This window comes from Anarhichas minor, unplaced genomic scaffold (genome assembly GCF_050575085.1).
Source record: "Anarhichas minor isolate MPS153535 unplaced genomic scaffold, ASM5057508v1 ptg000039l, whole genome shotgun sequence".
Taxonomy (NCBI): Eukaryota; Metazoa; Chordata; class Actinopteri; order Perciformes; family Anarhichadidae; genus Anarhichas; species Anarhichas minor.
The window spans coordinates 122,168-244,063 of record NW_027466485.1 but is presented as its reverse complement, the minus strand read 5'-3'; the positions used below and the strand labels follow the sequence as shown (position 1 = coordinate 244,063).

At 41.3% G+C, this 121,896-nt stretch overlaps 11 protein-coding genes across 19 annotated transcripts; 5 read left to right on the top strand and 6 right to left on the bottom strand.

The window, feature by feature from the left end:
* The first annotated feature begins 1,933 nt into the window (after positions 1 to 1,933).
* On the top strand, positions 1,934 to 38,003 carry slc1a7b (solute carrier family 1 member 7b). Of its 2 annotated transcripts, none has more exons than XM_076107479.1 (11): positions 1,934 to 2,330; positions 19,073 to 19,152; positions 26,566 to 26,781; positions 31,033 to 31,075; positions 31,163 to 31,394; positions 31,503 to 31,602; positions 32,612 to 32,845; positions 33,757 to 33,951; positions 36,037 to 36,171; positions 36,322 to 36,421; positions 36,745 to 38,003. In XM_076107479.1, exons 1-11 carry the CDS (start codon positions 2,196 to 2,198, stop codon positions 36,988 to 36,990), a joined length of 1,716 nt encoding a protein of 571 aa, XP_075963594.1. In that variant the 5' UTR covers positions 1,934 to 2,195; the 3' UTR covers positions 36,991 to 38,003. The 2 variants fall into 2 exon arrangements, with proteins under 2 accessions (XP_075963594.1, XP_075963593.1); XM_076107478.1 differs by having other exon boundaries at positions 36,322 to 36,426; positions 36,744 to 38,003.
* A 1,286-nt stretch (positions 38,004 to 39,289) lies between these two features.
* On the bottom strand, positions 39,290 to 53,304 carry podn (podocan). 2 transcript variants are annotated; one of them, XM_076107477.1, is made up of 11 exons: positions 52,699 to 53,304; positions 50,187 to 50,475; positions 49,952 to 50,045; positions 48,444 to 48,508; positions 46,731 to 46,840; positions 46,482 to 46,638; positions 46,261 to 46,376; positions 45,832 to 46,045; positions 45,233 to 45,676; positions 44,392 to 44,540; positions 39,290 to 41,622 (listed from the first exon to the last, which is right to left on the bottom strand). In XM_076107477.1, the coding sequence occupies exons 2-11, from the start codon at positions 50,460 to 50,462 to the stop codon at positions 41,487 to 41,489; spliced, it is 1,761 nt and encodes a 586-aa protein (XP_075963592.1). In that variant the 5' UTR covers positions 50,463 to 50,475; positions 52,699 to 53,304; the 3' UTR covers positions 39,290 to 41,486. The 2 variants fall into 2 exon arrangements, with proteins under 2 accessions (XP_075963592.1, XP_075963590.1); XM_076107475.1 differs by lacking the exon at positions 52,699 to 53,304 and having other exon boundaries at positions 50,187 to 50,740.
* Positions 53,305 to 57,768: 4,464 nt separating this feature from the next.
* scp2b (sterol carrier protein 2b) lies at positions 57,769 to 64,490 on the bottom strand. Its single transcript, XM_076107471.1, has 5 exons — positions 64,333 to 64,490; positions 63,578 to 63,668; positions 61,956 to 62,085; positions 61,628 to 61,707; positions 57,769 to 58,463 (listed from the first exon to the last, which is right to left on the bottom strand). Exons 1-5 carry the CDS (start codon positions 64,353 to 64,355, stop codon positions 58,368 to 58,370), a joined length of 420 nt encoding a protein of 139 aa, XP_075963586.1. The 5' UTR covers positions 64,356 to 64,490; the 3' UTR covers positions 57,769 to 58,367.
* A 3,513-nt stretch (positions 64,491 to 68,003) lies between these two features.
* On the top strand, positions 68,004 to 71,633 carry cpt2 (carnitine palmitoyltransferase 2). Its single transcript, XM_076107439.1, has 5 exons — positions 68,004 to 68,482; positions 68,764 to 68,844; positions 68,955 to 69,061; positions 69,147 to 70,451; positions 70,601 to 71,633. The coding sequence occupies exons 1-5, from the start codon at positions 68,292 to 68,294 to the stop codon at positions 70,927 to 70,929; spliced, it is 2,013 nt and encodes a 670-aa protein (XP_075963554.1). The 5' UTR covers positions 68,004 to 68,291; the 3' UTR covers positions 70,930 to 71,633.
* A 1,632-nt stretch (positions 71,634 to 73,265) lies between these two features.
* magoh (mago homolog, exon junction complex subunit) lies at positions 73,266 to 75,156 on the bottom strand. The gene is made up of 5 exons (XM_076107451.1): positions 74,974 to 75,156; positions 74,573 to 74,631; positions 74,040 to 74,150; positions 73,568 to 73,650; positions 73,266 to 73,481 (listed from the first exon to the last, which is right to left on the bottom strand). The coding sequence occupies exons 1-5, from the start codon at positions 75,062 to 75,064 to the stop codon at positions 73,382 to 73,384; spliced, it is 444 nt and encodes a 147-aa protein (XP_075963566.1). The 5' UTR covers positions 75,065 to 75,156; the 3' UTR covers positions 73,266 to 73,381.
* Positions 75,157 to 75,457: 301 nt separating this feature from the next.
* Positions 75,458 to 78,005, top strand: aatf (apoptosis antagonizing transcription factor). The gene has a single exon (XM_076107441.1). The coding sequence runs from the start codon at positions 75,514 to 75,516 to the stop codon at positions 77,164 to 77,166; it is 1,653 nt and encodes a 550-aa protein (XP_075963556.1). The 5' UTR covers positions 75,458 to 75,513; the 3' UTR covers positions 77,167 to 78,005.
* Positions 78,006 to 79,092: 1,087 nt separating this feature from the next.
* uck2a (uridine-cytidine kinase 2a) lies at positions 79,093 to 84,810 on the bottom strand. Of its 7 annotated transcripts, none has more exons than XM_076107443.1 (8): positions 84,633 to 84,809; positions 83,247 to 83,406; positions 82,913 to 83,009; positions 82,058 to 82,200; positions 81,700 to 81,797; positions 81,548 to 81,596; positions 80,714 to 80,756; positions 79,093 to 80,274 (listed from the first exon to the last, which is right to left on the bottom strand). In XM_076107443.1, exons 1-8 carry the CDS (start codon positions 84,735 to 84,737, stop codon positions 80,190 to 80,192), a joined length of 780 nt encoding a protein of 259 aa, XP_075963558.1. In that variant the 5' UTR covers positions 84,738 to 84,809; the 3' UTR covers positions 79,093 to 80,189. The 7 variants fall into 7 exon arrangements, with proteins under 7 accessions (XP_075963558.1, XP_075963559.1, XP_075963560.1 ...); XM_076107444.1 differs by having other exon boundaries at positions 80,714 to 80,753; XM_076107446.1 differs by having other exon boundaries at positions 80,148 to 80,274; positions 80,714 to 80,799; positions 84,633 to 84,810.
* A 646-nt stretch (positions 84,811 to 85,456) lies between these two features.
* tmco1 (transmembrane and coiled-coil domains 1) lies at positions 85,457 to 88,707 on the top strand. The gene is made up of 7 exons (XM_076107449.1): positions 85,457 to 85,664; positions 86,827 to 86,904; positions 87,002 to 87,061; positions 87,206 to 87,252; positions 87,503 to 87,570; positions 87,780 to 87,924; positions 88,210 to 88,707. The coding sequence occupies exons 1-7, from the start codon at positions 85,595 to 85,597 to the stop codon at positions 88,306 to 88,308; spliced, it is 567 nt and encodes a 188-aa protein (XP_075963564.1). The 5' UTR covers positions 85,457 to 85,594; the 3' UTR covers positions 88,309 to 88,707.
* A 1,814-nt stretch (positions 88,708 to 90,521) lies between these two features.
* aldh9a1a.1 (aldehyde dehydrogenase 9 family, member A1a, tandem duplicate 1) lies at positions 90,522 to 96,098 on the top strand. The gene is made up of 12 exons (XM_076107480.1): positions 90,522 to 90,667; positions 90,861 to 91,030; positions 92,341 to 92,486; positions 92,853 to 92,982; positions 93,101 to 93,235; positions 93,324 to 93,520; positions 93,813 to 93,953; positions 94,033 to 94,221; positions 94,441 to 94,528; positions 94,614 to 94,755; positions 95,054 to 95,166; positions 95,299 to 96,098. Exons 2-12 carry the CDS (start codon positions 90,889 to 90,891, stop codon positions 95,391 to 95,393), a joined length of 1,518 nt encoding a protein of 505 aa, XP_075963595.1. The 5' UTR covers positions 90,522 to 90,667; positions 90,861 to 90,888; the 3' UTR covers positions 95,394 to 96,098.
* Positions 96,099 to 98,228: 2,130 nt separating this feature from the next.
* Positions 98,229 to 104,428, bottom strand: rsph4a (radial spoke head component 4A). The gene is given in 9 exon segments (XM_076107490.1): positions 98,229 to 98,463; positions 98,571 to 98,688; positions 100,182 to 100,320; positions 100,403 to 100,849; positions 101,906 to 102,181; positions 102,284 to 102,346; positions 102,349 to 102,366; positions 102,784 to 103,006; positions 104,331 to 104,428. Coding segments are annotated over 9 exon segments (1,617 nt in total).
* Positions 104,429 to 113,107: 8,679 nt separating this feature from the next.
* LOC142967859 (NADH dehydrogenase [ubiquinone] 1 alpha subcomplex subunit 12-like) lies at positions 113,108 to 114,460 on the bottom strand. Its single transcript, XM_076107464.1, has 5 exons — positions 114,453 to 114,460; positions 114,274 to 114,293; positions 113,559 to 113,633; positions 113,376 to 113,388; positions 113,108 to 113,286 (listed from the first exon to the last, which is right to left on the bottom strand). Exons 1-5 carry the CDS (start codon positions 114,458 to 114,460, stop codon positions 113,109 to 113,111), a joined length of 294 nt encoding a protein of 97 aa, XP_075963579.1. The 3' UTR covers position 113,108.
* Positions 114,461 to 121,896: the final 7,436 nt, after the last annotated feature.

Below are 121,896 nucleotides of genomic sequence, written 5' to 3'. Positions count from 1 at the left end.
CTTGGTGGTGACATGAGAGCAGACACACACCAGGTAACCATTTATGTGATGGTGTGGAGTGTTAAAGACAATTAATGTCAAACTCATCTAGTGCAGTAGCACAGAAACATGACAAAATTAGGGATATTGTGCTAAAATGGGCAGTTAATCTATGATGGTACTAAAGGCCAAACGAAACACTGGACATCCAGTTGGTGCAGGTAAGGCCACAAAAATATATTTTTTTGTAACATTGCTCACCATTGGCCAGGCCAAGGCATTCCAGACGTGCCGCTATCGCTGTGTGCAGAAGTTCATGAGAGAGAGCAGACCTCACATTGCTCACCATTACCCACTTCGGTAAGGGTAACTGTTCTCTGATTATTTCCCCCCGATTTACATATTAAAAACTATTGTTACTCAGATGTTTACCATAATGTTCTGATAACCTCTGATTAAGGAGAAACGGTTCACGTCATCAGGGAAAAAAAGTGATGCCTTGGCAAAAGGTGAGGAATTGCCATGAAGCTGGCCCTTGGAGTGGGGCAAACCCTTTGCACTGGTCGGCATCTGCATCATCCTCAGGAGAGGGTTGTGCTCGGTACAAATTGCCAATGTTATATCTCAAATTCATATTCGAAGTACAAAAACTTGTATGAGGAAGACTTGACACTGAAGATGATCTGGAGATGAGAACGGATGATCGTAGACAATCTAATATCAATCAAATATTGCGATAAGGTTTTTTCTAATTTCATACACAGTAAACTCTATGTTACATATCAGATTTCAAATACTGAATGAATGAGTTTTGGGCCTTATGGGGTACATTTAAATGAATAAATGATAAATGAAATGATTATTATAAAAATATTTAAAAGTTATTTTCATTAAGAAGAGGTTAAGCAGCTGTCATCCTCAGGATTAGAGTAAATTAACTGGAGCAAAGTGTCTTGCTTTGGGCAATACTGGATAAGAGCCCAATGAGGACCAATCGGTGCTGCCTCTCTTTCCCTTCACATAGTGCACTGATCTGGCGTCTGAGGTAACAGCCTTTGTATAGATAATAATAATGATGATTACAATAGTACTGAGGATAATTGTTATTCTTGTTATAGCTGAGATAATAATGATTATAATAATATTCCTAATTATGTAATTGAATGATTAGGGCATTCATGGTTTTTTGTAACACTTTTTATTCCGGAGCTTGTTTCTTTGTTTCTCTGTAGTCAGTTCACTCCTCATGCGGACACATTTGTATAGATTATTTCTATTGCCTTATATGGTCTGAGAAAATCACCCGAACGTTGTCATCAGGCGTCACAAACTGGGGAAGGGGAGTTAAATAGATACTGTTTGTGAATTTTCCAGTCAGTGAAGGTCCAACGAAGACATGCTAACGAGTTGTATTATGGGAAATGTAATGGAAAAAGGCAGACTATCTCGGGCTCTGCTGCATCGATTTTGACTTTTGTTAATCTGTCTCATAAAAACATGTTAAATTAAATCAGAATATCTAATTTATTATGCAACAGCTGAAGTGGATCCAAATACACACACAATGACAACGTCACCTCTTAAGTCAACTTAAGTACAGGCCTGTACTACATATAGTAATGATTTTTAAATCTAGTCATATGCCAAATGGCTGTATAATGCACCTCAATAATGAACAAAGTGCTTTGCTGATTTATCCATCAACAACATTAAATGTGTGCAGTTCATTAACCACCGTGTACTGTTCTTTTAGACATTGTTGTGGTCACTGAGCGAAATGACTCCGCTCTGCTAACCTTTGTCAAATTGTTCATGAATCTTTAATCCAGCCTCAGACCTGTTTATTACAGCAGCACACTAACAGGATTGGTGATGCTAACCCCCGGGGACATGGTCGCCAGCTGTTCCACCCCCCTGGCGGCGGGTCAGTCCACACAGGGCCGCTGATGGGTGGAGCAGGGTGGGAGGGGATGCCTGGAAAGTGAGAGTGGATCTTCTTAGCTCAGTGCAGATCGCCGCAGCGAGAGGACGAGAGGGATGTTGAGGCCGAAGGTGCTTTAAAACATCACGGAGGATTGGATATTTCACAAGGCAGAGTTTTTCTTCATCTTTTTTTTTTTTTTTTTGCCTGTGTTTTCATCATTGCACCCGGATTTTAGGCTTTGGGTTGGGAACATTTATGGGTTGCCAATAGGACGCAGGACAGCTGACTCACGATGGCTTTGGACGCAGTGTGGCTGAGGGTGAAGAACGTCTGCAAGCAGAATGGGCTCCTCATCATGTCGGTGCTGGCTGTGGTCATTGGGTGTCTTTTGGGATTCTTCCTGAGGACGCGGCGCCTCACGGAGCAGGTCGGTTTGTCTCCTCCCCTTGACCCAGTGTGACGTCATGCAGGCAGAAGATGGCCTCTAATACCTGCGGGGCTTTACACTTAGTGCTTCACCTCATTTATTCTCCTGCTTTACTGCATTCTCCCCCACAATTTCACACTGATACTTGGCCCCACTTGGAAAATACTCTTTTTTAAAGCACTGCATTTATGAGATTAAGATTTTACATAAAAGGTGTAAACTTGTTCAAATTTAGAGCAACTTATGCCCTGTTTGAGAACCTTTTGTGTCTTGTTGGTGTCCCATTTTAGATGTCCGTGAGTTGCTGGCAGTTCCACTTGAGACATTATCCCTCTGAACTTTTCCCATGACTTCATTTAAATAACAGTTTGAGGCCTAAATAGTCCAAATTCTTGAATACTTGACAAAAAAGCAAAGTATGGAGAAAAGTGAAAATAGCAAAGAAAAAAAACCTAACTTTTTTCTCTTCCTTCCTGCCTCATTTATCATGTCACATAAATCTGAGGGGGCTCCAACTCTAGGTTGTGGTGAAGACTCAGCCTCAGTACATAGGGCCCCGCTCTACCAGGTGAGCACCGGGGAGCCCCAGTGTTGCATGATTATCGTTGGGGATTTATTTCCCGTTTGTACAGACCATTTTTTAAACTACATTGAAAATAAACCAAATTAAATCCAGCAAGTTTGTTGAGTGGGGGAGGAGTAATTCATACTCTGTGATTTTACCTCACAGATGATGTCATCAGTTCAGTCAAGTCTTGGGGACATCATAGCTGAGATAAATCAAATAATCAACGTGAAAATGTGGTTGAAATATGAAAATGATTTTGATGTCTACCAAACAGATAATATTTCGCATATTAATGGCTTCATTTAATAGATCTGACGGATTCAGGATTATTAAAGCAATATATTTAAAAAATGAATCAACCTATTAGAATGCTGTTGAAACGATGCTTCTATGTAATCTACACATCTGATGAACTCTGACTGTACAACCAAATTTGGACTGTTACTTGTAATGATCTTTTTTTAATTTATGTATTGGTGCTTTACTTAAACAAAGGATGTGAGTACTTCTTGCACCACTGACATTATTAATAAGGGTTTCCTTTCAGGAAGTGCATTCATTTCCATCCATGTCACTGCGTTGTGAAAATCTCATTTTACGCTTATAATTTAGGTAATACATCGATGAACATCACTCTGGCTTCTATTTTCAAAAGATACCATTTTGTTATTGTTACATTGTAACACAGTGCAGACTTCCTTCATCAATCTACTCTGACAAGCAACAACAGCATACCTGCAGCAATAATAAAAGGAGCCGCTTGTCTGCCAATTAACTTTCATACCACAGTCATCTGTATTTATTAGCAGAACTGCCTGGAGGCTTAGAAAAACACATTTTAAAAGTCTAGTATTAGACGGATGATAACCAGTTATCCCAAAGTTACGCTATGCAGCCAAATATAGTTTAGACCCTCATCATGACTTGGGGCAGCGGTGGCTAGTTTACCTCCGTGGCACTGCCGAAAAACCATTGAGCAAGGCGGCAACCCCCCCCCCCCCCCCCCCCCCCCGCCCCAACTGTCATCCTGTGAGGCAGCCCCCTCGCTCTGACATCTCTCCATAACGATCCTGGTTGTCTCTGTGTGTGTGAATATGAATAACAAAAGAGCCGGATCAACGAAGTATACTTTCTTTCAAACTTCATTTCAATTCTACAGAAGGAAAAATGAAGGGGAGAAACTATAGGAGAAAATCAGAGTTGCCAACACTAATAATTTGCACATTTTGCACATTAAAGGCTTCATAAAAGTGTCTGTATCCTTAAACTGTCAATCCTTCATTTACTGTGATTAGAGTGTTGTGAATTTTTTATTTTTGGAAGGTTTATAAGCTTAAAATGAGAAACTTCTAACGTGTCAATATTTTGTCTCATCGGCTATATTCAGTCGGCAAATCCTTTAAAGTCACATTAATTGGTGAGCAGTGTTACCAGTTTCCTTCTGGCCTTTGTCCTTTGAACTAAATACAAATATACAAGCTGAAAACGTGCTCCAGTTGGCGTTACATGAAGTGTTGAAGTGTGGTGTGTGAAAACATCTATGCACAAAACCAGGCTACAAACAAACCCACTGTAAATACACGGAGGTTAATACGTGCCACAGCCTCGGCACATTGCTCTAAATACAGCCAAGCAGCTTTATGGACGGGCTCCATAAACAAAATGCAGCCTTTTCTTTTCCCATCACTCCTCTGACTAAAGCTCTGTCATATTCTCAAATAGGCCTAAAAATAGCCTGTGGCTAGGGGATTACAATCCAATCATGTTAAATGCTTTCTCTAATTGTATATCAAGTGAGAGTGCCTGTCTGTGTGATGACAAGGTACACAGGAGGCACAGACCTTTATGTTTTCAGACAATTTATCAAGGCCTGATCCCTCTGTGTTTGAGAGTGGAGAGCATAGAGGGTAGTGTGTGTGTGTGTGTGTGTGTGTGTGTGTGTGTGTGTGTGTGTGTCTGGCAGACAGAAGCAAAATGCTGAAGGATTACCCCAAATGTAAAAAAAAAGAATATGAATTAAAAACGATGCAACTATGTAAACATGCTGAACAGTCTCCACACAAGCAAACACAGAGTAGAAATGTATGGATGAATCTATGACATAAATCTGGATTATAGTATTAGGGATTCTGTAGAATCCCACCATCAACTGCAGAAACAGAAAATATCAGTTTATAGACGATATCTAACTAATAATAGTTTGATTGAATATTGAAATGATGAACAGCATTTTACATTATTTAGTTTATCTAAAACTATTCATGAAACGGTGTGGATGCTATTGTCTGTATCATGTTTTACTGCTGATCTTTATTAGACAGTGTTGTGCCTCCACACAGCAAGAGGACAGTGATTGATTTAGTAGGCCGTGAGAAAGTAAAATGACCGAAAGTCAGATGACAGACGGACATTTTGCATGTTACACAGTGGCCACTACAAGTTGCACCTTCACAATCTATTGCAATACAACATAGATTGCTGTTTACCTTTACAAAGTTGATCATTTTCAGTTTGAGTTCACATTGTTGAGAATGTGCAAATTCAATTATATGTTTATTACTGAGGTGTGGTGGAAAAAACTATTTAATAGTACCGAGTGAGTCCTATGATACTGAAATTAAGAAACATTGAGAAAAGAAGTTTGTCTTTAAAGTATTTATTCTCTGCGCAGAGAAGGTTCAATCGTCGTACAGAATGCAATGCGGTCTGAAGGATGAATGAATGAGTGTTGGTTGTGTACGACTTATAAAGGCCTTGAGCACATGGTGAGTAGGAGGAGTTCATCACTAGGACATCTGGACAACAGTGACCATTCATTGATAAACCATTGAATGGTTAACCACTGAATGGTCCACTGATTGCATCCCCATTCAGCCCCCTATCTAAGCTGACATATCATGCCCCTGATTAAGACACACACACATTATTACTCAACCTGAGAGGACCCTCACTGACCATGTCTGACATTCATTAACCTTACTAAAACAAAAAGGGCCAAAACACTGAGTTGTCAGACAATAATGGATAAGTCGCAGTGGAAATTTTCCATCACAGAGGTCATAGTTAAAGATGGTGTTTTACTGAACGACATTAAACTGAGGGGTTTCTATTTCTATTCAGAATATTATAAATGCCTCTGAATATAGTGCTGTCCAGCACAACGCATCACAATATTGTTTTTTTGTTGTTGTTTAGCGTCAAAAACATTATAGGTGTTAAAAAAGTTGCATTAGACTTCATAATAATTAAGTGGACACTGATCAAACATTTCTATTTCTATGTGTGCAACATGCACTGTATTGGTTTGTTTTTTAACTTGCAGCTACAGAAATGACTTTATGGCAACAGAAAAACAATTAGATATAAAATATGCATCACCCTCTCAACCTTTTCTAAATTACAATTCCAGATTGAAAATCTGTTAACGTTGTAAGACAAAAGACTAAAAGATTGAAGGGGAAGTGTATGACCAAACTAAACTACACAGCTGTTGAAGTGGCATTGAAGTGCAGGGGGACTTGTGACAGATTTGACAAACAGTAGCCAAAATATCCCGACCTTTAGTCCCTAATGTGGCTTAAGTGGAGACACTACAGTTGAAAAGGGTAAAATGTTTTTAAAAAGTTGCTTACTAGTATTACAACATTTATTTTTTATAACACAAGTTTACTGACATTGTATGTTGGAATATGCAAATGATGCATTATCGTATGTAATAGGTGCTAATTTGCATACATTTCCAGAACAGCCATAAACAATTTTAGCCATGTTTTTAAGAATAAAATGTTCTATAAATCAGGCTATGAATGTTATATTAACAAACCCTTCTTTAAACAATTTCAGAATATAGATAGGAATGAACCTGGGAAGTTTGAGAAAATGGCCTTTGTATTGCAAAATTAAATACATTTTGAAGACACTACAGGTGAAAAGGGTAAAACTAAATAACGAATAGATATCACTATGAATCTTCCCCAATTGATTACTTACATTAAGACAATAATTGTTTTCTGAAAGTTTATGGTTTAATATGCAAAAAGGCATTATCTAATGCTACCTTTTTGTGAATTTAGGAGAAACCTACGGACACAAAGTAGTAAAATAAACACTTAAATGTGTATTTTGGATGTTTTTTTCCATGGAAGCAAAAGAGCCCATATCTCAACATTGACCAATGCATGACAAAAAATGTTTTGCATATCGTGTCACGTAAGCTCCAAAAAAGCTGATTCTACATTTTTCATACTCCACAAATGTCATATCATTTCTTTTTTTTAGATCCCCCAACAGCCGTGTCTTTCAAATTATGTAGAGTTCTCCTTTGAGAAAATGTTATGCAGGCTTTTATAGTGCTTGAATAATGCTAGTCAGAAGATCATCCCATGAATGTATTATTTTGTGAAAGTCAATCCAAATCTTTATGTTATATTTGCAGCATACTGGCAGATTTACTAAATGTCATAGCAGTATTCAGAATCAGAATCAGCTTTATTGGCCATGAATGCGTACCCATACATGGAATTTGACTCCGGTTTTCACATTGCTCTCAATGTACATACATGGAATATACAAATAAACAAGAAAAATATAAAAACAAGGACATTAAAGACAACAAAGTAGAACAGAGAAACTAAGCATAAACATTTAACTACTATGTACAATATAAATATATATCAAAGAATATATATGAACATAAAGAACAACAACAATGACAATAGACAATGGATTTGGGATATTAGTGCAGAATGGTGGTAATAGTGCAAATGGAGGTGCAGTATGTCTGAATAATTGTTCATGAGAGTGACGGCCAGTGGAAAGAAGCTGTTCCTGTGTCTGGTGGTTTTGGTGTACAGTGCTCTGTAGCGCCTAACAGAGGGGAGGAGCTGGAACAGGTTGTGTCCAGGGTGTGATGGGTCTGCAGTGATCTTTCCAGCCCGTTTCCTGACTCTGAAGTGTACAAGTCCAGGATGGAGGGCAGGCTGGCACCAAGGATTTTTTCTGCAGACCTGACAGTTCGTTGTAGTCTGTTCTTGTCCGGTTTAGTGGCCAATCCAAACCACACAGTGATGGAAGAACAGAGAACAGACTGGATGATAGCCGAGTAAAACAGAATCAGCAGCTGTTCGCAATGTACGACTGTGTCAGAACACAACAAGTCCAGATTTTTAGAAGAGAACTCAAAAAACAAGCTGGATGTTTTCCAAAGAAAATTGCAATAATGTAGTCCTTCACCAACCAGAATAGATTTGTTTGTGCTATTTGGTCTCCCTACCACCCAAACTAGTCATTTCCAAATAGGCTGTATGAGATAGGCATGCATTAGCAAACCCATCACATCTGTACTGCAGCTACTCTAAAAGCAGTAATGGTGCTGGAGATTCTTTTGGTCTAGTATTTATATATTTTTGGAGCTGTCAAAAAAAAGTTCTATCCTGTTTTCAGTGGAAACTTTGGACTTTATACTTTTCAATGGGATGAATATATCGCTATTCATGCTATTAATGATTATAAAATACAATTAATGATTGAAGGCAGATTTTGCTCAAGCTGTCCTTGTTAAAAGAAGGCAACCAAGGTATGTGTATTGTAGGTGTGAGACAGCGCTAGAAGGCAGATGAGAAAAGGACAAAGCACATCGATCACATTTCTTTCTGTCAAGGAAACTTGAACCTTGGTGCTTCTGGTGACATCGTGTCTCCCACCAGCTATTTGTCCAACAGAGTTCTACTGTGACCTGTAGAGTATCTTTAAAGACCTGAAACACGGATTAACTATCTAAATTTAATTTAATTAATTCAGCTAAAACATGACCAGCCTCCATCTGCAGGCTGTTCATTGGCTGCATTGATATTTTTCTGTCGAACTAACTCTGTTTTACGCACACATACTGTACACCTGTGTGGGTAGGCTATATCGGTTGTTGAGCTGATGATGGCCGGTTGGAAAAATTTGAACATATCGCCTTCTATTCTACTTGGAAGCAGAGTCCTGCAGTGTGTTTGGCGAACATAGCTAACATCTGACAGGGCTAATACAGCTAACAGCAAACAGGGCTAATAGTATGAGCAGCCCTGTATTAGCCTAATACTGCTAACAGGGCTGCTACAGCTAACAGTGCTAACAGTTTACAGGGATGTAAAGCTAACAGCTAACGGGGCTAATGCAGCGCACAGGTCTAACAGCTAATGGCCCTAAACTGCAGCACTGACAGGTCCGAGGGCACATTTAACAGTCGACATGATGAGTGAACAGTGCGCTGCGGTCTAGCTGCAAGGATCTGGTGCAGACGGTGCATAGATTAAAATGAGCGCGTATCTGTTGCATGAGACGTGCAAGTGAAAAACGCACCTGACACACTTGCAGTCTAAACAGGGGACAATTGTGGTTTGTATTTATTCAATCAAACATTACAGCAGTTGTTGTTGAAGACACACCTTGGAGATATTTTCAAAGTTATTTTTAGAGCAGTACTTTTAGATCAACAGTAGTAGCTAATTGACTTTTAAATGCCACCAATCTGCTTCCATCCTTGCTTATTCATACATTTACCACATATTCCATAGCCCCAACAAAGAAAAAATTCTATGGGTATTGAATTATAGAGACATTATTTTGTCAAGTGGTTGAAAATTAATTAGAATTGCAATTGTATGATGGAGGATCCCAGTATTCTTGCTAGCAGCAGCAGTTCTCTTGTTGGCAAAAGGTGACTGAGGTCAGAGTCCACTATTGTCAAAGCGCTGTTGTATTGAAAGCATCTACTATAGCTAATTACTCGGTGAGCATAGCCTCTGCCTGAAACACAATGGTCATTGTTCCTGAAAGTTGTATTGACTATCAAATGTAACTGAATACCTCAAACATTCATGTCTTGTCGTGATGCTGAATGGGCAGTATGAAGTCTGTCAGAGATTTATAACACCGATTACATAAGCAGAAGCAGCAACAGTATTAGTGGTTTGACTTAACTCGTCTCCTACTGTCTTACTACCGTCAATAGTGGAAGAATTACTGAAATCATTTACTCAAGTAAAAGCAGCAATACCACACTATTAAATTGTTCCATTAAAAGTAAAAACCTTGCTTTAAACATTATTACTTAAGTTAAAGAGTAAAAGTAAAAGCAACAAAATATACTCAAAGTATTGAAAGTAAAAGTAGTCATCAGGCAGAATGGACCATGTCAGTGTTATATTATTGGGTCATTATTTATGATGTATAATAAATATTTAAGGCGTACCTCAATCTTGAGGAGGAGCTAATTGTATCTGCTTTTAGTTTAATCTATAATAATGCATTACACTTTATGAACTGGTCCAGCAAAACCAAGTGTGTTGTGAGTACAATCTTAAAATTAACTATAGCTGTAAAATAAAGTTAACGGAGTAAAAAATATTTGGCCCTCAAATGTAGAAGTGGTATAAAATACCCTAAAATAAATAATCAAGTCAAGCACAAGTACCTCACAATTGTGCTTACATGCTATACTTGAGTAGATGTACTACTTTCTACCTCTAGCTACTGCTATGCTCTTTTACTCTGTAATTGTCACTTGTGGCCAAAGTTTCTGCTGTTCAGCAAAAGGTATAGGCTCATATTAAAGGGCATGTGTCAAATCTTCAGGTTTATATAATAACCCATACCAGAATGCTCCCTAAATCAGCAGCTTCTGTATGACACATTTTTACAAAGAAAAGAAAATGTCACCCTTCCTCAAATTTAGTATTTTATATGTAAAGTTTGTTAATATTAACCGTCGCTAAATCCCACCCTCAAAAGCAAACTGGCCAATCATAGGGTAGCATTAGCCAACTCCGACCAGGGTCTGAAACCTATCTGGTTCTGCTCCATAGTCTCTCATGACATCGTTTTAGACTTTCCTCATTTTCAGGCCTGTTTAGTGAATTTGGAGCTAGTCATCGTTTGACATTGTGTAAGAGTAATACTTGTTACCCGGAGACATTGGACGGAGATATATACGTTTCTGAAATGTTACGTTTCGAGGCAAAAAGCTGTAGAGTACATTCGTGCATCATCAACTAGCGTTAGCACGTCTATGCTATGCTAGCTATTAAAGGTATACTGAATGTATACACATGCTGCTTTTGCTCTTTAATGAATGTAACAGTGAATAAAGTCCAACCCGGCTTTACAGGAACAGTGTTGTTCCTTAATTTCATTGTCTTCATTCTGGCTCACCAGGTGATGTGGTGGTTCACTTTTACACTGTGATCTGAAGGCTTTAGCTTCTATCTAAATAGTTCTAGCCTTTTTTCACTGATGAATCAGTTTGACATCCTGAATATATCCTTTGAATGCTTCTTGTGGACCCTTCTGCCTGCTTCTCTATAAAATTACCTTTTTGTTTTTTGCTAAAATTCAATAATATCTATTCAGTGAGTGCAGGTAATGAGTGTGGGCTCCATGGTAGCTCTGACAGCTTGACGGAGTATCAGCAGGGGACGGGGCTTGACAAAAGGTAAATTGAGCACTGTGAGTTATTTTGCTTTTAATTCTCATTTTTATTCTTGATGATTCAAAAAAACAAGATGAAAGAATGTGTGTTCATAGTCAAACTTGTACCTTTTTTTTTTTACCAGTGATTCTGTTTAGTTCCATCCTAATGCCTCATTTTGTGTCACCATGTACCACGAACAACACACTTACACACACACACACGCAGGCAAACACACACCAACCCATACGCATGAGTGCAAGATGAGCAGAGCAGAGAGAAACCTTCTCTGCTGGCTGTATGCGAGTGCTGATCCTGCTCTTATACAGGAAACTAAGCTCTCTCTGCTTAATGCCCAAAAGAAAAGCTCTTTAGCTGTCATTATGCACCCGCTTCGCCCCGCAGCCCCTCATTCCACCGTCCTCCCATCTCCCCTGACATCCCTAGCCTCACACTCACTTCATCAGCTCTTTACAATACACAACTTTTAGATGTGTATTAATCGTCAGATCAATACTGTACTGGGGTCTCAAACTAACAGCCATTGTGGTGGCCTTTTGCTCATCCCACCTTGGTAGTAGTAAAAGATTTCCTACTGGAGGTTTAGGCAGCCCTTTCTTACCTAATCCTAGCTTTTGTAATAACAAGATAAAAGCTAGCTATAATATTATAATATGATAGTACAACAGTGTTTGTTGCAGTTGCAGGCTTCCAGTCTGACAAAAGCTGATACCCTAGATTATTACATTTAGATACAAAGACTAAGTTGATGGATAGAGGAAAGTCAAGTGGACCAGTCTTAGGACCTTTTGTGTTTGATTTGGGACTTGAGACTTACTTGTGACTAGCAAGACTTTATCGCCTGCTGCTACACGATTGCAACGGTAATGCAACAATGAATGAGAGATGTCTGATATCTTTAAGGCTTTTATCTTGGTATGTATTCCCTGAAATTGGTGTACTTGAATATGTACTGCCTGTTAAGTGTTGTCCTAATATCATCTCACAAATTTTCATTGGAATTAACTTTGGACATTGGGGACATGCCGACACTGACACAGTTTTTTGCTTGGGTCACTGATCTGCTAGAACATCCTTTTCCCTTTAGACGCCCTGCCTATCTGTGAAACTGTGCACTGCTGCAGTTGCTCTTCAAGATTTTGACTGACTTTGGCTGGATTTAGTCATCCAGTGGCTGCGAGTGTAACCTTTCCCAAGAGCCCTCTGTCGGCCTTTACCTGTGGCATTAATTGTTCTTCCCTTTGTCACATATTCAGTTTCAGGGCTGTCAACTTTTCAATTTGCCTTTGAGTGAGAAAGTAATATAACTTCAGATTGTACATGATCATAGTCAGAGTTATCCTGAATAGAATTATATTTGACATTTCGGCAAACACTGAAGGAAAGTATTTTGTGAGATTAAACATGATTATTTGTTACAATGTATTTTGAGCTGACTTTCCCAGTGCAGTAATGTGCAGTGGAACTATTTAAAATGGTATAAAGAAAAGAATGATTCAATATATAATGTGTAATATAATGCAGCTATTATTTGGTATTTAAAATCAGAAAAAATATAGCTGAAATGAGATTATTTCTCCGTCCTTTTTGGCCACTCCAAGAAGGCCTACCGGTATCGTATCAGCACGTATAGGCATGATCCAAGCAGCGGCAGTTACTCATTTTTTCAATTTCATAGTGGTGAGGCCTGTTGTGTTTTTGTAAATATACACTTAAAAAGCGCTTCTATGCTCTTCACCACGTACGTATTATACACCCAGACAGTTCTGTCTGATGGAGACTTTTGTCTCACTTCTGCTTTTAGCCATGAGCATGAGTCCTGCTGAGATGATTTGTCAGTGTGCTTAAAGGTGCTAAACAAATTGGTTTTGTTATTGGTGTTTGCACAGATTTCCTGCGCTCCAGCTTCAGCCCTTGTCCTCACGCTAAGGCTGCTTCTGTGTGCTCGTGAAACGTCTGCTCTCAGATTTCTCCTCTGCTCTTGGATTTTTCTGTGCAAAAACCCTGTCAAAATTCCCCAACCAATAGAATGCCAGGTGTAGTTGACCAATGACATGAGTCCTGCCTCGTTGCGGGTGTGTTTGCTTTACGAGAGCGTCCCTGATGGTGGGTTACTCTTTAACCGGGTCAATCTACTTCCGCCCTCCGATGCTTTATTATATTGCTTTCTTCAAGATTTTTGGAATATAAAGAACGTTAATATATACCAGTGCAATGCCCATACTTTTTTTACTATAATAGCTGCATTGGCCTCTTGTCGGTGTGCTAGAGGGGACCGAACAGTGGAAGTTACAGTTAGTGGCACAGGTAGCTGCCGCATATTCCAGTGAGAATCCGTTTGTGTCGGTGTGGAGTGGCGCCAGTCAATGCAACACGAGCCGTGTAATGTGATTTATGTCCCAGCAGCATGCTACTACAATAGTCAAGAGGAATACCACTGATAATCAATAACGTTATGTAGCACGGCACCTGGACGCTCACTCACAAAAACACAGCAGAGCGCTACGTATCTAAAGTTAACTGTGCAATCAAACGTTAGCCGAGACTGAAAATAGGGCACTTTCTGCTTTAGTATGTACAGTTCAAGCTTGAAAGGCAACAACAACATCAAATTATAGCTACAGTGAGGTAGGTAGGCTTAACGTGGGCAGACCATGGATGTATAATGAAGAAGGGGAAGTATGCAGCATTTACCACCTTGGTTTTAGCTAGCATTAGAAAGCTAATGGCCCGCTCTCTGTGTGCAACTGTGAACGAGTATGAGCTGAGGTGGTTCATTCATGGCCAAGATAATTTCATTTTCAGGGTCATTAAGCCAGCAAATAAATGTATAGAGATTTCTTAAAACAGTTTGGAAAGTATTAACTAGAACATTTCACGTGCACTACACCATCTCGGTCTCTTTAGCAGTATTCTCATGGCATCATTATAAGCTAGTTGAAGTCTCTGTACGCCTGCTTTTTTGTAGTTTGACCACAAGTGTGCAGTGTAGAGTGATGTACAATATGCTCTGAACAGAGACATCTTCACTCCATCTGTACACATACCAAACTTGCGTGATAGAGTCTTTGCTTGTTCATACATCCGACCTACACCATGCCTAGAAATATCATCATCATCGGCCATCTTTTCTGTAATATAAAAAAATGATATTTTACCTTATCATAGACACCAAGATTGTTATCAGACAATTTGAAGTGAGGAACCTTTTGACATTTGTTCTCTTTGGTTCTATAGATCAAGATAGCACTCTTACTGGCATTGTATTTGATATCATGTTCCACACCATAGATAGTACATATAGTAAGGAGCTTTCTTAAGACCAGCGCAAATGGACTAAGAATCACAAGATCATCTGCATACATAATATGGTTACCAGTCAACACCAAGCCTGACCACATGTATCAATGAGTCAAGCTTCTTATTCCATAGAATAGCCACACCCCCTGGTATCCCTCCTCTGACTTTTCCCATGCCACGGTCAGTTGTAGACTCCCGTGTCCCATTAAAGTTATCATTGAAAGAAGTTAGTTTTTTCAAGTCTTGCTTTGCTAAGAATGTCTCTTGTATACGTAGTATGTCACAATTTTCAAAAGATTGTCAACAACCATGCGGCGAGCTTTATCCCCTGCGCTGTGGCCCACACGCAGACAATTGTATGACAAAAACGGATTATCATTTAGCAAGGCATGGCCATAGCACCAGCAGGCACACTTATTCCCCCCACAGCATGTGCGGGGTTTGACCCGATAACTCCCGCCCTGTGCAGCTCATAAAAGCGCCGGACAAATGCCCCTTCTGGCCAGAGCTCCAGAATGTACATTTCATCAACCTCATTGCATTCAGCTGATACTTTAAATGAGCTGAAATTATAACACCCACAATTTAATCTTTATCAATAGAGGACACAAACAAATTACCATATCAACAAAACAATGGCCCCACACAAACCATATAACTAATTTACTCATACCTCAATAGTAAATTCAGGATCAACTCGTGGCAGATATCCCAAAAAACACACTGAAACCACAGAGATGACTTGGGAGGGAAGAAGCTTTTTCAATCTCTTGATACACTGCAAAGTTCATTTAGACGTTCATGGAGATATGAGGTCTGGCTGCAGGGGGATGGAACAGCACAGCCGGTAGAGAACAGCTGTTCACTGTTGCACCGGCTGGATGCCAGTGTTAGGTTAAGCCCAGTGGACACTGACACAAATACACAAAAAGCCTGTGAGATCTGAACGCTTCTGTCAAACATGTCACCCAAGAGTCTCGGAAGCATGTCACTGGAGGTTTATCTGTTATTTTATGGCTGCTCTCCTATTCCTTTCAAATTAGGTTTACCCGTCTGTGTTTATCTGTGACTCTCTGACTCCCTTTTATAATCATAACATTCTTCTACCTGCTTTGACCAGTGATACAAAAGATCACTTTTGTAAAAACTAAGCATCTTTAACAGGACAAAGGAGATAATAATTGTTGTCTGGCTATGCTGCTGTCAACACTCTCTCATTACCAACTCATCACATACAGACGCTTGTCATTCCAACAAAACTACTTTGTTAAGTTTAGGTTAAACGTGGTGGTTTGGGTTAAAATAAGTATGTTTGCTATGCGAGTAAAGTTATAGCCTATGTGACTTAAGTAGTCAAAGTAAATAGGTCAATGTTGACTTTTGATTTCACAGAACAACAGCCATCTCCTGGTTGAAATGCCTGTTTGTTTGACTCATCCATCCAAGTAGGTCTATCTACAGGTGCACAGTACTACAGGACCAGCCTACTACACGTTATGCCCTTGAAACGTTTAGTAAGGTGTCGGCACCAAACTATTTGGTTAGGTTTAAAAGGTTATACGGTTCATTTTAATGTTATTGTACAACAGGGTTGTGCAACAAAATGCAGTTTATAGTCCCATTTTGCTACATAAGAACATGCACAAAAAAACAAAATGATTATATTTGGAGGGTGGAGGATGAATTTTGTGTCTCACAGCTTGAGGAAAGAAGCTGCTCTGGTGGCACGGCAGCTGATACTTTTGTATCTCTTGCCAGACGGCAGCACGATGAAGCTTCATCTGTCTTTATTCCCCCCCCCCCATGGTTTGGTCTATTCAATAGGCTGGGTGTTAGTAGGCAGCAGAAGCAGGGAAATATGGTCTGATGGTCCAAAGTGGGAGGCATTGTAGCTGCCAGGAATATCAGTGTAAACATGGTCCAGTGTATTGTTTCCTCTAGTGGAGATGTGGACATGCTGGTGGAACTTAGGTGAAACAGATCTGAGGTTTATTTGAATCTGTTCGCCTTCCTACGTGGACTTTGACGATCTTTAAACATTGTCACCTGACTGCTGGAGCACTTTCTCCGAGCATCTAACACTGCCACTGCTGGGTTAACATTGGAGTAACTGCATGGACTGCACCAGAAGAGACCTTTTTATTGTTTAAACTCCGTTCTTTGGAAAGATTTATCCAGGGCAACACTTCAATACAAGCTCTGTAGCACAGAATCTTTGAGCTGAACTATAAAGCTTTTTAAGCAACTCAACCACATACTTGACATGCAGTATGAAAAGCAGATGGTGGTGCCATGGCAAAGCGAAAACAAGAATTTTGCTGAATGTGTATAATACACATTGTTGACTAACATTATTTTTTAAATAAAATGTAATCTAAACTTCCTCTGAAAAACATAAAAAGGTCAGCTGTTGTAAGCCAAAAGATGGTAAATGAACAATGCAATGAATACCTTTTCCTCACAGGACGTCCACTCCTGAGATCCATCTCAGAGGAAACATTTAACCAGCTTCACCTTTAGCCAAATTGTTACAAAAATATAATCTTAACATATGTTTAAGACAAGAAATGGCATTGAATGAATGCAGTAATATTCAGCTCTGTGACCTTTTAACTTGTAGTTAGCGACTAGGAATGTAAAGGATTAACTGTTAACCATTAACTGGTTATTGCTAGCTTCAGGGCTAACCCCAAATCACTTCAAAGCAGCAGGTTGCAAGTGGCTAACAAGACAACTTGGCTTTGGTTTTAAGTTGTAGCATTTACTCACCGACTTATAAACTGTACACATACCGCACTGCTACATTCACAGCTATAACGTTACTGTGTCATACTCAATGTCACACAGGACACTTGCTAATACGCCGGGCTTTCAATCCACTGGTGGAAACCCTGACAGCGAAACTAATTGACGCATTGGAGACTTACTGGAAAAGTGACTGGATAAGTCCAGGACAGTGCACACAATGTCGTGGCTGCCAACTCTACAAACACATTCCAGTACAATCTTAGGTTAGATTTCTGTAGCAGTGCAACTGTTACATTGTCTACTGTGTTTAAATGGACCAACGGTGGATTTATGCTGTAAACCAGTTTACAGTGCCTGCCAGATACGTTTGTCTCTGGTAAAAATCATCGTTGGTTTTCACCGGTTGATAGCACCAATAGATGGATGCGTCGTACATCATTAGCAATTTAGTATTTTTACATCAACAGTGGATTAAATGACTGTGTGTAATGTGAAGATAACGCTCGGAGTGATGAATCACTCCGTAGTTCAGCTCAGTGGTTTTGGGCTTTTTTTCCCTCATTGTTTCAGTGTTATGACCCACAACTTCACAACTTGTAGGTGTAGACTAAATCTTGAGCTAAAAGGAGAGTGAATCTCAGACCATTGCGTCAACGTGTAGTTGAAATGTTTAGGGTGTGTACATTAGCATCAAAGCTTATGCAAATAGCCACCATAGTAACATGGTAAATGATAAATGGATATAGCAGTTGTAGTATTTTGACCACTCAAAGTCCTTCATGTAAACATTCACCCGTTCGGTCATACACAGATGGCAGAGGCTGCCACCTGACCACCAAGGATATAAACTAATGCACATTCACGCACACTCACACACTGATGGCACAGCATTTTGGGGTTCTGCATCTTGCCCAGTTCAGACAGTTTGACATACGGACTTGAGGAGTCAGGCTTCCAACCACCGATCTTCCGATTAGAGGACGACCTGCTCTACCTCTGAGCTACAGCCACAAAAGTACAAATACATCTTCAGTCTTACTTTTGATGTTCTGATGCAAAGAAACATAATAAGAAAATATGAACTGCTATTGTGTGAAAAAAAAAACGATAGCAACCGTTTCATGGTTTACTGACTAGGAAAATACATATTCGCCACAAAAAAAGAAGTCAAGAAACTACTGCTTGAATAAAATTAAGACAAAAAAAAATAAATATTGAAATATTAACAAAATTTGTTCTCCATGAGTGAAAGCAGTAGAGGATTGTTAGATGGCATTGGTCCATACATTCACAGGACAAAGTAAGGACCTGTAAAAGCATGTCATTCTAATATCCCAAAAAGATGAAAGAAAATAGTCCAGTAGGTTATTTTAGACTTACACTTCAGGAGATGATTCAGCATTGCTCAGTTTCTTATCAAGTCATGAGTCATGTTAATCACAAATACATTGACAGATGAAAAAAAGGAATTACTTTTCCTTCATGATGAAAGGGAGCATATTTTCAGCTCCCGCAGTTCTCCAAACGCCCCCAACAATGTCTTGTTCCTGTTCATCATTTTTTTTTAACAACAGTTCCTTTCCACTATCTGTCTAATGCTCCTCCTCAAATGGCTTGTTACTATAATTTCTTCTTCTCTCATCCTGGCAGGAGGTGAAGTACTTCCAGTTTCCCGGAGAGCTGCTGATGAGGATGCTGAAGATGCTGATTCTTCCCCTCGTTGTGTCCAGGTACCGACGACTGTCTCCTGCAGTCCCTATATTATAGTTTACTATATTATAAATACACACTATACTGTATTATAAACTACATTATTGTTTCCCTATATTATAATCTCCCTATAAGCCTCACACCTTTAACCCCTTGGATTAACACGACAAGTTTTTAGTGACATATTCTGTGCGCTCTTACTTGCATTCACTGCAAGTTGGCAGGAGGGTGGAGTGGATTGGGTACTCTTCTGAGAGAATTCTATGGAAAAAATGACCAGCGAGACGATGTGAAGTGCACTAAAAAATACAGTAACATTTTTTTAATCCAATTTGACTATAAGCATAAAAAAGTCACTTTTATTGCAAAAAGGTAAATAAATAAATTTTACAAAAAGAAAATTCGAACAAATTGTTGTTAACAAACCTTCATTTGAACTTGAAACCCACGCTGCCTATAATAAAATACATTGTTTGAGCATTTTTCTTTGCAAACCTTTCAAGCTTAAAGAGTGCAGGCACACTAATAAGAGCTCAGGGAAGCTGTAACGAGTTAAAGTGAAAATAGATTTTCATTTTTAAACATTGTCCAAAACCATGAATTGGATTTAATTATTATAATTGATTTAACGCCCAGCTCTACACTACCAGGATGTGCGGATATCCAATAGAAGTAAGGCAATTCATGCTATTTTCCAAAAGTAAAGAAATACCCACCCAAATGTATATTGTATCATGGCAGTAGCAGAATGTGCACTGCCATGACAGTGCACTAAAAGCAGTCTAATGATCAACCAAACTGTAGTAGCGAGTCTTGTAGCAGGAGTAGTATAGCTACCAAGCGCTGAGTACCGTCTGACTTTGTCTGACGTATGTTGTGCAAGTTCACAGTTCACAAACACCATCTCAAAGTTAAATCAACTAGTTCAGGTTAATAGTTCACAATTTTGAACCAAGTTTACAGTCCCAATAAATGACCTAGTTCACGTTAATTTCTTCCATTTTTTTATTTTTTTTTAACTGGTTGGATGCTATGGCGTGAAATGAGTCTCATGAAAAACCAGGTGAGTGATCGTTATATACGAACCCACAGAGGAGTAACTGCAAGAGGAAAAGCATCCTGGGAAGGGAGCATTTCTGCTCCGCGTACACAAACGTGGAGCACAGGGCTGTTATGAGCGCATGCTCGACCCTCCCTAAGCACTTGCATCTGCTCAACACTCGCCAAGATGACTTTGGAGGTGGGACTGGAATAGACCGTGGCTGATGTCTCCGCTCCTTTGATGGCACTAGCCATGCCGGCATAATAGGCGCCGTAAAACAGCAGTTTGTCAAAAAATAGGAGGCAATTTAGCCTTGTGTATTCTGATTAAGTTGGCATATAGAGTTAATACAACAGTCATAATTTGGTTTTACTAAAACGATCTAACGACAGTAACAGGCAAACCACCTTTAAAAGTGAAGAGTTCTTAAATAAGTGTGGTGGATCTAATTCATGCCGATGTGGAGTGTGGTTCATGGGAATTTTGAAAAGTAAGCGACACATAATTGCAAAAGTAACTTATAAATATTAGGAAAAGTAACTGATACAGTTAAAGAAACCTGAAAGTGTTAAATTCAAAAACGGTGTGGTGTGAATTTGGTGTGGTGTTTTGTTACCATGTAGGGCTATATTTTTTAGTCCAGAAACACCTTTAACCTCACCTCCCAACTCTGGATAACTCTGAGTTAGGCCAATAGTGGATTTTATAACTTGGACCTAATGAGTTAAATAAGTTCCATTTAAGCGTTCGTACTGGGAAGTTGATGTACCTAAAAAGAATTCATCCACTGATTTCCAGATGTCTTTCACAATGTAGGTCTGAGGGGGGAATGTCTTTTTGGGCCCGTGACGGACCAGGAAGTCTTAATTACTTGGTTTGGCCACTGTGTCAAATTGGCTTCAAATCCTGATTTCCTGGGGGGCTTGGTCGACTCCAGGGAAGCGAAGACGAGTTGAGTTGTAACGTTAGTATATCCTGTATCCAGCAGCAGAAATGAACTGCAGTCAATGAGCCGCAGCCTGTAAAAGGCCTGCTGTGGACCACATGCTCGAAAGCCCTGAAGCCCCTCCCTCACAGCTGCACAGAGTGTATTAATATTGAACCTGTCGCGTGTCCAAAGTGGGCCGACCTTGACCCTGCTCGCCCTTTGGGTCCCCAGTAACACAGCCACATACTGTAAAGTAGATTGTATTGGCAGTTCTCAAGATATGCGAAGGACACACACACACACATACAAACAGAGATCCCTTTGCTTATAGGAAGCTGTTGTGTTGCTTTAAGTATCTATTCATCACTGTGTGTGAGTGTGTGGCATTCTGTCCCTGAATGAAAGCAGTGGGGGATTAAGCCTCTTTACATTCACAAGAGAAATCCATCAAACCACTAACGCTGATGTGATGCCAGCTTGGTTCTGGGATTACACTACTCTCTATGTGGTTACTGTGGATCCTCTGGTGGTTACTGATGTATAAATTTAGCATGAAGACATGAGTTTAATGCTTAATAAAACATTATCGACAACACATTTAACAGTATGTGAATTAATCACATGCATTACTGAATGGATTCGAAGCAGCAGTTCAGCCCTCTGAATTATTCGCCTCTGGAGACGATAAGCATCCTCAATGCAATGAAGAAAGGGACAATGATGCATTGGCACAGTACCTTTCATAAAATAAATAACGAGAGCCGTTTTCGCCTCATTTTACTTTGTATGCAGTCTCATACTTTCAAGGACTGAGCACTCCTTCAGCAGTCGGATGGAGCATTCAGCGTATGACTGCAGTGCCAGCATTTGTGTGGAAGTTGAATTGACTTCAACATCTAACACTTAGAGCATTGGCTTTTCAAAGTCTGAGACTGGGAGTCTCCCCTCAGACAACCTTTAAAAAAAGTCTCCCCTGAAACAGTTTGGAGCACTTTGAAAACCTCAGATTTAGAGAGTTGTGCTGAAGAAGTTGAATGAATAAGACCTAAAAAACAACAATTAAAACTGATTCTCGCTTGGACGAATATGTGGCAATATAACCAGTAATCCTGCAAAGGAGGAAGGCAGGTGAAGGTGGCTGTGTTCCAATAATTAAGTATGCCACTACCGTCATTGGTTGAATTACAAGCAGTGAAGAGACTTACAAAAATACAAAATGTGGCTAATGTTTTTTAAGCTAAAATATTTTTAAAAATTAATTAATTTAAAAAAACTTGCGGACCCGTAGTAAATATTATGTTTCGTACTCATATCAGCAATACAGATCTTTGATATTGGAAAGGCCTCGAACCAGATGTCAACTACATTTTGTAGACTCAGTTCTTCCACTCCCAGCTTTCTGATTCCTTTCTTTAATGCATCTAGTTCTCGAGAGCACTTTTGGCTTTGTAAAATGACATGCTCCACCGGTTCTTCTACTTGACAGTGTCTAAATAATCCTTAGGGATGTTTAATTCTTATGTCCAGTGTTTAATTAAGTCTAGCATGTTCTTCTCTCGGTCTTGTCAAGATGTTCACCTCTCTTGAGTCTCCTTTAAGCTGTCCTCACTTAGGCCACTTCTCGCTGTACTGTACAAAGGGGCCATCCTGTGTATCAACTGCGCCGCCACTCTTTCAGGATGTTACTTTATTATTCCTTTTGCTTCAGATTGGCTGAGTGAAATGTCCACGATCTCCTCATGATTCAGAGCTTGTTTTGCTAATGCATCCACAATATCATTGCCATTAGCCCCTTTGTGAGCTGGTATCCACATAAATGTTACATAAAAAATATTCATAATTTTAAATCTCTGCAGAGTTTCATATATCTTATTAACCCTGCCTACTGTGAGATGTAAATGAGTGCAATGACATTAATGCAGAACATAAATCTGTTAATGGAACCCATTTCCAGACACTAAACATGTGGAAAATGGTGGCAGGGGATGGACCCAAACGCAGAGAGACACAGTGGAACAGAGGGATGAATAGTGGTGATTTTAGTTATAACGAAAAATGTTCAAAACAAAACTTCCAGAGCACGGAAGTCCAAAAATGTGTAACAAAAAATTCAAGGAAAAAACAAGGAACGGGCAAAACACAAAACAGGATAAGGTAGTCAGAAAAACAAACACGAGGGATACATACATGAAAAAACAGAGCAGAGCAGAGCAGAGCAGGATAAGGAGCGAAACAGGGAACATACCATTAAGAATTCTAGCAGAGCAGGTAACACAACAGGCGAACCGACACTGAGAAAGGGGACACACAGGGTTTAAATACACTGGGAGAATTATCTTTCCTCTACGTGACATCAGTGCTATTGGACTATAGGTCGTTGTAGCTCATGGGTTCTTGCCTCGTTTCCTGATAGGAATAACCACTGTCTCTTTCCAACCAGGTGGCAATTTTACCGTTCCCATACTTTATTATAAAAACCTAGCAGCTTCATGGACGCTAAAACACTTAAATGCTTTAGCGTTACATAACAGATTCCATCCTTTCCAGGAGACGTTATTCCTGATCCTATTCATAGCCTTCTTCATGTTTTCCAAAGTAAATGAAGCATCCATTGCAAGTGTATACTCTCAAGAAATCCAAAACTAGCTGCTCTGGTCATTACTCTTACTCTAGTTCCTTCCTCAGTTAGAACTATGGATTTGAGTACAGTACCTCTGCTATTATCTCTGCCTTCGCTTCATCAGACACTGCCGCCTACTCCCCAATCTTCCGTACTGAATTACTGCCATTTCCATCTGATTCCTTTTTATGCTTTTAATCATGTTCCAAACATCTCCCAAAGCTGTTGGTCTGCCAATTTCAGCTTTGCCTTTTGCATCACGTATAATTTTCCTAACCTTTGCTTGTGCTTGCTTGTATTTAATTAAATTCTGAAAATGATGAGTTCTTCTTAATGCCCTGATAGCTTCATTCCTTTCTTTCACTACTTTATCACGCTCATCTGTCCACCAGGGAAACGCCCTTCGCTTCATTCTTCCTTTACTTCTGGAAATTGACTGGTTAGCCACTTTAATTATCCATCTATCAATATTATCTATTCCTGTCTTATTCACATCTTGCATATAAATGTAAAAAAATCCTTTTTTGTACTGCTAAATTTCCCCTTGCTTCTTTCTAGTTATCGGCTACATAACACTTGAAAAGTGTCACTACCTGATATCTTTGCTTGTTTTGTTGGAAAGTACATACTCGCGCGAGTCCAAACAAAATGAGTCCCCGCCGCCACCGCCTCCTACTAGATGTCTTTTTGAATCTGCGTAAGATAGCTGTTTAGCCCGAGTTCCGTAGCGTTAGCAGCTAGCTACACGAAACCGCTACACGATGTAGCGTAACGTTAGTCACGTGACACATCACGAAAGAGAGGAAGTTTTGAACATTATTATTTTTTAGCAGCGACATACAGTATATTACATTCTAAAATGCCTCAAGACAAACCACTTGAACAATAAAATAAAGTAATAAAATGAATTCAAAATAAAGAAAGGGAGCAGGTTAGGGTGGAGCATAATGTTGGACTTTTGTTGCCTTTAAATGGAACTCGAGCTTGGTGAGTCATGTACACCAGGGGCTCTTAAAGTTGTGTTAGTTGAGGCCCACCTCTGATTGTTAGAAAAAAAATTCCAATGACCGCCCTCCTAAATATATGAGAATAAAAACATAACATGACAAAGACGGAGCAAAACATTTTTTTTGCAAATCACCTTTTGATTAAAATAAAAATCCATTTGTATCACTGCATCCGAGGGCATATTAGCTATAACAGTGGTACAACACATTCGTCTCAGCCTGATGATGTGCTTTGATCGGCCTGGTCATCGAAATTTTGCTTTGTTTGAATTTCTATGTTTCTTTCAATGTGAATTCTTGAGCTACTTTTAATATAAAAATAACTACCTTTGTAAATTAGAGAAGAGGAGGATTAATTACATCATGCTGATAGCATTTTAGTTTTGCATTGCCGCCAGAGTTTGGCACCAGTTGTATTGAAGTTAATGGGGCGGGCATGGCAAGTCCCACTTAACCCATCATATCTGTTTTCACCATTGACTTGAAAATGCCTCCACAAGATAAAAACACATGAAGTGTTGACTGATGTTTTTTATCTGAATGTGCCTGCTTGTTCTCCCAGTTATTGGTCTCTAAACACAACATGGCTCAGTCAGCAACTGCATATAGCTCAACTCAAGATAGCTACATCATGAAACCAAACTATATGCAAATATAATACAAGAGGAGTTATTACGATTTGGCTATTAGCACCACTTCCTGACAATAATATGAAACATTATCAAGAGAGCTGGCCAACGTTAGGCTTCCTAAACATTATTAAATATCATTAACAGTTTCATAGTTGCTGATAACAAAGACGCTCTATCACAATCAAATACATGAATACTACTAGGTTGTCACCATTGTAGGTTCAGAGAGGTAATGACCCTTTTATAGGTTCTGTGACGTACTGCAGGAAATACAAAGGTATAATGACAACCAGGGACCGTTGGGAATATCAACAGTTTCCTCAGACATTTTACAAAATGACGCAAAAAAACTCTATACGACTAGAATTACAATATATCAACTTACCGTCCACCAAAAATTAACTTCAATGGCCTCCAACCGTCTCTGAAAAGGCAACACTTAACACGGGAGACTGCTGTTCATTTCCTGTTTCCAACCGATAGTCAACTGAAAATGCTTCTAAATGTTGTTACAGATGGCATGGACAATTTTGTTCCTTAGTTTGGAGAACTTCTTACATCTGAAAAAGTAACACTGTCCTAACCATGAATGTCCAACTGATGTTTTAAGTCACTTTTGAACACAATACAGCAGTTGAGAAACACTTTCACCACAGTAGTTTGTCTGGAGCCTTCATTTCCATCACATGATCTTCCTCAGCAGATGAAGCATGTACAGTTGTCAGAAAATTCCAGAAACTGGACCTCGTGGTGAGATAGTTTTTTCGATGAGAATATGCTAGTTTTGTGTTTGATGTTTTCAAATGGATTGAAGGATTACATACTCCTGAACAGTTAAAGAATGTCGTCCAAGGTCTTCGCCTGGTGACCGTGGCTGAGTGGAGCGCAGGGCCGTCCTGCAATCAGAGGTTTGGCGTTTCGATCCCCGGCTCCGGCTCCACTAGTCGCATGTCAATGTGTCCTTGAGCAAGACACTTAACCCCAACATTGCTCCCGCAGCTGTGCCCATGGTGTATAGATAGATACTGAATTATAAGTCGGTTTTACACCTCACAAGAATATCAACATGAGTTTTCGAAGTGAGGAGCACAAATTAGTTTTTTACTGATAGATTGCATTGACCCATTTGCTTTAACGTGGTTCAACATGCATTCTTTCAATAAAGCACTAACTATCAGTCTAACTCAAATGTTTCTTCTCCCAGTTTGATGTCAGGACTGGCAGCCCTCGACGCCAAGTGTTCCAGTCGGCTCGGTCTGATCACAGTGTCCTACTACCTGTGGACCACCTTTGTAGCCGTGGTAGTGGGAATCATCATGGTCTCCATCATCCACCCAGGCGGTGCAGCCCAGAAAGAGGACTCTGAGGACAGCGGCAAGCCTATCATGAGTTCTGCTGATGCCCTGCTGGACCTCATCCGGTAGGATCGACATAACCTCCATCCGACTATACATGTGCATACCATGAACAACCGTTTCCTCATTAATGAGTCTGACATATGTGAGCGATACTCAATGCATGGCAATTACTGTATTAGGCTTTTTGTCAGACTGAAGTGGAGCACATGCTGTTCAGTTGTTTTTTAAAATCTCCTCAATAGCAGAAGAAGTCATGTATGTAAGTGTTCCATTAGTCAGTCGCTACAGTACGGTCATTGTTAGGTGGTCTGTACCTTCACATCATGGAGTGGGAGATTAGCAGAAAACAAACGGAGCCTAGGAGGGATACAGCGAGCTACAGACGCCGCCGTCTTCTGATAAAACCCCCACTGAAAGCTGCACATAGATCTCAGATCATTTCTGTGCTGCAAGGGATTTGTCTTGTCTTGTTTAAAGGTGATGTATGGAGCTCAATTCTGAAGAGAGGGACATACAAAAGGGGACCAAAAGGGATGAGATGTAAGGAGATTGATCCATAGTGTGTACATAGATACACAGTACACAACAATGATATATTTTTAAAATTTGTATCAATGGGGTAAGACCAGTCTGTACCATTTCACAGCAGTTTTTCGAGGCCATATTATAATGATACAGTTATGAGAGTGAAACTAGTTAGCGTGAGCCACCTAGCTGCTACATCACCACCACGGTAGCTCTTTGGCAAGAACGGCACAACAACTAACCATAACATCTCTATAAATACATGTATAATCAAATTGACACATTACTCTATTACACAGACTCGTGATTCGAGCATCAGGAACACGTTACATTCAAGGATATGATATTTAGCTTGGCCCAATTCCGTGGACAGGCAGGATTTATGAACCATACTGCAGCCAGCCAACAGGGGGCAACGGAGATGTTTTGGCTTCACTTTTAGGGGGAGCTGTCATGTCTTCCATCTTTATAGACTCAAGATCCAGAAATGCTAGATGCTACACTTGCCATAATTCAATTTACTGGCATTACTCAGCAAATCTTCACTTGCTGGTAAATTACTTTGTCTCTCAAACTCCATGCCCTTTGTTTATAATGCTGGTTCCCGGCACAGATTACTACTGACATCATCAGGTTTTTTTTTTGTCAGTTCCCTTCACGAAGGACATCATACAACTGGACTCACAGGTGGTAGTAGTGCTCCTTCTGAAGTGTAAACTGGACTTCACGTGAATTGGGCTTGATCATCCCCTTATATGTTGATGAGGTTTGTCTCACCCTTTAGGCTTAAAGGCTTTATCAGTGGCCCTATAATACATGACCCTATTTACAGCACAACAAACGTGTTGTATTCAATATGTAAGAAAAATAAATGCATATAGTGTTCCCATGTTCCCATGGCAATGTCATTCAGACATTTGTGGCTTGCTGGCAACAGACAGCACGGCAGCAGTGGCGTAGTTCAAGACATTTAAAGTGGGACACGACATGATACATATGTTATTCTATTCTTTGAGTGCTATCAAGGATGTATGTCCCCAGTCCTGCAGACAGAGAACCTTATCTGTGAGCTCACCAGTGTTTTACTTTCTCAGCTAAGAAATGTTCTGTGCTGTTACTCATGAATATAAATGAATATAGAAATGACTTGATGCTTTGTACAAGATGGCACGAAATAATATCAGGAATATTTGCTTATAAAAGGTTGACCAAACGGGAGTCACAACACCTCACTAGAGCAATATCTTACTTTTTCAATCCTGAGACAGGATTAAAAAACATTGGTTGTCTTAAGCTGTTCAGTTCCCGTATTCGGGGATGACTTCATTGTTGACTAAAAACATTTAATCTTCTTTAATAAGAGATGTTACCCAGTTTCTCAGACCTAGCATCAGTAAACAGGACTATTAACAGTCACCTGTCATACATTGTGCCTCTGCAAGTCTAATCTGAGCATTCTATTTCATGCTGTTGGAGAGATGGGGTGAGTCCAGGCTGTTAATCAGAGAGCACATGTGCAGAGCTGCGCAGGCAGGCGGAATGGATCAGTAGGTGACCTTAAGACTGCACTTAGTATGAACTCTTAACAGTGGGACTGGTTCAAAATGCATGTTTGCAAGTGCAATTATGAAGCTGAGCAGATAAAAAATTATATTTGTTATTACAGTTAATATTTTATCCATTAATAAATAGATATTGATTAGTACAGCCTGAAGTCATAATTCTATTTCACTGTGGGTCTCTGTTGAGTCCAAACTGAGTCATAGGGAAGAACTGTTCACTCCTGAGTTTGGTATTTGAATGCAGTATACAGTGGCCATCGTGTGTGCATTCATTCTCATAACCTCTGGATTCATACTCTAACGTATACCTTGTAACTGTGCTACAATTACTTAGAGTACATTAAGAAATACTTCCAGAGACTTTCCATCTCACCACCCTTGATGTTAAGATGGAGTATTAGGGCCACTGGTAGGAAAAAAAATCGGAGATTTTGAGAATAAGAACGTTCAGAATCAGAATGTTTTAAGGGGGGGGAAAAGTCATAATATTTTGAGAAAAACTTTAATATTTTGAAGAAAGTCCTAATATTTAATTTAAAAAGAAATGTCGTAAAATGTTGAAAAGAAAAGTCATACTATTCTGAGAGAGAAAGTCACAATATTTTGAGAAAAAAATGTAATATTGTGAGAAAGAAATCGTAATAATTTGAAAAGGAAAGTTGTAATATTTTCAGAAGAAATTTGAAATATGGCTGATTAAACATCTCTGAATTACATCTCTTCCTCTGGGGGTTCTTACTACATGTAAAGAGGAACAGGTATCTGTTTCTTTTGACTCAACAGCAGTTTACAGTAAATGTCACAAGGTGTGAGATCCTACTTTCGTGAATTAAAAACGTCTAATTTGGGCTTTGAGATGAATCTACATCCATTGTGCTTTTTGAATGGGCTTTATATCTACAGTAGCTGTACTATGAGCCTGGAAAACTCGACATGAAGTGAAATACAATTGGAATTTCAATCGGCCACAATGACAGGATTTCAAGATCACAGAGTGTCTGTAAAACATAGAGCATGTCACTCTGGGCAGTCAGCTGCGTTTCGGGTCTTAAAAGACATCCATTTCTGTCTCTGCAGTGCGCCGGTAAAATGCAACCTTGGATCGGAATACAGTCATTTAGTGGTGGCACTAAAGGTTTTTAAAAAATGTCTGTATTGCATTGGATGTTCTCAGTCATAGTTTTATCCAGATTGTTCAACAAGTCAGTCAACAGAAGACAACAAGGGGTGTGGATCCCCGTATTAACACCGTTCCTCTGGCTAAGGTCAGAGAGAATATTTTGTGGTTGTGAATCTTAAAAAATAAGTTATATTTTGTTGTTTTATTGGTTTACTTTTAGGAAATCTAATTTGGTTTGATTTCAGTTTAAGTGCATATTAAGATCTGATATAAGTTGGATGTTTGCATTAAATGGTTTGGTTGGACTTTAGAAAGAGGGCATGCCATTACTGTTATACGCTGTACAGGAACTTTAGGAGCACAACAGGGAAGAGTTATAAAGTCAGCTAACTGACTCTATGGTGTGAATTACAACTACATTTAACATTAGCTAACATCAGTGACCATAATCTGCTGGTCATAGCAAAACACCTCCGTGTACTGAATGGTGTTTCCTGAGTGTCCCTTATAAGTGATTTCATTTTTTGTGTGCAATCAGCACACAAAGGTGATAGTGTAAATAGAGTCAGGAGCAGAGATACAATGAATATTGTCAGACCTTATACACCCCCATCTCCAAACAGTACGGGTGTCTGGTGAGTGGAGTGCAGATGTTTTTTTTAATGCAACTCCATAGATGAAGTCAAACTTCAGGTCACACCAGAAACCTCTATTTGTTTCAGTCAAATTAACTCTGCCTTTTGTTTTTATTGAATTGTAAATTAGAAAGTATTGTTCTAAATAACTGGGAACATAAGGTGAGGTCACACCTGCCGAGTAGGCACTGTGTTGCACAGCAAGCAAAGAAATTATTTCAACATGATTTGGTTTGTTAAAACAGGAGGGTAACAAATTACATCCTTTTTTTTTTACATTGGAGTCACAATAGAACAGAGTTATTTTGTTTTTGTTGTTTGTTTTCAATTTTTATTTTGTATGAATGTTAATAAGTATGTATTTTTACACCCAAAAGCTTATAGTATTGAATTGTTTGCTTACTTTCCTAAGTAAGGGTTTCTGAACCACACAACAGAGTGTTTTAATATGTGTGCATCTTTGCTTCGCAGCAACATGTTCCCATCTAACCTGGTCCAGGCCACATTTCAGCAGGTGAGACGATCGCTATTCTACACATATCGCTTTCAAACACAAAGTCAAGGTCTCTTTTCTGATTCTGTTTCTATTCCCTGGCAACAGTATCGAACGAGCAGCGAGTACACTGTGAAACCCAAGCCAACGGTGAGTCAGGCCCAATCAGAGTCCACCACGCGGCGGGCGCTCATTTACGGTATCCAGGACGATAATGGAACCGACATCCAGAATTTCGCCCTTGACCTGACTCCGCCCCCTGATGTGCTCGTACGCATTCGGGAAGGAACAAGCGACGGAATGAATGTCCTTGGAATCGTTATATTTTCAGCCACCATGGGTAAAAACCTGCATCATTTTTGTCTGGATTCTGCTGTGGCTTCAAGTAGAATTCATCACTGCCAATTTGAAATGCACATTTTAACGATGGCGCCGTTTATTTTCACAGGTATTATGTTGGGAAGGATGGGGCCAAATGGCAGCGCCTTGGTGAACTTCTGCCAGAGCCTGAACGAGGCCGTCCTTAGAATTGTTGCCATTGTTATATGGTAATGCTCTCTTTAACCATACTTTACTTCAGGGAAGCTTTAGACAACTTTAAAAGATGTACCTGCAGCAGGAGGGTCAACAACTCAAGCTAAAATAGCTGCCTCATCTCCACATTACTGTAAAAGCTGAATCTGTGCAAACCAGCTGATAAATAGCTATTCAATATGACTACAGGCAGCACAGGGTATGAGTGCAGAAGTATTGTATTTAGTTTTATGGATCTTAGCATTGCAGAGTAAAGTTAGTTGATATAAAATTCCTGCTGCACAAGTATAGCCCCATTATTATGTTGTTGTTTTTTCAAACATTAGCACGTTTAAACGTTAGCATTAGAACAAAGTTACGTCAGCATATGCAATTTCTGCTGTTTGCCAGCTGCACGATTAAAGAGCAGGCAGAGGATATTTGTGACGTTAGGATGTGAGAAAATCCTAATGTTTACCTTCAAGATATACCAGACACATGTGTGTGCTAGATGATACAGGGGAAGTTTCAGTCCTCAGCAACTATTTCAACACAGGATTTAATTCATTCATATTAAAGGTCATTTAGTATTTAGTACAAAGAATATTGCAGAAATGCATTTTCTATTGGAAGCTATCTAAGTCAGCCATCTCTGTAAACTGTCACCAAATGACACGCTGGAACTCTAAACGCAAACTCAAATTGATCAACAAGCCGTTCATCATAGACGCTGGCAAACGTTTGCGATATTCATTAAATAGCTATAAACACACAATAACAGTATGAACAATATTATTTTTTGCTGATGAGTTCCTGTGTAGGACTACCCATCACCTTATCATGATCCACGGCCCTAACAAGATTTCCTTTGCAATACTATTTTTGGGATCATGGAAATTTATGCTTTAACACCAAACTTGAGCATCTCATGATGGCATCGCGTGGGAACCTGTCTATAGATGAACAAATCTAACAGTTGTATCATTTATAAAGGACTTCCCAGCCACTGCTGCTAACCCTCTGAGCAACTCCTCGCCCCGACAGGTACTTCCCGTTCGGCATCGTGTTCCTGGTGGCCGGTAAGATCCTGGAGATGAGTGACCCCTCAGCCATGGGGAAAAAGCTGGGCTTCTATGCCATAACCGTGGTGTTTGGTCTGGTGTTGCACGGCTTGTTCATCCTGCCTTCCATGTACTTCTTCATCACCAAAAAGAGCCCCATCGTTTATATACGGGGAATCCTGCAAGCCCTGCTCATCGCCCTGGCAACTTCTTCCAGGTAAAGAAAATGACTGCAGGGAGAACAAACGTAATTAGTTTGTATTGATGTGTTGTGAAAAAGGTTTGTATGTGGTTTTTATTTTCTCATGAATCAAAATGATATATCCTTGAGTCCTAATACCACTTATCCTTTCCTTTCCTTTCCTTTCCATTTACTGGAACCTACCATGAAAAGCCTCAAAGGGGCTGTGGGAGATCAGGAAACATCTGGTGTGTGTGGGAGGAGATGGGAATGTAAAGGAGCATTCCACGCATTTGATTAGACTGGCACCCATCCATCTGCCTGCGTGCATGCACATGTTGTTGATATTTTGTGACATTGCTCCTCTATACAAACTGACCAGTGAATTTACCTGACACTGTCAGTGATTTTGCATGTTTTGGCTTATTCACATTAGCAGACATTATGTTCGCTGTGGTTAGACTTCAGACTTCTGCTTCAGCCAGTGGCGGCCTGGAAGGTATAAAGCGACAAACTGAAAATCTGAAACACAACAGCGTGCTTTGGAAAATGCTCCTCAGCAATGTAGGGTTATGTGATTTTACATGAATTGGTTAAAACGCACAAAAGGTTCGGCATGGACCATGAAATGTTCTGAGATCAATCAAGTGTGTATCGAGATTCACACACTTTATTATTCATTTTGCCGTGCCAAGGCCAGAGTAAGTGTGCCTGCTACATGGCCATCAGCGCACATGGGTTCTGTACTCAGATCAGCCAAAAGCATGTGCTGCATCCTGAATGTCTCATACGAGTTCCAGCTGTTTCTCCCAACACAGCAAACCACTAGACACTTGTTTACACACATGCCTGGGAGAAATGATGGGATGGTTATGCAATGATCTTTTTTTGTTTTGCCTGACCTTTGAACGCTCTGAGCTCTCTGTTTTAATCTCTGTCTTCCTCAGCTCTGCCACATTGCCTATAACCTTCAAGTGCCTCTTAGAGAACAACCACATTGACCGCCGCATCATCCGTTTTGTGCTCCCTGTGGGCGCCACCATCAATATGGACGGCACCGCTCTCTACGAGGCCGTGGCAGCAATATTCATCGCACAAGTTAACAATTACGAGCTGGACTTTGGCCAGATCATCACCATCAGGTCAGTGGACCATGCCGTACACCAGCTGTGCCTGTAAGCTCCTTAACGTGGGGAAGATATTACTGGGATTTTAAAGCAATGATATCAACATCATTAAATCCTTTAAACTGACGAGCAGATATGCATTATACATAATTTTTTGATTTTTTAAATATGCACACTACACTTTTCTGTGATTTTCGGACTTCATTTTTTTCTTTGACGATGATGGCCTTTCTTATATCTCTTAACCAGATAATACAACGTATGTTTAGTAAGAACCTCTAAAAGTTGTTCTTTTTGATTTCTGAAGTACGGAAAAGCAGGTTATTTTCACACTGATACATCAATAGGGCATTCTAAGAGATTCCTAAGCGAGAATTGGAAGCCCAGATTACAGAAAACAAATGGGTGTTTGGTACAGCGCGCAGAAGATAATCTGCAGTCAAAGGCAATACATGATGAAGGCAGGCTCCATCGTGCTTTGAGAGTAAAGCAAAGAGTGATGCTCATTGTGTTTCACGCTGTCCCGAATTACAAAAATACTGTGTACGTCCTCCAATCTAAGACATTTTTAAAAACCAGGGAACGAACCTTGAACCAGGTCCAGTGTAGCCGTTATCCCCGATGCACACAAGGAAGACTTATTAACGTTTCAACACCGAGTGTGGCTGGCCTAAATACTAATGAAGTATAAGAAGTGTCTGACTGGCCTGGTGTATTCAAGAACAAATTGTTCACTGTTGTGTTGACTATACCTGTGAAGAACAGTGTCATAAATCAGTAACGTAGGAATATAATTGACATCACCATCAGTTGTCATCCTGCTCTATATTTGCAACTGTATGCTTTTCTATATAATTCCATAAAGCAACTGTAGATTGAAACTATCCGCTTATCTCTCTCTGAAAAGAGCCATGTGGCCTCGATAAACCACCGTATCCAAGTCACGCCACTGCCAGACCTCCGACCCCCCCCTTGCATTCTCTCACCATGATGAGCGGTGGGATCATCCTGTCCTCAGCTTCTGGATCTGCACCAGATATCAGACGTACACTAACATGTAGTTCACCCTCCACACAACGTGGAGGGTGAACTACATGTTAGTAGTTCACAGAGCAGTTCAACGTCTCACAGAGAGGATGCTTTTAATCAGTATCTGGACAGTTGCTATGGAGACATTGTCTGACTCATGAGGCCCATGACTTTATTCCGTCCCAAGAACAAATTAATAAGGTATCATTAACTGAATGAGTGCATGTAAGTGCTCAACTTTCCCCTTCATATTCGTAAATCAGTAACAGCTGCAATGACCAGCTGTCTACGGAGTGAGTTCAGCTCAATGAACGATCGGCTGAGTCTGTGAGAATACAGACACTGAAGGAGGGTTGTGGGTTGTGTTGTAGGAAGTTACCCTTTAAGCCACCGTGTGTAGAATTTGCTGTTAATTTAACATCTTTCAAATTATTATAATATTAATTATTTGTTTGTAGAAATGTTTTTCTGTAAGTGCTAATGCTAATTTTTTTTTTTTTTTTACTGTTTCTTCACACGGCCACTTATACAGTATATGGTTATGGTAGGGAAACAATGGTTTGGTATATTCATAAACAACTTGGTTACTTACGTTTTCCCCTGTGACACAGAAGGCACCTTTGAACTCCCTCCATTGTTGCTACCTCCCCCCCCCCCCCCCCCCCCTCAGTTAGGTTCACCTTGGCTCACTCTTCACAGTTCTGTTCTGGGTCATATTCGGTCTTCCTGGTGTAACTTTGCCTGGAGGAGTCCATCCCTGTCGCCTCTGCCATATTCCAGTGGTGCTGCTTTTGCTTTTCTTTTTCTGTATAAGAAAACAAGAGAGCAGAAGAGATGGACATTCAAATGGAAAAGATGAGTGGTGATATGCTTTTTGTTAAAAAAAAGAAGAAAAAAAAGTCAAGGATTAAAAACAGCACGACCTTGTGACCTTTAGTTGTGTATCGGTCTCTCATGACATCCCGCAGGAAGCACTGTTGAAGGTCAACAGCCATTATTATCCCTTATTAAATGTTACATTACACACAGCTGTTATGTTTACGAGTTGACATCAGGTTTCTAAATCTCCAGTATCACAGCCACTGCAGCCAGTATCGGTGCGGCAGGGATACCACAAGCCGGACTGGTCACCATGGTGATAGTGCTAACATCCGTCGGGTTGCCAACTGATGACATCACTCTCATCATCGCAGTAGATTGGGCATTGTAAGTAGCACGTGTGTCCACTTCCATCACTTTTGTCAAGAAAACACATGAGCCCCATCTTCTTCATCTCTTCTTCATTCGGCCAAAATGTTCCGAAACATTTCCGCTTTAAGTTGAACTCATCCTCTCGAACGTCTTCATTTTCTACAGAGACAGATTCCGCACCATGGTAAATGTAATGGGTGATGCTTTGGCCACAGGCATCATGGCACATATCTGCAGGAAAGACTTCATGCAAGAGGGAGATGGGGTGAGTTTTATTTTTAGCTTCTTTTTTCTGCAGAAAGTGATAACACGAACTGAGATCAGAGCTTTTCCTTACACTCCATAAAAGCAGACGTTTAGGAAGGAAGCATCTTTTTTGTCTGTAAATTACTGAAATTATAAATTGTAATTACAAGAACTTCTTCACCAAATAATAAAAAAGCATTTATTATGGGGGGAAAAGGGTATAAAATTCTGACAAAGTCACTGTCCAGCTTCTTTTCCAGCTCGATTTCCTTCCAGACGCATGCTTTCATTTTTTTTCTTCCACTTCCCTAATTCCCTTCCTGTGACCCTGTCGGCCCCCAGGTGCCTCTGATCTGTGAGCCCAAACCCATTCTGATGAACTGCCACAACAACAATGGCAACTACCGGCCCCCTTCTTCGGGGGTCAAACACGAGCTTGTCCCCTCCGACGTGGCCCGGCTGATGCAGCTGGAGGAGGGCGTCCGGCCGCCTTCCGACAGGAAGAAGCCTCCCATTCCCCCGAGAAACCTAAAGAAGAGCAAGGAGCACTGCACCATTGACATGAACGGCCTTGAGACCAACGTATAGCCTCCTCCTGGAGTTCGATGTGTTGTCTGTGTGGATGTGCTGACCTCGGAGCAGAGGGAATGCTTACACAAGGGAGTACAGCGCAGCCAGGCTCATCTTCATCTCTTCATCTCATTGTTGTGGGGGCAAAACTCATTGGTGACAACATGTCCTGAAAAGTGAGAAAGCCTCGTGGTGGGGAAACTATATAGCAGTGAAATGCTTTCTGTACGACTGGACAAGTATCACACTGACAGTGGAGCTTATCACACCGAAAGGACAACACTATGATTTTATTCATAAAACTCGTCCTTGGTGTGGACCTGCAGCACCTAAACCTTTGATTACAGGTACATGCATTGATGAACTGATTTCCTATTTGATACCTATATTTTATATCATTTATGATTATTATAATTTTTTTTCTGTATGTTAATAAGACAAGTTTTTATTTTATTTTATTTTATTTTATACGACTCCAAGCAACCAGCTGTTTGTGTCATTATAAGAGACAAGACAGGGTTGCAAGTGTCTGGTTTTAGTTGAACGATCAGGAGGCAAAGTGAAATGCCCTAATTGTTTAATTTTGCCTTAACAAAGTTGGTGGTGCTCGGCTTGACGGGATGACAGGGCTGAAGAAAAGATCGTAAATTTGTCCTTCCCTCGTGACATAACTGGGTGTTCAAGGGGCAACATAGAGATTTGTTTATACAGCCTCAGGAGCACTTCATTGAATTAAACTTTCCTTGCACAGCCTAAAACAACCACCGTTCAACATAAGCCGAGTGGTCATGGAGTTTATTGGTGGAGTGAATTTATTTTTGCTGCTATTCGCAAAAATTTCAAACAAGAGCCGAACTTTCTTTATCTACAGCACATGAACTTACTTTGGAGCTAATGTATTAGTTGATATCATCTCTCACCCGTATGCACCATCACGACGCCGTTCTGTTGAGGGTAACAAAATACTCCTGCTCACACTGGCCATGAAGGGATTGCACCCTGACAAACTCTATTGTGAGACACGGGACAAAATGTCCTCCTTTGTTGCCTCATTCACTGTTCATTTGTTTAAGGGTTTTCTCTACAGCAGAGGTTTTCAAAGTGGGAAGCAGGCCTCAAAAGAGGAGCACATGGAATAACTTTCAGTAGATGTGTGTGTGATCTAGTTAAAGAGTTCAGAGATACAGTAGTTTTGGGTATTTTACTGTTTTTACCATTTTCTAAGACGAAAACACAACAACTAGCGATCGCTAGGTAGCCACGACCTAAAGCATCCCCTGCTTTATGGTCTATTTAACTCTAAATGGACCATAATTTACTAAATGAACATCATGCTGTATTGAAGAAGACTTGAAACTAGAGATTGAGACCATAAACTCATGTTTACAATGTTTACTGAGGGAATAAATCAAGAGAGAAGTTGAATCATTTTCTCATAGTCTTCCATACAATCAGACTTCTTTTTGCAACCAGAGGAGTCGCCCCCTGATGGTCATTAGGAAGAATGCAAGTTTTAGACACTTCCTCATTGGCTTCACTTTTAAGTCCCAGAGGTTGCTGCCTCATTTTTCCACACTTTTGCTTATGTGAAAACATACGTTCTAAAATTCACCTGTACAGTTCTGCTTGTGGCCAGTGTGATCAGGAGGATTTATTACAGCATGTGAGTGTTTTTTAAGTAAACTTGAAAAATCCGAACCTATATCCTTTAAACCTGTATGTTTACACGTGCAATTTCATTGTGGTACATTTCACTCATATCACATAAAGGCTCAAATTCACTCTGGTCAAATACAGCAACTCTCAGAGATGTTTACAGTGGAACAGCTGCCAGCATTTCTCTCATGGGAAGATAACAGATTGTAGTCTGAGATGTGTTTTCTGCCCTTTACAGTCTTTGGTATATATTTATGATATAGGATATGTATGCACTAGCTGCATATGAGAGTATATATATATATATATATATATATATATATATATATATATATATATAATGTATGAGAAAGACAAATGAGAAATGAGCAGTAACACCGCTTTTGTGCGGGAGAACCTGCTGAAATATCAATCAGATGTTCTGGTGAATGTTAGGAAACGCACAGTCTTCTTCAGCCTTTTCAAATAATGTATTGCTGTGTTCAATGACTGTATATGTGACAATACTATACTGCCGTATGTGAAAGTGACACTGTATTCATAGTAATATAGTGAGTGTAATAATATGAGTTATTTCAATGTCATATAAAAATATTTGCTATCATTTAAAAAAGAAATAGGAATGGAGTGATGTAGCTGCAGCATGGATTGAAGCTTCAGATATATTGAAATTACTTTTATGTTTTGGAATATTTCATTCACAAGCACATGGCAAAAGAATAACATAAAATGATGATCATATCAACAATCATCCATGTTGTAGGTAAGTTACTGGTATTTTAAGAGTGTTGCTGTCCTCCCAATAGTTACAGTTCACCCCAACAACAAAAATACATATTTTTCCTCTTACTTCTATTTATCAATCTAGGTTGTTTTGGTGTGAATTGTTGAGTGTTGGAAATACAGACCTTGTTGTGAGCAGTTTCATGTAGGAACTATTTTCTTTCTAATGAGCTTCACCCGCCAACAGTATCACAGCGCAGAAGGAACCGTGCATCTATACTCAATACACCTAGCACACCTAGCACTGAGCTAGCTGACTGTACAGAAACTCCCACCAACACATCTAGATCAGGGGTGTCAAACATACGGCCCGCGGGCCGGATCCGGCCCGCCACGTCATTTTATGTGGCCCGCGAATCCGCCAGATATTTTATAAAATTAATAATAATAATAATAATTAATAATAATTTAAAGTTAGACTTGATAATAAAAATATCCCCATAGTCGAAATTATGAGATAGAAAGTCGAAGTTATGAGATAGAAAGTCAAAGTTATGAGATAGAAAGTCATAATGATGAGATACTTAAACACAATAGTCATAGAAGCAGCTCTTTGGTTGGTTACTGTACATTTGAAATGGAAATGTATTGTGAGTACATTGAAGATACTTTAAACGTGTCTTTACAACACATGAAATACTTCACGTGGGATTGTGCAAACGCACCCTTGAAAGGATTTTAAGCATTGAGCAAAGTTATTGTAATAACTTGTGTTTGATATTTGTCTTTGCTATTTTCTTTAATAGTTTGATCTTTGATAGAGTAATCTGGGTTTCTTAACCCTAAATTAAAAGGATTTAAGTTATAATAACAGAAATGTGCTTAAATATATTTTTACATTTATATAACTGCATGTACAATATTTTAACACTTGAATAAATAATAATCAAATGCAGAGACAGTTATTTACCAATATGTTAGGAGTAGATACATTTACACAGTCTTACATTTACAACCGGCCCTTTGAGGGCGACCGTGATGCTGATGTGGCCCAGACTGAAAATGAGTTTGACACCCCTGATCTAGATGGATAAATAGCGCCACAGGTAAGAGGGAACATATGTATTTTTGATTTTGAGGTCAACTGTCCCTTTAACATTTCAGTCCTGGTTGGTTTGCCGACCGCTGTGGGAACTGGTGGTAACAGCAAGTGCAATTTGCGGAGTGGCGACTCTGTCTGTCTAGAGCAAATCCAACAAAATGGTGGGCTAAAAGAATTCATCAAGTTGCAATGTGTTAATAAAAAATACAATGTCATCCAACACGGAAATACTGAACTCATGATCAAATATGTGCATCCCGTCCAATGAATCCCCTGTGGATTCATTCTCAATTTGAATTTGCAACATAAGCGTCTTCCGCCAGTAACAATAAAAAGGTTATTTTTCATTTCCCCCTGTCTTTATGAACGGAATGAGTTTTCTGGATTGTTGACCTGACGAAATGAGGTAATTTAAAAAAATCACTTCAGGCTTGTGACAATTCATGACTAAGAAATGAATCGATTACTTGAGAAATAGATGAATCAATACTAAAATGGAGACTACCAGTTGCAGTGTTTACAGAGGCTTCATTGGGTCTAACGGGAAACTGCTTCTCTTGCAACCCTTGGCGATGAAAACACAAATTTTGCCACAGAATTTCTGTTTAAATCACTTTAAGTAAGTAACAGAATGACATAAAGCAGAAAAAGACGCACACCGTGTTAACAATGTGTCCTTTTTCACTCTGCTTAGACTTTGGGTATATTGATTCTGAGAGATTTACGTGGAAAAATTCCCTTCTGTGAATGTATTTCTTAAAATACAGCTGGAAAACACAATTACATGATATATGTTGCATGTCCAAAACAAATATTTAAAGCTCAGATATAAAGATATGCTATACTAACCAGCCCACAAAATGGAAACTAATGTAACTTCATCCGGTATCCTGCACCAGAAATATGTAACTCTGCCACTCAGCACAATGCAATAATGGACCTGGGAAATGACATTCACAGGTTCACTCCCATTTAAAAGCCCGTTCTGCCCTTGACACAATGAAGTCCAACGTCAGTTTAATTAAGTGCATCTTTATGTTTCCTGCTCCTCCTCCATCTCCTCTCTTTTAAAGGGGTCGGTGTTTCCTGTGCCGAGGTCCAGCACTTGCAAGTTGGACAGGTGTGCCAACGAGCTCTCGTCCACAGAGTCCACTGACAGGCGGTTAAACCTGAAAGGAGGAGGGGAAAAAGAGAGGCATTTGTGAGGTGTTTTTCCCACTTGACAGTTGATCAAAATAGACTTTTGATGACCTTTCAGAGGCTGAAAGCTAAAACCCTTTCATGCAGATGGGACGGTTGAAAGACAACAGGGGACATTTGCAAATCACATGTGTCATCTGACAGCTTTGCTCCAATCAAGGATCAGTACAGTGGGACTTGTTTATGGAACAGGTGCTTCACTCACTTAACATCGAAGCACTACTGAAGCACAGCAATCACCTGCATCCAGGCTCATCTATCACTGAAAATACTTGCATATGTTGCATATGAACTTCAACAACTAGCCAACATGCAATAAACATGCAATTAATAATGAATGCACGCACATGAATCCACTTCCCCCCAGGCTGCCAGCTGTGGGGGGATTTTGGTGAAAAAAAATAAAAGAAATGTGGCAACAGCTGATATGAACACCAGGAAGAGCACGACAGCCTGGAAGGGGTCAAGGCTCATAATTGCGAGCTGCAAAGCAGCTAGGTTGAGGTCAGGCTGACAACCAAACAGAACAAAAGCCTTGAAACCTCTTTACCCTGCTGCCTGGTCGCTGCTTTCAGCTGCAGTGCTTGTGGGTATAAGCCTGCACTATGTGGAATAAACCAAAGTGGAACATTTGCTGAATGCACAGCAAATGAAGAGATGGAGAGATTAGATACCGCACTGCAGTACTCTGCAAAATGAAGCTCGGTCAACTCATAGTAAATTGAGTTGATTAGTAACAGGCCAGGACAGCAGAGGTACTTTGAAAAGTTTATCTCAAGGTTCACTTTTATGAGGCAAAATCTCATTCACATAACACTGAAACTAAGATTGAAAGTAAGTTTCTACAGTTTATTTAAATTATGGTGTGAGGAGTTGAAAGATTTAATGTAATATTACTATTGCTAGCTGTTTTCAGTCTTTGTGCTAAGCTAAGTGGCAGTACTGTAACTAGCTGCTGACTGTAGCTTCATAATTATTTTATTTCTTTATTCTATTTCTTTATTTTATTTCTTCATTTTGCAGGGACAATGCACACCAATCAACAGTCAAACTGCAAGTGAGCCAGAGTCAGCCAGAGAGGCTAGTTTTCATCTGCTGTCCCCGGCCAGATGTTTGAAGGCAGCCTAAAATTAAAAAGATTAAAATTAAAATGGAATTAAAATGCATAGATAAACAGACAGTAACGTATAGACAAAACCAATACACATATAAGCAAAAGAATAGTGTACATAGGACACTAGAGCCGAGCAGACATAACAGGCAGCAGCATGCGTCAGGCAGAACAAACCCACCTACAGTACAAGCACATATATAACACTGAGGCACATAACATACACATCAAAGTGGAAAATAGCAACACTGAGCAAGACAAATGCACATATAGGCGAAACAAGAAGGCAGGACAGACAGTACATCAATGCTTGCACGCCTGATTGGCAACAAGCCATTCCTTAAGGCTATGTTTGAATGTTTTGATCGTGTTTTGTGTGCGTATGTGTGATGGCAGAGCCTTCCACGAGTGTGCTGCCTTCACAGAGAATGCAGATTTGCTAAAAGAGCTTGACCTATGTGAAATGACACAAGCACCTCTTGAAGCAGATCTAGTGTGTCTGCTGCGTTGAGTGCTTTGTTTAATAAAATCACTAAGTGGAGGCGGGGCCATACCGTGTGAAATTTAAAAAACCAGACACACATCAGTGAATTTAACGAGGTTCTCCCAACTCAAGGTATGGTGTAGGATGAGGATATTGCAGTGATGGTGACGTTTGGGTTTTTTATCAAGTGTTTTTAGAGCTTGTTTATGGAGAATATGAATAGATTTTAATGTTGTGCTGCTGACTTGTGCCCAGCTGGTTAAGCAGTAGGTCAGATGGGGGACAATCATCGCATTAAAATACAGTTTCGCAGCCTGCATGGTTAGACTGTTTCTTATATATATAAAATTCATGAGATTACATTTTAAGACCCTTGTCACATGTTTTACCTGCTTTTTAAAAGAGAGATTAGAATCAATAAATAATCCTAAATATTTAAAATCTGACACTACCTGTGTAGCCTCTCTCCAGCAACATAAACATCTGGCTCCGGTGACACTTTGCAAGCCCTCTTTGTGAAGAACAAACAATATATACTGTAAGTATTTCCCAATATGTTAAACTATTGCTTTACATTTAAAGTTTCAGAATCTAATTCATGCACAGTCCGACGCTACTTTCATATAGTCAACGCGCTTGTGAGCGCTCGTGAGCTTTACGCACTGTGAATGTCTGTCTTTCCTTAGACACTTTCACAGGAATCAAAAGCAAAGAAATCCGATCCTTTTCATTGTCCCTAAACTCACTCTGAGCTAATTGTGAAACTATGTTTTTAAAAGGGGAAATAACACTGGTGTATGTCTTCCCGACTGCAGCTGTCTCTTTGATGCTCACAGAGCAGCATAAACAAAAGCAAAGATTTCCTCACGGCCATTCTTTGGTTGCAATTGCATCATCGTTTCCTGAGTGGAGCTCAATCCAAAGGGAAAAAAAAGCCCTGAGGACGGTGAAGCGTGTCAGCCTACTGCCTCTTGCATGTGTCTTGCAGCTACTTTCGAAGTAAAACAGCTTATACAAACAATCGTTGGGGATGAATGGAGTTTAACACCCGCTCAGAAAGAAAGTACTTATTTATCAGTAAAAAGACTGAGTCTAATGACTACAACCTTCTGATTGATAAGAAATGGTTTCAGTTTCCCCTACCGGAGGAAGATGCCTTTGATGTTTGGAGTGCCTTCAAATGCTGAAGCAGGAACACTGGAGATGCGGTTACTCTGCAGGTGAAGGTACTCCAGAGACTCAGGAAGGTCAGACGGGATGTGTGACAGCTGGTTGCCAGACAGGTCTAGCGTCTAAAATTACAAGATTCTCAATGAATAATGAACATAATGAAATATTTTCCCTGGTCTAAGTGATAAAATACTGTAAAAATAGAAGAATTATACAGAATTTTGCTTTAATATGTGAAATCCCTTTTCCACTGCAGAAACAAATTTAAAATGAAATCGTTGCTGAGATTGTTCAGCAGTGCAAACCCGTACACTCGCCTCGACCTGACTTGACACGGACACATGGGAATCCGGCTCACCTAGTCGGTGCTATCAACACTTCCTGTACATGCCCGAAGCCGGATAATAAAGCATTCATTTATCTGCTTCCACTTAATACTGACATATTCTCTTAGTGTGCCTGATACTCAAAGATCCGAAAACTCAAAGGTTTGATGTATTTAGAGGTCTAACCCGGTAAATACCATTGGCTACACGAAGTGGATGTGGTAACCGTGACGTCACCCATTGGTTTGTGGGATGCTGTTTTGAAGCCTCAAGTTTGGCATTTTGGCCGTCGCTGTCTGGGTTTTTTGCAACCACAAGTGACACAAGAGGGTGGGGTTAGGTACAACTGAACGCTGAATAAGATATTTTTAGGCGACCAAAATGCTATTATTAACTCCAGGTTGCAGGTTAAGGTCCTGCAGTGGACAAGGGCTACAAAACATCTTGCACTAACATCTGACATGTTTATTCCTCCCCCAGCCACTCACTGTGAGCGCACTGAGCTCCATCCAAGCTCCCTGGTAGGCTGAATTCAGTTTCAGCTGATTGTCGCTGAGGATGAGCTTCTGTAGCTTCTCCATGCCCGTCAGTGCACCGTCTGGGATAGAGTTCAGCTGGTTGTTCTTGATTTCGAGCACCTGCAGGCTGCGAGGAAGACCCACGGGCATAGATTGAAGGCTGTTCCCCGACAGATTCAGGGTTTCCAGAATACGCAGCTTCCTGAATGCCTCGCGGTGTACTTTGGGGCTGGTCAGTTTGTTATAGCTGAGGTTGAGCTCGGTCAGGGAGTACAACAGGGACAGGTCATTACGGCTAATTTCGGTGATGAAGTTGTGGAGCATCATTAGGGTCTTGGCCCGCTTAGGCAAGCCCCTGGGAACTCGCTCCAGCAAGTTGTTGTACATGTGGAGAGTGTGCAGTTTCTTCAAGCCCTAGAGAAAATGCAACTGTGTTATGCAAAAGCAGTTGAGCATCTCTTCCAGCATGTTCTTACAATTGAAGATACAACCTGAAATGTCCATGTGTTTACACAGCTCAGCTATCATGTTAAAGATCCAAAAGGATATTAAATTGAATAGACCTGTACCTGGAAGGCAGTCGGGTGGATGGAACGTGAGCGCAGCTTGTTATTGTGGAGGAGCAGGTACTCAAGCTTTCGGACAGAAGCGAGAGCGTCTCCGGGTATACTATTGATGGAGTTCTTCTCCAGGTGTAGCAGCACTAGATTGCGAGGCAGACCCTTGGGGACGACACTCAGGTTGTTATTTGACAAGTCCAGATACTCAAGGCTGCTCAATTGGCTGCCAGGAGAGAAGAAGAGAAGGAGAGAAAGTCATTAAATCAGTTCTGGGAGCTTTCTGTCGGATGCCGCAACACAGAAATAACATAGTCTTTGTAGAGTGAATGCTTTTTTCTGGTAAACACTTGAAAACACATAAATCAACGCTTTTTCTCATTCACACTTGGCAATAACAACAACATGTTAGAATATGTTAACCCCTAGGGGTTTGTCCACCTGAAAGTCTCGTTGTCCATGCCTTCATTGCTGAGGAGGTTGTTCTGGAGATACAACTCTCTGAGGTTTGGCAAGTTGTCAAAGGCCCCCTCTGGGATTTTCTCCAGCTTGTTACTCTGAACAAAAAAGAGCAGTCATCATTTACCATATTCATGAAAGAAAAGAAACACAATGTATATCTTCCACCTGACATCTAAATACAAAGTTAACAGGGGCTGGACCTTCAGATGAAGACGGTAAAGGCTGGAGGGCAAGTTCCTTGGGACAACCCGCAGGAAGTTGCTGGACATGGTGAGGATCTCCAGGTTGTAAGAACCATTGAAGGTATGGTCAGGAAGTCCTGCATCAGTCAACTTGTTGTTGTGGAGATACACGGACCTAGGAGCCATGATCAAGCGACATTGCCATGTATAAGTGGACATGATTCCATGAACAAGGTTTACATTTTACACAAAAATGCACAGTCGTACCTCAGTTTCGGTTTATGGCCAAACGTATATGGGTAGATCCTTGTAAGCTGATTAGCAGCAAAATCAGCACTAACCAAAGAGGGTGGTAGGACTTTTGGTGCTGAGTTGAGCTGCAAGCACAAGAAAAGAAGCATGACGGGACAGTGTTACTGTAGAGATGGCAATGTCCACCGGTCGGTTGGTCGATCAGTCCACCACATCAGTTCTGAGTGAATTCTCTCAACCAATACTGGATGAATTGCCGTGAAATTTTCTACCGAAAGTCATGGTACCCGGCTGATGTATCGTAATGACTTTTCATCAGTGCCATCAGCAGGTCAATATTTGTAGGGTAGCTTATCTGGTAAAACACGCAGGATAGACTCCACATCTACTCGATGGATTGTCTGTAGACCAGTGGTCTTGTTTTTAACCATGCACGATTAAACTTTCCATAGCCTTTTATCATGGTTCTGTTGGACTCTTCTGTTGGAATCCTTGATGTTTTCAAATGTTTCAGTTTTAAGAGCTTCTTAGATTATGTCCACCCTAAAAAGGTTAGACTGTGTTGTCTCTGCAATTTTGCAGAACTAAAGAACAAACCATTTATTTTCCAACTAATTATGAAAGGCAGAAACATTGGAAATGGTGACAAACAAACTGGAAAATAACACAAGAGAACAGACCCAAGATGCCATTTACCAGACAAGGCACAGCTGGAGTGGGCAGATAACCGGAATAAGGAGGAAAACACTATGATTGGGAAACTAGACAACAAGGACCAGCAACACAAAGGCAGGGCTGACGAGGCTGGACATAAACAGGTGTACAAAGGATGACATCCTGGCCAGGAACACATCAGGAACACAGAGAGCAAGCACAGGAAACTCAACTTGTAAAAAAAACAACCACAAAAGGTGTAAAAGTGGTTATAGGTGTAAAAATGGTTTAGTGTGAACATAATCTAAGTAACCCTAAAAACCAAAACAACTAAAAGAGTCCAACATAACTATGAAACCCTAACCAAGTTATTAGACTCAGTTGCCCAAATATAACCAAAACCTTAACCATAGATGCAGAGAAAAAGCTCATATGAACTTTTGGGAAGAGCCTGTGTGATGTTTTGGAAGGCAGTGACAAACTACCTATTTTGTGCATCATGTACAGGGAAGAAATGTAGTATGGCAAGCTGTGTACCCCTTAGTACAAAGCAAGGTTTTTTCACTTTTGTCACTCGTACCGGAACAAGCGCTACATTGTACCAAATAACAAATCCGAGAAGCACTGGTGAGATTAGATGTTCACTTAGAGCTCTCTCCTTTATAACATGGTTTATGGATTAAAGCAGCATGGGTGTCTTTGAGGCTTAGTGAGCACTTAAAAATCCTCTATTCTTCCTGTATCCTGTTTGCCTATTCATCTCTGTGAAGGCACAAACAAATCTGTCCATCCTTTCTCTCTCGCTCTGTGTCCAAAAGGGTCAGTAACATTTTAGCCCTCACCAGCTGGCACAGCCATACTGGAAGTGATCACAAGCATAAGCTCGCATAGAGTGTATGACAGGAGACTGCCACCTCTCTCTGCCAGCTGGCTTTATGTCAGGGTATCAGAAGAAGAATAGAGCTACATTATTGTGAGATGAAGACAGAAAAGATGAAGTCGCCATTGAATCATGGAAGCAGATTTGAGGTCAGCATTGAGAGCAAACATATGAAAGTCTGGTGTGTGACTCACCTTGTTATTTGCCAAGTATAAATAGGCCAGCTCTTCAAGCATCTCAAAACCTTCATCTTCAAGGCCTATAAAGAGAAACACATTACAAATGAATTTACCTACCACCACAAGCTGATAAATATCTTGACTTGATAGACTAATCTGCGCAGAGGTAGAAATAACACGTCACTTTTGCTAATATAAATTGTTTCGCTAAGTTTAGCCCAATGATTTGTTGGCAACAGCGTGGAGCACCAACACAAAACCTCTCAAGATAGTCTGCTCGGCTTTGTCCTGGTTCTCTCGTTCCTCCAGCGGGCCCAGCAATACGGCCTGGGCCAGCAGCATGTTGTCAGTGTTGGCTCCAAGGAAGCGGGCGGTCAGCTCCAGGTCCTGCAACCGCAGACAAGCCTGATCTTGGTATGTCCGGGCTGGGCGCTCGTTAAGCCTGATGTCGCAGGAAATCGGACCCATTGACAGGTATTAAGACTATCTGCCATCACTGTATAGAAATAGCCATTGCTTTGTTTATAAGGCTAAATGCTCAGCTAGCAGCTATTTGCAGTATTGCACAATTATTGATAACGTATTGTTTGTAATCCTGTATCACTGCTAACCTTTGGTCAGTGACACTGATGATTCATGTATGCTCAGTTCAGCTTGACTTCAGACTGACGTAATATTTTAGGAATCAATCAAAATAAAAGGAACACACTCATAGCTTCTACCTCCAAAGACTTCGGTGAACAGCAAAGCATTGATCAAAACACTGTGGGGGCAACTACATGGCAGGTTCAGAAGTCCACCCATATGTTACTATTTGTAAAACACATCCAGTCATTTCTTCTTTACACTGTAGCCAGGTACACAATCTCATCCTATGGTGTTATCACACAGACTTTTTTTTTTTTTTCCAATAGAGGATAATGGTCAGGGAGAAAAAGATCTACCAAGCTGTCTGATCATCTTACCACCGCTGTTAGCCAGAATGACAACGACCAACTGCCGTTCAGCTACACCTCTAGCAGAAACAACAAAGGCTTAGTCAGAGAAATGACAGACCTACAACTGGGGTTTGAAATTTTCTTTAAGACGAACAAAGAATTCACCACCGCTCGTAGGAACAAGAGGGCAGATCCCTGCTGCATTGTTCTCTAACGGCTTGTATATGGGTGCAAATCCTAATTTGTGTTATTATGGGTGTTATGTGACACTGATAAAGCACAGCCATCCTCAACATAAGCATTAGCTGTTCTGCTGAACATCCTGTTATCTAGATAAAATCACTCTGATGTCCTGTTGATTGCCCTCCCTCTCCTGGATGTGGTTATCGTCTGGAAGCAAAGTCTGATGTTATAGGAACAGTTGAATTGGAGTAAGAATTGATAGCAAGCTTGGAAAACTATACAGACCCACTGCTGAGCACGACCAATGAGCACAAAAGAACAAACATTGCAGACAAATGTGCCTGTAATCTGGTCCACCCCACCACTGTACACTGTCTGTCTGTTTTGTCTTAGAGTATGTACCATTGGTGGTAAGCCAGTTGTTCTGAAGGTTGAGCGTCTCGAGCTGATGCAGATGGGAAATGTGCTCCACCGTTATCACCGCAATTTTGTTGTTCTGGCATCAGGGGACAAAACACAGACAGCAAATACAAGTTCAGAAGAGATTTTGCACTTTTCACTCGCTAACTTCTGAGCAGAATTTACAAATTGTGGACGTGCGTTACTGTTTATGTGCGCGTGCAGTTGTGTGAAAGACCTGCAGAGAGAGCTGACGCGTTTTTTCATCCAGCTCGGCGGGGAACTCTGTGAGGTCGACTCCAGCGCAGTCCACGGCCCCTTCTGCCGTACAGCTGCACTCCGGTGGACATTCGAGTGGCTCAGATTTCGTCACCATTGCTGCGATGGAGGTCTCCTTTACTGGCTCTTCCTCGTCCTCTTCCTCTGGTTCGAGAGGGGCCTGGCAACGCACCAACACCGAGGCCAAGAGCAGCACACTCAGGGCCTGCAGGAAGGAATGCTTGGAAAAGGCCATGTCCACTGCTCTCCTGTTGCACAAGCACATGGACAGTGAAGTTAAAAACATCAGGAGTGTTTTGTTCCTGGGAACAGGATGTCTGCTGGTGGGTCTAGAAGGAAAGTCAGGGAAATACTATAAAGACAGAACTATAATTGCAGGGGCAAAATTATTTACAATAGAATTTCCATTTGTATTAAACTGATCAAACGTGCTTTTGTGATAATCAAAAATGACATAAATCTTTCCTCATCAGTTGGTGATTTATACGTCTGAAGAGGGAAATCACAAAGCTGAATAGTATTTCCTTCACTGCCATTTTTCTGAGTAAACATATAATGCAATCAAGCTGCGTTCCTCTGAATCGTCCGTGTGGGGCGTACCTCCTGAGGTAATTTTGATCACACTTTTTGACAGAGCCAACAGGTTGAATCAGCACACACACCCTGTTAGCCAGCTGCTAAGTGATTCAGGGATTCATCAAGGGTCAAACCCCTGTCAACAAGTCAACTCCAGCTGCATAACTGAAGCTCTGCAACTGACATGGTTGAATACACACTCCCTGATTCTTTTCAAAGCACCCCAAAATAAATTGCATATTCTCCGTGTTTGCCACCTGTTGGCTTCAACCTTAAACTGGAAAATGTTTCAGAGTAGACAGCTCGTCATGACGAGAGGCAAGTGTTTAGGCCGGACGCTGACTGATGCTCAATGACAGACCGGAGCGTGAGAAAACAAATCCTGCTGCAAGGCAAAATAAAAAGCTGTATATGGGTACTTTAAAGAGGCACTGCATAGATGTCAAAATCCATTTGGGAGTCAGAGGGTGTACTACTCTTAGTCTTATGAAAAACAGTGAAAATACCCAGCACCTCATCATATATTAATTGTGCCTTATGCCTCAAATAGGACTTGCACAGTGTCTGAAATATGCATAGCTCTGAAGGGCTGATCGTCACTCAATGAGCCTTTTTTAATGAAATAGCCTAAATTTTGACGTGTCATAGAAATAATAGCACGTGTGAATCATCAAATTAATGATTTTGCTGATTTTTATTAGCTGCTTCAGTTTCCGGTTCTTGGTATGGTGCATGCTGGCTCACTGACTCAGTGGGACACTTAAACAGAACAGAGCCATCGTTAATGTTTATTCTCACACCTTTGTATTTCCTGCTATGACATGTCAAATTGTCCGCTGTGAAAGATACCTATTATAAGCAGCATAGAGGAGAGGCCGGGAGTTCTATTTTCTATTTTCCAAGCAGTGATTATGAAGCTGTGCAAAGTATAACAAATAACATTACTTTTACACTATGTAACTCTCAGCCCAGCGTGCCTCAAGAGATGGTCTACCACTGTGGTCCAGAATGAAATGTCTCATACTAGATAAATTGTCATGAAATTTGGTGCAGACATTCATGTTTCCCATAGGGTGAATTGTAATAACTTTGGTGATCTTCTGACTTTTCCTCGAGCGCCATCGTCAGCGCCAATACCTGCAAAACTATTGACAGCCTCGGCTGCACTTTGTGATGTCTCTGTGTAGTGCTAATTAGAAAATGTTAGCCTGCTAACATGCTAAACATGTTGAACATAATACCTGTTAAACATCAATATGTTAGCATGCTGATGTTAGTATTTAGGTCGATGCAGAGGCGAAAGAGTGGATCACAGATCAGAAGTCATGATCCCCGGGTTTATCAATATGCTCGCACACTTTACCATACCTATATACCTTTCTATAATATGACCCCCCCCCCCCCCCCTGGGGCTCTGTAAAGTGACTCAGATGACATCACTTGAGTAATCTCAGGTTGGGCTCCAAATGTTTACAGATTTCAAATAACAGAAAGCTTGTCTTTCGAATTGGGGGCGTGGAGTTAAAAGGATGTGGTCATTTACCGGGCAGGGAGGATGTAAAGATTGGTGTCATTATGGGAAGTATAGGATCCAGGGTTTTTGGAGCTTGACCCGTACTAGGGACTGAAATTCAGTATCTTCCACCTCTCTTCTCCCTCAAGTGACCCTACCAAACACTAAATCACTGGAGTGCTCCTTTAATTAAAGCAAGCAAAACACAATTTTGTGTCCAGTATGACTATGTGCTGCATCATTTCATTTCAAATAGTTTCAATCCACCAACACTGGCCTGTCCTCGCAGGGCCATTTCTAACTGGTGTGTAAAAAGAAGAAAACTGTATCATTACACCTAAAAACATATCTAACTGATGGAGGGTTTGCATTGTTTACGCACCAAGCCAACAACAACAGACAGCAGGTTCTCTGTCCTCTCTCTCTCTCTCTCTGCAGTGGCTGAAGCTTCAATCCTCAGCAACTGGAAGGGCCAATTTGAAATAAAGAGAGCATAATAGTCACAAGCTTTCCAATTAATTCACACAGAAGCATTTACAGGTATTTGCAATACACTCCTCATGTATAGATTAAATAGAACAACATGTATCTAGCCTTTTTTTTTGGCAAAGCCAGGAAAAAGCCCTCTAAATGTGTCCACCAATGTTGATAGAAATATTACAAAGGGCCATTCAATGCAAATGTCTAAAAGCCAACCATCAGCCTTTTCTGTTTGTTGCAAGAAAACAAATACCAGAGGTAAAGTGGCAAACACACACGCACACACACACACACACACACACACACACACACACACACACACACACACACACACACACACACACACACACACACACACACACACACACACACACACACACACACACACACACAGAGAGAGAAAGGCAGCATGCATAGATGCAAAGATGCTGAGCATTTTAAAATGACTTGTTTTCATGCGTCTCAGCTGAGCAGATGTTGTAAAGTGGCTTTACCATTCCGTTAAGTAGTCTGGTTCTGGTCTGAAATCCACATGCCACATTGTCATGCATGGACGCTGACACTTACAGTCCAAGCTCCACAAAACATAACATAACAGCCACCCGTAAAACACGCAGCAGTAAAGTCTGCCAAAGCAAGGATCTGGTCCACTACTTTACCCCGTCCGACCAACGTTTGCAGAGACGCACTGAAGTCTGACGTCCAGTCCAAACGCAGGCTGTCCCATAGCAGACGAGGAGTCACACAGCCACACCAGATACCCTCCAGATGTGGGAGAGAAAGAGAGTGGGAGAGGGAAAGTTAAGAGAAAGAAAGGAAGGGGAACAGGCGAGAGTGAAAAGGAAGGGAGTGAGTAAGAGAGACGGTTCCGACCTGAATTGGAGCCAAAAACACACATTCTTTCCCTTTTTTCTGTCATATTTTTTTCCCGGGAATTGATTCCCCCAGCTTTAGTGGAATATGTTTGTGTTCTTATAACTTGGTCACATTTCCACTGGATTCGACATAAACAATGCCAATGGTTTCAAGTGAGATTATAATCACAGGGATAGGAGGCCTCATCACTTCAAATAGATATGGTCTGAAATACACATGCCACTTAAATCTTGGATTAAACATAGACTTGCTTTCTATTGTACACAAAGTAGATTATGGATAAAAGATGTTATAGCTGGAAAAAAATCGGTTCCTCTTCTTTGTTGACATGAGATAACTTTCATTTGACAGACATGAGTTGTCCTAAACGTCCCAGGATTAAATTCAAAAAGTGGAAAAGTAGCCTGCCATAAAGGGGCGTCAGGATATGATCTAATGTCCCACGTGTTTCTGGATTAGGCCTCTTCTTCAACAAGCCTGACTCCCGTTAGGCCCAGCGTGTCAACATCTGCTACCATTACCATGCATTAGCACAGTTCACTAAACTTTACATGCAGAAGAGTTCTGGGATGATTCATCACAGTGGGTAGTCAAAATATGCTTCAACTAAATATTTATTTGGTTTGGTTAAAACCAAATACCACAGTTGATCTTGTTTTTTGTGTGGAATGCGTTAGAATAAAACGGTTTACAAAGCCTAACTACAAAATTGAATTAATCTGGCTTTTTGACGTCCGTACTATATAAATAATTATTATGTGATCATAAGAAAATTGGATATCAGGATCAATACCACATTTATGTCTGTACAGTAGGAATATGACGCTTAGCTAGTGAAAACAGGTTGAAACAGCTAACCAAGCTCAATTATTAACGGGATGCTATTTTTTGGCCAGGAGAAGTTACTTAGTTAGTTTTCTCTGCTCATTGCCTCCCAACCTTACGGTGACAACAGCTGTTTCCCCTTTTTTCCAGTCTTTAAACTGAGCTAAGCTAAGCTAAAATAAGCAAAGCTAAGCTAAGCACCGGCTGTATCTTAACATTAAATGTTACTGCACAGAGATGAGAGCGGTAGGCAAGTCTTCTCAGCTCACTTCGGACTCGAAGGCTAATAAGCAAATTTTCAAAAATATTCCTTTAATTTCCATGAAAACAGCATGAAAGCTAGCTAGTGAGCTAAGCACGGCTAGCCTTAATTAAAGCTGAAAACTAATTACTGATTCTTCTACGTACTTTGAAGATTATCCGAAGGCAGAGAGCAGTATTGGCCTTTTTTAGGTATTTTGTAGGTCCTAGTTAAATTCACAAGCCTAAAAAGGCTTAAAATGAAGGCATTACAACCTTTGTATCTGTTATGGGGTTTACACAGCCAGTTTAATTGCTTCTGGAGATCTCAGCAGCTATAAAAAAAAACAAATGAACCCACATGTATTTAACAGCCAATTTTGAATTCATGTACAAAAGAAATGTTAATTTTTTTCCATTCTTATGGGTCCCTAATTTGCCCAGAGATATCCAGATTGTTTTCTATTAATGTTCTAAAAAGCAGCTTAAACTTGATTGATTTCTTATATTTCAAGGAAAAGGCTGCGTCATCTATTACTAATCTATGAGAAGAATGCTAAAAGTGTCCATTTGCTACATTTATCGGTCGAGTTCCACTCACATCTGAAATTGAAGCCTCCAGTGTTGTCTTCTCGAATATAAATCTCCGGCTTAAAGCTATTTGTGCTGGAACTGCAGACAGCAAGTGCAGACAGGAATGAAGACAGTGATGAATGCTTGGCCCGGGGAGGAAGATACTGGACTGGGTCCCTTGCGGTTAGTGAGAGTGATGGGGTTTTGGGAGCATCACTTAGAGATCACATGCCTGCTGAGCTGCTGTTTTCAGAGAGAGGCAGACCTCGGTTTCTGGCCTTGAATCCCCCCCCCACCCTGAAATGGGAGAAAACACACTCGGATCCATGCTCTGCTTATTACTCATCATATTTTTTGGCAGGCTCTTTTACACCCCCGGAGGGACTCTGGTCACTGCGTCACGCTTTGAGTAAGTTTCCACTGTTTCACTGGAACATATTTTGGACAACTTTCTTAAATCAATGGCCCCTCCAACAGGTTCCTTTTACAACTGTTTTCAACAGGTTGTTATGTTTCATATGTGACACAGAACAGCAGGGATCGTGCGAGCTATTAAAAAGACACCGACACTGTTGCCCCCCTGTCATGTTAAAGCATGGACAAATGGTCAAACAGCCGCAGCATAATACTATTTTGTTTACAGTTCAATCAATTACAGCTGGGATATTGCCTGGTCCTGTCTGCATTTGTATAAACCAATTCTTTTCATCTTTTACTTGGACAAACTATTTTCCACTGAGCCCCGCTCTTTAAAAGGGCAGCTTTCCTGTCTCATGTAAAAGCAGACCACGAAACAAGGTTTCGAGTCCCACCCAGTCGAACACACCAGTGTGTTTGTAATGCAAAAAGTGTCCAATAAAGCTCCTCAGCTGCTGCCCTCTTAGTCATCACTGTTAAAACAACTCTGCTAATCCCACAAGTGTGACATTTATTACACCATGCAGCATCTACAGCAGGCAGTCTATTTGTTGGTTAGTATATTGCAAGCAAACGTACAACACAGCACATCTTGCTGCAGATAATCAGTTCCCAGGACAGCAATGACGTGTATACAAGCTGAGCCACTGCTGTGTTACATAACTCTCAGAAAGTAGCAAACATTTTAATCAGGCTGGGGTCATGGTGACAACAGACAGCCCGGTCTCCTAGAAATGACGTTCCCATACAGCGAAACTGCATTGTGAACTACGCTAGTTTCGAGGGAAGCGTGTTTTGACCAGAAAAACAGATACGTTTCAAATGAGTGTGTGGAAGTCTGCTTAGGGAGGGGGTCGGATTTTGGATTGATCACAAACATAGTGCTTTTACCCAGGAGACTGCTGTTCATGTCCTATATGACTATGTCGCAGATTTGTTTTCTTTTGTTTCAATTTACGACCACGTGTTTCGAACTGTTTAAAAAAAAGTGTTTAAATCTGCAAACGTAACGTTTTTTTGTAGGAGACAGGCTTGTAACAGAGCAAGCAGAGACATGATGGAAGATGATTTACAGAAATAATGCATAGTATCACAGTACATTAAATGCTGGTAGGACTTTTAGGCCCCCCCTTGTATGGCCTGCTCCTAAAAACAATGAGTCCTATATTTCTCAAAATGCAACTGACTGCAATAGCATCTTTTGATAAGCCCTCTCTTCCCGATAAACACCCACGCTGTTAAAATTCCCGCTTGGCACTACAGGCTTTCTGTTATGATTTGTCTCAAAGTCAAAGTCAAGACTAAACAAAACTCCTCCAGAGCCACAGAACACATTATGAAACCGTTCTTACAAGCTGAGTAGTACTCTCCATAACAAGTTACGTGAACCCAATGAGTAAAATTGGTGGACTGCGACTTTAAGTTCTCATCTTGGGGAAAATAAGTTGGAGAAAAACATCTGTATTTCAACAATTTCTTTCAGCCTTTTTTACCACACGTTTTTAAAATCAGCCTCTAAAGAATTCATCTATTCTACTTGTTATAAATAAAGGTTTGATGCCAACATTCCTAATCAAACTTAAATCTAAGATAAGATGAAATCTCACTCATGCACAAAAGAAGGCATTAGTGACCAAAGAAATAACACCGCTGCGACTACGGAGTGAAAGTGCCAGAGCCAAAGCAAAGCTGCAGTGGAATCTGGGTCAGAGCTAGTTAACAGATTTGTCGCTCAGCCATGCTCCCCCCGTTTACAAAAGGAAAAACTACAGCGTGGCAGTCTGGAACAAGGTCGCAGCAGTGTTGGAAAAGTGCAAGGTCCTCCAAAAAGCGGAACAAACGCAGGCCCAGTCGCGAAGCCCTCATCTTAAAAATCAGGGTCAGCATGTTGTTAAGTCTAAGATTTATGTGCCATTTCGCAGATTAACTAACTCCGGCTGTTGTGTTTATGTGTTCAAAATGATTAGAAACATAAAGTCAAGGGTGTGTGCCAAACTCAATAACTGCTCGAGAACAACAGACCCAAGTCAAGACCACCCAATGGAAGTTGCAGGCAAATTTATTTCTTAGAAATCTTTTAGAGATTCTTACGATGTACAGCAGGAAATCACAACCACAACCCCCCCCCCCCCCGTTAAAACGCTGGGCGGCCACACAATGAAAAACATTTCTATGTTGTTGGCTTAAAAACCTTAGAGCAAACTCAAAGTCTGAGACGAGGAGGCACTTAGACTGTTGTGTCCATGATTGTGGAAAATGACAATCAATCTGCTCTACTCAAAACATTTCCAGACACAATACACCCAAAGAAAGATTTGAAAACTGGACACAAACTGAATTAGTATCTAGAAGTAGGGAGCACCTTTCTCTACTCGAGTGTACTGATATAATAAGAGGGACGTGATTAGAGGATTCATTGTTAGTCCATCTAACGTGTTCTCCAGTTACATTGGCAGGGCTGCTGACTAATCCCCTGGTCGGTCAGCGAGGTCGCGGGTAGGGAAAGTGGTTCATTCCTGTGACGAGAAGCCTCGCAGACCTTCTACATCGAGCTGAAACCAGAGTTGCTGTTAAATTCTTCGTGGTTAACTCTGTTCAGTTCTACAGAGGTGTAGTTACGGCTCGCTCCCGACGTCTCATCTACAGCTTGGCTTTGCCCGGCTGCAGCTGCAGGCTCTGAAGCTTCATGGCCAGTCCCATGTTCCCTGTGACCTTCAGCTTGCCCTGGAAAAACGCCTGAGAGTCGGAGAGGGTGAAAAAAAAAAAAAGAAAAGAAACGTCAGTCAGGCGGTTGTGATTCCGATGCACGGTTTTAGTCTGTATCGGACTACACGCTGCTAGTTTTAAGAGTTACCGTGAGAGATTAACTCAACCCAGGGAAAGTGGGGCAGCGGCAACAACAGCTTATGAAATGTCAGGAAACTGCATGGCACACAGGCACAGAGTGGGCAGAGTAAGAGGGGAATAATGTCCGTGGGCTGGAATAAAGGAGGTGACGAATTGACTCTGAGTGAGCAGAGATTCTTAGAATATTTGGTTCTCAGAAGGAAAATGAAAACTTTTTAATTTCGCTTTTGTCTTAAAAAAGGTCAACCGGTCAGAATGTCTAAATGACGAGGGATGAAGCAGCAGAGAAACGGTGTTCTTGGAGCGTGCGAAGCTGTTCCTTCATTCCAAGAGCACAGTGGAGCGACAGGGACTCCTGACACATGTGATCGCTGTGGAGTGCTGGCAGAGAGGCGTGTCATCACGTCACTCTTCCAGTACGAATAACCTTGGCGGGCCTGATGACTTACTGCTTTTGCACAGAACAATTCAGAGAAAAGGCAGCAATGGAAATCAAGACAGAGAGGCGTGAATTAGAGATGAGATTCCTCACGGAAAAGATTTGTATTTGCAAATGCTGCAAAAAAGAGAAATGGAGAACATGTTTTCATTACCAATTGCAAGACTAAATCAAATTTGATGTTCCTCACAAAATTATATTGACCCCTACTCTGTAATTTGAGACTCATCTAGAAGGAATAGATAGCGTCATTTTGATATTATTCTTACCGGCAACAAATCCCATGAATTGACAAAAACAAACGCGCATCAGTCTTTCTCAGTATTTTGCAACTTCCATCACCAGTCGGTGGCTCTCAGGCCGAAGCCCATTTGTTCCTGCTGCTGACAAAAACCTTTAAATGCAAATATGTGGTTTCATTTTCTTAAAAGGCAGACTCGTTTCCCAAGACACATGGGCTCTGCAGGTATTTTCATAGCAACGTCACGGGAGTAAATAGTGCATTTACTGGAGACTAGTTCATACACACTGCAGATTCATACACACTTAAAGTCCCTTAAAGTGAGATGGTCTTTAGCTTCTGTACAGTGAAACGGAATATGAGCGGTGTACAGTTACAAGAGAGATTTAAATCATATTTGATTGGACCGCTAAAAAGTGGGTTAGGGTTAGAGTTTAGATTAGATTAGATTATATTAGATTAGATAAGATTAGATTAGATTAGATTAGATTAGATTAGATTAGATAGGTACTATATTAATCCCACAAGGGGACATTTTTTGGCTTCAGGAGATACGGAGCTAAAAGAGGACTGTAGGCTCCGCCCCAGCTGTTGTTATCTAAGGAGGAGGACAATGGTAACCTTTTTTCAACCGGCTCTGTGTCACAAGAGCGTCCGGCCTCCCTCCATGTCGCCACCGCCCAAGCTCACCGGTTGAAAAGGGCAAAGTTGCTGTTGAATGATTTAGACCTCAGCCACATTGTATTTTAAATGAAATGTTTTTTGCCCATTGATATCCAAACACACACTCACAGCTGCGATGAATTTTGCTACATTTTTGTCAAAATGTTGTCTTAATTATGGCAAATAATATATGACAGCATACACTCGTAAACGTCGGGGAAGTAAGCGTGGGGATTGGATTTGTCACACGACTGCTCAAACATGAAACAAGAACACGTCAAATGTAAACGTCACCAACATGCAACTACTTCAGAGGGTTCTTATTCTGTTGCTTTAAAAAATAAATCTCTTCCCATTTTATTTTGTTTCTTCCTCTGTCTGAATAAATACATTTGGTTGAACTGTAGCAGTGATAGAGCAACAACTCACGCTGACTGTGATTTGTAAAGGAAGAACTATGTGGTACATGAGGGTACAGATGGTTTTATGAATCAGGGTTTTTCCGCCGTTTCCTTATTTTGTTCTGTGCGCATGTCACCTCTTACTGATGAATCCGTACATAATGATGGCTTACGACGGACGTTTTCCTGCCTTTGTCCATCATCTGTGACGTGAAGATATCCATTTCCACACGGTCAGCAAAATACAAAGTGTGCATCCTGGTCATAGTTCAGTTGTAAAATCCTAGCGCACCATGAAGCATCGCTCCTGATTAGAGAGTTCATCACTCTTTATCTCTGCAGTTAGCTGATTTTCAAACAAAGAACTTGGTTCCATCTCTCTGGGCACAATGACAACGATTGACAAAAGAAGACTGCAGCGATTCAACTGAGATGAGATGAGACTTGGGTGTGAATCATACAAACAAATACATTCTTCAGCTAATGTGAGGCTTTAGCTGTCCGAGTCAGACAAATCAAGAAGCTTTCTTCTAACGCTGACCCGAATGCTTCGAAGCTTCGATCATCGGCAGAGAAATAAACTTCCAAATTAGTATTCCAATGCATCGTTTTGTTTTTTTGTAATATATGCATAACCCCAAATGGAATGTGAAATAATATATGAAATAAGGAATATTAATCCTGCATTATTCATCGTGCATCAACCTCAACTACTAGAGAAGCTGTTCTCAGACTGATAGCCCTGTTTGTTGAGTGTGGAGGGCGCCTCAGGTGCTGCGCTGTCCCAGGCATTGAAACGCAATGACGGGCTCCACAAGGCCAGGTCTTTTATTTCATATGTTTGCATGCGCTATAGTGCATTTATCTATTCATTTGTTTACTGGCCAACATATGAGCAAATTCATTTCCTTTGGGCTGTTGCTGTAATTCATTTTATGTGATTATTACAAATGTTGTAGACATTTTTGTTCCAGTAAAAAGGAAAATCCTTGAAGTCCAATTTAGTCCTCATCTCTCATTAGACTATAACAGCAAAGTAAAGTGTAATATAAGTCAATAATGACAGCAAGTTTGAAAGAGGTTTGACAGCTTGTGATGTCGTCGTCTCCACAGCTGTTTTAATGCACATGCTGACCGCGGCTCAAACACGATGGCCGCAGTGGGATGCTACGCGCGTAGAGACACAAACAATGTGAACCTATCAGCGCACATTGGGAAGGAAAAAGGTAAAGGACAAACTTGCGCTGTCTCTGAAACCGAATCACCATCAACACCACAAGTACAGGAGTCCACCTCATTGAATACTCACAGTCTGTGGGTTCATCTTCCCCGTCATCAAGGCCAACAAGTCTGTGTCCGACATGGAAATGGTACAATCTGCTTTCTTAGCTGCAGGGTAGAGATACACATAGTTCAGTTCAAAAGATTGGAACATGCATTGTAGGGATATGTATTTCAGTGACTTATTGTTAAGGAATGTAAACATCTAATAAATGACACACAGATTGAGCAGAAAAATACCCAGTGCAGACCTTGAACTTTGAACCTCCACCCATATTTGAATATTAACATGAGTACATGTGTCTATAACTTCCCCACTGTCATATGAGACATAAGAAAGGCCAGATAATGTTTACCTGCGTCATTGTGAACACAGCCTTTGCCGTTCTTCACGTCCACATACCAAACGGCCTCCTGTCCATTTGGGCCGTCCTTTACTTTGAAGGCAAACACTCCCCCGATCTTCTTCACAAACTGCTCCCCTTCCTGTTCAAAGTACACAGAACGTTTACACACACAGTAAACCCTACAGCATCTGTATTACATGTAAACTAAGTATTCACTTCCTATATATTACAAGCTCATAGTCACTTAGCTCAGCAGGCCACATATTGTTCTTACCATCCGTTCATATGTGACACGATACCAATTCAAAGACATTTTCTTTATAACCACACGTTTTCAACACAGCAAATATCTGTAGGAACATGTTCAAGGACAATGTACAGAATGTGAAAAGAAATGTCTTATTTCCCCACCAGTGGTGCAAAGAAAAAGATGCACACTAGCACTAGCAAGAGAATGTAGCCTTGAAATTGTAAATGAATTGTAAATGAACACAAAAAAATGGCTTTGCCATTTTTTTATGATGAAGGAGATGCATTAAACACGTTGACCTGAAGGATACACAGTTTGTTTTTCATGAGAAATACTAAATAAAAACAGAAACTTTTTTTCTTTTTTTATGTAAAAGAACATTTTTGACATGGAACCTTTAAATCGGCATTCTACACAGGCAACGTGTTTCAAGCCAACGATCTTCCTCACATTCTCTTTATATGATAAACATACTCGTGTTTATGAACATCACTCTACAGCTGAATATATACCAAATAACAAAGGTAGGGAATATTACCCTAAATCTGCCCAAACAACTGGGATCCGATTAGAAACAGAAAAATCCAACACATACTAATATGGAAATACAAAAATGGGACAAACAGGTTCTCTCACTACATATAAGCTCTGCATCTAAAAACTTCAATCTGTTTGTCTGATCAGTTGCCTGAGATATTACACTAAGCCGTGTCTCTAAGTATCCAGCCTGCTCCGCTCTCGCCAACTTCTCATTGATGACAAATCCCATTCATCACGAAGCCAGCACTGCCGGTGAGTTCAAGATGAATCTGGCGTGATTGAGGTCATCCAAAGGTAACCGCTTACGAACACTTGACTTTTGGAGGAAACCATTTGTCTGATTGATTAAACATGAAATGACAGTGAAGTGATCTAAATGTGCCACCATGAGTCTTAAGGCCCCTTATAGGAGTATGGCCCAGACTGCATGTCTGTCTGTCCTGAGAGGGGGGGGGGGGGGGGGGGGGGGGGGGTCGCTCCTTTCTTCTTCTTCCTGAGGTTTCTTCCATTTGTTCCCTATAAAAAGGCTTTTTGTTCTGATCCGAATCGAGGTTCTAAGGACAGAGGGTGGACCAGATTGTAGAGCCCCTTGAGGCTAATTTGTGATTTGGGGCTGTATAAATAAAATCGACTTGGCTTAGAAACACTGTTTATGTCGAGAAGGATTGATGAATGCTTCAGGAAATGTACAACGAATGAATTAAAACAAAACTATTAACCTTAACCCTTTTTAAAGAACCACTGAAATGAAAGTCTAATAAGATAATACATAGACATAACAAGTGATAATAATATAAAGTCAAGTAACAACATTGACTGCTATTGTAGGTCATGTAATCACCTCCTGGAGCTTCTTGTTGATTTCCTGGAACACAGCATGGGCCTTGAACCCCTCCAGTCCGTGACTAGCACTGGTGTGAATGGCTTTAATCCTAGAAGGCAAAGGCATGAGGTTGAGCAGGTAAGCAATAACACAACAGTGATGAAAGCACAGAAACGTAACGTTGTATGGCTGCCACGGACAAAACGAGCATTGATCAAACCTTACTTTGATACTTATTTTGTATATTCTTGTACACTCTTGCCACTGGATCTCAGGAACCTTAACGTTATGTGTTCATTCATGTCAATGTCAGATCATAACACGTAAATACCACCCACTAGTCACACACTCTGACGGGACTCAACAAAACACACCAAGCCCAGCCAATTATCACTTTCACAAAATTGGATAAAAGGTGCATCAAGACCGCAGCCTCGACGGTTCACAGGCGGCGTGTCTGAACAGCATAACAGCTAAATCCAGGATGTCACCATCTTTCTGCCCCCGGCGTCTAGCTGAGGATAAGCTAACACTACACAACCAAGTAGCAGAACACCGACGGTCGTCCACAAACAGCTCTTCAATCATGTACGATCAGTTTAACGGCAGGTGAAGCGACACAAAGAGCGCGTGTGCTACAACCAGTGCTAACGTTAGCTGTTTGTTTGACATTTAGCGTTAATTGAAACAACGAGGATGACCTCAATGCACTTATTTAAATACGTGCAACTCGACTTGTCACAATAAAACCATTCATTGTTGAGCATGCTTACCTCGGTGTCTTTATTTCGAGCATGTTGCTGTAACGTTAGGGTGACAGATTGTGTCGCAGGTTTAACAGACCCACTGATGTAGTCAACAGCTAGCTTGTACTTTGCCTGCTGTTTGCTAACTAAACTTCCTTGTTTCTTCTCTCTGTCACTGATCTTCAGACTCGACGTGTCGATGTCAGATAGCCCAGAGTAACTGTGAACACACCCACGTTTCATTCAACAGCTCTACTACATTATGTCATACACTATCTAAATTGTTGCACATGTTTTAGCCCAGTCACTAAAATCTACATTTAATAGCCTACATAACACACAACCAACAATTCTGCAAACCATACTACTTGTTTATGTTTTACTTGTATTGTTTTCTACATTGCAGGCCGCCATTGGTGTCCATTCATCTCTGTATGTTTTGAAAAACAATGAGCACACTCTTGAAACCAGCTTGAGTTGTTTAATCCATCCAAAAGTTGATTGATGCAGTTCAAATCATAACCATATCCATGTGCACTTAAACTGCACAACCACATAAAGTAACAGACAGATATTGATATTGAACTGTGATGGATTACACAACTGAAGTATACATTTGTAGAAAAAATAAAGCATACATTCAACAATTGTATTGAAGGAGCTAACACTTGCAGACACTGGTATAGTTCCTGGAGGCAGGAGAGACACTGATTTAATTGCTGTGCTCATTTCACAGCCACATAGGTGAATCTGAGTAAGCATTTAGTGAAAATTAAGCAAAGGTATTCCTATGCACTCTAGTGTATAAGCTATATTATTGACAGTTATACAGTATAGCTAATGGCGTTGTTCCAAAAGGTTTAAGTGGAAATGGGGGAGGAGGCCTATTGTGTTGTCTGCCTCTCAGATTGTGCTGTAACATCAGGTTTGGACAGCTATCCTGGGTTTGAATTTAGCAAAAGCAGTGCTGCTGTCCCAAGCATGTCTTATCACATACTGTACATCTTGCATTACAGTCAAATAATCGATACAAAAACTTGTAACTGTAAATTATTACAAGAATGTTCCCACAAGCTTCTGTGGAATCATTATAAATGATGCAGACTGAGAAGAATGTGAAGAGGTAAGCATATATATATATATCAACATGTGCTGGATATGATCCAATCAGACAGCCAATTTAAATGTGATCTGATTTCTGACACTGCATTTAATGTGCACAGCATGAGTGGAGGAAGACATCAGAAAATCTCACCAGTCAAATGGCAGCTCTGCACCCAACTCGATCACTCTCACCCGACATGAAGAAGCCAGGCAACGCTGGACCTGGGGTTTTACACAGCTTAGTGATATTAATTTACACATCAGGAAAACACTGCACTCTGCTGGCCACAAGACCACATAGTAGAAATGCATAGTTCACAGCAAGTGAGCCATGAGCATTTACACTTTTTCTGCACAATGCATCATAAAATATTGCAAATGTTAAGATTTTAACCTGTGAATGTGTTTTTTAAATGTCATACTGTACGTTTGATTTTACATGCGGTATGTTTGCATTGAACATACTATTGGTTACTGCCTGAACTCAAAAGGTTGCATAATCATTATCAATACCTGCATGGTAATGATAATGCAACTTTTTGAGTTCAGCCTTCCTCTGTAAATGACTTCACATCTGAGGGGTAATTATGCTCACGGTCAAAATGACAATGGGTTTTTGTGGCTTGCATTTTGAATGATGGTGAATATTAACCTTCTGGCTACGAGCGCCCCCCAATTGGGGGGCGCTCGTGTTGAGGGTACCCCAAAATCAAATGCGGAAAATAGCATGATTATTAGCCAGTAGTGTGGACACGGCCACTTTTTTTTTTGGATGAAATAGCAACGTGTGGACAACAACATCATATAAGTCACTTATTATAAACTCCAAAGACAACTATAGGCTACTCATATAAGTATAACAATATCGTGGCATAAAAGCACCAAATCCGGGCCAGAAATCGGCGCTATGAGTACAGTAAATCAATGTTTGTACCCTCATGCTAACAGCTACCCAGTCATACAAAGCATTTATTAGCATTAGCACACGTGGCGGAACACGTAACTAACTTCTGTTTTACGATCCGTAGAAGCACTAAACCGTTGTGTCTGATCAAACGTACCTTCATGCTGAACTTCGCCGACAAAAATCGTGGTTATGCGCCCAAGTTTTCTCAAAATATGGATAATAACGTCGCGGAATTTCCGTTCCAAAGCTGTAGTCATTGCTGCCAACTGCATACTGTTGACTTCCGACTTGTTTCCAGAATAAGAGCGGTCAAGGGGGCTTGGGCGAGTGGTCAGACTGCCTGCGACCGGAAATTTCCGCCGGGGTACACGCCTCACTTCTGGCAACTTTATTGTACGAAATCTTTTGACGATCGCCACCAAATTTGGCATGAGTCTTCCTAAGCCTGTGACGCGTCTAAGGAGGGGTTGTTTTTGGAAATCGACCGAGGATAGGCTGAGATCCAGCTCTCTGATGATGTTATGAATATGAATATGATTCCTATTATCTGTATTTGGATGTATTGAATCATATGAGTGATAAAGAAAGTGAAATATATAGTTATATAGTGTATAAAAGTACAATGTAAGAGCTGCAACAGCTGGTTCGAAAATGATGACCTCGCCTGACCCCTTTGTAATAAAAACCTCTTATTATTCACTTTATTCCACTCTAACCATTTTGTAATAACTACTGATCAGTTATGCTATGACTTGGGAAAGTTTTTAGGGATCATACTGCATTATTTCAATAACTTTTTATCACTGAAAGTGCATTTTTTCCAGGCGGAGCTGAATGTTTTCAATTTCAGCTGTGTAATCTCTTATTTTTCGATATTAACCAGTAACATATACATCAATCAATGTATATCAACACATCTCACAAGTGTTACCAGTATTCTAGCATCAAAATTATTAAAATAGACCTTGTAGTTTGGGTAGTGTACTCAAAGGAGTAGGAGTATGCAATTTCCGAGCAGGGGGCTAAAAACAGGCCTAGTAGTTAAAAGCCCTGTTTGCCAACTCATCCACCCTCACCCCTATGCACTGGAACCCACAGGATTTTTACCTGACCTCCCTGAATTGTTATCCTTGTGGCACTAAAGCACTAAATACAGTATATCTCAAAGGCTAAGACTGTAAAGTTACTAGGGCTAAGTCTGAGTAAATCAGCATCATGTCTGTTTGTTTCCACCCATCTGAGTGGAACCAACACTGACAGCATCTCCACTATGTAAACCTCAATTATTGGATCTTCTTCTGTTGAGTCCAATTCATTCTGATAGAAATACCCGGATCTTCTGCATTATGGAGCCTCGTTGGTCAGAGGTAGGAAAATAACTCTGGAATTGGCTATAAATGCATTTTGCATATTTTAGTACGTAATTATTTAAATAAACGATATTCATGTGTTCGCACTGGGAAGTTGATTTACCTAAAAAAAAATTACAGACCCAATGTAAGTAAAAAAGTATTCCTGAGCCCCATGTTATCACGTGACGGATCCGAAAATAAATCCACTGTTTGGCCACAATGTAAAATTAGCCTCAAAGGCAGACGCACTTCCTGGTGTCTAGCTGCGTGATTATACGGCTCTCGCTATAACCTCCAAACGTCAAAGCTCCAGTCACACTGCGCATGTGTAGACTGTATAGAGGAAGGTGACACGCTGCCCGGTAGGTCGGCGTAGAAGAAGAAGTCACGTGACGTGTTTAAAGTTAAACTTCCTGTTGTCAATTCAGTTAGTATTTGTTGATTGTTGCTCTAATCTATCATTTTAACTGTTTTTGTAACAAGTCGGGAGTGGAGTTTATATATTTACTAGCCAATGCTAGTTGCTGAGACACGGATGTATCTTTAGGTTTGACTTGTATCCGTTAGCTTCAGCTGGTGTGCTTTACGTCGTCAATAACCTGATAACTAGTTGGGTGTTCAGTATGTTAGCTAGCACCATGGCCAGTCCGCTTCCAATGCAATGTGTTGCCTCTCTGAGGAAATCCGGAATTCATTTAAGAGCTGCTGCTCTGGGCATCAATACGCGACACTACAGCAGCAAAAAGGGGTCTTCAACCGAGTATTTGAACCAGAGTGTTGTACCATCGATGCATTACCAGAAGAGTTTACCCAGGTAAGGAACCGAATGTCTGACGCATTTATCACGTTACTCTACCGTCAACATTTAGCTTTGAACCAACATGACTTTGGTCTAGTTTGAATCTAAACCACCTTGGAAATGACAGGTGGAGGTAGCAAGGTGTTCCGAGTTAATAATGAATGTAGGTGAAAGAGCACACTTGAGGTTTTAGGTCAGTGACCACTAGGGGGCGTTTGCATGACATCTACTGACATGTCACATTTACTGGACTGTTCAGAGGCTACATTTGTTCACTCGTTTTTTGAATTGTTTAGACTACCCATACCAAAGCTGGAGGACACTGTCGGGAGGTACTTAGCTACACAGAGGCCTCTGTTGGATGATGACCAGTTCAGGTGAGGTTTCAGAGGGAAAATCAACCTTTTAAAAAAGGTTATTTGAAACTTACTGGTCAATACTTACTACTTGAATCTTACTGGCAACAATCTAAACCTTCTATCCTTAGAACAACAGAGAAAATTGCGCAGGATTTCCAGAACGGTGTGGGGAAACGGCTACATGAGGAACTGGTAGCTCAGGACAAAAACAATAAACACACAAGCTACATCTCAGGTGAGTGTGTCATTCTTACTTGCCACCCTAATATTGAGCATCTCAAACAATCGCTAATGAATCTGTTTGATTTATTTTCTCTCAGGACCATGGTTTGACATGTATCTGTCTGCTCGTGACTCTGTGGTGCTGAACTTCAACCCCTTCATGTCCTTCAATCCTGACCCCAAGACGGAGTACAATGAGCAGCTTGTGCGGGCGACCAACGTGGTGTGTTCAGCAGTGCGCTTCATGAAAACACTGCGAGCCGGATTACTGGAGCCAGAGGTTTTCCACCTCAACCCGGCAAAGAGTGACACAGACGGCTTCAAAAGGTTCATCCGCTGGGTCCCGTCTTCACTGTCCTGGTATGGAGCGTACATGGTGAATGCTTACCCCCTGGACATGTCTCAGTACTTTCGCCTCTTCAACTCAACTCGGATCCCCAAGAGGGGGAGAGATGAGCTCTTCACCGACGAGAAAGCGCGACATCTCCTAGTTATGAGAAAAGGCAACATGTATGTGTTTGACATTGTAGACAGGGATGGGAATTTGGTGAAGCCTGCAGAGATTCAGTCCCACTTGAAGTACATTTTGTGCGACCCAACGCCAGCGGCTGCCTTTCCTCTCGGCGTCCTTACCAGTGAGAACAGGGACGTGTGGGCCGGGCTGAGGGACAAGCTGATAGCTGCTGGAAACGCAGAGGATTTAAGGATTGTTGACGGTGCCCTTTTCTGTCTCAGTCTGGACGATGAGAGCATGAAGGACCACATCCACATCTCCCACAACATGCTGCACGGCGACGGCTGCAACCGGTGGTTTGACAAGTCCTTCACAGTCATTCTGACCAAAGATGGACAGGCAGCCATCAATTTTGAGCACTCCTGGGGCGACGGTGTAGCTGTACTTCGCGTTCAAAATGAGATCTTCAAAGACACAACGGAGCGGCCGCTGGTAAACCCGGGCTCCGCTGCTGCTGCTGTAGATTCAGCCTCTGCTGTGCGCAGACTGCAGTTCAACCTGGACAGCGAGCTGGAGAATGGCATCAAAACAGCCAAGGAGAACTTTGACTCAAGCGTATCGACACTCACCATTGATGCCATGGAGTTTAAGAAAGGTGGCAAGGCACAGTTGAAGAAGAGCAAGATTAGTCCAGATGCTGTAGCCCAGCTGGCTTTTCAAATGGCTTTCCTGAGGCAGTACGGACAGACAGTGGCCACATATGAGTCCTGTAGCACTGCAGCGTTCAGACATGGCCGCACAGAAACCATCCGGCCAGCCACCATACACACAAAACGATGTTCACACGCCTTTGTTTTACAGCCAGGACAACACAGTGTGGAGCAACTACAGGCCATGTTGAGAGAATGCTCCAAATATCATGGACAGCTCACCAAGGAAGCAGCTATGGGTGCGTATAAGACTTACAATTTGTGAAAGTGGTCATGCACACATATTTTTGGGGTCTGTTTCAGCTATTTCAGACAAAACTAGTCTCAAAACACACACACACACCTTCTGATCTTCTGTACTAACTACTTCTTTTATTTCTCCCACTAGGACAAGGTTTTGACCGTCACCTGTTTGCCCTGCGATACCTGGCTAATTCAAAGAACGAGGCTCTGCACAGCCTTTACTCAGACCCAGCTTACGCCGCCATCAACCACAACATCCTCTCCACAAGCACCCTCACCAGTCCAGCTGTGAATCTTGGTGGCTTTGCCCCGGTGGTGCCCGATGGCTTTGGCGTTGGCTATGGCGTCCATGACGACTGGATCGGCTGCAATGTGTCCAGCTACCCGGCTCGCAACGTCCATGAATTCCTGCAGTGTGTCCACAAGTCCTTAGAGGACATTTTCACTGTCCTGGAGGGAAAGACACTCGGCTAAGAAACAAGTGGTTGTCATCAATAATGTTTGATTTTATGGAACAGTGGTGATTGATTAACTTCTCTGGGCAACAATGCAGTAAGTGAGATGAATATGAATATGAATATTTAATACACCAGAAAATAAACACAAGGAGAATCGCAGTGCTTAAATATGTATTTCTATTTTCATTAATTTGATGGTTGACAATTTAAACGTGTTCTTTGAAGGGGTTTGGATATTACTATGGGTATTAAAACAAGGGATCTTGTTAATTTATCAAAATTGATGTAATAGAAAATAAATTATATTGTAAACCTTTGAATGCAGGCATAAGCCATGAGATTTATTGTATAATAAACAAACACATTTAACCTAAAATACTGGAAAAATGTACTTTCCACTTAAACGGATTCAATCAACTGTCTTTGCAAGACTTCATCTGTTAAGTCAGTAGTGTACTTTAGTCTGATTTTAATTGTTAGCTGTGTTTTTGTTTTAGGGTGACATTATACAGTGAGAGGTGACAACATTCAAAGTGCTGGTGATATTATGTCTGCAGCATGGCTTCACAGATGTAGAACTTCTCTGCAATACAGATTAGAGTATGAAGTCAACTTCTGTCTTATCAAAATGTGAATTCAGCAGAGCAGTTGCTGATTGTCACTGTAATAACTTCTCATTGATGTTTGAATGTATTTTGAAATAAAATTGTAATGACATTAGCTCCATTATTTCAGAAATGTTTGTTGATAAATGCATTTTGACGCAAAAGAATATAATATATAATATATACTATAAAATTCTCATTAAAGGTTGAGCCATAGTGTTGATACCAGCAAAGGACACTTTACGAGTAGCTAAGTGTAGCACAGTGCAGCTGTACCTCACCAAGAGACTGTTAATAAGACCACACCATATTTAATTGACTCCGCTTTATAGTGACGGCTCGGACTGCTGCCTCGACTCCTCGTGTCTCCTCCTCACCTCCTCTGCTCGCATCTCTCGTGGGGTGGGACTCAGTACGCGAGGAGAGGAGAGAAAAGGAATCGAGGGGTACATCCCAATGCCCCCCCTAAACCCTCAAGGACTTACTGACGTCACCTGACGATGAGCGCATGAAGGACCACATCCACTTCTCCCACAACATGCTGCACGGCTGACAGCTGCAACCGGTGGTTTGACAAGTCCTTCAGTCATTCTGACCAAAGATGGACAGGCAGCCATTCATTATCAGCACTCCTGGGACGACGGCTTAGCTGTATTGTTTTTTTCTTAATGAGATCTTCAAAGACACAACTGAGCGGCCGCTGTGGAGCAACTACAGGCCATGTTGAGTGAATGCTCTAAATATCATCAGCAGCTCATCAAATAAGGAATTATGGGTATAAGACATTTCTACATGTATTTAAAAGATTCAAATTGTGCCATTTGTGAAATATTCAAAGTGGTTCTGCAGACAATGTTTGGGGTATTTTTCTGAAAAAAAAGCCCTGGATCATTTTTTTTTTTTTTTTTTAAACTTGAAGTCATTACGACACTGAAAGATATACCTTCCCTGTTGGTAATTTTATATAACAGGAAATAATGTCTAGACTTATTATCTTCTAATATTTTCCACTAAGATGTTGACTGGGTTAAACCTTAAAGGGATTTCTGACAAAACTGGTCTCAAAACATACACACACCTTTTTGTCTTCTGTACTAACCACTTATTTCTCTCACTAGGACAAGGTTTTGATTGTCACCCGTTTGCCCTGCGATACCTGGCTAATTCAAAGAACGAGGCTCTGCACAGCCTTTACACAGACCCAGCTTACGCTGCCATCAACCACTACATCCTCGAAACCAGCCATCTTACCAGTCAAGCTATGAACTTTTTTGGCTTTCTCCCCAGACGTGCCTGATGGGTTCGGTCTTACCTACAATGTCTTTGACGACTTGATCCGTTGCAATATGTCCAGCTTTCCGACACGCAACGTCCATGAAGTCCTATTCACATATGTATTGTATTTTTTGTTTTAGGGTTACATTATACAGTGAAAGGTGACAAGATCCAGTGTTAGTAGTTTGTCACTGTAATAACTTAACAGTTTCAATTCATTGTAATTTAAAGCCTTATTGATGTTTGAATATATTTTGAAATAAAACTCAATTTAATCACATTAGTCCATTAATGTTTGTGTTGCAAGAACAATTTTCCCATTTAGTATTGATATTTTACTAAAAAGCATTTCCACACTAGAATAAAAATATAGAATATATACTATAAAGTATATAAATAAAAGTTAAGCCATGGTGTTGATACCAGTAAAGGACACTTGTAATGAAATATTACGAGTAGCTTAGAAAAGTAGTACATTTCTCTCACCCTTTATTTAAAATAAAAAAAGTTCCACTCAAAGCAAATGTACAAATGCAGTAATACAACAGAAACATCAGCTAAATCAATTAAAAAGAGCAAAATCCACATTTAGATAGGCTTGATCTTGAAGTGGAGGCCGATGAGACTGAATACAAGACACTTCAGATCTTGCACCAGGTAGTAGAACACGCGGAGACCTTCAGGATCCCTGGAACACAGTGCAATATTAAAAGTATGAGTGCAAGTAAGAAGTATACGGTGTCTACTTTCACCACCACTGGATAAATTACTTACTTTGACTGGTTGACGTCAATCAAAGAGCCAATTTTGGAAGTTGTGAATGAAATGTGCTCGTCCCCAATGACGATCTCCAGTTCCTGTGAAAATTAGGACAAAGACAGACGAGTGATTTTAAGGCTTCAATTATGTTTTTGGTCAAATCCAAGTTGATTTACTACAGCGCCAGTGTTGACAAAATCTGTGACGTGTCAGACTCCATGTCCATGTGATCAACGATGAAAAAAAAAATAATCAACTGGTTGATCAAATATGGAAAGGTGCCGTCCTCTACATGTGCTATACAAAATTGTGACCCATTTAAAACACATCAGGCGAAGACAAAAAAAAAAATTTCCATTGAGGTCGGAAAATCTGACAGCTCCCAGAATGCAGTGCAACGCCAACAGTGTTAAAAACTACACCAAAATACAGAACTGGGGGGATGATGGGTAAACATAATCTGGTCACTGATGATTGGGTCACAAACCTGTCTGCCAACTCTGTCGGGAGGCGGCCACAGAGCATCATCTTCCTTGGTGATCTCACTGTCGTCGATGATCCTCTTCAGCTCCTCCATCACACTTTTGTGTACGTATGCCTGGGTTGGTACACAGAGCAAAGACAAACATGGTTAAACTTTGTAAATGCGCGGAGCTGGGTCGTACATTTATAACAGATATGACGGGAGAATATAGGACATATACATCTGAGATATACTGATTATCTTAATATTAAGGTCTGAATTTCATGTTACACACTGTGTTTCGACTGAGAAACAATGAATCTTTCTGCTGGGTTGACCATCACTATCAAGCCCCTTAATGAATGACCACAACACCCCCCCTAGTTACATGCAATATTGAATAAAAGAACCTGACATCTCACAATTTAGTCAAATATATGGTTCTTATGTTGACGGTGCCATTATACAGTGTCCATGGACGACAATGAAAGAAACCCAAACAGCATGGACTACAAATGATTGGGTTTACACTAACTTGTTTGTAAACACTAACTTACCTCTTTCCTGATCATGACGTCATTCTTGTAGTTGCTGTTGTTTGCGTACCTCAGTTTACCTGCAAGAAAACGTTCAATTTACAGTAAATATTTGAAACAATGCAAAACTTAACAAAACTCAGTGTGTTAACATCCCTACAGGCCACATGGCGCTCATATGGTATGAGGCATTTCTCAAATTATCATTGCATTTATAATAAATATGTCTTGCTTTTATTAATTAAGTCTAGACATTAACTATTTGCATTCAAGTTACAATAAAGGTGAAACAAAAGAGACGATATTGGGCTCGCAACTTGTCTCGAGTACGCTGCGGCCTAGCCATTACCGGATGGCTAGCGACGTTAGCTTAGACGTAGCTAACTCGTTTGCTTTAACGTTACCAGCCAAACTGTACTTACCGTCGGGTCTGAACTCAAATTCCAGAAACTCATGTCCAAACTTTCCTTTGTGCCCGACATAATATCTCAAATAGAAGTCACTTGTTGACATCTTGACTCTCCAGAAAGTACTCTCTTTAGTCGAGCCCGCGAACAAAACTCAGATAGGAAGAAGCCTTGTGCGTCGCCACCAATGTACGCATGCGTAGATGGTCACGGGTTGTTAGGGCTTCCATGCCCCGTATCTTGTCTCTCAGGAGGTTCTTACTATTATATGGACGTACTTAGGTTACTATCCCTGAAATTAACTCAAACACATTTTCCCTGCTCAACCCCTTCTTCAAAATGCCAAAATATCCAATCATCTCTGTTGTATATATTTAGTCAGATAACTTGTGGCCCCAAACTTTCCTCTCTAAGGAGAGGTTCTGCATGAAAAAGACTCTGCTCAGGGATTATTTAACTCCGGTATTTATCGGTCGTCGCATATTACTGACGTCATCACTTCACTCACCAAGACACGGCTCCTACACGTGTGGTGGTTGTCGTTCATTCTAATCCATGGCAGGCTCCTTTTCTCTTGAGCTTGAGGATTTGTTGAATCCTTTGCCTAAATTTGCTGATCCAGAGGATGACGGTGATGAGGCGACCAAAGCCAAAGTGGTGGAAAGATTCAATGAGGACGAGGATGAAGATGGGGTCGGCCTCAGTGCCCTGCGGAAGCACAACACATCCCTACTCTCAGAAACAGACAGACGGTATGTGGGGAAGACGGTCTCTCGTGATCAGCTGCTGATGGATATTGAGGCATCTGATGAGGAGGAGGAGGAGGATGATGATGATGATGATGAGGAGGAGGAGGAGGAGGAGGAGGGCAGCATAGAAGAGCTAGAAGAAGTGGATTCTGTGGGAGATGAGGGAGCTAATGATGATGATGAAGATGATGAAGAAAACGATTTCGAAGATGACGAGGAGTTGGTGGGCATTGATGTTAAACTGGCCTCAAAGACAAAGGGTGCAGACATGACCCTTCCTCAGGGAGTGGACTTCCACAAACTGTCAGAGGACATGGATGACCTTGGTGTGAGTGAAGAAGATGATGATGATGAAAATGGCGAGGAGGAGAGTGAAAGAAGCGATGATGACGAAGACGCCGTGGATGAGGGAACTGTCCGCACATTTTCTCAAGAGAAAGTAGACATGGAGGTTGAGAAAGGGAAGGCTGTGAAGGACCAGCTGGCCCTGTGGGACCAACTGCTCGAGGGTCGAATCAAGATCCAGAAAGCTCTGGTGACCGCCAACCAGCTTCCACAGACGCAGACCTTCCCGGAGTTCAAGAGGAGGGGTGGAGCTGAACTTGCGGGGGAGCTGAAGAACACCCACAAAGCTTTGAAAGCTCTTCAGAGATCCCTGCTGGAGCTGCACGATCCGCTGCTGTACCAGAATGCAGACACGAGAACTATCGCGCTGGGGAAGACGGAAGCTCAGGGTGAAGGTGAGGAGATAAACAGTGATGAGATGGAGGATGAAGAGGCGTCCGTGCCGGAGGGTGGAGCACTGAAACGAAAACTGGAGATGGCTGAATATCCAGACTTTATGGCCAAACGTTTTGCCGCTTTCCAGCCTTACAATAACGCCACGTTGCAAAAGTGGCATGACAAAACCAGACTGATCATGGGCAAAAGCAGCAAGGGTTTCGGTGCGTTCGACCGAAACATATTGACCCAGGTGGAGCAGGTGCTGATGGACAATGAGAGGCTGGTGCGGCGCACCCAGACCCGACGCTCGGAATACAGGGTCCTGGGGAAAAAAGAGGCCGCTGCTCTCACTTCTGAAACCGTCTGCATAGAGGGAGAAGAGCTGGAACAGCAGCTGAAAGCAAACACGCATCTAACTGATCTGGACGAGAATATATTTGACGACGACGATTTCTACCACCAGCTGCTAAGAGAGCTGATTGAGCGCAGGACGAGTGCTGCGGACCCCAATGACCAGGTTGCCATGGGCAGGCAGTGGCTGGCCATCCAGAAGTTGCGCAGCAAGATCAAGAAGAAGGTGGATACCAAAGCCAGCAAGGGGCGTAAAACCCGATTCCACATCCACAGCAAGCTGGTCAATTTTATGGCTCCTATTGACCACAGCTCAGTGAGTGACGAGGCACGCAGCGAAGTGTATCGCGGCCTCTTTGGTCAGAACTCCACAGTTAGGGAGTGACGTGTAGGAGGTACTCATGAGGAGCACATACCGGAGTGCCACGATGTAAACAAAACAGTGCCTTTCTTCACAAACCTCAAATGATGCCGAGCAGCAGTCTGTGCGGGCCTGCTCTTTGTCAGAATATGGACTCGTATGGCACATACAGTTCCTCATAAATACCTTTTATGCCGAGTGGCATTTTCAGTATGTGTCGTTTCCACGAAAACAAAATGCATAGTGTGTTAAGTGGATTTCAAGGAAAAAAGTGAATGTATCAATTTTTCTTCTGTCACCAAGTCTCATTTGATTCAAGTAAAATGTGTACAAATTATACCTTTTTTTTTAAAAAGTATATTCTGTGACTCAATTCCATACAACATACAAACTGTATGCTTGTCTTAGTAGTATACTGTTTTTCCAGTTAGTATACAAAAAATGCTTTATACTAACAGAGAACGATAGAATACGTCCGTCGTAAAACTGCTATTTCAGGATGTCACTGGCAATAAAGTTCAGAGAAACAGCGGAATTATTTTCCACTGAAAGTTATTTTGTGTTTTGTGAGATGTTTCACAATACATCCACAATTAAAAAATAAACAAATAAATGAAACAAATTCCAGTTGTCGGCAGCTCCTTTTCCATGTGTGCATTGCATTGTGGGAGAATAATGTCCATCTACAGCACATAAAAAAAAAATTAAGAATGCGTACCAAATCACATTCTTTTTTTCTCTTAGTACAAACTGCAGCTGCCCTTACAAAGTGTGTACTGTGGCATACATGCAGTATACAAACAAATTTGGGACACTACTTTGTCAGAACATTGCACCTTGAAATTTGACCCTCTTGCTCGTATATGCCTTGCGGTCTGTAGCGTTACATTTCAATAAGCTATCAGGCTGTCATCTGTCTTTGGGACTCATTGATGTGACATTTCTTCCGCTGCGCAGAGGATTGTGGGTCAGAAGACATTTACACACTACATATTGGGACATACTAAATATTTTGCTGGTATACTAAATAATATGGCAGTATGGGTATTGGAATGCACCCTGAGTTTTTATTTTTTATGTATGATTATAATTTTCTCACTTTTCCTGTGTGAACACAATCCAAACTGAAACCCTGCTTAGACTAAGTATGGATATGGGCCATCACTGTATACCTGTGGCCTTGCATGCATTACAGGTTCATAGCTGAATATGTTGACCAGACACCAAAAATGAGGCCTCGAAAACTTTCCTCAATGTTTGGATTTTAGTATTTAATCAAAAGTTGAATTGCATTTTCTGCAATTGTTTTTTTATTCTCAACATGAAGGTCGAAATGTTGTTTCGACACACTGTCAGGAATAAAACTCGTGGACAAACAATTACACATTCTTGTGCATTTATGTTGGCCAACAAGTAGTCGAATTTAAATATATTAGAATAAAAATACTGCATAGGCCTTTTTCATAGTAGACATTTCGACTTGTCATTTGCCACGCTCACATCACTTCACTTAAATGTCAATGTCAGCCTCCAACTTGAGTCAGAGAAGCCGGGAATTACCGACACCGACAATATCTCAGACTACAGTCACATCAACAAACTGTCGGCAACACGGCCGCAAATGCACCACCACTTGCAATTACATCAAAACCAGCTCCAGTATTATGAACAATTATTTCAGCTAACAATACATAAAACAAAAGAAGCTAACTGGCTGCAAGGTTAGCAGCGAGGCTGACCACCTTGGAATAATGCATGAACACTCAAATTCACACAAAGGAAGAATGACTTCAGTGGCCTCGAAGTTAGCAACAGCCACATTGTGACCACCTCACTCTTATTAGTAACTTAAAAGTATTTTAATTGTTTAACCTTGTCTTGGCATCTACAATATGGCACCAAGCTTGTTGTATTTACGTTTTAATATGTAGATAAGAGGAAAACAGTCCATTGTCCGAAAATAAATTTATATTTTTAAATGCAAATGACACGTGTCAACTCAAGCAAACAAGGAGTACCTGAGGACTTTATCATGAGAGAATGTACACAGGACAAAAATCCCATTAAACACTTACAGTGCACATTTACATTGGGCATCTTGTACATATTGACATTTAAACAACTCCGTGCATCAAGAAACACCATTTTCAGTGCATCTTTCAAATTAAACTTGCATACAAACACATCTGAGTATTCAAGTTTATGGGACTCAAAAGAAAAATAATACCCTGTGGAAATTTCATAACAACATCTTATTAAATGAGTTACGGTAACGTCAGTATCACATTGAAATAAAAATCAATTCGTCCACAAAGACAGTACAGAAATTGATCTTTGGTGATTTCATACATCAGATGGTTTGAGGTGGGAATCGGTTGTTTAAATTGACTAATAACTAATTCAGTTTGTTAGACGTAGACGAGACAAAGCAACAAGACAAACATCTGAAATCTCAAACCATTAAGTACATTGTTTTCAAAATCTATTTGTACAAGTCAAATTAGGATTTATACAGAGCTTGAAAAGAAAAAACAGATGACAAGTTGCATTGATAAAGGGAATTAGTCAGGTCACACGGTGCACCTTCTAACGGTAGGGAGACAGGGTAAGGGCTTGCCTTTGAGCAGCATGTCGCTTGACTGCATTCATTGTATGTTAAAGGCTGTCCGGTGTTCTGAAATCTTATTTAGACACCGTGACGGCTGCTGCTTCGTCAGTGCTGTGGTAAAGGCAAGCAGCAATATTAAATTAAATTGAAAGGTAGCCCCTTTGTATCTCTCCCCATCCCTTTTATCATACAGTACACAAACTGAAGAGAAATGTATAACTGAATACAGATTTAATCTCCACAAAAGGGATATTTTGCCTTTGATTCGTTTCGTTTCGTCAGTCCAAACAGAATCATATCAAAAAGAGGCCTTTTGTGTCCCTGTAAATTAGTCCTGCCTTGTTGGCCACAATGAGCCCTCCTTCCTCTCTTCGGGGAGCGCTGTACTCAGTGGGGCCGACTGCCGGACTCCATCTTTGGCTGCTTCTTCGTCGTTCCATTAACATTTAGCCACCCGTTCAGCCGTTTGGTCAAACCGCCGTTTAGAATATCCTGGATGTGCTGAACTATAAGATTTATGGCAACTGTATCAAGAGACAAAGAGATTGCGTGGTCAGGGTTGTGTGTGTCTTATGATTGACCATTACATTTAAGTCACAAAGCTACACATCGATCTTTGCAAAACTGATGACATCCCTATCAGCCTCAGTTGATGCCGTGGTAGCAACCTGTCAATCACAAGGTATCACATACCCTGCTTTATCATCTATTTTACTCGCAGTGGAAACATTATTTACTTAATGAACACACTATGCTGTATTGGAGAAGATTTGAAACTAGCGATTGAAACCATAAACTCATGTTGACAATGTTTACTAAGGTAATAAATCAAGTGAGAAGTAGGTTCATTTTCTCATAGAATTCTATACAACCAGACTTCTTTTTGCCACCAGAGGAGTCGCCCCCTGATGGCCATTAGAGAGAATGCAGGTTTAAGGCACTTCTACGTTGACTTCACTTAACTTGGAGCTTGCTGCCTGTGTAGACCTTAGACTGACAACACCTTCTGGACAGCATGGGAAAAACGAAGCATTCATGACGAAATGTGGCTATGGTGATGGAAAAAAATATATTAAATAAAACCATTCTGTGTCCATTATTTCATGCAACTATTCTAGTACTGCATGTAGCTATAAAATGCAGCTTTTACGTTAATATTATATTCCAAACTTTAAAAACTTTCTCCTCTGAGCAAGCTACGTAGCATCCGGTTGTAAATTCCGTCACGGAGGATGGCGATAAATTAAAAAAGTTGTCTTTGGAAGGCAGTGCAGTCTACAGTTACTTCTGCTAGTATTCTCTGCTGACCTCACCAAACTTCAGCGTCCTGCTCTCGTCCGTTAAAATGATGATTCCATGTGAATGCAGCATAGGTACTGCCCTTACTGCCAGCATGGCTGTAGACTCAGTCTTCAGTTCAAAGATTGCAGGGTATAACTGGATGCTTAGCTCTGTGACCTCAATGTAATGATAATACATAAGAGGCACAAACTGGGGCTGAGTCAGGGTAGGTATCCTGCTTCAAGATATTTAGACTATACAGTTTTGTTTTCGTCTGCAGTTTCTTTTGGATTTCAGTTTCAAAGTTCCGTTCTCAAATCAACAGACAAAGCGGTTTGGTTCTCCCAGCAGCAGATGCTTCGGCTTCCTTAGTTTTGAGAACACAATTCTCAGCTCAGAGGCCAACAACAGACACAGCTGTGTCCTTGATGATAACACTGTTAAGACTAGTGTCTCGAACACGTGGCTTCAATTTTTACACGATAGTCTGTGAGCTCCGAAAGCACAAATACTCACCGAGATTGTCAACTCCTCTCGGTATGATCACATCGGCATATTTCTTTGTCTGAATAAAAAGGACAAAAAGGTTCAACCGTGAGTCAAGGCTCAGGGGCACAATCATGCAAATGAGTGGAGTAGTGTTACAGTACATGTAGAATAGCACTTACTGGCAGACAGAACTCCTCAAATGCAGGCTTTACAAAAGTGATGTACTGTGCTAGAACGCTTTCCAAGTCCCGTCCACGTTCATTTATATCACGCAGCACTGAGGGTAGATAAGACCAGGGAAGAGTTATCTTTAACCAGTAGTTTGACATCTTTTTTTGCAGAGTTACTGTAGATGACTTGTGTTTAGGATTGTATTGCCTTTAGAGCCAGTCTAGCCGTTTCCCCCTGCCTCCAATCTTTGGGCCAAGCTGAGCTATACACCTGCCGTATTTCCCAAAATGACCAATCATCTTTAACTTAGTGTCTTGCCTCTAGCGTTTAGAAACCGGAGGGAACTGTCGCGATTGGATGTCTCACCTCTTCGAGATAGACGTGTATCTGCGTCTGTGTCTACGAACAGCTTCATTTGGAAAAGGTCTCGGATCTCCTGAGAATAGAACATCAGGATGCCCTCAAACAGCACCACATCAGCAGGGTACACTGTCACCGTCTCTTCTTTCCTGCCATACAAAAGACATAACATAAAAATACAAGTGTTGCCATGGAACATTTGCTCAATCCAAGAGTGCATTGAACCGAGCTATGGTTTGTTGTAAAAAATGTATCATTTTTTCTTTAGAAGCTACAGTCTCGCTTCAAAGCTACATTAACAATCTTCCAGTGTTTAATTATTCAGTGTTCCAGTGCTATATACACACAATTTAAATATACTTTGCAGCAATGATGAGATCATATTGTGATGTTTCAGATTTTCAAATGTTTTGCTTCCTTCTAGGCAGCTATTGGTCTCCATTCATTTCACTATGAAGACCAATTTACAAAAAAAAGGTGGCATAGTTAATCCACCACAGTGGACATTCTGTCTATTTTAAGAAGGTTCTCTCAATACGATATTCAGAGCATTTATACGACAGCAAAAATTTGCTTTGTATGACGGTGCCGTCGTGGAAGCATAGCACCCACCTTACGGTTCCCCCTCGTGTAAACACTGTTAGCTCTGTCAGCTCTGTTAGCTGCCGACTCAACCGTTGCCATGTTGAGAGCCGCATAGAGGCCATAGACATGCTCTGAATTTCGCATTTAGCACTTTTTAAGTTAATGTCACTGCTAGATTCTGGTGCATTGGAGTCCTCTTTAATAGTGCCTGGGCTGAAACGAATAAATTAAAGTATGTTGTGTCTGTATTTCGCCTGATTGATAAGACTCGTTTACCTGGAATGGGAAACAAAGTCATAAACGGGGATGTGTACGGTTTTTCCCTCCTTGATGTCCCACAAAGTTGCGATTATGAGGTCGTTGTCAAAGGCATCTATACAGAGGGAAAGAGAACAAAGCAGTTAAAACTATTTCTGCAGCCGGATGCAATATCCTGCTTTAATGTCCTGAATTATCAGCTGGAATCGCCTCTGAATGAACAAGGCAGACATTTCCCAGCAGGTGACAAGCTGTTTCAGGCCAGCAGGCGTCCATCATTGATTACCCTGCTGCCAGATGATACATGAACACAACTGAGGCATGTGACGAGGTGATTAATACCGACACACACCTGGGTGGTCGAAGTTGAACTGGCCCTTGAGTGCCTTGGCCTTCTGCTCTGGGGTGAGGACCCTGTAGAAGCTGTCTTGGCTGAGGATGGCCACCTGCCGCTGGTGGTGGTCGATCTCGTTCTGGCCCAGCAGCTCCATGATCTTGCTGCACACCGACGACTAGTCACACAAGGAGAACAAAACAGGTGGCATGGCAAAACGCTGGCCGCAAACTTGGATTGGCAGACAGATGGCTCTAAACAAGACTGCAGTTTACTTTCAGATAACGTGTGTGGGAGAGCAGGTGGCTCTGTGAGCAGTTACTCTTCTGGGGGAAAAAAACGGGGCTTAGTTCCAGGAAGTCACACCCACAAACAACTGCTGAACCAAGTTTGGTTGATATAGTCTCCTATAAAATCAACCAACATGACTAACATCGAGGAACAGGCTACTTAAATAATAAATGAATTTAGCTGCCTTGTCCAAAATGTCCCACACACAGGACTACTTGATTCGCTTGACATTTGGAGAACCACATTTGTCACACACATTGAGAAGAAGAAATAAAGACGTTGATTTTGCCTTGGCATGTGATGTCCTGATGAAAGACTCTGCAAAGCAACGGTGCAACCAAATATAAAACTAATGCGTCCATTTTGGATCTTCAAAAGAGGGAACAATACTTATTGGCAACCTTTGAAACTCAATATCAATATTGAATACAGAATGATAACGCAGATATTTAGTCTCATGACATTGAAGACACAATTGTTATGTCAATGAGGCAACCTGAGAAATGAGGTGAAGCAGACAGAGGTTGCATCAGTTTCCAGCAGACCCACCAGAAACAACAATGCAGATCATGAAGAAAACAATATATGGCATACAGGCAGCATCACATCTTAACACAGCAGCTTGGTTATTTTCAACTTCTACTTTCACAGTCTGTAAATACGTTTTATTGTTATTCTCCATTTTCAGGTGCTGATAGCCATACCCTGCGCAGGTAACGCTAATTAATTGAAATCCATTTACTCTGATCCTTGCAACCCTTTATGTCCCCTTAGAGAAACATATTGGCTGAGTCTGATTTCCAAATATCACACTATGCTTCTTTATTGATCCAAGAAAATGCCTATTTTGACAATGTATCTTATTTTGACATAAAATATGCTGTCGGCTAGCCTATACACTCATTACTTATCAGGGAATACAATCAGTCTAATTCCAACTAAAACATTAGAAATAAGCTTCGATTATTTTCCAGTAGAAAAAAAAGCGTGTCATCTTCAATTGTTTTTTTTTTTAAACGAATCCATTTATGCCGGTTGACACAGAATAATACAACAAACACCAAATAAATACCAAGAAACAGCATTAAAGCGCGTATATTATCGGCCACCCACCTTGCCGCTGGCTGTCCCTCCAGCCACACCGATGAGGAAAGGCTGCGGATTAATGCTCTCATTTTCGGCTTGGTCACCTTGCTTTGTTTCGCTGTCTCCTGCCATGCTTCATCTGCAGCACGATGCGGCCCTCGAAAAACACACACACGGGGGTGCCTGAGCTCCTCGCGTGCTCCTCCCATTTAATGATGGTTTATGATGACGGCTGGCGTTAATGGGCATGCAAGGACAAGATGACGGTGATCATATTGTGATGATGCTTACGTTGACGAGATGTTGAAATCAGAATTGGGTAAATTATATTTTTAAAAATCAGCTTTCCATTCTCTCACTGTCATTACATCTACATGTTTTTATTTATACATTTGAGAGAAAAGCATTTATTTCAGTAAATTTTTTTGGGTGCACCTGCCCATCTGCCCATGCAATATACGGTAATACACAGACACATACATTTTATATATATATATATATATATATTATATATGTATATTATGAATATATAAAATGTATAGTATAGTCGTGTACTACAGATAGTATAAAGTATGGTATGTAGTGTAATAATAATAATAATAATAATAACTTTATTTATTTAGCACCTTTAAAAACAATTTACAGTTTATAAAGTGCTTTGCCAGACAAAGCAGCAAAAGCAAGGCAATAATAACAATAACAGAAAGCTCAGTGAGACAGTCGATACAAATAAACTAAGAAATATCTAAAATAAAATATAAATTGTGAAATAATTTAGTAAAATCAACAAATTAAAAAAACCAGTCAAACAGTTTGAGGCCGTTGAACCGGAAGTACTTTTCACATGCATGACCTCCTCTCTACTGCTGACATCAGCGCAGTGAGTCTAAGACCAGTGTAATGTGCTCACTGCTCGTGGAGGAGCTTCTAATGATAGACTGACCTATCTGCGGTCGGATAAACGGGACAGTAGACGGGACCAGAGCACAATGAGCACCATGTTTGCAGACACTATCCTCATCGTGTTTATCTCCGTTTGCACAGCGCTGTTGGCCGAAGGTGAGTAAAATCCTGCTGACAGTCCGACAGACAGCTCGAGTATGAAGGCATTTTACTATCATCCAAGAAACACATTGATACGCCATGTTTTTACACCCGTCTCCATTAAATAGCGGGGCAATGTTGTTTACGTTATTAATATTGATTAATGGCTACTTTTGGTGCTTGTGAGGACCAGTAGTGTGCTAGCTACTCAGCGCATTTAGCTAACTAAGCTAATGCCTGACGTTAGTAAGTCAGACGCAAATAAGACTTCCGGTTAAATTTTCATAATAAAAGACTAGCGTTTACGCTCTTTGTAATGTAGGTATACATTTTGCTTAATTAATTCCCTCTGAAAACTGCATTTGACCCATCCTAATTAAGGAGAGGAGAAATTACAATGTATATTTTGTTTTGCATTAAAGTTTTATTGATAATACAGCAACATTTAAGACGAACAATATCCCTTTTATTTATATTTGCTGATTGTTTTTAGTTGTCCAAGAGCATAGATTGTGAATTACATTACATTACAGTCATTTAGCAGATGCTTTTATCCAAAGCGACTTACAATTCAGATTCTATAACATTTTCTATACCGTATGCACAACTACGGGAGCAATTGGGTTAAGGGTTAAGTGTCTTGCTCAAGGACACATCGACATGCAACTAGCAGAACCAGAGCCGGGATTGAACCGCCGACCCTCTGATTGAAAGACGGCCCTGCTATCCACTTAGCCACAGTCGCCCAATTAAGTGCAGTTTAGCATCTGACATTTGAATTCTACTTTGACTGAAAACTAATGAAACAAGATGGCCACACAATGTTATTTACCGTTTTAGAATTGGTCATTCTTTTCCACTAGGAGTATGCAAAATGTAAACAAGTCTCAGTTACAGTGTATGTAACTGTATGTTGTGATATCAGTATGTGTGATAATACCATAACTTTTCTGGGAACCCCCCCCCCCCCCCCAAAAAAAATGCTTATTAATAAAAATAATCAGACAGAAATGTCTGGCTGTTGGCTGATCCAATAAATATAATATCGAATAGTGGAGAAATCTGACAAATGTATATTGTCTCAACGCATATGTCCCATGTTGCACCATAGTGGCAGCGGTCCAAAAGAGTTGTTCTACTTTATAAACAAACATGTTCTTCTGATTTTTCTCCCCAGGAATTACCTGGGTTTTAGTGTATCGCACTGAAAAGTACAAGAGGCTAAAGGCTGAAGTGGAAAAACAGAGCAAAAAACGTAAGTGACTCATACGTGAACCTCATACTGTCGTTTCTGTTTTGATTATCTTTCCGTACACCGTTTGATGCATTCTCTGTTGCTTGTTTGATATTAGTTGAGAAGAAAAAGGAAACCATCACAGAATCCGCAGGACGTCAGCAGAAGAAGAAAATTGGTAAGAACCCCCTGTAAACAAATCGGCTGAGAAATAAGTTGCTTTTATGCCAACGAGAAAGCCAAAAGCACGACATCTCTGCCTTTCTCCTCACTTTGACAAGTGTTCCTCGATAAGTGATGTATGCGTCTGAATGTATTACAGAAAGACAAGAAGAGAAACTGAAGAACAACAACAGAGACTTGTCTATGGTGAGAGACAATTTGTTTACAATAAATATGCAATGCTCTGATAAATCTATTATTATATTGTCGTATGAAATCATGTCTGGGATTCTGGTTCTTTTGGATGTATTTAAGAATAAATATGATATGACAACATTAACAGGCTGACCTACACTTTAACATTATCAATGTATTTGAATGTGTCAGTATTGCCAAACTGTAGTGAGATGTGATCTAACTTCAAATTTCCATTTTTAATCTTGCGTTTGTTTTGCAGGTGCGCATGAAGTCCATGTTCGCCATCGGCTTCTGCTTCACAGCTTTGATGGGCATGTTCAACTCCATGTAAGTGATGCACGAAGTTAAAGCAAGTTTATTTTACATCTTCATCTTTTGATTTATAGAAACGATCAACCGGAATAAGAGAAAAGTTCAAATGGCGATGACCTTCAGTCTGTGTTGATGAGGAATTATGCATTATGCATTTGACAAAAGTAAAATCTTGTGTAATGTGTGTCGCAAACTTCTTCATCCCACTTCATTGTATTACTCAGCTTCGACGGAAGAGTAGTGGCCAAGTTGCCGTTTGTGCCGCTCTCCTACATCCAGGGACTGTCTCATCGCAACCTGCTGGGCGAGGATTACACGGACTGCTCCTTCATCTTCCTCTACATCCTGTGCACCATGTCCATCAGACAGGTAACTTCTACACTAGACCCAGGGAGAGGTTGTGTCGATATTTTGAACATCAAACAAATAAGTTAGGAAAACACAGACTGGAAAGTGACTTTGGCAATCTCAATAATTGAGACATTCGTATTAAGAAATAACCCTCTAAAACCCCAGATTAATATACCCAGCATGTTACAGCAATGCTGTGCTTTGGGAAAGGCCAATCAGTTTTCCGGCATCTTCAAAAATGATACAGTTCATGTACTTGTATATTTTTCATATTTTTGTTGTTGTTCTGCATCTTCTCTCCAGAACATTCAGAAGATGCTCGGTCTCGCGCCCTCCAGAGCTGCAACCAAACAGGCTGGAGGCTTCCTGGGACCTCCTCCCCAAGCAGCCAAGTTTTCCTGATCGCCAGGCCGGTTCAACGGCCTCCGTTCCCGCACTGCGACTGTGTGCAGCCGCGGCTCCGTCCCCAGAGCACAGACCGAACGGATTCTGCGGTGCTGGATGGAGCAAAGGCGTTATCTGCCGCTGCGTCACTAACTTCGGTCGGATTTCTCATTCATGTTTTGTTTATTTAACTTCAAGATCGTCTCGCTTAGAAATTAAAAGAAGAAAATGAGTCCATGATTAAGTTGATTACCAAAGGATACAGATGATACCTTGTGTTCAGCACAGGCCATACATTGTTTTGAGATTTCAATGATTAATTGGCACAGTAACATCTGATCTGTTTGTCAGTATTATTGTATGTCATTGTCTGTATCCTTATTTCTTACTTATTAATAAAGTTGTATGATAACTCTTTATTGGTGTTTTTCTTTTGTATTATAAATCTATATATTTATTCCAGATTATTTTCTTTTCTCCCTCTTTGGAAAGCCACACTGTGGCTCTTTACACACTGTGAGGCGCTGTAGGACTCTATTCCAGGACCAGCTTCCTCCCTTAGCTGTCCGGTTGCTGAACTCTGCACCTTGATTTGAAACAGTTGTCAAATCCATTAGCATGTTGCATATAGAGTGAACTACCGTTATGAAGCTGGTGATGTAGCCTTCGTGCTGCCGCTAGCCCTGAATAGGATATATGACATAATGAATAGATGAGTGGAAATGTTTACATAAAACATTTACGTGGCTCTTTTAAGAATACAGTAAAACAAACCATGTCGCCCCGATTTATTTACAGGTGCTGGTCATATAATTAGAATATCATCAAAAAGGTGATTTATTTCACTAATTCCATTCAAAAAGTGAAACTTGTCTATTATATTCATTCATTACACACAGACTGATATATTTCAAATGTTTATTTATTTTAATTTTGATGATTATAACTGACAACTAAGGAAAATCCCAAATTCAGTATCTCAGAAAATTAGAATATTGTGAAAAGGTTCAATATTGAAGAGACCTGGTGCCACACTCTAATCAGCTAATTAACTCTAAACACCTGCAAAGGCCTTTAAATGGTCTCTCAGTCTAGTTCTGTAGGCTACACAATCATGGGGAAGACTGCTGACTTGACAGTTGTCCAAAAGACGACCATTGACACCTTGCACAAGGAGGGCAAGACACAAAAGGTCATTGCAAAAGAGGCTGGCTGTTCACAGAGCTCTGTGTCCAAGCACATTAATAGAGAGGCGAAGTGAAGGAAAAGATGTGGTAGAAAAAAGTGTACAAGCAATAGGGATAACCGCACCCTGGAGAGGATTGTGAAACAAAACCGATTCAAAAATGTGGGGGAGATTCAGAAAGAGTGGACTGCAGCTGGAGTCAGTGCTTCAAGAACCACTACGCACAGACGTATGCAAGACATGGGTTTCAGCTGTCGCATTCCTTGTGTCAAGCCACTCTTGAACAACAGACAGCGTCAGAAGTGTCTCGCCTGGGCTAAAGACAAAAAGGACTGGACTGCTGCTGAGTGGTCCAAAGTTATGTTCTCTGATGAAAGTCAATTTTGCATTTCCTTTGGAAATCAGGGTCCCAGAGTCTGGAGGAAGAGAGGAGAGACGCACAATCCACGTTGCTTGAGGTCCAATGTAAAGTTTCCACAGTCAGTGATGGTTTGGGGTGCCATGTCATCTGCTGGTGTTGGTCCACTGTGTTTTCTGAGGTCCAAGGTCAACGCAGCCGTATACCAGGAAGTTTTAGAGCACTTCATGCTTCCTGCTGCTGACCAACTTTATGGAGATGCAGATTTCATTTTCCAACAGGACTTGGCACCTGCACACAGTGCCAAAGCAACCAGTACCTGGTTTAAGGACCATGGTATCCCTGTTCTTAATTGGCCAGCAAACTCGCCTGACCTTAACCCCATAGAAAATCTATGGGGTATTGTGAAGAGGATGATGCGAAATGCCAGACCCAACAATGCAGAAGAGCTGAAGGCCACTATCAGAGCAACCTGGGCTCTCATAACACCTGAGCAGTGCCACAGACTGATCGACTCCATGCCACGCCGCATTGCTGCAGTAATTCAGGCAAAAGGAGCCCCAACTAAGTATTGAGTGCTGTACATGCTCATACTTTTCATGTTCATACTTTTCAGTTGGCCAAGATTTCTAAAAATCCTTTCTTTGTATTGGTCTTAAGTAATATTCAAATTTTCTGAGATACTGAATTTGGGATTTTCCTTAGTTGCCATGATTTTAATCTGTGTCTGGTGTCATGGAGGGGGCGTGTCCTGTCAGCAAATCGGGGCGTGACAATGTGCATGAAACCTGAAATCTCCGTCAAGATTGAGTCCATCTGCTGAAGCACAACCGGTGAGTTTGCATCAATCTGTGTTAAACTACGTGTGCATGCTCTCGTGCGCGTGTTTCCTCGCACTGGTTTGGCTAAGGGCCTTTGTGAACTTTGTGCCAGCTCAGCTTAATATAGTGCAAACAGCTGGCTAACGGCGAGAGCGTGCAGTGTGATTGACTAATCGCTAAACGGCTACTCTGCTGTATTTCCCAGTGTCCTTGCAGGTCCTCTCCCCGTGACGATGGCCCAGTCTATCCTCGACACCATGCCCGGAGCCGCGACAGGCACCGTGCTGATCTCAGATCCGCTGAATTTCTGGGGTGGGAAGCGAGTGAAGCCCAGACAGGAGACGAACGCAGAGCCCGTGTTCGAGCCTGCGACTGGTAAATTGACTGAAGTCTGCTTCGTATGTTGACTCTTAATAATGACATTAGTGAAATATGTTCAAGCCCAGTTTAAAGGTTGGCAGGGTCGCTATAAGGACATGACGTCGTGTAACAGAAACCCTCTTCTTCTTCTTCTTTGGTGGGGCGGAGTAAGAAAATGACCCTACTGTTCACTTGATGTATTGCCTCAGTAAACATTGTGAACAGGACTTTATGGCCTAAGTCGCTAGTTTCAAGTCTTCATGATGTCCCTGTAGTACATTTACCGGCAAGGTAGGCCACCTGGGTCTGGGGCCCCCAACTAAAAGGGCCTTAAAACGCTTGAATTATGTTACTTTTTTAAGTCATTGTAGTTTGAAATAACTTTCCAAAGCACCTAAAAGATATGCAACTCAATTGTATACTACTTACTGTGTACTTATACTTGGAGGAAAACGTTGTAGTAGTACAACTCCAAGGAAGTGAAGAAGAGTTCTCTTTTAAAGTGAACTGCAGTCAACGAGGTGCTGTCTGCCCGCTGCGGACGACATGCTGGACTCAAGTCTGCGGGAAGCCGAAGTTTAGTAATATTGAACATGCTGCCTGTCCAAAATTGCACCAAATGCTACAAAGCGCTCCATGGGGTTCCCAGCATTACACCCGTCCCTGTGTATGTGTGAAGTAGAAATTCCTCGCTTCATAGTTCGATGTATCTAGTGGTGTAACGGACCATTGTGGATCCCCTCGTGGTTCGGCGCGGATTAATTACACAGTTTAACCATCACAGTGTGAAATAAAGTTTTACTTACGATCGTAATCCGCCAATATACAGTAAAATATGTGATCAGGACATCATTCTGTTCGCCGATCCGTGATCATGTTACATTGTAAACAACAAATCTGTGTTGAAATTGACAGCACGAGAGCTGGTAACGTTAGCAGCGCTGCTAACGGCTAACATACGGAGGTTCCATTTAGTTGCATTTTTATGCGTTCAGGTTCTGTTCAGTGAAAATTAGTATTGGTTATCGAGTATCGAAGTTAAATTATACTTATATTATACTTTTTATATACAGTTTATGAAGTTATAACGTTTTCATGATGTGTTCATGTGTAATTGTAAAATGTAGTTTTGGTACAGTTTGAAGGAGATGTTCTGACCTGTTTACACCAGCTCTAAGAAGCTTAGAAAACACCATTAAAGCTGTACGATCCGTTGCACTACTGGATGTGTGTAGGAATAAAAGGGATTTCTACGTAGTTCTTTCCCCTTATATCTTGTCTTGGAGCTCAGCCAGTCTGTAACCCTGCTGTTGTTGTTTGTGCAGGCCGCGTCATCTGTCAGATGGTTCCCTGTGGGGCTGAGGAGGTGGATGAGGCCATAAAGAGCGCCCACGCTGCCTACCTACAATGGAGCAAACTGTCCGGCATGGAGAGGGCTCGGGTGATGTTAGAGGCCGCCCGCATTATCAGGGTGAGCCGGTCAAGCTGTGTCATCATCATCCAGTCTGGAAACCAGGCCGTCTGATTTCAGTGTTGCGCAACATAACTTGGAGTAGACTTTGGCAAGCTTTTAGTAAGACACTAGTTATTCATTAAAAGCACAAACATGCCCCCCTATCTCTACAGCTGGCCGACATTTGCACAATACAAACCTTTGTGTGTCTGTGCGGCCTCATTGATGTCATGCAGTTTTGGATTTTAACCTCAATTTCTCCGAGTCATTGTATATTCTTAAAGCTATATACATGAAATGACACCAAATTACCATGTACATGTTGAAATAGTTTGGTCAAAGTTTGCATTTACAGCCCCCCCCCTGTTATTCCAATACAAATAGGAAAGAAGAGAGAAAATCGCAAAGCTGGAAGTGATCAACAATGGCAAGTCCATCACTGAGGCGCTGGTGGATATTGATGTCGCCTGGCAGTGCATTGAGTACTACGCTGGCCTGGCTGGTACACTCGCAGGTGGGTGCACAAACACTTTTTTGTTTTTGTCACATAAAAAACAAAAAGTGTGATTTTTACAAAAGTTCCAAAACTAAAGTGTTGTTTTTAAAGTTGCATTGTGTTTCGTCCATGGAAGGCCAGCACATCCAGCTTCCTGGCGGATCCTTTGCTTACACCAGGAGGGAGCCCCTTGGTGTGTGCGTGGGAATCGGTGCATGGAATTACCCCTTCCAGATAGCATCATGGAAGTCCGCTCCTGCTCTGGCATGTGGTGAGTGTCTTAACAGTGTGTATTACCACATTTTAAAATGTATCCCTTAAACTTCGGCTTGAAGTGTTTAAAATGCGGTTGTGTTTAGGTAACGCCATGGTGTTCAAGCCCTCTCCGATGACTCCTGTCACTGCCGTCATTCTGGCTGAGATTTACAAAGAGGCGGGGGTGCCCGATGGGCTCTTCTGTGTGGTGCAAGGCGGGGCAGACACCGGCACGTTGCTCTGCCATCACCCGACGGTCGCCAAAGTATCTTTCACCGGCAGTGTGCCAACGGGCAAAAAGGTGCAGAGACCGTGGCAGTGTGGTTGCATGATTAAACCCAAATACGTGACATTGTTTACATAGACTTTTCAAGAAAATGGAAGATTTTTATTTAATTTTTTTACCATAGTGAAATGAAAGTCAAACACTGGATTCCTGGGAAGTAGAAACCCCCATTCAAAGCATAAACAAATGGCAGTATTGGGAAATATATTGCAGTAAAGTATTTGTGCTGCGTCATAACTCTTTAAGTGCTCCACGAGGCTTCAATTGTCTCGGTTGTTAATGCCCAGTGTGCTCTTCTTGCCCTCAGGTCATGGAAATGTCTGCAAAGGGGGTGAAGCAGGTGACTCTGGAGCTTGGAGGGAAATCTCCCCTCCTGATCTTCAAAGACTGTGAGCTGGAAAATGCGGTGAAGGGAGCACTCATGGCAAACTTCCTGACACAGGGGCAGGTGAGGCACTTGTACCATGTATGTGTTACGGTGTCAAGCTCGACCTGATCAAATACACTCTTTTATTTCTACATATTAGGTTTGCTGCAATGGCACCAGAGTGTATGTGCAAAGAGAGATCATGCCCCAGTTCCTTGAAGAAGTCGTGAAAAGGACCAAGGCCATCCCCGTGGGTGACCCACTGCTGGACGGCACCCGGATGGGCGCGCTGATCAGCAAGCCGCAGCTGGAGAAAGTGCTGGGATTTGTCAACCAGGCCAAGAAAGAGGTAGTGCTTCTAATCCTCTCCGAGCATTCGATCAGCGGAACCTTTAATAATCCCCGTGGAAGAATTGAGCAAACGTGGAGAGTCGTTTCCCTGAGAGTGAATCCGCTGTGATATCACCGCCACTGCTTTCATATAGACCCCAAAGCAGTTATGTGAAGTTTAATTATACTTATCTCACTTCCCATAATTATTTTTGACTAATACGTCTTGTCTTTCCAGGGAGCCAAAGTGCTTTGCGGAGGAGAGCCGATTGTCCCCAGTGACCCCATATTGAAAGGGGGCTACTTCATGACACCTTGTGTGCTTGGTAAGTGACGCTACACCACATCACATGATCAGTCAGTTTTTTGTGTCCCCGGTATGCTACACCCAGTCTGTCCCCCCCCCCACAGATAACTGCAGGGATGACATGACCTGTGTGAAGGAGGAGATCTTTGGCCCGGTCATGTCAGTGCTGCCTTTTGACACGGAGGAGGAAGTGATCGGAAGAGCCAACAACACCACGTTTGGTTTGGCCTCCGGAGTCTTCACCAGGTCAGCAGAGTTCAGGCAGATCACACGCATGGAGTTGTTTGGAAGTCCGTTGCAACTACTGATTCACAACGCTCTCAAAGATAATGAGGTTGTTGCACATTCCATTGGCTGCCGCCCAGGGCCTCTACAGAGCAGCCGATAAGAGTGTTGCAATTACCAAGTGGAATTAGTTGCGCCACAGTAACCTCTGTGGTTGCGAGAACAGACGACGCAGCATTTTAACTGTGTGGTCAAGTTCCATACAGACTTTTCTTTTTATGTTATAAAACTGAAATTTGTTCCTTTCTTCTGCCTGCAGGGACATTTCCCGAGCTCATCGCGTGGCCGGGAACCTGGAGGCAGGGACCTGCTTCATCAACAACTACAACATCAGCCCTGTGGAAGTGCCATTTGGAGGATACAAGATGTCAGGTAGGGGTGTTTATTGTTTGAAAGGTTAAAATGGTCCAAATTATTATGTTTGTCATTGTAACTGCAAAGGAAATATGTTCATAGTATAACATTTCATTGTCTGTTAACATGAGCTCTACTGTGCTGCACCAGGTTTTGGCAGAGAGAACGGCCAGGTGACAATCGAGTACTACTCCCAGCTGAAGACGGTGGTTGTGGAAATGGGCGACGTCGACAGCCTCTTCTAAACTCCTCTACCCAAGTTAATGCAGCTGTGCCAGAACTGTGGATTAAACACTTTATCAAACAAATTGCTGCTTTGATGTCAAACTAACTGCCTATTAACACGAAGAACAAATGCTAGTGTGTTTGCCTAAAGAGTGAGCCTTAATTAGAATTCATGTGTGTAGTGAACTGTGAATCAGGGTTAATCAGTCTGTGTCTGCTTTTTTATACTAGATGCTTATCTGACACACTATTGGACAACTAACGCCTTTCTATCAAAATAAAATGTTTTAGATACAAAGACTATGCATGGTTGCTTCAGAATAAAAGATGATTAAAGATTAATTAGTATCACTTCATGAGTGACAACTGAGTAACTCATAAGTATTGACCATGTATACCATCATTCACATTTTTACGAATATCCAATTGCTGATATGGACATTTCAGTACAATAGAGCGCTGCAGTTATGAGTCTTAAAACCTGGAAATGACTGAGCATTGTGGCACCTCTGGTTCCCTCATCTTGAAGTAAAGAGGTTTTGGTCAAATGCCTGAAATAAGGTTTTGGGTTAACAATTAAGAGACTTGGGATGTACCCGATAATGACGATGTTGGATGACCATTTATCTGTTCATATGAGTGGAGTAATTAAGAGCTATTAGGCTCATAGCAGACATGCAAATAAGGGTAATAGATGTATTAAATAATAAACTCTTCTACTTCTATTAAGTGTGTCCATAGCTCTTACTGCACAGCTGGAAGCCAAAAACAAATCCCATGAGTTGGAGGTGTGTAAGCTGAGGGCAGAGATGAGCTGACCCAGGAGAGAGACTATCTGAAAGAACAGTTGGCATTCAGTAAGTCTCCCAACACACAGTTGGGTCTTATAATATAAGTCTAACTCTGGACTCTAGAGTATTCATGCACCATGTTTTTCTTTGGGCATTGTGCTGTAAGCCTTATGTTTGTATTTGTATCTTGTTAACGCTCAATGGAATCTTCCTATGATACTACTGTATGTCTGACTCTAACGCATCAGAGGAGGAGGAGGACAAGACAAAGAATAATAAAGGGAAAAAGGATGGGAAGAAGTCCAAGCAAAGACATGTCCGAGGTTAAAATGTTACTTTCACCCCCTTTCGCTTGCTGGGTGTTCAGTTTGATCATGCTGAGCTCTGCTCTACAATTGTTCCTCTTCTGTCTGGTTCTCCCCACAACAAGGCATTGCATGTGCAATAGTTGATGGTGTTAAATAATTATTTTTACCGTAACAAATTACATTAAAAAGTAATGGTAAAGCATCTACATGTCGGTCTCTTACAACCATTCTTATCTCACTTTAGACTGTGTGTGTGTGTGCTCTTAATTGCAGCCCAAAAAACAGAACAGGTGGTGGCCCCGTACAAAAAATAAATAAATATTGATATGTTCTTTATCACTTTGTGTTGTGTCTATTTGCCTTTTCTGTTGAGAAGATAACTTAAGGACCCAAACAGCTGAGCGGATCGGCAGGCCAGCAAAGTGACGGTCTCCCCAACCAGGAAGAGCGTGCTGGTAATAAGACAACGGACAATGCACCCCCTCTCCCCCCTCCTTCCCTTCCTACTCCCAGCGGTAGCGTAAAGACTGAGTTTTATTTCCTTTTCTTCCTTTTCTTTTATGCATTCAAGTAACCTGGCAGTGTCTGCTTCTTTGACATTACATCTCTCCAAACCACATCTGTTGGACCTGTAAGAAATCGTTGGACAAACTGGAACCTGAAAAACAGTACACTTTGAGGGACCCGATGCAGCCTGTCCCAGAAGAAGTCCACCAAGATGGCCTTTAACCTTTGTGTTTGGCATTTAGGTGGTTCCACGGGTCAAGCTGTGCCACCAAAGTATTATTAACTAGTGCACTGCCTCTGTAGGACACCTATTTTCTCTACCATCCCCTCTCAGTTCTTATGGACTATATGTTTGTTACCAACGTACACGGCAAGACAATTAAAAACCGTCCCTTTTCAAGGTCCACCCTCCTGGTAGACTGGGCGGACCCCAGCTCCCAACTGCCAGCGCTAAATTTTTTGCCAAATGAATCTTCGCAGCTGATAAGGTGCCAAAATCTTTAACAAATAGTCCCCAGTTTAATAATCTCCCTCTGGTTTTTAATAAAAAAGAACAATGGTGTCAGCATTAGCTGATAAAATGTGACCTTTAACACCCGACCTTTGATGTTTGCTCTTATTTTATATAACATGGGTTCAATAATCAACAGAAACTGCATCCATGAGGGAGAGGCCGAAACATCCCACAGTCTTCCAGACTAAAGGTGCTTTTATACCAGGAAATAAAAAACGATTGAACCCGTTAGAGACTCTCTGCTTCATTATTAAGTGTGTTTGTAACAACTAGATGTGAAATGACAGAAGAAACTGAATTATTTGGTGTTTTGTTATTCTTTTGCAGGGTATATTATGACCATAACATACATTAGGCTACATGTTTTTGTTTACTACTTTGCTCACATGTGCTGCCTGCTGGCTATTGGTGCGCACTGCAGCTAGGGCAGAACCAGTTGGATAAAAATAAAAGTCTCCCCTCCCTAAAGTCAGAGGGAAATAACCAACATCTGTAAAATATTGTTCCATAGTGGTCAAAACTTCCACAGGATACCTTTAACAAACTTTTGGTACATTGCCACCGCAAGCATTGCCTCATCTTTACACAAGTGACCTGTTCAGATGTTGAACGTATTAACCTGAATGTACAATAGCAAGCCATGTTGCTGAATAAACTGATTTATAATAAACTGATTTATTTGGCCATTGACGTACAAATAAATACTTGAAAAATGTCAAATATGTAACTGTTTTCTCAATCGTCATCTTCCTCGTCGTCCTCATCGTCTATGTCCTCCAGCTCTTCCTCGGCATCTCGCTCCTCCTCCAGAGTTTCTTGCAGTGCCAGCTCCTCCTCCAGTGATGGGTCCAGGGCCTCTGTGATTTCTGGTCCGCTTGGATATTCGTTCTGTGGTGGCGGGGGTACAGGAGGGCTGTAGCCTTCACCTGCATACTTCAGACCCCATCCAACATATATGTTCTCAAACGTCCTAAATCAAGAGACAGCACATGGTTGGATGTAAATTACAACGTTGTCTTTAGGATACTGTGAGAAATCAAACACAGGAAGTGAGAGTATTCTGATATTTTCACGTACTTTCCACAACTGTATGCATATGCCCCTGGCCAAAGGTTAGAACGTATCACAGCCAATGCATGCTGGAAGGTGAGAGTGGAGGACACCCTCAAGGTCCAGGGAGGAATGTTGAACTTTTCTGAGAGACACAAATATAAAAAAAGATTTAGCTGCCTTTAAGGACAAAGGTTTGGTTTACTTATCCATTGTCAGTGTATTATCTACTGTTGATAACGGTCAGCACGTTTGGAGTTTGGAGAAACGGGCAGGAGTACCAACACAAAACAATGCTATATGCTGCTGTGGACAGGGGCAGCAGCTAAATGTATTCGAGCCCACCTAAAGAAATCTATATCTGTTCATGTGTTCCCTATATTAAGAATATTTTCACCGCTTTATGTTGCCTTCAGACAGCCCCTTCCAACGGGAACTGAACGGAAAGTGAAAGTTATGCTCTCTACAAAGCAACAAGACTTCATTGACAAAAAACGTAAAGATTAATTTCACTTAAATTAGCGTACGCTTAAACTGATGTTACTGATATTTTACTTTGCTCCCGTGCTGGTACTGGTATTTCTTATAATGGCAGTGATATTTAGACAATTCATCTAAACTTCCATCTTTGACAGGATTACATTTTAGCTTCCAGCTTTTCCAGCAATGTCTTTCAGGTCTTAGATTCTTTAGGTGATGCACCAACAGGAGCTCACATAGGCAACTGGATTTCCAAAATAAAAGCCCTGAGATTGTAACAGTAGTTTACCAGGGGGGCCCAGATATAGCTGAGTTTCAAAAACAAAAGCCCCTAGTTGGTAACAGGAGTTTAACAAGGGGCCTTTGAGTGACCTGTTATTTATTTTTTTCAAACTAAAAGCCTTTTCCCTTTTCTGCAGGGACCCTCTACAAGGGTGGATTGTGGAAAATAAAGGCCAAATGGTATGATAGTAGCAATATCTGCTACTTCTGCAGACTTTTAATGTACAGACTTCATGTAAGCACAGGTCACAAAGTATTTATACTCCTTCTGTTTTTTTGTTCGATTGACTACTCCTTCTTCATACTTTCAGCTAAAGAAACCAGGACATTTATGGTCGTTTAAAAAAAAAAAATTCAAACTTTTATGCCTTTTAAAGTCCAAAGCATTTCTTCTTTCAGCCTTTTCAGTTAATTCATTTCAATTTCCACCTTTTGACAGTATCCCAGTTTAGCTTCCAGCTTTTCTACCAGTGTACTCAGCTCTTAGCTTCTTCACGTATTGCAGTTCAGTAACCAATTCTTTACAATCCAATACTTTCATATGTTCTGCAATGCTTTGCAATGTATTTAAGCTCTCTGAATTCACATGCATTTTCTGCAGGAAATGCATTTTCTAGTTTAATTGATGAGCGTATCAACATTTTTATTGCCTTCTGATATCATCTGGACTTTGGCAGCTGGGCAGCACTGTAAGGACAGTGACATTGTTTGGGAGATTTTAGTGAGTAAATCTGACTGAAACTGTGAAGATGTGGGATCCATTTGGGGAGATGTGAAGGCAACAAGTCACCCGATCCCATGTGGAAATTAAATCACAAGTTACCTTTTGAACACAAAACTGGTTTGGCATGAAAATGTCCAAAGTCAAAGACTGACCTGCATCTTCGGAGAGGCGGGTAAGCAAAGGGGGTCCAACTTGCTCAGGTTCATCATCATCTTCCTTCTCTTCAGCCTCTCCTTCCTCATTGGAGTCATCTCCCGTTTTCTTAGCCAGGTCCACCAAAGTACAGCGGCCCTAAAATAGTCCATACTAACACATTAAATACGCTTATCACTTGAGAAAATGGTCCATGCCCCTGCTGGGATCAGACTTGTACCTGCTGCAGAATGTGCTGAACATGATGCACCCAGGTGGACAAAGACTCAGCCAACTCAGCAACAGAGATGCCCTCAAAGTCAGGATTCACTTCAACGCTGTTCAAGGCTTCCTCGTCTTCCTCATCGTCTTTATCCTCTGCAGGCTTGTAGAAGCCTTCGGGGCTGACCTGTGTGCCAGCAGAGATCCGAGCAATCTGTGCTCTCAGGTAGTTGGCTTCATTCCCGGTGAAAGGCGGGTAGCTGACAACTGGGTTGTCCAGCCTCCCAGTGAAGAATTTACGGATCTGGCGAGCAACAGTGATCTGTGCTGGACTGACTGAAGGGAGCTTTACCCAAGGAAGACCCGGCTCTTTGCACACATAATAAACACACTTGTTAGCACCTGTTCCGAGGGTCTCCTCCGGCAGTGCTGGAAGGGGTTCATAGGTGGACCGAGGAAGTGGATCCTCCTGAAAGCAAAGCCACCACAAGACCAGAAGAATTACTCAAACAATTCATTTCTATTCTTTCCCTTGAAAAGAGTAAGGGACACTCTGGAAGAAGCATGCATGCTGCTCACACTAGTTGCAGTGACCTGTCTCTCCCTAGCACAGTCCTGCTGATAAAGGCTCCTTTCGGTTACATTATGGTGTGTTCATGCTCCAAATATTAAAAGTTTGTATTGGAGGAAGGTAAATTACAACGTTTTCATTATGTGTTCAAGTGTAATCAGGTAAAATGTGGTTTTGGCAATAAACTTTATTGGTTGAAGGAGATGTTTTCACAGCAACATAAAATAAATATTAGAGTTATGACCCGTTTCATTTCCTAACACTAGCATTAAGCTGCTTATAATTATTTCCTCATTTGAATTGTGTGTTTTTATGCAAATAACCACGATAAATTACTATTAACAAAGTAAAAGGATAACATTTTTTTGTAAAATTCTCCAAATCTTTATGGATTGGATTGATTTATTAATAGGCCTATATTTTAAAGTTTGACTATCGGGCAAGTAAAACATCTCAGCTCCTTTCCCAGAGGACAAATGGCTAAATAAGCTTAATGTCAAGCCCTGTAGACAGCCAATCAGGAGAGGGGCAGGCTTTATTGCTTTTTCTGTCAGGCATTATTTCCTTTTAGCCTATGGTAGGCTTTCAATAGCCCTGCAGGAGGTCGTGGGTTTCACCGACAAAAGCCAACAGTGATACAAAAAACGGAAAAGTACATGTGATCGGAAATAATCAGTAAATGACAACTTGGGGATTTGTGTTTTTCAAGAGGTAAACGCGTAAACATGGAGCAAACATGGAGAAAGTGTTGAGATTGCATTAACAGCTGATTAAACAGTGCAAATCAGAAAAGGGGAGGAGTCCTACTAAAATATGAATCAAATATACTTTTAACATAAGAAAAATGGATTCAAATAAAGGCCTGGTTCTGAAGCGGAGGTAAATAAAGACCCCTGCCACAGTTTGAGAATAAATAAAGGTTCATCGATTGAGTACTTTTCTCTTCCTCACCTCATCCTCCTCAATCTCTGCTTCTCTCTCCTCTTCCTCAGCTGATTCTTCAGAGCTCCTCTCTACCTCCCCCTCTCCGTATTCGGCTTCAGCAACAATATAGCTGCTCTCCGTTCCCAGTATTTTGCCCCACAGTCGGCAGCGCAGCAGTTTCTGCGACTCAACGAGCTGCTTCAGTGCGAGGAAAACCCGCAGCATCTCCTCTCTGCCCAGACCTACTCCAGCCTGCTCCCAGTAGAAGCCAATCACACTCACATTAGGGAGAGGTGATTCCATCTGATGAAGACCAATGAACATGTTAAATTGTACAAATTCAGCTCTGTTTACTATATGAGTAATACCCACAAAATATATTTTCAGGTAAGCCTGGCAGGCAACATTATAATGGTTACTCAGCCATTTACATGTGACAGTTGTACGAATCAGTGAAACAGCAAAGACCCTGGACAAACATCAGCCTTCTGGGAACACCAGAACAAAACCACTCATGTGGTTTTGTTGAGGTTTAAGCAACAAACCTTCTTAGTTGGGTTTAGGAAAATAACTTTGTTTGGGTTAACATTACTTGCAGTCTAAACATTTAATTTTTCACCTAAATCCGGACCTTTGACCAGATGTCAAAGAAAAAAATTAAGATTATGAATCCGACCAGACATATTATAACAGCTGTCAGTACTTTTTCATTACAGTTCTGGACAATTGCCACATATAACAGTCAATAAAATGCTGTTAAAAGAACAGTGATTTGTAACCTGGCTTCATTACGTGTCTAAAAACACTTTCAATTTACAATCCAATGTTTCACAGGTAAGCCCTATTGCCTGTATGTATTCAAATCACCAAGACAAATTCATAGTGTAGGTGTATGTTGCCGATACCGGTTTCTCCTCCTGGTCATCCTCTTCTGGCCCAGCAAACAGCAGGCGCTGCTTCTCAGCCAGCAGCTCAGCAGCCGTAGTCTGTGGAAGGTCTCGCAGGGTGCTTTGCTTCTCTTCAAAAAAAGTCTGCTTCACATCGTGGCTTATATCCTCAATCACATCCACCGCATTGTGTGGATGCTCATCCATCACCTTCATCAGCACCTGGGTGAGGTGGTCATAACTGGAACGTTAAAAGAAAGACATCAGCTTCCTGAGCGTTTGACCATCTGGTGATCATTTTAGGAAATGTCCTCCCAGAAATGTTATTCACACATATAAGCATATATATTAAATGGTCTGTGCTTGTATAGAGCTTTTCTAGTTTTCCGACCGCTCAAAGCGCTTTAACACTACATGCCATTCACCCATTCATACACTGATGGATGCAAGGTGCCACCGTCCCATCAAGACTATCTAACATTTACACCCATTCACACAGCAGGTGTTAAGTGTCTTGCCCAAGGACAAGCCGGGGATCGAACCGCAGATCCTCTGATTGAAGGACGACCCCGCTCTACCATTGAGACACAGTCGCGCTACAAACACTACAAATGTATAACTGTACAGAGCATGGGTTTGTTCTGTTTTGTATTATTTTATGACTGCAAAGTGATATTGACAACCAGTTTTTCTGTGTTTTCCATATAAACTTGAGAACCACTGAGTGCTTTTTTTTTTTAACCGAATAAACTTCACATGTATGTAATTGAAAATGTCCTGTTAAGTTTTCCTTTGCTGATGACTCGGCCGTTGTTCCAGTGGGGCTCTCCATTCACCGCCAGGACCCAATACAATCGGTGAAGAGCAAGAAGAGAGATGATCAACAACCAGTGGTGCTCAGATGAAGAGATCATTTATACTGGCTTTGTTACCAAATCTACAGCACCTTATGATCGGATGCCGTCCCTATAGGCTCCCAAGGGAGTTTACAATGGTCATTCTCACAGCAGCGTACATTTCTAAAGGAACATCCTCAACCTCCTGGAGCCAGACATGGAGGACAGCAACACCTTTACCAACTTCAGGCAGAACAAGTCTTGTGATGAGTAACGTTAGTAATGTAGAGGCTCTCATATGTCTGTATGTCTTTTTAAAGTCTGTGTCTGTGTGAAGAATTGTAAGGATTCAAATGTTATTTCTGTCAGATAAAGGGATTATGATTATTAATAATATAAATAGTTATCTTTAAAAATATATATTTTTCCTGATTTGTCACCGACAGACGGAAGATTAGAGTTTCATCAGAGTCCCTCAACCCCACCTGCCAGACAAGGAGCAGGGTCCAGCATGTTAACTCAGTGAATTAAGGGCTGGTTGTTGGAAAATGTTGACAGTTTGATGCATTTGATTTTGTTTCTGCATACAGTAACATCTGACACTCAACCAGCCTTCGTTGTAATTCCTACTTGTTTACATCACGTGATGCATTGTAACCAACCGACGCAGCAGCCATGAGCTAGCTAGCTAACTGTGAGCTAACTGTTCATCATTCATTCATCACTCACAGGTTCATGTTGCTCTGCGTGCTGCTCGTCATCATGAGAGCCTTAAACGAGGCCGCTGACTGCAGACTCTGCTCACTGTCGTCTCGCTCTGCGTCCATCGTACTTCTGTTTTAATAGCGTTCACAACGATGAATTAACGGCGTAGTTAGCTCCGGTGTGGCTCCAAACTTCACCGGTTGCTATGGTTACTGCAACAGAATGGTTGCTAGGTTCGCGAGAGCACCGCCAGCCCCCTCGAGATACACGTTAAGATAATGGTTAAAAGAAACAGGAAATGGAAGTTGGTATCATGATACGTCAGGAGTTATCCATGTGATTCATTGTTGTTTTTTAACAACAGTAACAGAGGCTGTTGTTACTCAACTGCGCTGAAAGGATTTCACCACATCACCTTTTTACTAAACATGTTTGCTTCCATGCATCAATCAATCAATCAATCAATCAATCAATCAATCAATCATCAATAGCTTCTATTAGGATTTGGGGTATCCCCTTAAGCCAAAGAAACAGACGTTTTTTTTCTTTCTCCATGAAAACATTTATAATTACGTAATATATCTAGATAATTCCTGAAAAACATGGCAATTGTTTTTGTCCCAGGTGTGATGTTCACAGTAGAACCACGCCACCTGGTGGGCGGAACAGGATATATACGGTCAGTCAGCAAGACCGCATGAACAGCGTATATATGAAGCTCGGAATAAAAGCCTGTTGCAGTGCATCAAGTCGTTGTTCGTCTGGGTCATAATTACAATACAGAAACATTACATTGGCGACGAGGAGTAAACGGAAGAACTCAAAGAGAGAAAGAAAAAAAAAGAGGGGAGAACGACGGACATGCGGATGAGTGCGGCTAGGCCAAGCTAGCTAAGCTAACACAGACACGTGGATGGTAGTCGGCACACCACAGCAAGAATGGCAGGAAACACCGCTGCTCTCCCACCTTTCGACACCGAAACTGACCCCGTCTCTGTTGGACCTCGCTGGAATAAATGGGTGCAAAGGTTTGAAAATGACACCACTGCAATGAACATTGGCGGAGATGCTAGGCTCAAAGCGTTATTGCTACATATAGCAGGAGAACGAGTGCATGATATTTACGACACATTAGCGGCAGAAGATGACAAATATGCAGACACAAAGCAGAAGTTATCTGGATATTTCTCTCCTAAGAAAAACGTACAGTATCAAGTGTACATCTTCAGAAAAAACTGTACAGGAACCAGGAGAAAATGTGGACAGTTATCACACTAGGCTGAGGATGTTAGCTAAGAACTGTGAATTTGCAAGTGTCGAGGCAGAGATTAAAACGCAAATCATACAAAGCTGTACATCATCCAGGTTACGCAGGAAAGCGCTAAGGGGGCCTGACCTTAGCCTAGATGAGCTTCTTGATCATGGAAGAACACTGGAACTGTCTGAAATGCAAGCGACTGGCATAGAAAGAGGCTCAACAGCTACAGTCAACTGGTTGGATCAAAAGACTAAGCAGACGCATCCAAACAACAGCAGATGGTTGGAAAGAAGACGTTCTGACAACAGCTGCAGGAACTGTGGAGGTAGATATCCTCATGATGGTGAATGCCCTGCTAGAAACAAACAATGCAGAGCCTGTGGTAAACTAAACCATTTTGCAAAGCAATGCCGTTCTAAAGCCGAAGACGGTGATACAAAACGAACGCACTACAAGGCTAACCAACGCCCTAAAAAAATCCATCACATAACAAAGACGCCAGGTGAGGAAAAAGAGCACAACTCTTCCAGCAGTGATGATGCTTATGTTTTTGCAGTTGATGCTGACAAGACCTCTGAGCTGCCACAGACTCACATCAAGCTAAATGGCAGTAGTATGCTAGTTTTAATTGATTCAGGAGCCACAGCAAACTGTGTCGGTGAAACAATTTAAAGATCTACCCCTTCCGCTCCAAGGTTCCATTGCCTGTCAGTGGTGCTTTCAAGTGCAGCGTGGAAAAAGGACAGAAAAGGACATGATGCACATTCTTTGTAATTAAAGGGGAAGGATTCAACATTCTCAGTTACAAAACTTCCAAAGCACTGGGACTGATCAAAATAGTCACAGCAGTATCATCCACACCACAGAGTTGCACTGTCGCAGATGAGCTAGTGGAGAGTCATCCTGAATTGTTTCAAGGGATCGGAAAACTGAAAGACGTTCAGGTAAAGCTTCACATAATTCCTGACATTAAGCCGACATGCGAACCACATCGACGTGTGCCGTTCCACATCCGCCAGAAGGTTGAGGATGAGCTTCAGAAACTGGAGGCAGATGACATCATTGAGGAGGTCACTGGCCCGACACCATGGGTCTCACCTATTGTCGCTCCTCCCAAGCCTAAAGACCCTGACAAAGTAAGACTTTGTGTTGACATGCGCCAAGCTAACACGACTATAGAGAGGGAACGCCACATCACTCCCACCATGGACGATGTGATACATGAGTTGAATGGAGCAACTGTGTTTTCCAAACTGGATCTGAGAGCTGGATACCACCAGCTAGAGCTTCATCCAGACAGCAGATACATCACTACCTTCACCACTCACCTTGGATTGAGACGCTACAAGAGACTGAGTTTTGGCATATCGTCTGCTGCTGAGGTATTTCAAAATGCCATATGTCAAACACTGCAAGGTCTCTCTGGTGTGAAAAACCTCAGCGATGACATCATCGTCTACGGTGCCTCCCAGACTGAACATAACAACCTCCGAGCACTGTTCCAGAGACTCAGGGAAAGCGGTCTCACACTCAATCGTGACAAATGTGAGTTCAACAAGTCCAGGCTCGAGTTCTTTGGTTTCATCTTCTCTGCAGAGGGTGTCTCAGCTGATCCCAAGAAAGTCATTGCAGTTCAGCAAGCTGCAGACCCCCAGAATCCAGGTGAAATCAGGAGTCTGCTGGGCATGGCCAACTATTGCTCCAGATTTATCAAAGACTTCTCCATTTCAGAACCACTGCACAAGCTCACCAGAAAAGACACACCCTGGGTATGGGGCCCAGAACAGCAAGTTGCATTACAGACACTGAAAGACAGTCTAACCAGTGACACTACTATGTTCTACTTTTACCCAGTGTTACGTGTTGTGTTTTCTCCCCTCCTGCCCCTCCTTTTTTTCTCTCTCTCAGTTCTCCTAACAGATCAATTGGGTGATTGGATTCCACCTGTGGGGGCCAGTTGTCCTGATTGGTGATTGGCACCAGCGGCAGGCTGGCCAATCGGTGGAGGGAGAGCCACAGATAAAAGGCAGGAAGCCTCGGCGTTCAGGGGGACTTCATTTCACACTGTTTATGTCAATCCTGAGAAATGAACGTGTTAGTATTTGTGGTGAGAGGTTGCGGACAGTAGGTGAGTCTGGGGTACCCTGTACATTGGCACACACGTAGGATTTTCTGTGTCTAGATACACTAGGTTTATTGGTCGGTGCCTCATCTGTATTTGGGTTTTGGTCAAGCACATTTAGATAAGTTAGAGAAGCCATTTTGTTTGTTGATTTCAGAGGTTAGTTAGTTAGGCCAAGTTCTGTTATCTTTGTTTCAATTGTTTGGCACGACCACACCTGTCCCATCCTCTCCCAAATCTTGTGTGAGACTCGCTCATCTTTCACTGTCAGTGAGCACAATAAATGTTGTTTATGGTACACGAGCTAGTTGGTTTTCATTTGGGTTATTTTGTGTTAGTCCCTAAATCCTTCCCCTGGACAACAGAGAAGGGACGTAACACCAGGTAGAGAGACAGAACTGATTGTGGATGCTAGCCCTGTTGGACTGGGTGCAATCCTCTGCCAAAAATATGAAAAAGGGGTGAAGTACATGCTAGCATATGCTAGTCGGTATCTCAGCGATGTGGAGAGGAGATACTCCCAAACAGAAAAGGAGGCGCAGGCCATTGTCTGGAGCTGTGAGCATTTCCACCTGTACATCTATGGTCATCCTTTAACTCTAGTGACAGATCACAAAGCACTGGAAATCATATGGAACAATCCCAGGTCAAAACCACCCGCCAGGATTGAGAGATGGGGACTGAGGATTCAGCCCTACAACTTCAAGGTGGAATACCGAAAGGGAGCCGACAACCCAGCTGACTATATGTCTCGTCATCCTATCTTGTCTCAGACAGTACACGTGCAGCAAAGGTAGCAGAGGAGTATGTGAACTTCATCGCAAGTCATGCAACACCTAAAGCCATGACACTCACGGAGATCAAGAGAGAGACACTCGCAGACCCAATCCTTCAAGAGATTAGTGCTCACATCAGACACAACACATGGCACCAGAGTGACAAGTCACGACATGCTGACATAGTAAAGCAGTTCAGACAAGTTAGCAGTGAACTAACAACATCACATGCATCAGACATTGTACTGCGGGGCACTAGAATAATAATTCCCACGGCCCTACAAGATAGAGTGTTACAGCTAGCCCATGAAGGACATCAGGGCATTGTCAAAACCAAATCCCTACTCAGAACCACGGTTTGGTTTCCAGACATTGATCGCAAAGCAGAAGCAGTAGTACGCAGTTGTCTTGCATGTCAAGCCAACACGCCAGTTGCACATACTGAGCCACTAAAAATGTCCGTTCTGCCAGAAGCTCCTTGGCATAGTGTTAGTGCAGACTTCTATGGACCACTTCCAACTGGAGAGTACTTGCTTGTCATCACGGATGATTACACACGCTACCCAGTTGTAGAGAGCATAAGGTCAACCTCGGCTAACACAGTCATTCCGGTCATGGACAAAGTTTTCTCCATGTTTGGGATCCCCAGAGTTGTGAAAACTGATAATGGTCCCCCATTCAACAGTGACCAGTTCTCCCAGTTTGCAGAGCATCTAGGATTCCACCACCGCCGGATCACACCGCTGTGGCCTCAAGCTAATGCTACAGCTGAAAGATTCATGCGCACCCTAGGCAAAGCTATTCGTGTGGCCGAAACAGAAGGCATTCCCTGGAAACGACTGAACATCTTTCTACGTGAGTATCGATCCACACCTCACAGCACAACAGAAAGATCACCTGCTGAACTGTTGTTCCAACGCAAGACGTACACGAAGATTCCTTCAATCACTCAAACTGCAAGGAACTGTTCAGACTCTGAAGTGAGAGCAAGGGACAACAAGGCTAAAGCCAAGATGAAATCTCATGCAGACTCTCATCGTAATGCTACACCACACACTCTCACTCGAGGTGACGCTGTACTTCATCGTCAGCCCAAGCACAACAAGCTCACTGCACCGTATAACAGTAAGCCATACACGGTGACCAAAGTCAAAGGCTCCATGATCACAGCAGCCAGAAGTGGACACTTCATTGTCAGGAATTCTTCATTCTTCAAGATCACTCCAGAAGTAATGGACATCTCACCAGATCCCGATGATGAGGATTGTGATTACAGTGATGCCTCTAATACCTCAACAACACCGAGATACCCCTCAAGGCACAACAGATGTCCTCCCGCCTACCTACAGGACTATAGGTAGATTATGGACTGTTAAACGTGGACAATCTCTTGGCTGCATACAATAAATATGCTCAGGGACATGGACACTAATTTGATCTGTTGTGAACTTAAAAGGTACTGATTTAGCCAAGTTTGAGAAGTTAAGTGTTTGTTAAACATTTCTATAAGACAGAGTGTAAAATGAATGTTTTAAGGGATACAGTTAATACAGAGCTGCCATACCTCTAGATGAGTACAATGTTCAGTACAGTAAATAGAGTTGTTGAAGTTTGAGTAATATGTAAGAGCAAGCCTAGTTTTAAGAATGTCAAGTTTTAGGTATTTCTTTAAAAATTAAAAAAAAAGGGCAATGTGATATTCACAGTAGAACCACGCCACCTGGTGGGCGGAACAGGATATATACGGTCAGTCAGCAAGACCGCATGAACAGCATATATATGAAGCTCGGAATAAAAGCCTGTTGCAGTGCATCAAGTCGTTGTTCGTCTGGGTCATAATTACAATACAGAAACATTACACCAGGTGAATGCAGTACACTTCTGTACCTTTTCATACCAGTCTTGTGTAAATGAAACATGACATTGACCAGGTTTGTATCATGAAATCAGCACGTGTTTGTCGTCGTGGCATTTGGCAAATTGTTGTGAATTAAATGTGGATCATTCAATTTCTTCACCTGTAAAACCTTCTCTCATAGCCACAGATTCCATATTATTAAGGGAAAAATCCCAACTCTCATAGCAAGACCTCAAACCACAGCAGCACCATCCACCTGTCCATTGTGCAACTGACAAGCCATACTCTGGCAAACTATGGTGAAATACACTGCTCTTATGTTATTCTTCCAAATGGTAGTCACTCATTTTGTGTATGATGATGCTGATGGAGAGTGCTATACAACACATGGCTCCAAAACCTCCCATGTTTAATTCAGTTGGGATCTGGTAACTGAAGGCCATAAAATATGATTCCAATCATTTCCACATTCAAACCATTCAGTAATTCCTCATCATTTTTGCAAACATCTGTATTCTGTTTCTCCACCCATTTATTCAGGTTGTTTCCTTTAACACGTCTCCTGTCTCTTAGTATATACTGTAAACCAAAACATGAAGACAAGATAAAATCAAAATTCGAATTTAGATCATCCTCTGTCATATTGTGCGCCTTTTATATCCACACCAAAAAATGATTTATTTTTCGTATTTTTATATCAAAATCGACCCAATCAAATGCAAAGGATTTTATTTAAATCCCTCTTGTAACTGTACACCGCTAAAATATTCAGTTGCACTAGGGAATGTGGCACAGTGCAGAAGCTAGAGACGCTCCAACTTCAGTTTCACCAGGACTTTAACTGTGACAACATAGTCAGTTTACTCCAGGCAGAAAAAGCATCAATTTGCAGATGAAAATCTACAGTACATTACTGCTCAGCAAACTTGAGCAATAGGACCCAACAAACAAAAGGGATTGACAATAAAACAAATGTACACATAATTTCAATTTCCATACAGTACACACTTGGATACAAGATTCAAATCAAGACCTGTGTTTTGCAGCAGAACGCTCCAGAGCTGCTCACAGGATGCTGCATCTGAGCCAGGACATATCCGATCTCATGTCGGATCAGCGCACTTGGAGCACTGCAGGCCTGGACACAAACATTTGAAAATGCCATCATTCCAGCAATCAATCTTTCAATTCACTCGGACTTTAAGGAAAAGTGTGCACACAGAAACATCACATATATTAACCGAGAACATTCCCTTAATTTAAAGCTGTGAGGCCTGTAACGGTGACTACTGAATTATTGAATGCTATTGCTGTAATATAGCACTCAAATCAGTGAACGACAGCTCCTGCACAATCTTTATTTCTACATGGTTTGAACTGACTTCAGAGTGAATATCTTTGTTTTTACCTTGCACCTGCTTGGCATATATCTTTCTGAATGTGGCGGGGTCTTAGGCGGGAAATGAGGGAACCAACAACACCACCTGGGGAATCACACCCCAGGAAATATAAACTCAACAACCTTAAGATATTTGTTTTTAGAATTGTTAAGGCACACAGATTAGTTACTGAAATTAGACGGACGTGTTTCGTAGAATTGAACTCAAGATTTTATTTAAGGAACCAAAATAAATAATCAAATTTGCAGGGACGGGAGCTGCGGGGGAGGAAAGAATATTATGGTCAAATGAATATTATGGTCAAAATTAAAATAACTCTAAACAATAAGGGATCTTAAATAATTCTTTATTACATATTAAGATACAAAGGCCTTCTTAAAAAAATTCTAAAACTAGATTATATTATCCTAAAAGGTCCTGTCCAACATAAACTATGCGAGATCGTGGGATTTAGGTAGAGGACACTGGTAAGGAGGCAGACTACACTGAGGAGTGCCCAGGGGTGCTACCAGTACTCACCTCAGGTGCAACACAGCAATCCTCAAAACGTAAATGATGCAGTCGACACTCTTATCAGTGGTTGTACATGCATGCATAAGGTGTAGGGACCTCACCACGGGTGCTTACCCTCCCAACAATGGAACTTTACCTAAAGAAAAAGGGAACTAATCAAGACAAATAGAACTAACAAAACTAATCAAGACAAATAGAACAAACCCAGTTGGTTGAACAATGTAAATTAAAAAAAACGGTAAGGCAAAACAGAGCAAAACAGCAGCAGGTGAACCAACTCATATATGGGGCACTATACTAACATAAGTAGTCACTTAGACAAACTAAGCTAAGAGCTAAGAGGTCAAAATGTGAGGATTTTATGCTTTTGTTTATCAGATGATTGAAAATGTAATTTCTCCGAGTGTTGGACTGCTTGTCGGACAAAACCAGGGATCTAAAGATTGTACCTTCACATCTGATACATTATGATGGATATGATAATAGTGATTTTTCTCCATTAATTAAACATTGGATTAATCAATGTTAGAAACGATTGTCAAGTGCAGCTCTATAGCCAGCTAGCTGCTTCAGTAAAGTACCAAATGTTGAAATAACAACTTGCAAATGCAAGCTTATAATTCTGAACACAGGCGTAGCAGCGTGTCTGAAGGTAAAACAGGTAAAACAACTGGACAAAGGCAGATGTTTCCAAAAGGACAGTTTGTGTGCCAAGTTGTTTTTCTCACATTAAAGTAATTTCCGGATAAAGAAAATCTTCCTGTGGGGAACACTGCCATTTTCTAAAAGGTTTATTGTAAGAACTGCCACTCCCATCATAAATGTCTGTATAGAGATTTTATTCAGGACATCATTTACAAATATGCAGTCAGAGTTCACTGAGCTCCGGCTTTGGGTGGAACCCACTCGTGAATCTTCTTGCTGGTGGTGGGGAAGGGCACGTACTGCTGTGAGCTGCCACTCACGTTGAACTGGTGGACCTCAGCCAGGAACTTCTTGGGCTCTGGTGGATGTGTGGTGGGGTCATCTGTCATGCAGTGCAGCCAGCGATGCCTGAAGAGTGCACACAAAGGTAGCTGGCTTAAATGACAAGCTAATTCCTTCATTTTATTCATTTTGTGGGGATTTTTGTTGACGGTTACATTTCTGGAGGAGGTGAAAACATGTAAATAATGTTTAATCTACTTGTCAAGACAGTACAGTAGACTACAAACAACTGCATATATATATATATTTTTTAATACGTCTAAGGTAGATAGAGTTTTAGCCCAAATGGTCATTGTTGTACTGATTCTATACCAAACTGCTCGTAACATCAGCTAGAGCCATGCTGCCGTCCACCTGCCACATGGTGTTCTTTCTGTTCATCTCTGTGGTGTAGATCACCCAGCGGTGACGTCCTGAACACGTTTAGGAGACAAACAAGAGTTTATTAATCCAATCTAACAAGTGATATTTGACAAAATAACCCAAATCTGAACATCCTGTGCAAAATACTTCTGACAACAATATGTTTTAGTGAAAATGTCCTGCTAGGGACTAGTTGAAATCATTTTGGGATACTCGACTCACCAAAGAAGTAGTTTTAATGCAATAATGTGTTCATCACTTTAATGTTGCAGCTAAACGTGGAGCTACTTTTAAAGAATACTGCTGAGTATCTTAAACTATAATAATACATCATAATGTATTTGTTAATTTATATTTTTTAATGAATAATCTGTAAAAAACTACGATATTTCCCTCTGAACAGTAGTGGAGAAACGTTAGAAGCCTATAGTAGCAGAAAAAACAGGAAGTACAAGTACCTCAAAATTATACAATAGTAAATGCACTTAAGTACTAATACATAACATAACTAACTAGTTAACTAACTATTCTTTAACAGCTGAAAGTACTCACTGATAGAGACAGTGATACCAACTGTACTAACAACAATAAACAGCTGTTTGTTATTAGTTTATTCAGCGGTGATAATTTAATTTAAACTTTGTGTAATCAATAACATATCATACATATATATTATCCCCAATAACTGACCGAGAACCACGTGTTTGTCGCTGGTTAAAACATGTCAACAGTACACAAATCAGCATTTAGCCTGATTAGCATCAGCATTGATTATGAACGGTTTCGTTAGCCACCAGCTAACACAGTAAAGTAGCAGCACTAGCGGGCTAAATAACAAGCTAACGGTTCATGTTTCAAATATAATTTACCAGTCCATGATAGTGGGCTGCAAATTCCCGCTTCACGAGGCTTGACAGGATTCTTCGTGAGTCTTTTGAAGACTGAAGTTTTTTTTCAATTTTTACAACATTTTGACATGTTTACATCGGTGGGATTGCAGTACCCCACACTGAACTATAGGGGGCAGCATCGTGTCTCACGGCATCCAATCTACCGGGAAATCAAAAGCAGAAGAAGAAGATGCAAAATACCCACGAAGAAGAATCCTGTCAAGCCTCGCGAGCTGTTCGCGTTCTGTTTTTGCCTTTGTGACGTCACGTGACTGCCTGTGATCCTGTGATCTCTTTGTGTGATTGCCTGATACATTAACTACCCTGCAGCCAGAATAGCCGACCTTTCAAACGGGTAAGTCAGTTTTACACTCACAGAGCAGATACGTGAAATCTTTACAGCATTGAAGATTTGAATGAAACCATGGATAGACTAGAAATATCCCCACTGAACCACGAACTGGAGACCATATCCCAACGGCCTAATCTCCCAGAAAATCAAATGTATTTTGGAACATCCCCCCAAAAAGAACTACAGAGAGAGGAGTCTTCAAACGAATCAACCTCTCTCTTGACCCACCACCCCAGCAAACATGAAAATGAAGAACTGCTGAATGAGTTCTTTAAATCTCTCGAGGGTCAAGTAGCTAAGTTTGAGTGTGATTACAAACACTACAAGACCTATCGAGAGCCGAAAGAAAGAATTGAATTCTCTTTTAGGCCAATGTTATATGTACACTTTCCAAACGATCCAGATTTTGAGATAGAGATCTTTGGAGATATTTTCAATAAATATTTTGCCTCACCACGCATGGCATGGAAGGTTGAACATATTAACATTATCCTTGAGAAAATGGAGGATCTAATGATCAAGATCATTGAAACGACAGGCGTTGAGTGTGATCTGGCAAAAACCATGGATAGACTAGAACTATCCCCACTGCAGACAGAGGAGGAGTGTTCAAAGGACTCGACCTCTCTCTTGACCCACCACCCCAGCAAACATGAAAATGAAGAACTGCTGAATGAGTTCTTTAAATCTCTCGATCGTCAAGTAGCTAAGTTTGAGTGTGATTACAAACACTACAAGACCTATCAAGAGCCGAAAGAAAGAATTGAATTCTCTTTTAGGCCAATGTTATATGTACACTTTCCAAACGATCCAGAGTTTGAGATAGAGATCTTTGGAGATCTTTTCAATAAATATTGTGCCTCACCACGCATGGCATGGAAGGTTGAACATATTAACATTATCCTTGAGAAAATGAAGGATCTAATGATCAAGGTCATTGAAATATCCCCACTGCAGTCAGAATTACCAATTCATCCTGTGAATAAAGAACGTGAAATGCTGAATCAGTTCTTTCAATCTATCTGGGTCGTCTGGGACGATAGCGAACCTTCATTAACTGACTCAGAAGATGAGGACGCACTTTCTGAACATCGGCCAGGTGCCACAGCACAGGAAGAACTAAATAACGAATTTCTTCAGTTCTTCAGATGTGGAAAGGAGGTTCGGGAAACAATCTCCATGGATACACCAGAGACATCACAGACAGAGGAGCCGGACAGATGTGCAGTCAGCCCTCTCAGGGGAAGAAATGAGAACCAGGTGAAGTCCAGTCCGGACGACACACAGAGCTTTTCAGAGGTTCGGGAGGACTTGATCCATAAAGAGGTTGCAGCCTCATGTGTCAACTCTGCCCTCTCCGTTATCGCTCCAAGTGAAGAGCCTGTAATTAATCCGGGCATCACTCCCCCCCAAGAAGAACTACAGACAGAGGGGGAGTGTTCAACTGATGAAGGCTCATCCACTCATCCGTTCTTCTGGTTCAATAACAAACCTTCAATAACTGGCTCAGTATATGAGGACGCACTTTCTGAACCTTGGCCAGGTGCCACAGCACAGGAAGAACTAAAGAATGAAGGTTCTGATTCAACTAGCTCAGGATATTTCGACAAATATGCAGCACAGGAAGAACTAAAGAATGAAGGTTCTGATGCAATTAGCTCAGGATATTTCGACAAATATGCAGCACAGGAAGCACTAAAGAATGAAGGTTCTGATGCAACTAGCTCAGGAATTTGGGACGAACATGCACTAAAGAAATGGTCAGTTCAGACATTCGCGATGAATCTGGTTGTGCGGATTTTCAAAATACCAAATCAGAACTGCACCCCTGCAGTACCCGTCACTCTGCATCGGTTTGAAGCCATCACTATGTGTCTGTTTGAAAGAATGTGGATCGGAGTCCAGGATGTCGATTTTGATCTCAAAACATTAGAAAAACTGGACAAGGCCATTTTCAAGAAACTGTGTAAGAAGTTTGGCGGTTCAAAAAAGGTGCAGTTGTCCATGAAATCAGAGGAACGAGAACTTGTGAACTACATTGCCTCCTGTGTCGAATATCACCTGACACGACCCAAACTGCGCACCACCATCTACAAGTTCTTCAGATGTGGAAAGGAGGTTCCGGAAACAATCTCCATGGATACACCAGAGACATCACAGACAGAGGAGACGGACAGATGTGCAGTCAGCCCTCTCAGGGGAAGAAATGAGAACCAGGTGAAGTCCAGTCCGGACGACACACAGAGCTTTTCAGAGGTTCGGGAGGACTTGATCCATAAAGAGGTTGCAGCCTCATGTGTCAACTCTGCCCTCTCCGTTATCGCTCCAAGTGAAGAGCCTGTAATTAATCCGGGCATCACTCCCCCCCAAGAAGAACTACAGACAGAGGGGGAGTGTTCAACTGATGAAGGCTCATCCACTCATCCGTTCTTCTGGTTCAATAACAAACCTTCAATAACTGGCAAAGTATATGAGGACGCACTTTTTGAACCTTGGCCAGGTGCCACAGCACAGGAAGAACTAAAGAATGAAGGTTCTGATTCAACTAGCTCAGGATATTTCGACAAATATGCAGCAAAGGATGCACTAAACAATGAAGGTTCTGATGCAATTAGCTCAGGATATTGGGACAAATATGTAGCACGGGAAGCACTAAAGAATGAAGGTTCTGATTCAAGTAGCTCAGGAATTTGGGACAAACATGCACTAAAGAAATGGTCAGTTCAGACATTCGCGATAAATCTGGTTGTGCGGATTTTCAAAATACCAAATCAGAACTGCACCCCTGCAGTACCCGTCACTCTGCATCGGTTTGAGGCCATCACTATGTGTCTGTTTGAAAGAATGTGGATCGAAGTCCAGGATGTCGATTTTCATTTCAAAACATTAGAAAAACTGGACAAGGCCATTTTCAAGAAACTGTGTAAGAAGTTTGGCGGTTCAAAAAAGGTGCAGTTGTCCATGAAATCAGAGGAACGAGAACTTGTGAACTACATTGCCTCCTGTGTCGAATATCACCTGACACGACCCAAACTGCGCACCACCATCTACAAGTTCTTCAGATGTGGAAAGGAGGTTCAGGAAACAATCTCCATGGATACACCAGAGACATCACAGACAGAGGAGACGGACAGATGTGCAGTCAGCCCTCTCAGGGGAAGAAATGAGAACCAGGTGAAGTCCAGTCCGGACGACACACAGAGCTTTTCAGAGGTTCGGGAGGACTTGATCCATAAAGAGGTTGCAGCCTCATGTGTCAACTCTGCCCTCTCCGTTATCGCTCCAAGTGAAGAGCCTGTAATTAATCCGGGCATCACTCCCCCCCAAGAAGAACTACAGACAGAGGGGGAGTGTTCAACTGATGAAGGCTCATCCGCTCATCGGTTCTTCTGGTTCAATAACTGGCTCAGTACATGAGGACGCACTTTCTGAACCTTGGCCAGGTGCCACAGCACAGGAAGAACTAATGAATGAAGGTTCTGATTCAACTAGCTCAGGATATTGGGACGCATTTTGGTATTTTTTCTGATAGCTTCTACTGTGCTAGTAGAAGCTATCAGTAGAAGCATCTGATAACTTGTACTGTGACAGTACAAGTTATCAGATTTTCTAATAATCTAATAACTTCTACTGTGACAGTAGAAGTTATCAGATGTTCTAATAATCTAATAACTTGTACTGTGACAGTAGAAGTTAATAGATGTTCTAATAATCTAATAACTTGTATTGTGCATTCAATACTAACTTCTACTGTGACAGTAGAAGTTATCAGATTTTCTAATAATCTAATAACTTGTACTGTGACAGTAGAAGTTATTAGATGTTCTAATAATCTAATAACTTCTACTGTGACAGTAGAAGTTATTAGATGTTTGAATAATCTAATAACTTCTACTGTGACAGTAGAAGTTATTCGATGTTCTAATAATCTAATAACTTCTACTGTGACAGTAGAAGTTATCAGATGTTCTAATAATCTAATAACTTGTACTGTGACAGTAGAAGTTATTAGATGTTCTAATAATCTAATAACTTGTACTGTGACAGTAGAAGTTATCAGATGTTCTAATAATCTAATTACTTCTACTGTGATGGTAGGCAACATCTGATTCAAACAAAACTATAATAACCATAACATAAGCACAGCAATCATTTGTGTAAAGTCTCTAATAAGTTACGTATGGCTGATTTGAAACTTGCCGTTCATTTACAATCCATCTATTAACATGTGGGCACGGCAACGAGCAGCAGGTTTGAATCCCTATCAGTGTGTGTAAATAGTGAACACTTTGGGTCTGCGAGTGTGTGTGTGTGTGTCATTGTTTTTGTCCCTTTCCAGGAACAACTTTCACCGGTCAGTTGGTCAGCACAAAGGCCACATGCTGCACTTCATAACAACCACTGTTCCTGTCTCCATTCATGTGTTTTCTTCTCCTCCTCAGTCTGTGTAATCACTATGGAAAAAAATAATATATAAAGGAAGTGGGAGATTTGTACTCTTCTTGCATTAGATTTTCTTTACAAATAGTTAAAACGCTTATTTTTTCAAGTTTTGTTTCGGAGTCTCTGTCTCTCTCCCGTCATGAACGTGACTCCGGGCAGCTGTACGGCAGAGATGCCGTACGGATACCAACCCCGCATGAGGGGGCTTTACATCGCCACCGAGCTCGTCATCGCAGTGCTGGCCATCATCGGCAACTTCCTGGTCTGTCTGGCTGTCAGCCACAACAAAAAACTCCGCACTCCGTCACCAATTACTTCCTGGTGAGGAAACCTGTTTCGACCCCATCTAAAATGTCTTATCATGACATACGAACCTGTGATTTGAGGAAAACTACGAGCAGATATCTAAAGGACCAAAAGTGTGTTTTACTGTGAAGGTATCATTGTCAGTGGCGGATATCCTGGTGGGCTTGGTGGCCATTCCCTGCGCAGTGCTGACAGACCTGGGTCGACCTCACCATGACCTGCCCCTCTGCCTGGTGCTGCTCATATCCTGATGGTGCTCACACAGGTAGGGGCATCTAACCTGGTGGCTTTGGGGATCGATTGCCGGTTGGAATCCTGCAGGGCAAGAGTGCCACCTATAATGTCCCTTAATACAGAATTGATCAAGCCTTCGACCTACGAAGGTTTCTTTTATTTTGTGTTTATGCCAAGGAACTAATATATTTCCCCATCATGCTTAAGACTCTGTAGAGCAGGGGTCTTCAACGTTTTTCAGGCCAAGGACCCCCAAACTGATAGAGAGATGGAGCAGGGACCCCCGACTATATATATTGTATAAAATTGTGTTTTATATTAAACTGCCATGTATAAACATACCTCTTTATTGTGCATTCAATACTAAGCTATTCAAATAATACACAGGTTCATATATTCATGTTTTTATTTTAAACATGTGCGAGGTGCCGTGCCACTGCCTTTTATAAACATACCTTGTCAGTTGATACCAATGCCTATATCAACATTGTCTGTCAATTGCATGATAATCATGCATACAAGCAATTCAAACAAATTAGTTGTGGCAATACTGCAGTGCTGCAATGATTGGTCCTTTAATCGACTAACCGTTCGCTAAACCCCTCCACCGACCAGTGATTGACCAATCATAGCATAGCAACTGTAACTATGCAGATCGATCGTGTCTTTAAAGAAAAAAATTCTAGCCTTTAACACAACAGTGAAGATGTGAGGAATGTATTAAACGGTGTGTTCATTGGCTTTAGGGTTAGGGTTAGGTGTTAGGGGATTGTGATCCCTTCGCTGGGAGCCAGCAAGGTGATCTGTGCGCTGTCCATCACTACCTCACATCCTGAAGCACTTACCTCTCATTCAAGCCTTTAGGATGTCTCGTATCCAGTCTGGCAATCCAGATCCTTTCAGTCCTTTTCCTCTGGGAAATGTTCCACCTGGGGTTACACTCAATGACAGTAGTTAAAACAGATTTCCATCCACGTAGTAGGAAGTGTTTCATAAAGGGTGTCTCCATCTTTTTCCTGTTCAGTATATTATATTTATGTTGAGGGAATCGAATAGAAATGGTGTTGCCCATTTCACCCACATACTGTAAACCACACTTTTTACATGAAATCAGATATATACAATTTTTTTGACTTTAGACTGCCACGGGTCATTGTCTGAAAGACCTCTTTTGTGTACTGATTAGTGAACCAGTTTCGGTGTTTAAAGTACTCGCCCTGTACTCTGGGTTTAGGATCAGAAAGGGGTTTAATCTTAGCTTTTACCAGGAGATCCTGTAAATTCTTGTTTTTCCTGAATGCAGCAACAGCTATAGTTTTGTAATGTTGAGGTTCCTGTAATGTGTTTGTGAAAGTTCCTCCTACTTTCTCTGATCAGTTCAACAGCTGACGGGGAAAATGTCACAAATGGAAGGTTACAAGTTACTACTGTAGGTTTAGTTTGCTGAAATGACCTTCTGCATTTTCTAAGAAAAGTCCTAGAGTATCCTCTGCTGGTCAAAGCTCGAAACAACACTCTGACTGCCGAATTAAAATCCTCCTGTTCAGTGCAGATTCTGTGAAACCTGAACAATTGTGACTTAATCAGGCCTGCATAGGTGTGTTTTGGGTGGAAACTAGTTTTGTAGAGCAGAGCGTGGGTGTCTGTGTCTTTAAAGAACACTTTAATGGCTAGTGTGTGGGTCTCATGGAACCTGTCGTTCTTAAAAGTGGTGGTGTCCAGGAAGTCAACAGAGGTCAAACTGCTGGTGGATTTTAGCTTGATTGATTCACTGTGATTATTGAGAGTGTTCAGAAAGGTGTCAAAATCCTCTCTCGTGTGAGGCCACACCCCCCAGATATCATCTAAAAACCTGTAATAGTACAGGGGCTTCTTAGGACATATTTTTAGGGCTGAGGCCTACCATTTATGAAGGTATATTTGTGTCTTTATTACGCAAACAAAAAAAAATGCCTAGCCCGTGCCTAGAATGCCTGCTCAGAAGGATTATACTGTATATACAGATATATATACTGTAAAGGTTTTCGTTTTAATCAGTTTTTCAATCATATATTCAATAATTCATTCATCGTTCTTTTTCATAATGTA

Excerpts from the sequence above, each read along its gene's own strand:
- slc1a7b (XM_076107478.1), top strand. The coding sequence starts at position 2,196 with ATGGCTTTGGACGCAGTGTGGCTGAGGGTGAAGAACGTCTGCAAGCAG. Across the intron at positions 31,395-31,502 it reads TATATTTTCAGCCACCATGG|GTATTATGTTGGGAAGGATG; the intron begins GTAAAAACCTGC and ends TTATTTTCACAG. Across the intron at positions 31,603-32,611 it reads ATTGTTGCCATTGTTATATG|GTACTTCCCGTTCGGCATCG; the intron begins GTAATGCTCTCT and ends TCGCCCCGACAG.
- podn (XM_076107475.1), bottom strand. The coding sequence starts at position 50,513 with ATGTTTTTAACTTCACTGTCCATGTGCTTGTGCAACAGGAGAGCAGTG. Across the intron at positions 50,046-50,186 it reads CGCGTCAGCTCTCTCTGCAG|AACAACAAAATTGCGGTGAT; the intron begins GTCTTTCACACA and ends CCCTGATGCCAG. Across the intron at positions 46,841-48,443 it reads TATACTTGGCAAATAACAAG|CTCAACTCAGCACCAAAAGT; the intron begins GTGAGTCACACA and ends TTGTGCTTGCAG.
- scp2b (XM_076107471.1), bottom strand. The coding sequence starts at position 64,355 with ATGCTCGAAATAAAGACACCGAG. Across the intron at positions 62,086-63,577 it reads TCAACAAGAAGCTCCAGGAG|GAAGGGGAGCAGTTTGTGAA; the intron begins GTGATTACATGA and ends TACTTTGAACAG. Across the intron at positions 61,708-61,955 it reads CTGTGTTCACAATGACGCAG|CTAAGAAAGCAGATTGTACC; the intron begins GTAAACATTATC and ends TCTACCCTGCAG.
- cpt2 (XM_076107439.1), top strand. The coding sequence starts at position 68,292 with ATGTTAGCTAGCACCATGGCCAGTCCGCTTCCAATGCAATGTGTTGCC. Across the intron at positions 69,062-69,146 it reads ACACACAAGCTACATCTCAG|GACCATGGTTTGACATGTAT; the intron begins GTGAGTGTGTCA and ends ATTTTCTCTCAG. Across the intron at positions 70,452-70,600 it reads CACCAAGGAAGCAGCTATGG|GACAAGGTTTTGACCGTCAC; the intron begins GTGCGTATAAGA and ends TTCTCCCACTAG.
- magoh (XM_076107451.1), bottom strand. The coding sequence starts at position 75,064 with ATGTCAACAAGTGACTTCTATTTGAGATATTATGTCGGGCACAAAGGA. Across the intron at positions 73,651-74,039 it reads CCGACAGAGTTGGCAGACAG|GAACTGGAGATCGTCATTGG; the intron begins GTTTGTGACCCA and ends TAATTTTCACAG. Across the intron at positions 73,482-73,567 it reads ATTGACGTCAACCAGTCAAA|GGATCCTGAAGGTCTCCGCG; the intron begins GTAAGTAATTTA and ends ACTGTGTTCCAG.
- aatf (XM_076107441.1), top strand. The coding sequence starts at position 75,514 with ATGGCAGGCTCCTTTTCTCTTGAGCTTGAGGATTTGTTGAATCCTTTG.
- uck2a (XM_076107442.1), bottom strand. The coding sequence starts at position 84,737 with ATGGCAGGAGACAGCGAAACAAAGCAAGGTGACCAAGCCGAAAATGAG. Across the intron at positions 83,407-84,632 it reads GAGGGACAGCCAGCGGCAAG|TCGTCGGTGTGCAGCAAGAT; the intron begins GTGGGTGGCCGA and ends TTGTGTGACTAG. Across the intron at positions 81,798-82,057 it reads TACACGTCTATCTCGAAGAG|TGCTGCGTGATATAAATGAA; the intron begins GTGAGACATCCA and ends ATCTACCCTCAG.
- tmco1 (XM_076107449.1), top strand. The coding sequence starts at position 85,595 with ATGAGCACCATGTTTGCAGACACTATCCTCATCGTGTTTATCTCCGTT. Across the intron at positions 86,905-87,001 it reads GGAAAAACAGAGCAAAAAAC|TTGAGAAGAAAAAGGAAACC; the intron begins GTAAGTGACTCA and ends GTTTGATATTAG. Across the intron at positions 87,253-87,502 it reads ACAACAGAGACTTGTCTATG|GTGCGCATGAAGTCCATGTT; the intron begins GTGAGAGACAAT and ends TTTGTTTTGCAG.
- aldh9a1a.1 (XM_076107480.1), top strand. The coding sequence starts at position 90,889 with ATGGCCCAGTCTATCCTCGACACCATGCCCGGAGCCGCGACAGGCACC. Across the intron at positions 91,031-92,340 it reads CGTGTTCGAGCCTGCGACTG|GCCGCGTCATCTGTCAGATG; the intron begins GTAAATTGACTG and ends TTGTTTGTGCAG. Across the intron at positions 94,529-94,613 it reads CATGACACCTTGTGTGCTTG|ATAACTGCAGGGATGACATG; the intron begins GTAAGTGACGCT and ends CCCCCCCCACAG.
- LOC142967859 (XM_076107464.1), bottom strand. Across the intron at positions 113,634-114,273 it reads CGACAAACACGTGGTTCTCG|GACGTCACCGCTGGGTGATC; the intron begins GTCAGTTATTGG and ends AAACGTGTTCAG.